The 144,179-nt window shown below is 41.5% G+C and overlaps 1 pseudogene; it reads left to right on the forward strand.

Annotated features, from left to right (window-relative positions):
• The first annotated feature begins 51,008 nt into the window (after nt 1–51,008).
• Nucleotides 51,009–118,769, forward strand: LOC124742295 (annotated as a pseudogene).
• Nucleotides 118,770–144,179: the final 25,410 nt, after the last annotated feature.

Here is a 144,179-nt window from a genome sequence, read left to right on the forward strand (position 1 = left end):
GCCGCTTGTGCGTATTTTATCGTTGTTTCAGTTTCCATTGATATATTGCCAGTACCGTAATCGAACAATAATGGACTTCTTCAGCTATCTATAGACAGTGTGTTATAATGAGAAGAATTTTCACGGTACAACCTGTTCCTGTGCCACTAATTGATTCACTGCAGAAAGTTCTCCATTTTGCTTATAGTCTTTTGGCATTTCAACCTTCCTACAGACGATGGATGCATCTCCGTGTATTCCCAAAGAACTTTCTGCGTTAACCACAAAGCTGATCAAGATCTTTGTTTTCAGAAGACTCTTTTTTAACTTTCTTCCTGCAAAAGCTTAATAACGCATAAATATAAAAGTTATTCCACTATTCTCCAACAGATTGTCTTGGCAATACAGTGATATAATTATGTACATCTACCCGACGATCCTTCTCGAAAACGGTAATGGCCTGCAATTCTTATCCAATACGTTGACATCCTCAGTTGCTCAGGCGACCTACGATAAAGAGTTACTTGAAGGGCCACAAGTTCTTAGAGTAATCTCTACAGAATATTCCAGCATTTCATCAGGTTCAGATGTGTTTCGTCTGTTGAGCGATTTTAGTTGATTTTCTTTTTTGTGATAACTTGTCTCAAACTACCACCTCGGCGTTTGTCCAGTGACTGAAAGGAGGTACCCTATTGCGATCATCCGTGGTGGAAATTTTTTCTGAAAATCGAATTCATCTGTTTGGCTTTCTCCTAATTATCTACCATTTCGGTGCCAATATGGTCAACCGAAAGACCGAATAAAACATTCCGATTATTTAAGGCGATCTTCAGGGGACTGCTAACTCTGCAAAGGATTAACACTTAAGGGAGTCGCGGTATGGCCCGTTTGGTCTCTAGAAAACTGTTGATGTGAGCAACGTATATTGCTTGCGCTAATTCACGTGAATCTAATATCACGAGTCCACAGAGTAAATGCAGTACTCGGGAATAAGAAGTTGCTTAATTTTAGCTCTATCTCACCGTCTCTGGTGTGTTCGTGTTTCTCCCAAGCGTAGTGAGTCTACGTCCGGTAAAATGGTTCATCAGTAATTCTCCGACCTACCGTCATCAAAGATAAGTCTTTTGCAGTATGTGCTTCGCAACTATTTTGCCTTTCATCCGGTGTCAACCAAATTAAACTTTTTGACAACCAGGACTGTCTGAATGCGATCCCTTAATTCCTTAATCGCGCGTGATCCGAATGTAGCACTGTGGTAGCAAAATCAGCATCACAATTAAGAATTTTTTTTTCATTAAGTAAAGCCTGTATGTCCAATCACAAGAAATAAATTGTGTTAAATCCACAAGAAGATGGGTTTGAATAGAAAATAAAAGGTATTGCAGCTATAAACCGTTACCACTCTTTCCTCACAAAATCAGAATTTTGTTTTCCCACTGCTGAAGCATTGCGAAGAAACTACGTTCGTATAGCAACTTATGATCAGCATAGCAGTAACACTGTTGTTTACTGAAAGTGATTGGAAATATTTCATACAGGTTGACATGCTCAGAAAAATGTGATAAATGTCATTTTTAGCTGTTGGGAAGTTGAGGTCCAGTACTTTGCACGTCGGTACGATGTCGCGTCGGCAACACATAAGAATTTTCGTTCCTGTCACAGCATTTTATAGCTAAGTACTTTCTGTAAGAAGAGAATTCAGGTTTTGTAAATGTTATTTGCATGTTCCTGAAATCTCGATATTTAGTCTTTTATTCGGACACAACGGTATATCAGTCACAGAAAACGTTTATATGGAATATAATTAGTTAAACGCCTCTAAGTGTGTTGTGCATATTAATTAAAAGATCTACTATCATAAAAAAACGTGTGGCGATGCCACCGTATTTTATCATCTTGCTACAGCTGCATTTTGTGCTGATGTGTACATTGACAACGCAACGACTCATAGTAAACGCAACTAGCAGTTATTTTCCGAATCTCAAATGTTTGTCCACTATATATTGATCGTTGATACATTTACTGAAATTTATGACTAATGCAGTGAAGGTAATTGTTTAGCGTTGTCGATAATAGAATAGCTTCACTACTTAGGGAGACATCACAGACTCAAAAAAAAAGTTTCTAAATGGATGTTACCTGTGAACCATCTATTGTGTGGGAAGTTATTAATTTTCCACTTAAAATATTGAGTGAATTTTTTGAGTTCCAGGTACAAATTTGGAAGATGGGGGCTTCATTACTAGAAGTCAGACTATTGACTAACGATAATAAAATTTGCCAACAGATCAAAAGGATGTCTCGAGCTATGTTGGAAGTTCAGCTTATGCGGTGGATCACAGTATCTCAATATAGCTGATAGGAAAACATTGGTTTGGCAACAGCTTGACGTGCGGAAAAGACAAAGATGTGCCACCATAAAGATCATCCATTCTCAGGCGTGCCAACTGGCATCTGCCTGAAGTGACTTACGGAAACGAGGTAAATTTCAGCTGAGATCGCTGAAGAGCTCGAAACATAGGAAACTCCAGTGCGTTAACCTCTCCGCCAACGTGTGCTGCTCTTCCTCCTCGTCCACATTCAAAATATACGTGGTAGCTGATTAAGATTGATGTGGGATATTCAATTATTAAGGTCTCCTGGGTCGTGAAGTCTAAATCACAGAGAAAATCCGATGAAACCTTGCACAGATGTCTCCGGCAGTGTCCCAGATATGCCCGTCGATAGCGTCATGTCACTCTTTTCAGTTCTGAGAGAACGGACATCAAGTAAAAATGCACAGAAGATAGTGTTCCCCGCCAAGAACAAATGCCTGCCGAGGGATTTCGCCTTATTAGATGCAACTCACGTAACGTAACTGTTAGGCATTTCCATGACACTTCTTGTCACACACTGCAGCGGCAAAGAAGATGCTCCTGCAGCGTTTTCGCTGAAGATTGTTTGATTACCTGCCCTACAGCCAGAAATGGCTCCCTCTGGGTTTCATCTCTGCTCACATGAACCGCTCTCCATGAGGAAGAGTTGGTTTCACATGGAACAGAGACGAGCATTGCAACACCTGCAACAAATCGGCGCCTTGTGTCAACTGTCAACAGATCATCCACCATGCAGTCCCGACTAGACAAGACTGCAGACCAGCCCATAGAATTCTCGGAAAGTGCAGGCAACTGCCTTCTAAGGCGACGGTACTGCAAGTGTGGAACAAGGGTGCGACATTTGTCTAACGCTGATCGGCGACTATGTAGAGAAGTAGATGGATGGTGTAGCCAAGTTTTGCGATCCGACCGATGTGGTGCAATGGTTAGCATACTTGACTCGTGGTGGCGAGGACGACGGTTCAAGACCGCGTTCGGCTATCCGGATTTTGGATTTCCGTGATTTCCCTAAATCGCTTCAGGCAAATGCTGGGACGGGTCCTTTGAAAGGGCACGGTTTTCTCCCTTCTCCATCCTTCCATAATCCGCAGGGATCGAAGCCCTCGCTCTTTCGTCCCATCCCCCAAACCAACCAACTCTTCCAAATAAATCATTTTTGACTATCACCGTGATTTGCATTTCGCGACCGATCGGATTTTTATAAAAAAAACAGCACTCGTACATTAATCTGCCAAATAGGCTGAAACCAACTGGGTCGTTGAACAGACAATGTGGGGATTTATCCGAAACAGGCATAAATAGAACAGGCAACACCAATGTAGTTTTCCCTTGTAGGAGTTTTATTACTCTTTTTATTTGGATTGGGTTTATTGAGCCACACTGCGAAAAGCCTGGTACAAATACAAAATAATATATGCCGAGTAAGCAGAATATAAGCAGTGCAAACAATGATTTCAAATTATTGTAGAATTTCCTTGAAGGGCCATGGTTTGTAGCTAATAAATATACACATATCAGGTACAGACAGAATATACCAAACACAACTCAGGAGAGAATGAGAAGCATCCACATGGACAATATCACCTTTATGTAATCACAGATAAACACAAATTTCATTTAATCATGTTTTTACCTCATGTAAATCAAAAAATGTTTTGAATACTCCCGAATATTGAACTTAGACATCGCGAATGAAAATTTTATGTCGGTGGTCAGTGTTTTTTCTGGGGCCAAAAAGACTGAAATTCAAAATTACAAAAATTCTTGATATTCACCAAATATTAGGACACATAGTATATATTTTACATCAGTACTCACACACGTTTTTCAGCCTGGTAATGACTTATTTCCGCGGATTAATTTGCTGGCCTTTACTTATAAACTGCCGACTGATATATAAATGTGCAAGTACCACAGAATATTAATTTATTATTATATGCAAAGAAAAGATAAGAAAATTTTACGTACGAGGGGCCTTCAAATAGTAAGTTAGAGATTGTCGTGATAGGCCAAGTAACTTGCAAATTACTCGGTTGACTTTTCAGCTTCGCTGGCGGAAGTTGAAATACGCTGGCGCTAGAGTGCTCTGAGTTTTAGCGTGTAACATGTCTGTGTGCATCGTAACTATGTCGTTGCGTGAGAAACAGAATCTCAAAAGACAGAAAATACGAATTCGGAGAGTTTGTCTACACATGGAACACAGACGAGGGCTGCGACATCTGCAACAATCCGTCGGTTGTGTTCAGTCTCATGGATCATCCACCGTACAGCCCCTACTAGGTCTCATCTGTTTTCCATCTGTCTCAAAAACTTAAAGATTACCATCGAGGACTTCGCTTCAATAGTAATGAATGGGTGAAAGCAGAGGTGATGTAGGTGTTGGGTTGGCAGAGGAGCCAATACCGTGTTACGAAAGGAGGCCGAAATGCACGCGTTCTAGCTCACGCAGCCTGGCGTGAAGAGGGAAGGACTATACTGGCGTGAGGTCTGGAACATGACAAGGAATTAGAATTTAGAAAGCGGACGTAATTAGTTTCATACTTAACTTTAATCCATTATGATGAACGTCGCACTTGACGGTACATGATTCACAGTATTATCTGTTCAGAAGACATAGTAAATGAATATCGTGCCTTGGTAGGTCGTAGCAAATGACGCAGCTGAAGGCTATGCTAAACTATCGTCTCTGCAAATGAGAGAGTAAGTAGTCAGTGAACCATCGCTAGCAAAGTCGGCTGTACAACTGAAGCCAGTTGTAGGGAGTCTCTCTAGACTAGATCTGCAGTGTGGCTGCGCTCGGTCTGCAATCACTGATAGTGGCGACACGCGGGTCCGACGTATACTAACGGACCGCGGCCGATTTAAAGGCTACCACCTAGCAAGTGTAGTGTCTGGCGGTGACACCACAGTAGGCATGAAGAATTAAGGTGTAGAATGTTAATAACGTACGCTTTAATTAAAAAGCCTTAAGAGATTCATCACTTTGTACACATCCGGCAACGACATACACATTCACATTACCAGTAGAGAATACAAGGCGCAGAAGAGAGTGAGGAAGAAAGAGGTGGAATGTGATGACAAAAGCGATGCATTTCGAATGAGGATATGCTCGAGTACACCAAACCCTTAGCCAACACTGACAGTAGAGATGCTCCATACCATGTGCCGTGTCCACCTAAGATACTGAATACAGCACGGAGAATTTGAATCAGATGGTTGTTGCCTGGATATAAGGGTTTCACGTTATGCAGTGCACTAAATACATTTGTCTCGCAGAAAAAACGAACTGCTTTTTGCAATACCATAAAAATAGCAGAATCGCGCCATATACGCAGCGACTGCAGAGAGTAACACACGTTGTCCCACGCTAAGATCACTGCACAACTGGACTGGTGCGTTATGAGAAGAGAGACAATCCTTGAGACTCCTGCAGACACAGCTACACTGCGGTACGGATAGTAACTGCGTCACAGTTTGAGAGTGAAATGGAACGGCGACTGGAAAGCTGCTACAAAGTTGAGCTGCGCGAGACAGTCCGATTCTTGTGGGCAAAACATCTAAATTGCACACAAACTAACCGTGAATTCTGGCTGTGTGTGTACAAAATGCAATGACGCGCCCCGCTGTATTGAAACGGTGTTATCAATTTAACCAATGCTGAACAGCCTTGTATGACGCTGATAGGAAAGGAAGGCCGTCGATATCGACTTGGGTCGCAGACGACAATGTCCAGACCATCGAGGAACTGATTCAAAGAAGTCAGTTTGAAGTGTAAGAGAGCATTCTACACCTTTATTCTTCATACCCACATCACCTCTGCTTGCACCCTTTCATTACTATTGAAGTGAAGTCCTCGAAGGTAACCTTTAAGTTTTTGAAACAGATGGAAAACAGGCGAGCCCTAGTCATGAATGTACGGGCGATGACCCATGACACTGAACACAACCGACGTATTGTTGCAGATGTCACAGCCCTCGTCTGTGTTCCATGTGTAGACGAACTCTCCGAATTCGTATTTTCTGTCTTTTGAGATTCTGTTTCTCACGCAACGACATAGTTACGATGCACACAGACATGTTACACGTTAAACTCGGAGCGCTCTAGCGCCAGCGTATTTCAACTTCAGTATGCGAAGCTGAAAAGTCAACCGAACCGATTGCATGACACGTAATACCTCAACCGATCTTGTGAACAGAATAAAAAATTTGGAGGCATTACTTTTCAGCACGCTCTCGTACATCGAAAAACTTTACCTTTACATTGTTTTCAGCAAATAAACGATCTCTTATTCTATAGCGGAATATATACACATATACAACCTGAGATTACCTTTCTTTAATCAAACCACACCTACAGTGCGATAAACAGCTTTCTTCAGTCAGATGCTGAAACTTACTGGGAGATTCCAGAAACGGAACCAAGTGTTGAACAGAAAACATATGGTGCAAAGTACAGCCTACAATCAGGCACAACAAGTTCAGTTTCAGGATCTTCATGATACAATGAAACAGTAGCACTTGACGGAAGGGAGACCTTCAAGATCTTGCAGGAAATAGTTCCATTGTGTTTCGATGTATCTGTAGAAAAACACTTACCAGCCTCCTCCTCTCCTGAAATTTTCGAAACCTGCTGGAGCTTCTAATAGGTGCTTTTATTGGAGTGTAGTATTGACTTCTATCGTACACTAAAAGGCCCCAATCCTCTGCCCATTCTTCCTTGAAAAGTTTCGTCTTCCGTAACCTGAATTCTTAGGATGATAAACGACATTAATTACAGGGTGAGAAACACCGGCCTTGTTCGTCATATATTCGTCCTAGTCATTGTAAACTAATACCGAGTGTCCTCGGTTCCATGGAAAGGAGATACATGTACCTCTTCGCTTATTTGCAGTACCCGAATATTCATTTTACTGATACATAGACATTGCTGAACACATTCGTATACACGTTTGGATTGTTACGCTACAGAACGTTCTGGAGCACCGCGGGACGACCAGATTTGAGAGTCTCTCGAATCGCTATAGCTTCTGCTGTAGAAAATGTGGTGGAAGACGAAATTGCTTGGAATATTTCAGTTTCTGTACAAGAAATACACATCGTACTGCTGAAATCTCTTGCAAGCACAAGCCATTAGCATAAACATGAACAATGTTCGTCGAATACGACAGTTGAGCTGTAGTAGAGAATTTTGAGGTTTACAAACATATGTAGCAATGAAGTACGAAATGGGCCTATGTAGATATGAGATTGAATTCAACCGTAGGTGTTACACACCGGATCTAATGTTTTAACTAGTCAGCAATTAAGACGCTACATTTCCGATTTGGATCTTATGTGCGGAAGAATTTATCTTACATGCCGTAGGAGGGTGATTGATCTACTGTCGGACTGCTGTCCCTCTAGACCAATAAATCTTCTCGCCAAGTACTTAGTCGTCAAGCACAAAATCTAACGAATTCTCTGTGGTCTGAATTCCAGTTACGATTTCTGAGTTTCCTTGTTGTACTCCACACACCAGATGTCTTAATATCTCTACTCATCGTTTCATAATAATTTATCCAGATAAGACGTTTTTAGTTCTTTTTTGGAACCCGTTAGTTTCGCATCCGTCTTCTAGCAGTGCAGATTGCCTGCTGAAGATAAGGAGAGCTTATATTGCTTAAATGCTACTCCACGTTGTTCAGTAATTGTCACGATTCCGTATCCCATGTCACAGAGCTGTTAATCTATAACGAAGTAGTATGTGGTTTTTGGGATAGAGAGATCTGTCACATTTAACACATTGAACAATGTGTAGCAGGATATGTACTGTGGATCCGTTTCTGGCACAACAGCTACTGTATTCTCCACGATTGTTTGAAATAGTGCCAAGGAGTGTTAGGGAAGAATTCCACGTTGTTGCTGTCGGTTTGTCATCAGAACATTAGGGAAATGATCTGATCCTAATGGGTCATGCCATATTAAGTAGAAACCGCATCATCTGGTAACGAACATAACGTGATATCGTCAACAGAGCTGCCTTTATGGGGGAAGACACATCAGGAGAGGACAGCCATCGTTGACAATTGACAGTATGTAAACAACAAAATCGGTAGCGCCCGTCGTAAAGGGTGTGAAAGCATTTATTACAGAAAATCGATTTTAGTCACTGAGTAACGACCTTCAGTGCAAATATTAAAGTCTTGAAGACCCACGTAATAATAGCAAATGTTACAACTTCAAGTTGGGATCAAATGGCCTTGAGCACTATGGGGCTCAACATCTGAGGTCATCAGTCCCCTACACTTAGAACTACTTAAACCTAACTAACCTAAGGACATCACACACATCCATGCCCGAGGCAGGATTCGAACCCCCGAATGTAGCGGTCGCGCGGTTCCAGACTAAAGCGCCTAGAACCGCTCGGCCACCACGGCCGGCGAAGTTGGGATCAATATAGAAGAACATGGCAGTTGCCGAACAGAATTTTTCTTTAAATGCTATGCTCTTCGATATTGTATACCCAACAGGAGCATCGTCTTAGTGTCACTGTCCCACAGTGCAGGCTCAAAATATGAACATTTCACAATATGTCTTGCTGTGGCAAACGGACACAATCGTTTGGTGTTTTTTGCGTTTGATATGGTGTATGGTGTGTATTAAGAGACTTGTGGAGGCACCATTAATTTATGGGCAGTTGTCAGAAAACCACCCAAAACTTTTTTCATGTATTCTTTCTACCAAAACCGAGCCACGGATTCCAAGACGGATTTTAATAGCATATGACTGGATTTCCTACGATATATTCCTACAATACCGAGTCCAGAAAACCTTGAAAGTTGTTTTCATATCTTTATCCGTTTCCGTGAGACGAAGGTCGAAAGTTACCCTACTTGAACAAGTAAGATATGCACGTGTAACGGGGTGTGAGGCGAAATAGTAGCTTATACGGCGGAGATTCAAGCGTTTCTACTGGTAATGTATTTGTCGAAGTTGATCGCATTGTTGCAAGGCAAAATCGCTGGCAACCAAACTGTACTGCTTCAAGTTTATGAGGTGCACCTTTGGTATCCATAATCGATGACTGAGCGGAGGAAGCCCTAGGGTACGTTCAAGAGAATGGTGGGCTGCACACCCTACCAAGTTACATCTACAGATATCGTAATGTTAATGCTGTTTCCTGATTACAAGAGATATGTGATCATCCCATCAGAAGCGCGTTCCCAACACCACAGGCTTCAGTTGCCTGTGGGAGGGAGACACTATGTAATAAAATGGATGAATTACACCGTCGCAACCATCTCCGGTTAAAGAGAACTATGGAACATTTCTGAGTTGAAATTGTTAGGTTGTTGACATTGTAACAGCGTGTTAATGCGTAAACGACACTGTCTAAAGCCGTGCAAAGATATTCAATATCATGCTGTACTGGATTCAAGACGCTGACTAGGCTTCAAGATCGTGGTGTATAGGAGAAAGGTATAAATCATCTGCAACCCGGATAGTTTCATTGCCGGGTGAAATGATGTTGTACGTGGTCCGTATCTCGTGTGTACGTTTAAAACATATAAGGGCTGGCATGGAGCACTGAGGCAGTCCTCTCTAGGTTGGAATAGCAATTTGTTCTGCAGTCAGAGCACTGTATCTTAGGAAGGTTTGAATGCCAAACAAAAACGTCTCTGGAATACACATATCGCTTAATTTTTGTAGTAGAAGTGAAATTTAAACATTGTCGTGCGCACCTTTACGTCGATAAACGCTAATGCAAAACTGTTGCCTAGTGTTGAACGAAAAATTTTAAAATGTGTAATACGAAGGACGCATAGTTTCCGTTGCGCTCCGGAAACCCCACCTGGTTTTCTGAAAGCAAATACTTCTATCGCAGCTACCACTCTGAGTGGGTCTTAATAAACTATCCAAGGGTCCTTCTGGCTCAAGACGACGTTCTACTTCCGGCCATTGCTTTAGGTCACGGAGCTGGAATAATTATTTGAACTGTTCAGTGAGGAGAAGAGTGTCATCCAAATACCGTTGAAAGTTCGTAGAAACTTTGTCAATGCACTATTTGGCGAATTACACACCGAAGGATTGTGGGCATGATTCACTCCAAGGACAGAGTTCGTCGAGGACTGCAGCATTTTCTTCAGCTCTTTTAGCTGAAAAGGTGGTCACAGGATATGGCCAGATTCTATGGCTACTGGTGGAATAACGGGACTGCAATCGTGAGAGAAACATTAGGTCCGGGCTCCATTTGCGATTTCTGAGTTTTCATGCTGTATTCAACACATCGGACAGCTTAATGACACTATTCAACGTTTCACAATAATTATTTGTTTCTGATGTTCCCGACCTTTTTTTTATTTTTACAACCTTTTAGTTGTAGCATCTGTCTTCCAGCATTGCAGGTTGTCTTTTCAAGATATGGAGATCTTATATTACTTACGTGCTAGCCAACGCTACGCAATCATTTGTGAAGATTCCGTATCCTATGATTTCACAGGGGTGTCAGCGTGTAACGAAGAAGCGTAATACGTTGTGAGCCGAAAACGTAGTTTATGAAGTGACATAGCACCGATGAACAAGTTGTAAAGTGTCTTCACTAACATCAGAAGAGTTCTGGGAAGCCCACGTTGTGGTACTGAAGCACAGGGAAAGTTTTGTGGGCGTTAAATACTCTGTGAGGTGTAAAATTAGTCGCGCAATATTTCAGTTTAATATAAGTAATGTATAAAAATTTTACTGAACCATGAAGTTGTATCCATATGAGTGGCATTCCCTACTGGGGTGGCAAAAGTGGGGAAGTAGCGGAAAAATGCTCCTACAGGAGCACTAAAACGGCGAACATGCTGTTGTTCAAAAGAGTCTGACAGAAAAGTGGAGTACCAGCTGCCTCTTCTTGGTTTCCCCAGCACCTTTAAAAAATTTCCCAACAATTTTGGCATGCAGGCAAATTCGCGCGCTTTTTTATGCAGAGAGAAAATGTTAAAGCGGCATTGGAAAAGACACAGATATACGGGAAGGTAATAAAAGGTGGCTGTGGCATAGAAAGATCGAAGGAGGCATTAGTAATGTGAGAGGAAGAGAGTGAATCAGTGGCATAGTATCGTAGTTGACAGTGCTAGGAAAAGAGTGAAGGAGACTGTGCTAGTGATACAGGAGTAAAGGGAAGGTGCAGTTGGAAGTGAGTGAAAGCCAGTGATAAAGAGAGACAGCGTCTACGACAGTGACATCGAGGACGAAGGAGATAGCGACAGTGAGAAGGGGGCGGCAGTTTTAATGGGTGAATGAAATAGTAACAGTAAGAGAGAGCAAGAGGGAGACAATGACAGTGAGGGGATACAGTGGTAGTAGTAGGGGTGTGGGTTATAGTGAGGGGAGTTTGTCGGAATGAGAGATGAGTTGCGTGTTAAATAGAGTGCGAATATGTTCGCGTGCAAAAACATTTGGGAAAATTTTAAAGGTGCTGAGGGAACTACAATGAGGCGGCTGGTAGACCATACTTCAGTCAGAGTCATTTCAAACAGGAGAATATTCGAATTTTGTGCTCCGATTGGATTCGTTTTCTCCGGAACGAATTTACCTATCTTGCGAAGTAAGCGTTGAGATCACCAGAGGTTGTTCAACAGTGCATTCCACTCCACTTCGCTTGCATTGCTTTACGGCGAGAAACGTACCGATAACAGGGTGAATAATACAAAACGTAATTATATCGGCGCTACTGATATCTACAGTCTTATATTAGGGGAACTGATCTATCGTTCCGAAAAAGTGTCTTCTTCCCACAGCAGGACAGGGACACCGCCTTCGGTTTAAATGGCTCTGAGCACTACGGAACTTAACTGCTGAGGTTATCAGTACCCCAGAACTAAGAACTTAAACCGAACTAACCTAAGGACATCACACACATCCATGCCCGAGGCAGGATTCGAACCTGCGACCGTAGCGGTCGCGCGGTTCCAGACTGTAGCGCCTAGAATCGCTCGGCCATTGCGGCCCTCGACACCGTCTTTCCAATCTGGTCTGCTCGACCTGATAATACAGAACTCTCTAGATATGATACGTCTGTCTTGTGCCAAAAAGGTTTCGGAAACGCAAGCTGCAGATATAATTGGATATGAAATCGCTCGGAAAACTTTCTTCATTTTCTTTGGCTGACCGAACGCTCCACTGAACGACCCCGAAAGCCGTGATTGGTGATAGCACATACAATTCCATTTCTTAAATCTGTCATGTGTACCTCTACTTTTGTGGGGAAGAGTACCTCGGTTGTTAATGTGATACTGCTGGTGTTACGCGTGTACTGATAGCGGCTGCCATTCTTCGTGATCGGCGTGAAGGTTACTTGCGTGCCTGCTTCATTACATGTCGTTCTTTCCTGGGATAGAGGAAGCAGGGGGATAGTCTGTCAGTTTTCGGCACTCTTCATGTGATATTTTGTAGTTTTAGGGTATTTTTCAAACATATTGAGGAAAGGGTCAAGTCCATGTGAAAGTTAGTCCACAAAAAATTCGTAACTTACTGACTGCTCTGCAGCAGGAGTATGAGGCGGTGTCATTTTGCTGTCTGAATACATAAACTCTGAATCACACGTGTTCTAATGTTCTTTTGTCTTCGCAGGTGCTTTACAGCATTTTGTGCTGTCTGTGTCTTCCCTGCAGGAAGAAGACACGTGATTTGGGGCAGAAATCAAAGAAAGAACGTTCGACGGAAGTCTATGATTACAGAAATGTGGACATGGAGAAGGTAAGCACTGAGCAAGTCTAAGTTGTATGAAAAATCCCACAATGAAGCCAACGACCAGTTACTTTACAGTTAATATAGTCACTGATACAGCACCATACAGAGTCTCACTGTATCAGCTTCTGGACTCGGCTAAACTCTCTCAACTACTCGTCATAAACAAGCCATGACCAAACGACAGCTCCTCCTACAGTGCACACTCACCCCACCGATTTATAAGTGCAGTTTCAGCGACAGTGAAATAAGTGTGGATCGAGCCACGTAACCCAATTGCAGCCACACGTCTTCGTATCCATCACCCCCGGAACACTAGCCGCTCACTTTCCTACGATCTTCGGACAGCGTAATAGCTATACCTGCTTGCAAAAGGACTCGTAATAACTGGTGACAACGGTAACAACACTAATGGTTGGAATTAAGCTAGTAAACTGAACTGAAGAAAACATTTCGGCTATACACGTACGCATCCCGGACCGACCAAAACTTCCATACGTCACATATTGCCCATATTTTCTATGTTCGCAGTTTGTTGTGCATGCGGAGGGAGAGACTAATTATTACAACCATCACACAGTCTGTGTTTATACGACGTCTGCATATTACATTACAATTTCATTCAGTCAAGCATGCAGTCATTAACGGTTTGAGAAAAGAAGACCGCGTACTTATGTTCTTCCTACTAGGAGGCAACTTCTATACATAATGTGGCAATCAGTCGCAACGCTGCGGACAGCAGCATCCTGTCTTTAATAAATAGTAAAGTGAAGTACGCATGAAGGCAACCGAAAATTACATTCAGTCGATATTGTTACAGATTTGTGGGTCAAACCGTAAAAACATGCCTCGTAGGATTAAAAATCGCTCCTTTTGAGAATATTCAGGAGTAGCAATTGATGAATCGTTGAAACATTTAGGAAAACTTTACATCTTTTAATGGATAAGTTCATTTCCATTAGTAGACGTAACCAAGACATGTCACACCATCGCAGACCACGCGGTATTAAAATAGGTGCACAGTAGATTGTAATAGGTCTACAATTATTTACGTTATCAATGCTCTACTCAGCAAGCATCGGTGAGGATTGTCTGACATCATGACCTTAACCAGAGCTATATGACATAGCATTATTTTCATGACGCCATCAATAAGGATATGCGTTTAGTGTACGCAGATGTGTGTTGCTTAAGTGATATTTAATGTAGCAGGCTTTCTGAAACCTAGAGTGGCTTGCAAATGTTTATGTTCCGAGTCTTCAGATGACATGTCATTCGTCAGTAGTATAGAGATCACAGTGGGACGATGGCAGCAGAATGAATTTACCTTTTGCGGGCACGCGCTTCATCGACTATACTAACCAAGAACGACACACGACCTGTCCTCACAAGTGTACTTCCACCAGTGCCTCATTTCCCGACTTCCAAACTTCACAGAAAGGCAAAGGTCTTGTACTCGAATTTCAGTCCGGCATATTCCGGCCTTCATATCTCACTACGTGTTTACTGAATATATCTATCCACATTTGCTTCACATATTCTAAACCTTCATTGTACATACATTTTTTCTCCTTTCAAGCGCCAGTTTAACTATTGCAGGATGCCTTAGCAGTAGCCGTATTACTGTGCCACAGTTTTGTCTAGTGTTTTCCGTTAAAATCTTACCTCACGTTTCCATTCTTGTAGCTCTTAGTTCTCTGCCTTATTTGATGTCTTAATTTATAACCGCCATCTGTAGCACCGTACTTCACATCTCTTAAACGATACAGTTATGGACTGCATATGTTGTATAAAATCTGTTTCAGTATTGTAAGTCAAGTGTTTAGAATGTTCGCATCTGTTAGAAAAATATGCAACCCACTCTTCCAGGTTTATGGCCGCTTGAAAAAGAGGAGGGTGTCACAAGTGCCTTCTGTCTTTGAGATATTTCCCTGCCAATGGACCCCAGAATCAGCTAGTCTCATCAAGTATGGAGATAACAGTGTGGACTGTACGCTGAAGGACGGCTATGCAGAGGTAAGTCAATTCCAATTTAACCCTGTGAAGTAAATTCGAAGAAAGGGTAAGAAAGTACGAGAGAGGAGAATGACCAAATAAAGTAGCAAACTGTATATTTTGTCTGCCGGATAACTCTTTCATTTGTACATGAAGGACTAAATAAGAATTGCATTTTATTACAATCCAGTAATAGTATCATGCACTGGTTACAAGAACCTAAGGTAAATCTAAGGTGAAAAGCAGCAGTAGTACTTGTGCACTATGCTTCCTCTGTAAAACTTCTGGGGTTTCGGAATATTTCACTCGTTTCATACGCAATAGTGTTCTTCGGCGCTCCACCTTCACGAAATGAAAAACGAAGGTTAACAGTGACTTAGTGCACCAAAATCTGGCAAAAGCTTTCGACGTGCTACCTCAGTCTCCAGTAGACAGGTTACGGCCATAGGGAGTGTTAGTTTGGATATCCTTGCATAAAGCTAAGCACTTCCATAAACTGGTAAAAGCGTATGCCTTCAGTTTAAAAGGAAGACGAAAGATGACTTTAATTTGAGTGCAGTAATTTCAGGAAGTAGTACATATCCACTGCAGAAAAATGTACACAAGGGCACAACGATATAACGTGTGTTTCAGTTCCAGTCCATGCGATGCTTACCTAGAGCCGATGCAGGAGGCAGTTTAGAAACTTTAAGAATAGTTGATAAGAAAATAAATAACCGGAACAGAGACCACAGAGGTGTTAGAGAGGGTATTAGAGGGCGGGGATTCTTAAACAAAGATAACAGTGCTGCCGTAGAGACCCCCTGTAATGTTCCAGAATCGGAATTCGAGGTTGATTAGGCGGTGTGAAGGAAGATAAAACATAAATTGAAATGACGATGGGAATAATAAGCTAAGAGAAATTAGTGTGATAACAAAGACAGTTACAAACATAAATTTACATTTTCGTTAGTAAGCACTCTCACTTGCAATTCTCTGCGTATTTTATTGTGTACTGGCACTTCAAATTTATTTGCTGTAGTGACGTAAGTTAACTGTTTGTTGATGCCTTAGCACTAGTAGCAACAAACTACAGGTAAGTAACTAAGTGTGCTCCATAAATATCTTTCTTTGTCTTTTCACTCTAGTACCTTCTAACTCTCTACCTTATTCGATATCTTAACTTTCAGCACACATCAATAGCACCGTACTAAAATTCCTTAAAACTGCAATTACGGGCCACTTATTGAATATATAGTCTGTTTAATTATTACAATTCAGATACCTAAACCTTTATATCTGCTGTATACATGTCTTGCCTAAATTAGTGATGGTAAAAACAAAACTCCCCCAGGTTCGTATATTTGGGCGCTTCAAGGTGATAAATGTGGCCGAAGAAATTCCTCCATCTGTTGCCCATAACTGCAACCTTCCTGTAGAACCTCGCAACCGCCGGAAGAGGCGAGAGAAGAAACAGGAGGATCCCATTTATGTAAGTCAATATTGTTACTACCATGATAAAGAAGCAGTAGGGAACGGCCAGAAAGGGTGTGAGGAAAGAATGCACAGATGGTATCTCAGATGGTATGCACTGCGGAATACTCCACTGCCAGGTAATACACTGAAAAGCCAAAGAAACTGGTACACGTACCCTATATCATGTAGGGCCCCTGAAAAGCACCCAGAGTACCTCAACACGACGTGGCACGCACTCGACTAACGACTGAAGTAGTGTTGGAGGGAACTGACAGCGTGAATCCTGCAGGCCTGTATATAAATCCGTAGGAGTTCGAGGGGATGGAGATCTCTTCTGAACAAGAAATTGGAAGTCTCAATAATGTTCATGTCTGTCTCCAGCTGCACACGCCTCACACCATTACTGAGCCTCCACCAGTCCCCTGCTGATATGCAGGGTCCATGGATTCATGAGGTTGTCACCATAACCGTACACGTCCATCCGCCCGATACAATTTAAATATAGAGACTTGTCCTTCCAGGAAACATGTTTCCATTCGTCAACAGTCCAATGTCGGTGTTGACGCGCCCAGGCGATGCTTAAAGCTTTGTGTACTGCAGTCATCAAGGATATGCAAGTGGGCTTTCCGATTCGAAAGCTCATATCGATGATGTTTCGTTGAACAGTCTGCACTCTGACACTTGTTGATGGCTCAGCATTGAAATCTTCAGTAATTTGCGGAGAGGTTGCTCTTCTGTCACGTTGGACGATTCTCTTCAGTCGTTGTTGTTCTCGTTCTTGCAGGATGTTTTCCCGGCCACATCCATGTCTGGGATTTGATGTTTTACCGGAATCCTGATATTCACGGTGCACTCATGAAATGATCGTACGAGAAAATCCTCACTTCATCGCTACTTCGGAAATGCCGTGTCCCATCACTCGTTTACCGACTACAACACCACATTCAAACTAAGTTAAATCTTGATACCCTGCCGTTGTAGCAGCACTAGCCGATCTAACAACAGCGCCAGACAGTTATTGTCTTATACAGGCGTTGCGGAATCCAGCGGTGTATTCTGCCTGTTTACATATCTCTGTATTTCAAAACGCGTGACTATAGCACTTTCTTTGGAGCTTCAGTGTATTATTGGGAATCGCTCAAGCTCCACACGTGCTTTCAGATCATGAGAGACCGCAGCTGACACTCAGATTTACAAGAAGAGCAGAGAGAGATATTCACTGTATTACAGACCAATAATACTATTCTCAACTTGTTACAACACCCTAAGGTAAAACTAAGGTTGCATGCAAGGATATAAAAGTGGAAATGGATGCTAGGCCATCAAACTGAAGAAGACGGAAGATGAAGAACAATATACATAGGGAGACGTGGCTCTAGTATAATTGGTGTAAATTAAACAAACAATACGGTATTAATATGTTCCGAGGAATCATACATTTTCTTATTATATAGCAAGACAGTGTGAAAGGAGTATGAATTTAAAATATGTTACTAATTACTTTTATTGTAAAAAACAATATATCAAGACATTGACAAAGATAGAGTAAATAACTCTACATGATGTATTGTTAATCAAGCGTAATATTTCATCCTGGCGGAAGATTCAGCGTAGCAATATCAAAATATACTTACATTTTCGTTAGTAATCTTCCTTTTTTAAATCTACCGGCGTAGTTGCTGTAAGATTGCAAGTAGTAACCGAAAACCGTCGAAGAAGTCACATATCATACTGCTAAAAAAGGATGTGTCTTGTTTTTTGTATCATCACAGTCTTGCTTGGTGTCACTCTTTTGTATGGCCTAATCATTTTATAACATCACGCGCCCTATCCCACTGTATATGCAATGGTCTGCTTCTTTTTTTCTAACCTGCCCATATATTCACAATTTTAACGTACATTAAAAACACTGAATTTCACGTTCATTACTGTCTGCAGTGAAGGCTTAGTTACTTAATATGTAGTCAATTTAAGAATGCTGAGAAAGACATCTTAACTTTTCTGCTATTCTAGATGAATCAGTGATGATAAACTCAAACCTCCCACAGGTTGATTTTACTTGGGACTTTGGAGAGGAAGAGGTGGCTGGAGAGATTCCACGTTTTGAGAGCGACACTTGCGATCGGAGTGCTGAAATTTTACCGCAGAAACCAGAGACAGAGTTGTTCGATGCTCCGCAAGAGAGCCGTACTGAGGTAAGTCAGTAGCATTACTACCATGAATAGTTAGTAGGAAGAAATGGCCTGACAGGTTGACAGCGGAAAAAAGCACTGCAGAATCACCCACTCTGCGAAATTTATTTATTTATTTCGAATCTCTCACGCTCCAGACATGCCTTCATGACAGCAAAATACACTCGAGAGTCACGTTTACATTTTATTACAATCCACAAATACTAAGTGTCGTAAGTTCGAGGCAAACGTGTAAGATTAGAAGCTGACCTTCAGTTTGCGACGAAGGCGTTATACACGCATTGCGATTTCGAGTTGTGGGCCGCGGGAGACTGAAACCGGTTGCCTCATTATTAACGCAACTACGACGAGGATAGTGTTTAGCGATTTATGTTAACGTGGAGTAGTTAAATCCGGGAAAAAGTGAAATTATCATAGCACACACTGATTTCAAGACTTTATCTTAACCAACTCACCACGTTGCAATTTCATGCGGAAATAAAACTTTGTATACCTTGTGTCTTAAAGAAAGATACAATTCTTTACTGAAACATACGACCGCATCAAAGCTGTACTGTTCTGATGCTTGCGACTAAGCTTAAGTTGGCCTGTGGCTCCCAGTGGAATGCGTCCTCAGCCATTTTGTGGGAGGAACACACGAGGTCGGTTAGATGCCTCACTGTTCTGTAAACGTAAACCGCCGTTGCACAACTTGTGTCATCAACACACACTAAACAGAGGTATCATTGCGAAGACGTGTCAGTAGTAAAGGGAAAAGCTGCGATGCAGTTCTGTAATTGTGTAACATGAGGCAAATCTGTTAGTTGAACTGATCCACATGTCAGGGGATGTGAAACCAAGAGCTGGAAATAAATGACTATGAACGCCATAAATTAACTTGTTGTGTGGCAGTAGGGGATAAATACAGAAAACAGAAGGAATCACAAAATCTCAATGATTGTAGCCGACTAGATGGTGAACGTGCCACCTAAGACAGATGATAGAAACGGAATGACTATTACACCAAATCAGTATGCGTGGTAACGGGTACGATGGTTGAATCCCTTGTAAAAGTTCAACAGGATAAATGTGACGACATAAAGATTCCGAATGAACTTATGGAATATTCTATGACATCCACAAAGGCGCTCTACTGGGACTCTTTTAACTACCTTCTAACACAGCTCACACCTAATTGCTCCAGCTAAACTTTCGTGGCGTCTGTTTTGCCTTATTTTGATACTGCCAACGGTTGTTCTAATGCTGACGCTCACATGATCTTGTAATTAAGTTCTTGATGAAAACTATCTGGATAAGTATACTGTAAGATATAAAAATTGTAAGAGCATACGAGCAGTTGGCAGAGACCACATGGAATCAATGGCACAAGCCGTAAGGAAAGGGCGATGAAGGGTTGCCCAGGCATTTTCGGTACAGCTTCTGACAGACTTAGGACGAGAACTGAAACAGATGCCATCCCATCTGTAGGTCCACACCGCTATCAGTCATTGTTAATACCGAAGTTATACATAATTACTATAATATTACGACGTCTTTATTGGACAGCAATTCATAAAAAGAAATGAGGCAAGAATTTTGATTGGAACTAGTAATAGTAGGCTGCTTTCGAGGCTACATTATTTAAAATAAAGCTGTAACAATGTTTTGGATCACCTTCTGTCGCAGGCTGAGCAACATCTTAGAGGCAAATTCTACCTCTACATTTACATCTACATATAACTCCGCTAGCCACCAAGCGGTGTGTGGCGGAGGGCACTATTCGCGCCAAAGCCATATTTAACCACCCCCTGTGTTCCACTCGTGGATCGCGCGATAGAAAAACAACTGTTTCAACAGCTTAGTACGAGCTTTAATTTCCCTTATCTTTGAATGATGATCATTGCGAGATTTGTAAGCTGGTGGTAATAATATATGCTCTACATCCTCGACGAAGACAGGATTTTTGTAATTTAGTGGACAGCCCCTTCCCTTTAGCTCGTCGTCTATCTGCAAGTGTGTCCCACTTCAAACGTCATAACCATGTAATCCGAAGACAATGAATGTGCGAAAAACGACTTACATAGTAGTATTTACCAAAAGACTGCCCTTTTAGTCCCAAAAGAGGATTACCTCTGACCACCTTTTACTTCAGGTACTTAATCAGAGTAAATGAATAATTTAGTAAGTAATGGAAATTTGTGCAAACTGTGTTACGGGTTTCGCTGGTCCTGTTATAAAACATAGTCGAGATGCATCCAATGGAAAAGAACACATGCTCTTTCGCCCGTCATCCTTTCCCATATCTAGACAAAGTTTTCTAATGACCTCGTCAACGATGGTACGTTACGTCTCAATCAGCATACTCCCGTCATTGCGGCTGCCACTGCACTGCACTTTCTACATGTTATGTTGCCTCGCCACAGCTGTGCTGTTAGGGATACGTCGGATAATATATTTTTGAAATTTACTACTGTGTCGTTGATGGTGTTGCACTGGTTATCTGAAATCCTAAGGAAGTCGATTACTTTATTGAATGACTCGATCTGGGACAGATTCTGTACGGCTAAAAACGCTCCTCGCACTTATTAGCTGGGATGATTTGACCGAAGAGAGTGACGTATTCCCGGGTTCGATTCCCGGCGGGGTCAGAGATTTTCTCTGCCTCGTGATGGCTGGGTGTTGTGTGCTGTCCTTAGGTTAGTTAGGTTTAAGTAGTTCTAAGTTCTAGGGGACTGATGACCATAGATGTTAAGTCCCATAGTGCTCAGAGCCATTTGAACCATTTTTTAGAGAGACGTACACAAATGCGCGCAAAATAGTTCCACGTGATAACACAGTAACAATTCTAGATATAAAAGTGTTACCACTGCATGAATACAAATGTGTGATACGTAACGTCACAGAAATCATTGATGAGAAATATATTACTCAACAAGAAGAATACTAGTAATTCATTAGGAAGTAATTCTATTTATTGGAGGTTAAAAATATTAAATCATACGTATAACAGACATCAGTTAAGTAGAAAAACAACATCTGTTGGGGAGAAGCCGATGTAACGTTATTGGAGTGAATTAAAACATAAAGTTTTAACAACTTCAGAGCAATTATACAAGTTCTGGTATATGACACGTGAATGTGAAAGGCGTATGAACGTTTTATACTTGACTAAACACTTTTATTGTAAATGAAATTAATTATCTGGACAACTGACAAATATACTGCATTTAATTCCAAACGATATCACGATAACTGGATGTATTACGTAACTTTACTACATGATTCAGAGTAGTAATAAAAAACATATATATCGACATTTTCATTAGCAAGCTCCCTTGATTAGAGTTGAGTGTATGTTTTGCTACGAAGTTGCTGTACGTCTTTATGTGTCCTACTGTAAGAAGAAAACAAAAACCATCAAAAACATTACATGCCATATAGACCATAGACAATGTCTGATGTTTTTATATCATCATTCTTTTAGAAAGTTTCATTCTTCTGCGTGATCATTTTGTATCATGCTGTGCACGAAGCACTGCATGGGCAATAACCTGCTTCTTATGTTCGAACCTGACCATCTCTTAACAATTCTTACATTTAAGCGCCCGATTAACTATTCCTCCTTGCCTTACGAATATTCACGTTAGCCTTCCTGATCAGTCTGCCCCATAAAAATGTTCCCCCTCCATTAAATTCCTGTACATCGTAGTTCTCTACCTCTATCTTACTTTTTAACAGACATCTGTAGCACTGTTCTTCATCTTTATTACAACCTACACATAGAGATCTCGTATAACCCATTTCAGAAAGTTAAGTCAGTATCTAAGGTTCCCTGTAGGTTAGAAGCTTGCCTTTGCAGCTGAGTCAGTGATGATGAATTCAAACCATCCACAGGTCCGCGTCATTGGGCGTTTCGACGTGACCAATCTGCTAGAAGATGTTCCACCGCTCGAGAACGACGCCTGTAAACTGAATGTGAACGCCGAGACTATTTGCAAGAAAGCAGAGGTGGAATTCGTTGATCTGCCGATGGAGGATCCCTCTGAGGTAAGTTAGTGTTATTAGTACCATGAAGAGCTAGCAGGAATAAATGGCCACTCAGTTTGGAGCGACGAAAAGACAAATACATCTCAGACTGTCTGTATTGCAGAAACAGCCACCCTGTCGGACGATAATTTTCGCGAACCTCTCACAATCCGGTTACCTGTCACGACTATAAAATATAGTCGACTGTCTCGTTTACATGAAGGACTAAACTAGAGATTCACTATATTACAATCCTATATTACACGCTAAGACAAAAGAACGACGCACCACAAACGAATTATCAGAATGGGAAGGATATCGGTAGACGTGATGTTCAGGTGTACAGGTACAGACAAACAAATGATTATGCGTTCAAAAAAAATGGATGATCTTAACAAACTGAGCAAGTCAGAAACGCGTTTGTACACCTAATGCTGCACACGTTTTCAATTGGAAAGAGATCCGGCGACTTTGCTGGTGAGGTTAAGGTTCGGAAAGAACGAAGACAATCAGCAGAAAATCTCGCCATGTGCGGAAAAGCATTATCTTGCTGAAATTTAATCCGAGGACGGTTTGTCGTAAAGGGCAATAAAACGGGGTGCAGAATTCCTTTGACGCACCGCAGTGCTGTAAGATTGCCACGGATGACAACCAACCGAGTCCTTCTATGAAAGGAAAAGGCGCACTAAGCATTATTTCTGGTTGTCGGTCCATACGTCGGGCGACATTCAAATTGGTATCTCACCGATGTCTGGGGCGTATATATGCTTTTTCAGCTAAGTATCTCTTTGACACGAGTAGAATTGTCTTCAGCGAAGAAGCTCTCTTCGAGTTGAGCACCGGTGACCAAAGAAGACGTGTCTCAGGAAGCCCCTGGCTGCCGCCCTCCATACAGTCTGACAGTCAGGAGTGACGGTCTGGGGCGCCATTTTTTCACAACTGTAACCACTTGGATTCCATTCGCGGCACCTTTACAGTACAGCTGTATGTCGACGATATTCCACGCAACGCTTTGTTGCTATCCAGGGCTTATATTTCAGCAAGACGAGAGTTTATACTTCCTCCCTTTTTGCTTGGCAGATTCTACCACGACCGTCAAGTTCGTCGGATCTCTCCCCAATTCAGCACGTTCGTAGTGTTATGCGTGTTGTCCTCCGTCCAGTTCGAGATTTTGATGCAGTAAACACTCCTATTGGCAGAATATGCCACGATGCCGGGAGCACATCCAGTAACTGCAATAATCTGTGCCACGTCCAAAAACTGCTGGTATAAAGCCAAGAGGAGGAACAGCGCATTGTTGACTCCCTCAATTTGTGAAGCCCTTTCTCTTACATAAATAATTCAGTTTAACTGAAACTGTAGTAATTTGTTAGTCTATATACGTACATCACTTGGTTATTTAGAGTGTACTCACGTCCTTCAATTACTAGACACTAAACTGAATCCAAGGTCTAACGCGATGGTATCACTAGAGATTATAAGCTTCCACTGCACAATTGTCTCGGGTTCGGTATGGTTACATGGGACCCTGCAACGACTTGAGTCGTGCCAGTTGTAGACCATAGTTCTTGCGAGTCACAAGTGACAGTATGTCACTGCTGGCTAGAGTCACATCCTTCCGTCTACACGGCAGGTTCGAGGTAGTGGTGTAAGATAAGCAGTTACCTTTTATTTCGCGACAAAGACGTTATTTACGTAGCGTGATTTCTGATTGGGAAATGACGAATACTCAAATCGATTGACTCACTTTCAACGCATCTATGACGATCAATGTTTGACGTAATTTATGGAAATGTGAACAATCTAAATCTGGATAGTCGGTGAACATTTAAAAGGGCGCGTACTGATTTCGGGTACTGTGTCTTAGCCAACTCACGACTTCTCCACGTTGTAGTTTTCTTTGGAATATCGTCTCTATCTGGCTTGTTTCTTCCGGAGATGTTAGACTTCACCGAAGTCGACTCCTTCAGAGATGAACTGTTCTATTAGTTTCAAGTGATCTCAAGTACCTCTTGCTTCAACGAGATTGCATCCTTAGCTACTTGCTGGAAAGAACAGAAGGAAATTACCAACCTGCTGGACAGTAAAGTAAACATTGACCGCAGTAGCATCGGTTCGTCTGCTCGATTACGCACCAAACAGAAATATTAAAGCGAAGACGTATCATTATCAAAGGAAAAGATTGCGATGTACTCACATGTCTAAGCGACGTAAAAAAACCTATTACCTGAACTGGGCGCCATAGTAGGGTATCCTAGTGTAATAGGATATGAAACCTGGAGGCAGAATGAGATGTCGCCTGAATACCACAGATGAACATGTTATGAAGTAGAATATCATCGATAAAGTAGTCAAAAACAATTACATCACTACAGTGACTGATACCCATGAGAATTTGACGTCCCACGTAACGCAGATCTTAGAAACCGACGGAATTATAACATTAACGCAGTAAGCTTGGTAACGAGGGCTTTCGTTTCATCCAAAGTTACATCTAAGGACATGTCGGGAACAGATGGAAGAGTCATTGAAATATTTATGACGAACAATGATACTGAGCCTTTCTGCTGTGACAGATTGATAATTCACTGAATGTTACACCAAAGAATGCGGATAACCTAACACACAAAATAACGGTGAACGTTTTATCATGTGATATTACAATAAGAATTAACAACGACGAGTTTAAAGGAGAATGGTATGATGAAGTGTGTTGAATGTCAGAAGATTAATAAAGCTACTGCATGTGAAGGTACAAGGACACTTCCTATGTTACGTAAGTTCAGTCGCCACTGCTACCAGAATATACCATGACAGAATATTTTTTGTGTAAGGGTCCGTCTGTTTAGCCTTATCCGCTATTTTGCTGTGAATAGCATCAGTACAGCTATAACCCTTGGTACGCACGGAACAGGCAACTATTAGAATATCAACCCGAGGCACAACCGTTGCTCTTGTTGTCTCCGGTCTGAGGAATGGCATTATGCAGCTTGCCACAGTAGTCCATCGAGTGAGAGCCTCTTGGTTTCTTCATAACTATGGCAAGCGTCATTCATGTGAGTCCACTTTACATGTTCAAGTCTTCATCTATCAGCTGAATTTTAAAAACATCCCACGTTCCACGACCACACACACTCCCTCAGTCCTTTTTCACCAACTTGATAAGCCCCTGAGGCTTAATGATGCATTCTATCAACAAATTCCACCTTTTATTCACTTTCTGTCATAAAAATATTTTTCTCTCCAGCTCGATTGAGTTGCCCGATGTAAGCCACGCCCTAGGTCGACTTCGTCTTCAGCGCTCTCCTGGAACACTCCCCTTCAAAACCATCTGCTCTTTTCTGCCCTGAACTGCTTCCAGTTCACGTTTCATTCATGTACAAGGCTAGACTGCAGACAAATACCTTCAGAAAAGACCATGTGACATTGAATTTTGCTATTGGCGTTCTCAGTTTTACATCTTCTGCACTTCAGCAAAAACAATTACATCACTACAGTGACTGATACCCATGAGAATTTGATACTTTCAATGTCATTTCCTAATCCATTTCCCTCCGTAGCTCACAATTTTGATTTTATTCTACTGCATTTTACTACCTTACTTTCGCTTTTTTAACATTCAGCTAACAACATATTTTCAATACGTTACCCATTTCTTTCATCTGATAATTCAAGTAAAGTACCGTCTCTGATGTAATTGCAATGTCATCGACTAAACAAAAGTTTTATTTTTTTTTTCTTCCAGAACTAAAATATTCATTCGAAGTTCCGGTTTCCTTTCCGTATTGCTTGCTGAATGTCCACACTGAATAGCATGTGGAATAGGCTAAAAGCCTGTCTAATTCGTGACTCGCATTTCATCCTTGTTACCTTCAGAAATGCAGCAGGTATCAACGTCCGTTTGCTTTGCTTCAGTGTATCTCCCAAGTTGTAGAATTGAGTCAGTAATGGTTCGTGCATCTCTACATTCCTCTTTAACCTAACCTCATCTTTTGCCAGTCTAATGATAATTTCGTGTTTCCAACCATTCCATTAACATTCACACTCCTTTGGAATTTTTCCACTTTCGAAGTGGGATCATTACATATTTTTGAAGACCGGGAGTATGTATCCAACCTTGCTCGTGTTACATGTCTGGTGAACTCTTTTTTTTCTTGTTTCTCACAATGATCCCAATAACAGTAAAGAAGTTTTGTCTACTCTAGGTGTCCTTCTTCGACATATGTCTTTCAGTGGTCTGTGAAATTCCTTTCACAGTATAATGTGTTCCTTCATACCCTCGTCCAATTCCTCTTTCCTTTCGATAATAATTACTTCAAGCTGGTACTCTTTGTTGAACCTGCCCGTAGGCTGTATCCCAGTTTCAGTCTTTCCTTTCTTGCTTCATACTGTCTTGCAATCTGATCCACAGGTATTCATTTATGTGATTTTCTCCAAAGTTTTCTTAAATTTTCCTGTGTGGGGCGTCTATTATTCCCGCAGTCAAGTTTAGAGTTTCTTCTTAATTATTTTTAAACCTGTGTATTCACATCTACTGGCTTAATTTTCTGTATTTAGGTATTTTCTTCTTTCGTGAATAAAATTCTTTACTGATGAGTTGGCTTTTCCTCCATTTGATCCTATGCAGCTCTCATGATCACATCTCTCGAAACCAACCGTTCATCATCTTTTGCAATACATCTCCCTTTCTGAATCAGCGGTTGCCTAAAGCTCCCTTTGAAACACTCGATAGTCTTCTGAAGTCTTCTGGTATCTCCAGGTTTCTAAAAGATACATAGATTCCTTTCACTTAAAAAAAAACCAAATTCAACTGATTTCTGTGCACATTTTTCTAGGCGCCTTTCTATATAATTACTTGCCCATAGCTCATGGTGCTCTGTTATATTTTATATTGTCCTGCTCTCGAATTCCTGCCTTGCATCACAATTACTTGTTTTCTCCTTTCATGCAATGAATATGTTTTTCTATTGAAACTTAATTTATTTCCACCTTCTAATGATGTACAAGCTAGCAGCCTATCATACTAACATCATATGGGTGTAGGACTGATGTTTATCTGGCTACTCATGTTCATCTGGCTACTAAGTTGTTCGGCCGCATTCCTATTTTCTTGTTCATAAATAAATCATCTCCTGAGAAATTTCCTTTTGCTTTCAGCTGTAGGAAGTACCCACACAACAAACCCCACCACACTGACCAAATTAGCTCCCTTTAGCAGGAATACGTGTATCAGCGGGAAGTGCCTAATCAGGACGCCAACGAGCACCTTACTTCGTCCCGCTGGCTGGAATGAGGCACGCCTCAGCCAGGTAACAGGCTTCACCAGTGAGGCAGCTGCATACAGTGGCACTTTACACTATACGCCGGCAGGCAGTGAGTTGTCTTTTCGTTTGCTATTACATCATTTCATTGCAGCAGATTCGCTCATACCCTGAAGCCCAGCACAATATCACATATTTCCGTATTTACTTTAAGTTATGTTGGGTGTCCAGAAACCGCAAAATGCACTGAATAAGCAAATGTGCACTAGGGGAAGGAGAGGAAATGGGTAATTTTGGAGGACTCGTAACAGCTGAAATCAAACGATGCTTATAACTGACACACAGTTCCTCATTGAATAAAAGTAAACCACCGAGTTGGGTAATTCCCAGTTACAAGACTGCTCGCAAGCAGTGTAACTATCCGTTTTAGATTAACATCAATAAATTCAGAACAGATAATTCGATAACAGTAACAACACATACGTCAGACTGACTTACAAGCAAGGTATTACATTGAAAGGGCTACTTAATTAATAACCTGCCAGAAATCGTATCAGTGTGTATCTAGTTAAAGTCCCGTTGCTAATAGAGAGATCTTCAGCGGTATCTCATTGCACATTGTGCGATAGACGAAGACTCTTGTTTGTAAACAATTTACTTCTCTTTTATATTTTTTAACGGTTAGCAGCCGTACGGAACTCTCTGAAGGCTGGACTTCTTAGTATCATTTTAGCGCTTCTCTGACGTTAACAGGACGTTGTGCTCGTGTCCTGGATTTGATTATACTCTGCTGCTACAACTCGAAATCTTCTATCATTGCTCGTGGAACTCGTACATGAGGCCATCTTTGGCAATTGACTGTGCTCGTATATTACAAATGTTGTGAGGCTGGTCTAAGATTTTCAATTTTCTCCAACAGTTTAATGCTGTTTTGTTCAACCAACTTACCTATCATGACTTCATTGAGCTCATTATGTAGGTCTCTGGCTCTAGACCATCGGAGTTATTTGAAAATGTGTCTTAAGCATCTCTTTCATATGACTTGAGTATATTTGTCTGGAGTACTGTGCCCCAAAACGAACTTCTGCATGTCTTGGCCTTAATCGTGAGTGCCTTATAACGTCTTATTTTTGATTTGACTTTCACGTTTTCGCTGTCTAGTAAGGGATGTAGGGCATCAATTAGTCTAATCGTCTTCTCTTTCTTAACTTGTGTGTGTAAGTTGAATATAAATTTATCGTCTAATAATACACCTAGGTATTTGACGTGGTTGGTCCCCTGTATCTATCTGTTATTGATTTGTTGTCAGCCCCTCAGGTCTGGTCTTCTTATGGAGAACAGGACTAACCGTTTCTTATCAGCACTTAGACGCACCATGTTAAATTTTGTCCGGATATCGTTAAATCTTCTTTTTATTTCTTCTCTTCTTTGCACTACACGCGTAATAACAAGAATGGTATTCCGTATTAACTGTTTGTTCGTCACAGTGTCTGGATATACTATGCTACTATTATTTTAAGTCCTAGGTGAAGACTGATTTTGTCACAACTATAGCTATGCTGTTTGCCTAGGTGGACGCTGCTGATAATGAAAAAGCTCGTAAAGAAGTGGAGGAGGGGGCAGCCGAGGATATCAGCAGCCATGCTTCGGTTGCTGCTTCCAGAAACTGAAGAAAAGATTTATTTGTTCCAATAGTTCTTGTCTGTTTCGAGTTTTTTGTTCTCTTCGAGTTATTTGTTCAGTTTTGTTCTTTGTTCTTGTGTTCCAGTTTATTTTTGTTCAGTTTTGAATTTTCATTACCAATCTTTTTCTCATTTATATACAATAAATAAATCTTTTGTTTTTCGTCAACTGTTGTCTAGTTCTTTAAGTGTGTTGCTGTAAAATGATAGTTCACGAACACACTTCCTAAGAAGTTCATTTTCCTGTATTTAATAGCAATCAATAATATACTTTCTAAGAAGTTCATTTTCCTGTACTTAATAGCAATCAATAATATACGCTTTGCATCCTGGAAACTAATCAAAGATAGCTATTTAAAATAAAACAACACAGCCTGCTGTCAACCGAATGCGAAACACGTAAGCCCCTCGTCCACAGCACCAAATACATTGTCACCTCACGGCTGGGCCATTTTATGTAGACTTATACACGTGGGTATAGTACACTTCTCATTTCGTAGACAGCCAGATGCCATTCAGAGAAATATTAAGAGAAAGTATATACAACATCGATTCAATTTGTACTTCAGGCGATTGTGAAGATGGGACTAGTACCCCAAAAATCGATCATGGAAGGGTATATATATATATATATATATATATATATATATATATATATCCTTGCTGCCACAGGATACATTATTTGTAATCGATCACCATATGCAGCTGTATTACCACCAACCACTATTATGTTCGTTCAAGATACTCTAAGGCACTTGAAAACCTCAGTACAGTGCCATAAATAGGGTAAACACGTACCTCCGACAGTGGCCCATATTTTAGCTTAGTTTACAGTACCACGTTCACTTCACAATGACACACTTCATAAGATGCTGAGAAGCTCAATTTAATTTTATATTTTTTAGAGTGTGTTCGATAAATCTCCAATGACTATGGGTAAAATCATGGCCTGGAAATTTGTCCACACTTGTGAACAACTTATATGGGGGTATATATCAGCCATAAGATGTTTGGGACTCCGTTGGATAAAACATTGATGGAACTTTGCGAAGAACTATCATAATCTACTTTCTCCTACGAAGCTTACTTCCATGTAGCAGATGAGTACATATCTGAAGATTTCGCGTTCGCACCGATATAAATCTGCGCGTGCAGTCTGATGATTGGGAGATTTGTAATATATTCTCTGTGATTCTCCTTACGCCTTCCAAGAGTACCCTACCTTTCTACTCGTAGTTTCTTTAGGAATATTGTATACATGCTCTATACGAATTTCTCACTTCCATCTTCCGTTGATACACGGGGTAGCTACTTCAGGAAAGGCAGTTACAACACGTTAAACTGTCAGTAAATGGCAAGCTCTCAGGGAAGAGGTTTGTCTCCCATTATTTTCAGGTATGGATTGCTGTATGGTTCAGTGTGCATAATACGTACGCGTTAATGTAAGAGTACAAATTTTATTCCCTATAGACATGGAAAGTGTTGGCTCTTTAACGTCAGTTTAATTAATTGTACTGCATCTTGCCAAGATCATACCAAAATTCCGATTTTATCCTGTGTATGCAGCCATGAATATTCCCTAGTGCAGAACTGGGTCATAGGTCGGCACAAAATGATTTTAGCTCTGTTAATCCTGGCTCTGCTTGATCTTTGTTATTCGTTGTGTACGCCAGCTGCACTGATCTCACCATATTCATAACTTTGAATGAGGTCATTTTCGTAAACCTGTTCTGCTATCCTCACCCTACAGATACAGCATCAATTGAATGCGATCAGAACCTTCGGAGGAGAGGTAATGTCGCTTGGCATATATGACATCCGAAAAGGCCAACGCCTCTTGAGCCGATATGTTTCGTCCGAACTGCGGTGGAACGTATGAATGGATAGCAGAGCGCAAAGTTCACAAAAGTATCTCTGTCGCTGAAATAAAAATAGAAAATAAAATTTGGAGGAAGACTGCGGTGAACGTTCTTTGAACTATTGGTTTGTTGATAGACTCGTCTCACTTTTGGTACTCGAAATACACGGAATGCATACAGTGAATGTAAAAACTATTTCGGTACCAACATATTCCTGATGCGAAACTAATCCAGCAGATAAACTACTAAGCTATCAAAACACAGACTACATAGCTATGTGCTGTAAGAATAATTTTCCTGGTGGAATAGAAGACAGAAATAAATACGCTACATAAGATAAAATTGTAAGGAGTCGTCCGTTTCGTCGGTCCGCAAGTGTTTCAAAGCACAAGAAAAAGTACGGTAGTTCAATGCTTTCTTAAATTATTCGTCGATTCAATTTGAATGCCATTCTCGAGTAACTCAACGAATAACAAGCCCTTCTGACACTTCGCAATGTATAAATAACTGCAGTAAACAAATAAAAGAAGAAATATCACAAGAAATCAGTCTCTATCTCACAGTAAATATTAATGCCCTACTTCAGAAAAAGCCAATAGCTCCAATTATGTCATGAGACTGACTATTTGTCTTACAGTGAAATGTGCTTCAGCAACCAACTAAAGAAAAAGTGCCTGCAATTAGCCAATATATTGGAACCGAAATAAATCCTTCTGTTATGGATCATAATAAAACACCCTATGTTCAGACAACCACGCAAAGAAAATGACAAACATTACAAGCAAATCCTGGTTGTTGTATGCGCGAAATTTTAATGAAACGCAATGCATCAAAAAATCAATAGATTCCAATACTTGGTGATGCGTATGATGTTTACAGGAACAAACTGAAACAGACATTTGAAACTCTGGCAGTGAATGTGAGTATAGTGAGGCAGCAAACAGTTATCGTGTCAGACATCCCTTACAGAAATCATTAAATAGATTCTTCTTGTGTAAAAGACATTCAAGAAGCAAGCAGTGCGTAAAGAAATATTTGCGAGTCAGTTGGGCATATATGTTTCTTCTGTTTCCTTTATATCTCCTCTGTTAACTACAAATGCCCGATGATCGCTTCTTTCCTTATTCCATGATGATACTGTAATGGACATTTTCTCCGCCAAATAACGAAGTGCATTTTCAGTGATTCATTAAATGTGTAACGATAATGTGATATAAGTTATACCACTAGTTTTTTAGTTATTTCGTATTTAAGTGTAAATTAAATTGAAGTATTTTAGATATTCTAATGTTACAAGCACTTTGGACTGTATGCAGTTTACAAGTATAGAGATCGCTTTCGTCTAGCAGGAAAATTATCTGTGCAAAATTTTGATAAGGAGGAATCGAAAAATGGTAGGGGTCAGTCACTGATGGGGCTCGGTAACCTAATGACGAACAGACAGGACAAGAAATTCAACCAAAGAGAAAGAGTGATAGTTTCGAGGAAAGTGAGGGAGTTTCTTTGTGACGAAAGTCACAAGATTTTATGTAGAGCATAGAATTATCGCAACGAGTAGAAGAATGCTGTTTGACCATGCAGAGACGATCAGAGTTTTAAGAATAGGATATGAAAGTAGAGGATATGAAAGACAAGAAGATTTCAAGCAAAAAGATAGAAAGAAAAAGTATCAAAAAAGGCGATTCAAGACTGTAAAATTTGACAGTGAATAAATGCATGAGAAATAAAAAATCAAGCCATCAGAAGTTTGAGAAGAACTAGCAGTCATCACAGAACGCTAGCGTACAGTGAATTTGCTGAGGCTGAGTGCACTGAATAGTTATCAGCTTTATTTTGATTGAGGGAAGACTATGAACGTCAATAGTAATGTGGATGGTGTTGTGAAAAGTGACTGTTTAGCGGCCTACCATGTTTATAGAATTTGGTCTGAGAATTGACTGTCTATTAAAAAATTACCTGTAATGAGGACCAAAGTAAACATTATTTGAAGAGTGTTCCTCAACACAAATTTTGTGCTGACGTTAATTATAGTTAGACACATTTAAAAGACTTTGAAGGTTAGGGAATGTTATCCAAAAGAACAATTGTTGAGCTGATATATTTTTATATTCACTGAAACAAAGATCTGTCTTGCAATTAAATGTTGTTTTCATGATATTAGAGACTGTATGATTTCTGTATAGTCAATATTTTTCTTGTACTTTAAATTGCAACAGTTGGTGTTGGTTAAGTCCTGCATAAAGTTTGCCCTCATGCGAAAATGAATAATTCTCAATTATTATACTGAGGTCGGGCTACTCTCAGTGACGATTCTCAGACCCCGGTCCTAAAAACGAGCAGTGTACTTTATATTTGATGTTTAAAATAGTCAGTTTGTCAGAAAAGCTTCAGGACAGGGTTTTCAAAGAATAGAAAGCTGCACTTGGCAAGTCATGATCCTAGCTCCGAACCAAGCAGTCCCCTTGGCTGCCTACTAACGGTTACTAACGTTGCTGGAGGTCTTGCAAGCAATCTGGGAAATTTTCAGTTGTGGTGCTTCTAAGTTCATTTCTCAAAGCTTATAGGATGTCTGCGATATCTTGATGCAACTTTCCATTCAGTCACCTCTTCATTCGCGGAAACAAGGAAAAAATTTGAAGGCGAGAGATCGGGCGATTATGGTGGATGTGGGATGTCAATAATAGAATGACAGAACAGATACTCGATAACAGATGAAGCAGTGTGGTGTCTTGCGTTGTCATTCAGTAAGAAGCAATCTTGTGAATGCCGCAAATTACGGCAGCGATGTCGAATTGCTTGTCGCAAACCTTTCAAGACTTCGATGTAAGCAGTTTGGTTCACTGTTTGATCTGGAGGAACATACTAGACGTGAACTAAACCTTTATTATCAAAGAATGTGTTCAACAGTGTCTTTGTTCTCTAAGATTGTCGTTTGCTACCGGTATCACCAAACTTAATCACTAACAATAATTTTTGACAGAAATGTGGAATGACTCCATCCAGTACTTCAGCAGAATCTCTTCGTCTTCCCTCTTTCTGTTCGTCTGTTAGTGTTTGAGTTACGAGTTTGCAGTAATTTTCCCTTTGCTAAATCTTCGCATAAAATCTCAAGACACATCAAGATTCAAATTGAGTTGTCCTGATGTCCCACGCACAGCTGCAAGTCGCTTGGAATAAAAGCCTTACACGCTCCTCGTTTGCATCGGTATGTGCTGTAGACGGGCGACCAGATCGTGTTCGTCTTGATTCGAATCTCTGTCTTCACGAAACCCTTTGTGTTCTTGATAGTGCCTCGCCTGCGTTTATTGCCCAGTTTCACTAGAGGTTTTCCAGAGCTTGATGCAGAACATTACACTCACTCTTTGCTCATGATCAGTATCCATTGTGTTAGCGTAAATAATGTGCCAAAAACCCAAACAGTGTGTTGCTAAGCACACCACTGTCACATTGTTAGTTTGTACGGTAACATGGCCGAGATCATTTAAGCAATGGACACATGCCAGGTAACATAAAAACAACATTTGCCCTTTTTAGTATTGCAAACTCAGAAACAAAAAACCTTGTCCTAGAATTTTTCTGAAAAAGGGAGAGATTTAAAATATTTACTGCTGGTTAACTTTTCCTTTTACTGAAACAGATTGAATATTTCTAGGATCTAGCTTTCCTCTGATTAGTAAGATATGAGTAGTAGTTGTGCGTTAATAGATAATATGATTGTCTAACTGTGGCGAGCTTGTAATACCACAAAACGTGTAATGAGATTGATGCAGCTGCCCTCTCAATAAAGTAGCTTAATAAAGCAAAAAGTATTGTATTTCTGAATATTCATTATGGGCAACTAGTTCTGAATGAAATATAAATTGAATTGACCACGAGAGTATTTAACTTGTTACTTCCACTCAAGGCTTCGAAGAAAGCTTGTTTAGCAACACATGTTGACTCACAAAAACTGTGCTTCATTTAACATTGGCATGGATTTGAAATAAAACGTATAAGATTTATTACTTTGAATATTATGGTGCATCATATACGCAAAATTCCCTATAGTGACGTCACCTAAAGTAACATGTATCACATGTTGTCCTTAGCACACCCCTACAATAATCAGATCTTCGACGGATATTTGAAGTGATGTCAGGTACAGCTTATTCGGTGAATGAAATACCGACTTGCTGACGCCAACCGCAAGATAAAGCCATTCCATAAACAGAACGCAAGCTATTTCAAAGAATCGTATTCATTGAGAGTCACTCTGTCCTGAGACAGACAAATTTGCACCAACCAACATGACCTGCACACTGCCAGCATTTTGTAGTGCATAATGGTTAGATATGCCCGGGAGAGATTTGTTCTTAATAAAATGTCTGACACCTACAAACTATTGCTGATTCACACACACACACACACACACACACACACACACACACATACACACAAATATATATACTATTGACCATTAAAATTTCTACACCACAAAGATGACGTGCTACAGACGCGAAATTTAGCCGACAGGAAGAAGATGCTGTGATATGCAAATGATTAGCTTTTGAGAGCATTCTCACAAGAGTGGCACCGGTGGTGATACCTACAACGTGCTGACATGAGGAAAATTTCCAACCGATTTCTCATACACAAACAGCAGTTGACAGTCGTTGCCTGGTGAAACGTTGTTGTGATGCCTCGTGTTAGGACGAAGAATGCGTACCATCATGTTTCCGACTTTGATAAAGGTCGGATTGTAGTATATCGCGATTGCGGTTTATCGTATGGCGACCTTGCTGCTCGCGTTGGTCGAGATCCAATTTCTGTTAGCAGAATATGGAATCGGTGGGTTCAGGGGGGCAATACAGAACGCCGTGCTGGATCCCTACGGCCTCGAATCACTAGCAGTCGAGATGACAGGCATCTTATCCACGTGGCTGTACCGGATTGGGCAGGCACGTCTCGATCCATGAGTCAACAGATGGGGACGTTTGAAAAACAACAACCATCTGCACGAACAGTTCGACGACGTTTGCAGCAGCATGGACCATCTGCTCGGAGACTATGGCTGCGCTTACCCTTGACGCTGCATCACAGACAGCCGGCGATGGTGTACTCAACGACGAATGGCAAAACGTCATTTTTTTCGGATTAATGCAGGTTCTGTTTACAGCATCATGATGGTCTCATCCGTGCTTGGCGACATCGCGGTGAACGCACATTGGAAGCGTGTATTCGTCATCGCCATACTGGCGGATCACCCGGCGTGATGGTATGGGGTGCCATTGGTTACACGTCTCTGTCACCTCTTGTTCGCATTGACGGCACTTTGAACAGTGGACGTTACATTTCAGATGTATTACGACCCGTGGCTCTACTCTTCATTCGATCCCTCCGAAACCCTACATTTCAGCAGGATAATACACGACCGCATATTGCAGGTCCTGTACGGGTCTTTCTGTATATAGAGAATGTTCGACTGCTGCCCTGGCCAGCACATTCTCCAGATCTCTTACCAATTGGAAACGTCTGGTCAATGGTGGTCGAGCGGCTGGCCCGTCACAGTACGCCAGTCACTACTCTTGATTAATTGTGGTATCGTGTTGAAGCTGCATGGGCAGCTGTACCTCTACACGCCATCCAAACTCTGTTTGACTCAATGCCCAGGCGTATCAAGGCTGTTATTACGGGCAGAGGTGGCTGTTCTGGGTACTGATTTCTCAGGATCTATGCACCCACATTGCGTGTAAATGTAATCACATGTCAGTTCTAGTATAATGTATTTGTCCAATGAATACCTGATTATCATAGGGTGTGTGTGTGTATGTATAATGACACACACCTGTTTGTGTGTGTATGTGAAAGCAGCAACAGTTTCAATGTGTCATATATATTCTCAGCATGTGTAAATGCAGGCACCTTCAACAACACATTATTTCACGCTATAAGACAGAACATCCTATCCCTACCATAGTCATGGGAAGATGAATAAGAAGCCTTCATTATTGTTCTGCAATTATATGTCCAATGACTTTGGACCTGATTACCTCGTTGGCTGGGGCTTTCTTGCTCTTATTAACCTTATCATGTACACTATTACAGCAGATCACATAACGAAAGACAATCAGTGGGTCCAAAGGTGAGAGAAATAATCCCTTGCAGATAACTTAGATGAAACAAACCTAATCTATAGAATTTGGCGAATATCCAAGTATAATGGACAACTTTCATCAGACACTCTTAAAAAGGGAGAGCAGGCTTCAAACTTTTTTATGAACTAAACAGAAGATCACATTCCAAGCTGATCGCTTTTCAAACCTCTACTGCTACGAAGTCGTACTTATTCGCAAGTACAATCAGAAATAAAATATTTCACTATCCACTAAATAGCAGAAAATTTCTTTGATAAATAATCTTGATAAATTTCAACATTTTCCTCCTGAAATTATCATCAGTGTCTGTGAGGGTAATTGTATTCTATGGTATTGATTAACAACATTAGTAATACGTGTAACACTGATCTAGTAAAATGTGAGGAGTTCCCAGGAATGATACTTGAAAGATGTTACCCATATCGAAGTCATGATTGTAATATGATTTAAATTATTTACAATTAACAGCAGAAGTTGTGGAAAAAGCTATTGCATAATAGGCAAATGTAAATCCCCACAAGGATGAAAATGCACATGACTTAGTCAAAGCTATGGCCTCACTGTTGTCGTGATGTAAGTGAACATCAACAGCTAATATGTGAAAGTAATACAAAATACAAAAATATGATGTTAAATAGTGTGTGGATGCGATGTAAATGAAACATACACAGCTAGCATATCAATAGAATTACTCTAAGAAGGTGAAGCTTAAGGATATTCTCAATAGCTAACTTACAGGTATGTACTTTACGTGTACTATCTTAACTATTTTATAAATCTGAGCACCCATCTCATGCTCTTCTTTGGGGTAGAATTGTATATACCAAAAAACAGAAGATTATTCTTTTGGCAACTTCATCATGGTCGCATGAAGGACACATTAAATGTGTAAAATCACTAAGTCGATGGAGATAATCTATATAGACAAGATCAAACAAATCTTAATACTCGAGATCCGATTATTTATCACACCAACGATATTATTGCAAAGGATTATGAAGTGGTTTCCAGTATAGCCTAGTGATCGACAAAAATTTGCCTCAGGTGGCATGTACAGTTACTTAGCTAATGTTGTAATTACCAAGGCTCAGTGCTTGAGAGCATTAATGAATCAAGATGGTCCACAATGACAGAGAATTGGTCGTTGTCCTGTTTAATTAACGTAGATGAAGTTACAAGTGTCATGCAACACATAACAGTTCGCCATCTGTGAAACATAGAATGATAAGAAATGAGCTTGTATTTATAAACTAGAAGAAGCCGACACACACATTATTCGTTCGTGTAACAAGGAATGGATGATCTTTTAGTGGCACCAGAACTACCTTCCATGCCGTTTGGTGGCTTGAGGAGTATGATGTAGATGTATGACGCGTGCTCAAAGACAGGACGCTAATCGTTATCTTTGGCGCATCAAGTATACGAAAAAAGTATATACTACAATGACAATATTTTGTTTCATTACTATCAGGATTGTTCACTTCCGCTTAGCTACAAAATTTGTACTTAATTTAATTGATGAAAAGTGCGTATCAGAGATAACCATTTTAGATTTCCCTTGACCTTTATAATTATTCTTGTATCTCGGGAAGACAAATGTTTTACGTAAGAAGGGTGCAGTAACTTTGTTATGTTCTGCAGACTGTCTCTTTTCTGCTTGCATTTTCTTAGATTTTTTTATCATACCAGGAGAAGAATTCACACTGGGGACGGATATGAGTTTTATTCTCTGTTACGCTCGAAATTCAACATATTTCGTACCCTTACCCACCTTTCCTAAACATGGATGATTGCTTGGTTGTGAGAATGTCTGTGTAAATACGAACATACGCACATCGATAAATTTAGATTTTCCTCTTCGGTCCCGTCTTGGACCTTGGAATGGCCGTAGGATCTTTACTCGGAGGCTACGTTGTGTCGGCAGTCTAGCGGGTGCGAGCAGAGGGGGGAAGCTCGGTCTGCTTGTTCATTCTTAACGAATGGCTTCACGGTTGGTTTCTTAAAGATCGCTGCGCTGCTTCAATTTTTGATGCTTAGGAAATACTGAAATGAGAAACCAGGTGCTGTGTCTGCTGTCTCCTGATAGGAGGAGACGCTCGGCACCACTGCAGAGTCGCTTTGTCGACTGGTCAGTTCGCCACCTCCCAGGTATTATCTGTCTCTATCCTCGGAGTTGCTACAGGCTGAAAGTTGTTCAGAGTCAGCAGACGCTGTTCGGGGTCTGTTTAGTGTGACTGCCACTGCTGTGCTCACTAGAAATGTGATTTTACTTGTGAGATAGTAAGTATTTCCACGTTAGGAAGTATCTGAGATTTTTAATTCATTTGTCGGAAGCACTTTTTGGACACTTCGTGAGTGATAAATATCTGGTCCTTTAACTAGATTCAGTAAGGGAAGGCCTTGTTCCTCATCCAGTCATGATTTACTTCTTGCATCGCGATCCTTATTAAGTTTCTAGATGTCTTTCCATTGTCGGCTTCAAGCCAGTTTTCGCAGATCGTCTGCCCTAGAGATGGTGAACTTGTCGTCTGCTCTCTTTAAGTGTCTGGATTTTTGTTTCATTTGAGTGTCCAGTTTGAATTTTTCACTTGACCTAATCCTTCTGGAATACTGTTGACTAAAATAGTTAAAGCAGACACCCCTCACTGATCGATAGTGAAAGGACTTTCTACATTATAAGTGTTTACAGGAGTAGAGTATTTCATTCTGTTTCATGAATAAATGTAGCCTGGAGTCAACTACTAAGCTAAACTTCTCCCTAACGTGCATTCCAGCACACCATCCAATATTCCTGCGCTCATTAACCCCAACTACCCTGTAATTAAAATCTATGAGAAGACATATATTTAAAATTTATCCCTCATCGGCCATTCTCAAGTTTGCGTTAGAATTTCCTTTGCACACAAAAAAGAAATTACGACCAAATTAAATTAAGATATCGTGTGACTTCAGCCAGTTCGGCGCAGTGGGTGTCCGAGAATGTTAGACATTTGTGGGGTCCTGCCCATTCGTCTCGCATAGAATGCCTAAAGGATGGTGCGTTCTCGGAATGTTGTACAACAATTCAAGCAAAATCACATTTATAGTTATTATTACAAATAAGAAGAATGACAAAACTTAACTTGTATTTACAATAAGTGGTCGCAAGCGAGGGGCGATATGCAAATAAGTGACCTTTGCTATTTACAGTGTTAATGCGAGCAGTTGATATGGATCACACTTCACTGGTATCATAACAGTCTCTGCTGGGCCGTGCTGATGCTGTCCGAATACTGAGCGGCCAAGGTTGGCAGGAACGGCGCTTATGGTCTCCTCCTGTAGAGGCCGCTGCTGTCGTGGTGCGGTCCTAATCAGCGCACCACTGGCTGACGTTGTTTCACCGCCTTCTCTTCTCTTGCGTTCTTCAGCCCCGTTCTGGCGCTTGTGGTTACGCCAGAACAACATTGTGCAGAAGGAAACATGGAACTTCGAAAATGTTCACGTTACATGCCGAAAGCTCGGCCCGCAGAATACTCAGTTATGAAAATTTAGACAATATCAGTATTTTTTTTTCAGCAATGGGCACGTTTTAACCTAGAAGATTCTAATTAAGGTTATTTGAAACAATTCCTCGTCTCAGCACAGCATAGAAAGACCAGTTATTTCACAAAGTTTTGAAAGGAATAGACGATGCAGAACGTATGTGGTGGATGAAATACCGACTTGCTTATCCTGATGGCTAATTAAACTCAGTTTATAAACGAAAACTGGAAAAGTGAACTGTAACCGCAGAAAGGCACTCTCCCATGGCATTCTGTAGAATGCGCTCCTTTGTACCTGATCAGAAAACTTAACATTTATATATGATGAGAATTAAAATGAAATAAAATTCCAACCAAAGAAGATTTATTCCGGTGACACTTAAACTCTATTTATCACGTCGACAGCCCAACATTTCTCGCCAAATAGTTAGTAAAGAAAACAATGGTCATCTCTGATGCAGAATAGTCGTATAAGAGGATCTCTAATATCACACAAGGGCTTCACACACACAAACCCACTGCTGCTTTCATATATTGCTTACTCTGTGATTTGACTGCGTGTTGTACAATTTCAGCAAGATTGCAATAAAACTAGTTACTTATTATTGATGTAACATGAGGTTTTATTCAATAACTGCTTTTCTCGGTTAGTGATGGTTATTTTGTTAAACAAATCTCCACCTGGGAATGTGTAGCAATGTTGTCTGCCAAGCATTGTAAATGGCACTAAGTTCACGCACAAAAGTAATCATATACATTCCAGCAAACAAGCCAAATGTATGATGTGTAATCTGAACTAAACAAGAGTAATGATTTTTAGTCATTTTGAGTGCTATTGCATAATACTCTTTTTACTAGTTACAGATCGTTTATCGAATTTAACGCTACTGTTATTCGAGGCGGCAACACTTTTCCCTAAGCAAAATGATCAGTTTTGTCGCACAAAACCTCACGCACACAACACTAATGTGTTTTTTCGTGTAAAAATATTTCATTAAAGTTTTTAAGAAATAATCAAGCTTCATACATCAGCTTATACGAATTTGTATCACATAAGATGCTGTTTCCTTTCATGGAAGTTCACTATATTTAGAGATTATTCACAGTCTAATTGGAATTTATTACCTCAGATTAGGTTCCGGGCCACCAATACAGATATATTATCGCTATTATGAGCAACAACATTTATGTCTGTATATAAAGTCAATTAAAAACTATCGCTGCAGTATGGCGGCTAACGTAAGGCAATGAGTTATCAATTCTGCTCCAACCCCTGTTTTAATACTAAAAAATAATATATATTAAACCTTTTTGTACCTTCACTATATGCATTAACATTTGAAAATATTTCTTACAAGGGAACCTTCCCATCGCACCCCCCTCAGATTTAGTTATAAGTTGGCACAGTGGATAGGCCTTGAAAAACTGAACACAGATCAATAGAGAAAACAGGAAGAAGTTGTGTAGAACTCTGAAAAATTAAACAAAATATACAAACTGAGTAATCCATGCGAATGATATGCAACATCTGGGAGAGACTGAAGTCAGGAGCGCCATGGTCCCGTGGTTAGCGTGAGCAGCTGCGGAACTAGAGATCCTTGGTTCAAGTCTTCCTTCGAGCGAAAATTTTAATTTTTTATTTTCAGACAATTATCAAAGTTCAGGCACTCCACATAATCAACTTCGCTCTCCAAAATTCCAGGACATGTTCAGATTTGCTTGGACATATGCAGTATTTGTCAATCTACACACGGAAAAATTTGAAAACGTTAAAAACATATGTTTTGACAGAGCTCAAGGAAAAGTGAGCGACTGTGAAACTGTTGGATTCATTTGCTGCAGTTTATGTGACAAACTCTTATGTTTTCATCACTATTTTGGGAGTAATTATCATATCCACAAGAAAACCTAAATCGGGCAACGTAAGAGAATGTTTTTACCCATTCGCCAAGTGTATAAGTTATGTGGGTGGACAACATATTCCTGTCATGTGACGCACATACCGTGACCTGTGTCGTATAGAATATATCAGACGTGTTTTCCTGTGGAGGAATCGGTTGACCTATGACCTTGCGATCAAATGTTTTCGGTTCTCATTGAAGATTCACGTCATTTCGTCTACTAATCGCACGGTTTTGCGGTGCGGTCGAAAAACACAAACACTAAACTTATTACAGTGAACAGAGACGTCAATGAACAAATGGATAGATCATAACTTTGCGAAAATAAAGAAAAATTTTTCGCTCTAGGGAGATTTGAACCAAGACCCTCTCGTTCCGCTGTTGCTCACGCTAACCACGGGAACACGGCGCTCCTGAGGTCAGAACTGTGCTTGTTGTTGGCTATCTTCGCTTGGACTACTCAGTTTGCATATTTTGCTTATTTTTTCATAGTTCCACACAACTTCTTCCTGTTTTCTCGATTGATCTGTGTTCAGTTTTTCAAGGCCTATCCACTGTGCCAACTTATAACGAAATCTGAGGGGGGGTGCGATGGGGAGGATCCCTTGTTAGTGTTAATCGCTTATTATTCAGCGTTTACCAATAAACCACGCTGTAGATCAATAGCTCCAATGGTTGCGCTGCTTAGTAGCTGATCAGAAAACTTAACATTTGCATATGACGAGAATCAAACTGATGTAAAACTCCAATCACAGAAGATTTATTTCAGTGACACATAAACTGTTTTTACCAAATATTGAATTAGCAACATAATACGGTTTTATACTGACCTCTGTGTTACCAGACATCAGTCACATCCTATCAGTACAACACTTCGGACAAGAAGAAGGATTATTCTAGAAGAGTCATAGATAACAAAGAGTTTTCCTTTATGTTTTTCTATAAGTATTGTCTAAGATAAAGTTTTTTACAAAATATTAAATTATGCTATTGACAATAATTATTTATTATTTTATTAACGACGAAGTCCTTTTTATTAATATCACGAGCATGTTCATTCACTTTCTACACACAGTGTTGTCGTGAATGTTATTCTGCTTAAAATATAGGCGTGGATATTACAACTCTCACAGTCTTCTCGTCATATACGAGGGGCAGTCAATAAGTAATGAAAAGCATTTTTTTTGTTTTTTTTTGCTCCACCATTTTTGTTAAAAGATGCATATTTTATTGTGAGGCATCGTGATATATTCCTGCTTCAGGCCCTCCAGTTTCATGGAATTCCGACAGGCGGCGGCGCTATACGTAACCTTCGAAATGGCGCCTGTAACGGATGTGCATTACAAGCAGAGAGCTGTCACTGGGTTTCTTCTGGCGGAAAACTGGAGTATCACAGATATTCAGGCCGCTTGCAGAATGTCTACGGAGATCTGGCAGTGAACAAAATTACGGTGGGTCACTGGGCGATGTGTCTGTCATCGTCGCAACGAGGTCGCGTAAATCTGCCTGACAGCCAGCCTGCCGGCCGGCCGCACACAGTTGTCACTCCTGCAGTGTTGCAATGTGTGAACTCTGTTTCTAAGTGACCGATGAGTCACAATCAGACGCCAGGCTGCACAGCTGTGTGTCTCTTTTGGTAGTGCTGACTTACTCAAAGTCATGTGCTAACATTTCGCACCTTCAGCCTTCCATCTGTTTGTCCAGTAAAGGATGCAGTCTCCGGGAAGCTGTACGTGGGTGATGGTGAGCTTACTGTTACAGCTAGACGGTGGCTCAGACGTTGGCCAGTAGAATGGTACCATGCGAGACCACAGGCCCTCCCAGTAGGGTGGCATAAGGCTGTCACACTGAACGGAGGTAATGTTGAAAAATAGGATATTTTAGGCAATGGCTGTGGGGAATAGTATGGCGTATTTGAATCCATAATACGCTCTCAGGAAAAAAAAAATGGTTGCTTTACATACTGAACGCCCCTCACGTATATACAGTCGGCCTCAAATGTTCAAATGTGTGTGTAATCTTATGGGACTTAACTGCTAAGGTCATCAGTTCCAAAGCTTAAACACTACTTAACCTAAATTATCTTAAGGACAAACACACACACACCCATGCCCGAGGGAGGACTCGAACCTCGGCCGGGACCAGCCGCACAGATGTCGGTCTCAACGGTACACCATTTTACACCGTAAGAATGGACACCTCTCTCTGTCACAGCCTCGAACAGAAAAGAAGGAAAACGCAGGCTCTGTTTTCCTTCGGAATTTGTAAAAGAATGCCTAACGTCTCAGCTCTCTTTCCCTTGGTTGGCTTAGGTTATTCACGTCCTAAATAACTCAAGCAGAGAAACTACCGTAACAGACGCTGCAGTGAAAGTTTGTCAGTGGGTTCTGCGATAACAACAAAAGTTCGTCGCGAATAAGCGACACGTAAGTAACTGAAGGTTGGCAATGTGCAAATATAACAAGCAAATTTCATTTTGATAAGACACGCCAAAAGGAATCGAGGAATGACAGTTTCGAAATGGAGGAAGTGTGGAGAGTTAAAAGTACAGTAGAAGACCAGGGCTAGAGTACAGTAATCAGGTTCAAATTTATGTAAATTTCGGTAGTTACGTAGAGCTGAAGAGCTTTACACAGAACAGACTAGTGCAGAGGACTGCACGAAGCAGTCTTCGACTGATCTCCACAACGACACACACATGTGTAACGCTAAATTATTTACAGATAGTACTCAGCTAGGAAAGCCGATAATTGAGAAAAGTATTCTTCGCAAAATCTAGCAAAACAAAGGCTGAGTTCTTTGTTTTCTCTGTTGTCCTCAGTACTTGATGCAAATTTTTTGATAACCGTCACACCCAATTTGATATTTTGGTTTACTTCCTGTTGCATTGAATTTCAATGCAAGACCATCCACGAATGTGGATCTCAACCTCATCTGATCTGTACGACCTAAAATTTCTTGGCATATCTTTCGATATGTTCTCTAATTGAAGGATGTTGTATTATTTTCGTCACCGATACATGAAATGTGATAGTTTTCATCTTTCTCCATAGATTGTGTTATGTTGTGAGGATGTAACTTCGCAGGTCTTTTTTGAGACAGGATGACAGTGACTGTTTTCTATTTTGGACAAATACGAATACTCTCGATGGTTTTTTAACGAGTTTCTGTCTTTTTGATCAGTTTGTGGATGTGACTTCCATAGCCGAAAACATCACACTTGTTAAAATATTCTGGGTTATTACTGGGTTTGTTAGCTGAATTTTTGTGAAGCAACCCAACTTTAAAGTGGAGAAACAGGCATATATGAGCTGTTCCGAAACATTTTCTGTGATCAGGAGAGCATCACATTCAATTTGGTGAAACTCTTGGCCTGGAAGTCACGCGCCTGTATTATCATACGATATTCAGGCACACGATAGAGGTTATTAAACATACTTATAGTTTAATGGGATGAAGCTGATTGTGAAACTGAAGGGCATCTTTATTCCGCTGCTATAGTAGATGAGTACTGTTCTGCTATTATGGGGCGATATCATAGCGAATGCAGTAATCGACAATGGCCAATAACGCTTGAACTTTACAATAAAAGTTCGTTTCTGCGTGCTCTCCTGCAGAGATGTGCTGCCACATGTTTTCAGTCAGTAATGAGCCAGCAGCTTGCATGCTGGAACGCAAGTCGATTTCTTCGAACTGTACACAGAAGAGATAATTAATGTAGAAGTATCTTGAAGGACGTCTGCAGCGACTGGATACAATGTTGTGGAATTGATCGGTCCACGTAACTGCTACAATCACCAGTGAGTATTCGACGAGTATAACCACAAGAAATGTGAACAACTGACACACACAGTCTGTTAGATATACTATTACGCGCAACAGCCGCGGAAAACGCTTAAGTCCGACATAATGCTGTCACAACCAAGCAGAAAACTCTTTTGTCTACAACTGACATTTTCAACGTAATGTGATCGTTGCACAGATGGCGTTCGTGGCGAAATAGAACGGCGCACACTGCCGCCTTCGCTAGGACCTGAATTTATGTTCACGCCTGCTTTTTTTGCGGTGTTTCCTTGTTTTTACTCAACTCCCATACAACAGCACACACTCACACTAATATCCCTCCCGTATTGAGATAGGTTTCAAAGACTTGCAGTTAAGGCAAATGCAAATTCCACTTGAAGATGACAGTCTCCATTTTACTGGAGTGTGTAAAACATAAAAAAGGGAAAACAAAAGGAAAAAAGGAAAATTGGATTTAACGCCCCGTCCATATCGAGGTCATTAGAGATGGAGCAAACGCTCGTATTCTGTTAAGGGTGGGGAACGAAATCGGCCGTGCCCTTTCGAAGGAACTACCCCGACATTTCTCTGGAGCGATTTCGGGAAATCACTGAAACCTAAATCTCGATGGAATGTATTACTTCTCACTCCATTAAGTTCTAATTTCTCTGAATCATCGAATCTGTAAATTAGTTATCGCCAAAGGTATCTTTCACGATAATATATGTTTATACTTATCACCTTTTTCTTTCATTTTATAACTTTATTGTAAAGCCTAACTCTGAATGACACAAATATCATACTGTTCACTATATACGATCCAGTCACATTTGTGTGAACACGTGTCAGAAGGCTCAACAACCACCATCTGTAACGCAGACTTGCAGGTAGCCAGTCATTGAGCTCTGGAAGGTACGGACAAGGACGTGGAGCCGTGCCTAGTCCAGTGGCGTGGCCAGCTGTCCTGTGTACTTTCCATGAGGATCAACGGCGCGAACAGCCCGATCGAGGTGGCCCCACAGAACTTAACTGATCTCAAATAGGAAGAGACCATGGGAGAAAGAAAACCTCATGCAGGTGCTCTTCGAATTTCACGTGTACACTCCGAGCTGTGTGATGCTTTGCATTGTCTTGCTGGTAGATGCAGTCGTGCCGAGTAAAATCCAGACTGCATGTAGGAGTGGTCATGGGCTCAGCGATAGATGCATACTTGTGTTGATCCATTTTACGTTCGCGAATAATGTCATCCACGGAATGCCACGAAAACGTTGCCCAGACCATGACGCTCGCACATCCAGCTTCGAAGCTGCCGGCGAACGTTGCAGGGCCGTACGCGTCAACGGCAATCTGTACGATGAAGCAGAAAACGTGATTCCCCTGGAAGGCCACCTGTCGGCGCTCAGTGGACGTTCAGTTGCGATTCTGGCGTGCGAATCCCATCCTCCGTCACCTATGAACGGCAGTCAGCATGGGTGCAGGAAGGAGGCGCCTGCTGTGGAGGCACATGGAGCGGCGACATTCGCTGAACGGCCGTTGAGGAGACACACGTTTATAGGCTAACGAAGGAGACGTGGGTAAGTTTTCTGCAAACGTGAACACTAAAAACAGTGTGCATATGATTTGAAAGTTGAAAATGTGCCGAGTAAGAATCAGTAGCAGAGGTTCTAGCTTCATCAGCTATCGACGCAAATACAGTAAAGGAGGATTTAATTAGCTTACAAAAGCATATTTTTATATCATAGGCATCTATTCTTGGGTTGGGGTTGATTTGTTTGGGAGAAGAGACCAAACAGCAAGGTCATTGGTCTCATCGGATTAGGGAAGGCGGGGAAGGAAGTCGGCCGTTCCCTTTCAAAGGAACCATCCCGGCATTTGCCTGGAGCGATTTAGGGAAATCACGGAAAACCTAAATCAGCATCTACTCTACGTAATCTTAAATGAAGAAACAAAGGGAAAGTTATATTTAAGACGGCAAATCAAGTGCGCATTTAAGGAAAACGAAAGGTTTGAAAATGCCTCCCTGACGCGATGTTCCTAGCGTAAGAATTATAATATTTACTATTTAAAACAACTGTCACGAGTACGTGACAGGAATGACGAACAAAAAGCAACGTTGCCTAAACCTGCATTACAGAGAAATAGGAAACGACTAAGATGAAGAAGATGTAGAAGACGAAACAGAAGAAGTAAAGTACGTACATATTAGTTTTACAAGAACCACTTTTTAGTGTCCCATAGGAAATGGTAAAGATTCAAGTATATTGGGAATTGTCTTTGTTTATGGTGTTAGATGAAATGTGGGGTGTAGAAACGAAACGTGAATACGACAGATGAACTGCTTGGTGTAATCATTGAAGCTGCTGCTCTCATTAGGGAACGTACAGAAGCACTCGCACAACCAACAGTACATGTCCTCCAAAGATTCCGCATACGCAATGAAGCTGCGGTGGGATACTCTAGAATTTATTGGCAACTATAAAACACTTGTAATGTGACATGCATAAGAGGGCTTAAAGTGAATCTGTTACAAAAAATGATATTTTTCAATTGACACTTTGTAAAATATGTTGTAACATTTACTACCTGTTATATATCTGTACATGTGTAAACCCGATATTTTACTGAACAGCACTGAAGCTGAATATGAAACTATACTATCTCGTAAACTATTCGAGAATATGTCCATATGAATATTTCGCCTTCAAATGATCGTTCTTCTGATATCCCTGAAAAGTCAACATACCTGCCGAGAAAACCTGTACCCAAGGGGTTTGCAGTTTAATTTTTTTCGTGTTTACACATTTAGTACTTGGTTGTGTGGACCAATGCCTGAAGCTATTTGAAGAAATAATAATATGAGGGACGTTCAGTGTGTAATGCAACAGATATTTCTGAAGGCAGTTTGGTTTGATTTGCCATTCCAGTGCAGGATATTGTTTCCCTCTCTTTTGGATACGAAACTCTATTTTTCAGCATAATCTCCGTCCGATGAGAGGGCCTTACGCCTCCCTACCACGCTGACTTGTATGCCCGCATGGTACCACCTGCTGGTCCACGTCGGAGCCAACGTCTTGTAGCATCATCCACGTACTGATTCCTGCGGAGTCTATTCTTCTTTCGACCAGACACATGGAACTCGGAAATGGCGAGATCCAGGCTGTAGGGTGAATGAGGAAGCCCATTCCAGTGAAGTGTTGTGAGATCCTCTTGGATACGCAGACATGTGTGGGGTGTTGTGTTGTTATGGAGAAGGAGACAGTCGTTCACATTTTCGTGGCAACGAACACGCTGAAGTCGATCATTCAGTTTCATGATGGCAGCAGGGAGAACTTCAGAGTGTCCACACTACGAACAGAGATGTCCAGCTCTGGAGCGAGGTGTCTGTTTGTGATCCGTCAGTCACCTCGAATGAAAATGTTCACACGTTCCAACACTGCAAGATTCACAGCCCTGTGCAACGAACCGGCACGAGGGAGATCGATCAGGTTAGCGCGACTCTGTTGCAGTGATGACACACGCCCTCCCAGCCCTCGGTAGACATTCTGCAAGCACTTATGAATATCTGTTATACTCTGGATTTCCACCAAATGAAACTTAATGATAGCGCTGTGCTTTGAACGCACCTGCATTACAGATGTCATTTGGAAGGCGACATTTAGCGCCGGCACATATCGAAACTTTTTATAACTACAGAAGTTGAAGCGTGATATTCCAGATTCTTGATGTTTTCAACAGAAAGGGACAGAGAAAAAACTATGTTACATTACTTGTTGAACGCCCCTCGTAGAACGTTGCCTTCATTTCGAATGTGTACTTTACTCCGTCGACGTTGTGTAGCTTTACAGACCGGTCGTCAGCAAAGAAATTGTTTGGAACAAATGCTGCTACGTATTTATTTATTTACATACAGTTGCGGTCAAACCGAATGTCGATTTGAATAAGGCAAAAACTGCTCTTGTACCTGTTAAGGTTCTAGAAGCTACTCGTTGAAGCGTTCCACTGAAGTCGTCCATCGGACAGACAGATCTGTTTGCGCGCCGGCAGAGAGGCATATGGACTGCGATCGGGCGATAACGAGCTGCCCTGCCGGACCTACGCGGGCAGCCTGTCCTCTGGAGGCGAACAGCCGCTGAGGCGCGCCACTTGCTGTCAGGATGGAGCGGTACGCAGGTCGCGTCGCCCTGGTGACGGGCGCCAACTCCGGCATCGGCGCCGCACCGCACTATCGCTGCTCAGGAGGGGGCTCAAGGTCGTCGGCCTCGACAAGAGGATCGACAGGGTCCAGGTAATTAATTAACCAGCAGCCTCGGTACAGCATCTCAAAACTGGACAGGTTCAAAATCTGTCCCAGAAATTCTGAAACAGAAATAGCGTTGGTTTCAGTGCCATATAGAAATGAATGTGATGTATTAAGAGTAAGGTATTACTTTTTTCTATTTTTAACTCCATTACTTTTTTATGACACAATCGTAACTGGTTTTCAGCCTTCATAGGTCATCCTCAAACGCTACTTTTTATGAGTCATCAGTCTTCTGACTGGTTTGATGCCGAGTGCCACGAATTTCTCTCCTGTGCCAAACTCATCATCTCAGAGTAGCACTTGCAACCGACGTCCTCAGTTATTTCCTGAATGTATTCAAATCTCTGTCCTCCTCTGCAGTTTGTCTCCTCTACATCTCCATCTAGTATTATGGAAGTCATTCCCTGATGTCTTAGATGTCCTATCGTCCTGTCCCTTCACCATGTGAATGTTTCCACATATCCATTTGCTCTCCGATTCTGTGCAGAAATTCGTCTTCATTGCCTTATCATTTAACTTAATTTTCAACATTCGTCCGTAGCTCCACATCTCAAATGTTTCGATTCTCTTCGTTCCCGTTTTTCCCACAGCCCATGCTTCACAACCACACGATGTTGCGCACGAAATGTACCCTCTCAGAAATTCCTTTCACAAATTGAGCTGAGGCCCTTATTGCCAGTGATAGTCTGCTTTTGATGTCCATCTTTCCCCGTCCGACACTGGATATATTGTTGCCCAGGAAGCAGAATCCATTAACTTCATCTACTTCATGACCATCGGTCCTGATTTTAGGTTACTCGCTGTTCTCATTTCTGCTTCTTCTCATTACTTTCGTCTTTCTTAGATTTACTCTCAATCCATATTCTGTACTCATTAGACTATTAATTCAGTTCAGCAGATCAAGTAGTTCTTCTTCACTTCCACTCAAGATAGCAATGTCATCAGCAAATCTTATCATTGATATCCCTTCACCTTGAATTTTAATCCATCTCCTGAACATTTCTTATATTTCCATCATTGCTTCTTCGATGGTACAGTAGAGGCGAAAGGCTGCATCCCTCACTTAAACCCTTTTTAATCCGAGCACTCCGTTCTTGGTCGTCCAGTCTTATTATTCCCTCCTGGGTCTTGTACGCATTGTATATTAACCATCCCTCCCTATAGCTTACCCCTATTTTTCTCAGAATTTCGAACATCTTGCACCATTTTACATTCTCTAAAGCTTCTTCCAGGTCTACAAATCCTATGAATGTAGCTTGATTTTTCTTTAATCTTGGTTCCATTTTCAAGCAACATGTCAGCAGTGCCTCTCTGGTGACTTTATCTTTTCTTAAGCCATGAGCTGTTAAGCTGAATGTGCGATAATTCTAGCGCTTGTCAGCTCTTGCAGTCTTCGGAACCATGTGGACTATATTCTTCCGAAAGTAAAATGGTATATCACCAGACTACTCATAAATCCTACACACCAACCTGAATAGTCGTTTTGTTCCCACTTCCGCCAAGGATTTTGGAAATTCTCCTGGAATGTTATCTATCCGTTCCTCCAAAGGCGTCTTGAATTCTGACTTTAATACTGGATTTCCTATCTCTTCTAAATCCACTACTGTTTCTTTTTCTATCACAACAGATACATCTTCCCCTTCATAGTGGCCTTCAATGTACTCTTTCCAACTATCTGCTCTCTCCTCTGCATTTGGCAGTGGAACTCCTGTTGCACTCTTAATGTTACCACCCTTGCTATTTATTTCACCGTAGGCTGTTACGATTTTCCTATATGTTGAGTCAGTCCTACCGACCTTCATTTTTTTTCGATTTCTTCACATTTTTCATCCGGCCATTTTGTCTTAGCTTCCCTGCGCTTCCTATTTATTTCATTCCTCAGCAACTTGTATTTCTGTATTCCTGAATTTCCCTGAACCCTGGACTTTCTATTATTTCATTCCTCAGCAACTTGTATTTCTGTATTCCTGAATTTCCCTGAACACTTCTATACTTCCTTCTTTCACCGATCAACAGAAGTATGGTTTCTTCGGAGCTATTTTCTTTGTACCAATGTTTCCTTTCCAACTTCTCTGATGCCCCTTTTTGGAAATGTCCATACCTCTTCAACTGTACTGCCTACTGAGCTATTCCTTATTGCTATATTTATAGCCTTAGAGAACTTCGAGCGTATCTTGTCGTTCCTTAGTACTTGGGTATCCCACTTCTTTGCGTATTGGTTCTTCGTGACTAAAATCTTACACTTCAGCCTACTCTTCATCACTAATACATTCTCATCTGACTTTATATCTGCTCCTGGGTACGCCTTACAATCGAGTATCTGATTTCGGAATCTCTGTATGTGTATGACGTTATCTAACTGAAATAATCCCTTATCACAAAGACTTTTGCAAGTATACCTCGTCCTCTTGCGATTCTTGTACAGAATATTCACTATTACTAGCTTAAATTTGTTACAGAACTGAATCAGTTTGTCCCCTCCCTCATTCCTTTTCTCAAGCCCATATTCTCCTTCCCTTAAAACTGTATTCTAGTCCCTGATTACTATTACATGTTTATCTCCCTATTCGTACTGTATTACCCGCTCAATATCCTCATTTACTTCCTCCATCTCATAATACTCAGTTTGCGAAGTCGGCGTTTACACATGAACTATCGTTGGTGTTGGTTTGCTGCCGATTCGGATAGAAACAACCCTGTCAGAGAACTGTTCACAGTAACACGTTCTCCGTCCTACCTTCTATTCGTAATGAATCCTACTCCCGCTAAGCCATTTGATGCCGTGCGATATTACCCTATACTCATCTGACAATACATCCGTTTCTTCTATCCATTTCACTTCACTGGCCTCTATTATGTCTATAACGCGCCTTAGAATTTATCTTTTTAGATTTTCTAGTTCGCCGACCACGTTCAAGCTCCTGACAGACCCATGTCCCGACTCGTAGAACGTTATCCTTTCGTTGGTTATCTAACCGCCTTCTCATGGTCACCTCCCCTTTGGCCGTCCCCTCCCAGAGATCCGAATGGTGGACTATTCCGGAATCTATTTCCAATGGAGAGATCATCATGAATCTTTTTCAGTTACAGGCTATATATCTTGTGGATACACGTTATGTGTGTTTATTGCAGTGATTTCCGTTGCCTTCTGCATTGTTGATTGCGTTTACGTAAGCTTAAGGACTGACTTTTTTCTGGTTCATAAACATTTGATCTTTATCTGTTATTACTTTTCTGTTGTAATTTCATCTACTGGCACGTTCCATGACCTTGGATATTTGATATTGTTGATTCTTTCGCCCTTAGGAGCAGTTTCCGAACCCGAGGTCAAGAGAGTGCCCTGAAGCTCCGTCCGCTGCACCGCCCTCTTTGACAATACCGTTGCCAGAACGAGGGTGATTCTTATGCCGGAAGTCCTCGGCCGCCAATGCTGGTTATTAATCAATATTTAAACAGTTTCATGTTTAGTAACGAAAACGTCTTCGGTCCCAAGTTCGAATCAAAGACGATACCCCTCGACCACTTGTGCATCACCAGTGCTGCTATGGACAATACTAACGGTTATAGTAAAACCTGAAACAAGTGCTATATTTTCACTTGGTTTACTTGTGAGCTTAGTAATGTTGGTTTCATACCTATTTGATGAACAAGTGCTCATCACCGTTTCCACAAACGGTACGTTGTTTTTTGCAAAATGTATTAACAGTTCTTGCTGCTAACAAGTGACTCCGACTGTAGGACTGTAATACTGTAAACGCTATTGTCTGAACTTGTCATGTTCACGGAGATTCAAAACACGTTATCTAATGTCGGCAAGCAAACAGAATAAGACTTTACTGAAGGATTTCACTGATGTGAATATAGAAGCCAAACGCAATATTAAGGTAAGTCCAGGTTTTCTCAGTAGTGTTTACGGGAATGAAAGCGTCATCCCTCCGCGGATTCCCATTTATTTTCACGAAGCATCTTTGCTATATTTGAGTGTTTCTCGAGTGTATAGTAACAAATCAAACAGACCGTCTCTGAGTTGCTTCGATATCTTCCTTTAATCCGAACTTCTGGAGATCCAAAGTACTGGAGTACTACTCAAGAATGGGTCGCACAATTGTTCTATTCGCGGTCTCCTTCATATCTGAGCAAACTTTTCATCAGAATTCTTCCAATAAATTTAAATCGATAAATCGCCTTCGCTACTGCCGACACTACTTGCTCGTTTCATTTCATATAGCTTTGCAATGTTACACGTAGACTTACAGAGCGTAACGGGTGTAATTTATTTTATTTTTATTTACACATCAAGTTCCGTAGGACCAAACTGAGGAGCTAATGTCCAAGGTCATGGAATATGTCAGTACATGAAATTACAACATAAAGGTAATAACAGACAAAAATCAAACGTTTATGAATCAGAAAAGTCGGTCCATAAGTTTAAGTAAACGCGATCAACAATACAACAAGAATCACCTTAATTTTTCAAGGAATTCCTCGACAGAATAGAAGGAGTGACCCATGAGGAAACTCTTCAGTTTCGATTTGAATGCGCGTGTATTACTGCTAAGATGTTTTAATTCGAGTGGTAGCTTATTGAAAATGGATGCAGCAGTGTACTGCACACCTTTCTGCACAAGAGTCAGGGAAGTCCGATCCAAACGCAGGTTTGATTTCTGCCGAGTATTAACTGAGTGAATGCTGCTTATTCCTTGGAATAAGCTAATACTGTTAACAAGAAATGACAGTAAGGAATATATAAGCCCGACCGGTTGGCCGTGCGGTCTAACGCATGGCTTTCCGGGTGGGAAGGAGCGCCGGTGTGTGTGTGTGTGTGTGTGTGTGTGTGTGTGAAATCTTATAAGACATAACTGCTAAGGTCATCAGTCCCTAAGCTTACACACTACTTAACCTAAATTATCCTTAGGACAAACACACACATCCATGCCGGAGGGAGGACTCGAACCTCCGCCAGGACCAGCCGCACAGTCCATGACTGCAGCGCCTAAGACCACTCGGCTAATCAGGCGCGGTGGAGCTCCGGTCCCCGGCACGAATCCGCCCAGCGGATTTGTCTCGAGGTCCGGTGAGCCGGCCAGTCTGTGGATGGTTTTTAGGCAGTTTTCCATCTGCCTCGGCAAATGCGTTCTGGTTCCCCTTATTCCGCCTCAGCTACACCGTCGGCGACTGCTGCTCAAACAAGTTCTCTACGTACGTGTACACCACCGTTACTCTACCACGCAAACGTAAGGGCTACACTCGTCTGGTGTGAGACGTTCCCTGGGGGGTCCACCAGGGTCCGACCCGCACAATAACCCTGGGTTCGGTGTGGGGCGGCGGAGGGGTGATGTGGACTGCGGTAGTCGTCGTGGGGTTGTGGACCACTGCGGCTGCGGTGGGGACGGAGCCTCTCCGTCGTTTCTAGGTCCTCGATTAACATAACAGAGAGAGAGAGAGAGAGAGAGAGAGAGAGAGAGAGAGGCCAATGTCAAAATACCCAGACTCGTGAACAGGGGTCGACAAGAAGTTCGTGAACTTACACCACTTACTGCCCGAACCACTCGTTTCAGAGCCAAAAATATCCTTTTAAGATGGGAAGAGTTACACCAAAATGTAATACCATACGACATAAGCGAATGAATATAAGCAAAGTACACTAATTTTCGTGTCGAACGATCACTCACTTCAGATACCGTTCGAATAGTAAAAATGGCAGCTTTAAGTCTCTGAACAAGATCTTGAACGTGGGGTTTCCATCACAGTTTACTAACTATCTGAACACCTAGCAATTTGAAGTGCTCCGTTTCAGTAATCATATGCCCATTTTGTAAAATTAAAACGTCGGGTTTTGTTGAATTGTGTGTCAGAAACATTAAAAACTGGGTCTTCCTGTGATTTAGCGTTAGTTTATTTTCTACAAACCATGAACTTGGGTCATAAACTGCACTATGTGAAACCGTTCCAGTGTTGCACACGACATCCTTTACTACTAAACTAGAGTCATCAGCAAACAGAAATGTTTTGAGCTACCCGTTTTACTAGATGGCATGTCATTTATATAAATAAGGAACAGGAGTTGCCCCAACACTCATAGGTGGGGCACCCCCCACCTGACCGTACCCCGCTCAAACCCCACATCACAGCCATTCTCAACATTGTGAATAATAACCTTTTCCTGCTTGTTGCTAAAGAAAGAGGTGAACCAAGTGTGAGCTTCTCCCCATATTCCGTAATGGTCCAAATTCTGCAGCAATATTTTGTGATCAACACAATCAAACGCCTTAGTTAAATAAAATAATGTGCCTAGCGTTCGAAAGCTTGTGTTGAACCCATCCAGTACGTCACAGAGAAATGAGAATTAGCATTTTCAGTTGTTAAACGACTTCTAAAGCCTAACTGTACATTTGATAGCAAATCAATAACTTTTACAAACACTGATGGCATAGAAATAAGTCTAAAATTATCTACATTATCCCTTCCTCCCTTTATCTAAAGTGGCTTTACTACTCAGTGCTTTTGTGGCTCAGGAAACTATCCATTCCTAAAGGAAAAATTACAAATATGGCTAAATACAGGGCTAACATGTGCAGCACGGTTCTGTAATATTCTGCTAGACACTCCATCATAACCATGAAAGACCTCAGTTTTCAGCGATTTAATTATTAACTCAATATCCCTCTTGTCTATATCACAGAGGAGTGTTTCAGACACCAATCTCGGAAAGACATTTGTCAAGAAAATTACATGATTTTTATTTAATTCATCAGCAATTCTCAGAAAATGATTGTTAAATGCTGTACATATATCTGATTTATCAGTAACAGAAATATTTTTACTACGAACTGACTTTACATCGTCGACCTTGTGCTGCTGACCAGGCACTTGCTTCATAACCGACCATATGGTTTTAATTTTATCCTGTGAATTAGCTGTTCTATTTGCATACCACATAGTTTTTGCCTTCATAATGACATTTTTAACCACCTTACACTACTGTTTGTAATGGGCTACTGCAGCTTGATAGTGACTGCTTCTAGCATTTTGATACGAATCCCGCTTTGTTCTACATGATATCCTTATCATACCAGTCAGCCACCCGGGCAGCCTTTTACTACTAGTACCACGTTTAGGACGTTCCAATGGAAAACAGCTCTCAAAGAGCATGAGAAATCTGTTAAGGAAAGCATCACATTTGTGATCTATTTTATCGGCACAATAAACATCCTGCCTCTCTTGTTCCTTAACGAGGTTTAAGAAACTGTCTATTGCTGTTGGATTATCTTTCCCACATTGTTTGTAAGTATACGTGACTTTTGTTTGAGTACAAAAGCCCTTTAGTGTTAAAATTTGTGCATCATCGTCTGAAAGGCCATTCACCCTTTTACTAACAGAATGCCCATCTAGTTATGAAGAATGAATAAAAATATTGCCTATGGCTGTGCTACTGTTCCCCTGCAACGTAGTTGAAAAAAAAAAAAACACCGCCTGCATCGGAATATACGAATTTAGGAGACTGTCAACATCCTTTTTCTTGCACCATCATACACAAAATTTATATTGAAGTCACCACATGTAATTAATTTCTGGTACTTCCTACAAAGTTAACCAAAAACCCTGTCTAGCTTGAGCAGAAATAATCTGAAGCCAGAGTTAGGGGACCTAAAAACAACCACAATTTGCAGTATAGTGTCACTAAATTCAACTGCCCCTGCACAACATTCAAATATGTGTTCAGTGTAGTGCTGTGATATGTCTATGGACTCACATGGAATACTGTTTTTTACATACATAGCCACTCCTCCACCCCGCAAGGAACTCCTTGAAAAACATCCAGCAAATCTGTGTCCTGGTAAATGAAGCCTCTGAAGTGTTAAATTATTTAAGTGGTGCTCCGATATACCAATAATCTACAAGCAGTTCTCTAATTATGTCTCTAATACCTCTTATATTTTGAAGAAATATTCTAATTCCTTCTCTACTTGGAAAAATGACGTCCTTTGAACGTAAGCCCTTAGTTAGAGGGACTTGCTTTTTGTAAGTGCAGGTATTTCTAGTGGTGACTGAGGACAGCGTACGGAAGAATGTTACATCTTTATTTATGTCACTGCAGTCTAAAAGTCGTAGTCATTACAAGTCATATCTTTTAGTTGGTTAGTATCTCTAAGTAGATGTTGCAAGAGAAAACAGTGAATGACCGTCTTCCTCCTGGGCAGTAAGTCGGGTGCGAAGTGCGGACGTGTGGTCGCAAAACGCTTAGTGTATACTGACAGGCATAATCCTCCTAGTGGTGCAGTATGATCATGCAGAAAGCCTCAGGTCCTAAAGTTTCTGATGTGTTTGTAGGAAGACTGTTCCACGCAGACAAACAACAACCAGCACGCTGATGTGTGTACACATAAAGGTCTCATGTATAAGAATGTCCGCACTTACAGATGTTACAGCCTGGATAATCGCCGTGTCTTTGTCCTTCAGCACAACACTACTAATGTACCCATCAATACAGGAGTGTTTTTCGTACTCATCCGCATTAACAGACACTTTTCGACATTTGTAGGAAGCTGTCATTCATCATACCAAATTGAAATGATCTCCGACTCATCCTGTAGCCTCCAACACACTCTACGAAAACACTGTCCCTTACAATGCAGTGTAGTCAGCAAACAGTTGCCTTATCCATCACATCGTTTAGCCATATATATAGAATAAGACAGGTTCCATCACTCGTCCCTGGCATACTCCATATAATAACCTCGTCTCATTTGCCCTCTGGAACAACGTACTAGGTACTGGTCCATACCGTCGGACCTTCATTAAATCACAACACAGCGCTGTGTGGCAATGTTTGGAATGCATTCTGGAAATATAAAAAAATTGAATTTGCCTGTTGCCTTTCATCAATGGTTCGCAGGTTATCATACAAGAAAAGGACAAGTTGAATTTTTCACGAGCGGTGCATTCTACATATGCGCTGATTTGCGGACAGGAACTTTTCTGTCCAAAGGAGATTTATTATTTCGCTCGATAGCGTTACGGATCCGTTCTTTCACTCTTCTTATACACAGGGGTCACCTGCACTTTTTTCCTCTCAGTTGAGACTTCACTCTGGGCGACAGATTATGCAAGCTAGGTAACGGACCAGTGACAAAGAGTACTCTCCGTAACACCAAATACTGCATTCCAATCCCTAAGTTGGTTCTCTCAGCTACACCGGCAGGAAGAAGTAGGAGACACGGTCTACCACTGGACGTTACTGAGGAGCAGTATATATCACATAGTTGAACCACGTTCCACTTCATAGTGGCAGTTGTCACGGTTAGATGTCGGAGATCGCTGAAACAAGCGTTAAGCCGGCGCGGCCTCATGTTCGGATGTCCACACGCAGTGCCCCAGCAGGCCAGAGACTCACGCAGCACTGGCTACCGCCGTGCACGGGCGTCTCAGCGATCGCTCCACGTCTGCAGCCAGACTTGGCATACCAGACAGGAATGTCCAGGTGTGGAGGCGTCTAGGGACGACTGAAATATTAGGAATTTGGACTTTATCAATGTCTCTAGTGGCCACACTTGTCTTTGATTGATACTGAATTTTCTCAAATATTATCACTAAGGCTGCCCAGCACATACTGAATATTAGTTCGCTATTCACCCTCCTAGAGTGCGGCATGATTTTATCTCGCCGGACTGGTTTGTGAGGCTTAGCGACGGCTTGTGCCTTAAACCAGAAATGTCAGTTAGTTCCTGTCACTGGCTACCTCTGCCAAACAACTGTACAGCTAGCAGACTCGTCCCAGCCACATATTTAACAGTGTAATTACAATTAAATATTACGATCATCGTACCAGTCTGATAATATTTGCCAATGAACAAAGTATTGGGAATGGCTCCTGTTGACGGCTTCGGCTCTGGAAATTTCAATATCTATACGGTGGTGTCACCGCCAGACACCACACTTGCTAGGTGGTAGCCTTTAAATCGGCCCCGGTCCGTTAGTATACGTCGGACCCGCGTGTCGCCACTATAAGTGATTGCAGACCGAGCGCCGCCACACGGCAGGTCTAGAGAGACTTCCTAGCACTCGCCCCAGTTGTACAGCCGACTTTGCTAGCGATGGTTCACTGACAAATTACGCTCTCATTTGCCGAGACGATAGTTAGCATAGCCTTCAGCTACGTCATTTGCTACGACCTAGCAAGGCGCCATTATCAATTGCTATTTATCTTGTGATGCATGTACCGTCAGACCGATGTTCACCAATTATGGATTAAAGTTAAGTATTCCAGAAGCTACGTACCGTTTTTGCTAGTCTCAATTCCTTATCATTTTTCAGACCTCACGCCAGCCTGCGTGAGTTTAAACGCGTGCCCTTCGGCCTCCCTAGTGGATTGGCTGTCTTGCCAGTCCACAAAATATACCACTGTTATGAGTGGACATAATTTTCCTCATAAAACCTTTCCTGTCCCTTACAGCAATCGGTGAAATGAAACATTTTGTCCACACACACACAGGCTAGGTGTCCCGATTCTCCTCATTTCTAAAAAATTATTTGATTTGAAGACTCCTAGCCAGTCAGATTCGGGAATAGACTGTAGGTATTTTGAGTCAGCGTTTCTGGGAAGTGCTGCATCCCCTCCAAGACTCTCTCAAACAGGTGTTGTAAAACACAGGCCTCCGGCAATATGTGATGATCAACAGTGCTCCCAGTGATGAAATGATTAGAAAGTCATCACCGATATGTGTTGGTGTACTGTAATATACGACGCTGTCGATAGTGCCACAAAGAACATGCCAGAATCTGCTTATTGGAGCCAATGAGAGGACGTTCTGTGATCCATTTTGTTGCAGCCATATTGCCCGCCCTGTTTGTACACTATATCAGAGCCAGTTGAACCCCTGCATTTGCTGTATTATGTAACTGTTTACGAGTTGAGTCTATCACCTCCCTATGTCGGCTATACTCTCTTCCGTGAATTGAAATTACAATTACCGATGTCAAATCTATCATGCCTTTACAATTGCACATATGTAATTTTCTTACGTGCATAGTAGTCTGAGCACTTCCCACTAAAGTCTGGTGACATGTTGGAATATAAGCCACAGTAACTTTACGTTCAAGCAGTACTATCATTTATAGTTGTATAGCGACAGAAAAAGTTATATGTCCACGCTCGCACCAGTTGGGCGTCGTTGTGCCAAATAGCAGACTCCCTCTCCCCTCCCCCCATCCCACGCCACATTGTCATTATCACATCTTTGTCGAGGAATAAAGGATGTAATTACAATTAAAAAGCTTCCCCAACTTTTTTATTTTCTAGATTTCGCCACTTCCACGAAACCCTTTCGTATTTTTTATACTTGTATATCCAGCTATCACAGTGGCGTCTTACACGTTCGGACCCCCATGTTGGAGTTTGTGTTAGCGGATTTCAGCATTATATCATGTTTACACGCATAACTATCGTACACCTAACACCCAGATCATACAAATTTCTTGCCCAAGACATCATTGTGAGTCCAATATACTATAGTACCTCTATTCGGCGTTAATTTCCAAGAGCCGAGTAAACGGGTAGAGACACGTTTGCACACCATAATGTTATCGTGAAACTGTTCGATATTTAATTTTCTATTGCAAAAAACTGCACCAGTTTAACACTTTCGAGGCGGAACACCTCGAGACGGAACTGATTTTGCTGGCAAAAATAAGTTTTGGTTCAAATGGCTCTGAGAACTACGGGACTTAAAATCTTAGGTCATCAGTCGCCTAGAATTTAGAACTACTTAAACCTAACTAACTTAAGGACATCACACACATCCATGCCCGAGGCAGGATTCGAACCTGCGACCGCAGCAGTCGCGCGGATCCGGACTGAAGCGCCTAGAACCGCTCGACCACCAAAGGCAACAATAAGTTATGTTTCGGAAAAAAAAGAACCTGTTACAGCGTCATATAAAGATTTTGTTTGTTACATGTGCGAGAATACAATTACTTCGATCAATATTGAAATTATACGAAGCATACTGCGCGCTGGGTTCTTTTTTTTTTCATAACAAACTAATTTTTGCCAGCTGCATCAGATCTGTCTCGGCGTGTATCTCCTCCAAAGTGTTAAACAGGTGCAGTGTTTCGCAAGGGAAAGTTTGCTTAGAGCCGATACCAAACACTTTTGCGATAACATTATTGTATGCAAACATTTTTCTGCCGGTTTACTTGGCCCTTGAAAATTAACCCCGATTGGACGCACTTGCAATGATGTCTTAGTCGAGAAATTTGTGTGATCTGGGTGTTGGGTCTACGATTGTTATGCGTTTAAACATGATATAAGGTTCAAATGCACTAACACGAACTTCAGCATGGCGGTCCGAATACATAACACGCCACTGTGTTGGTTTGATTTACAAGTATCAAAAGTACGAAACGGTTTCATGGAAGTGGCGAAGACGAGGAAATATGAGGTTTATTCAAATGAAACCTGGTCAGTGAGTCTACCTTTCCCTTACACGTGATGTGGCACCGTATAACTGCGGGTATGGTGGTGCCATCTATTGGTAGAGAGACTGACGCGTGGTCACCGTTTGATGTTGCATAGTGCCAGCGTGGGTGCTCGCCAAATAGAAGGTGGTCACAAACATTATCGTCCACTACCGAAATGTATCGACAAATGGAGGTTGTGTAAGATGAGTCGTTCAAGTGTCGTGGAACGGCGCAAACGATTCGTTGAGTGGCGCGAGTCACTGGAAGACGACGCTCGTCCTGGACAGGCTCACCGTGTCGTCACACCGGAAACGGTTACGGAAGTGAATGCTTTGTTCTTGGACAACTGCAGAATCACCGTGGACGAGCTCTATCGGTCACTGGGTATTAGCGTGGGCACCGCCCACAGCATAATGCATAAACACTTGAACTTTCCAAAAATCTGTGCGCAATGGGTTCCCCACCATGAGACCGCCGAACAGCGCAGTACTGGAATGGCGCTGTCTTTGAGTCATCTGTAACGTTATCAATATACGAAATACGGCTTTCTTTCGCGTATTGTCACAGGTGACGAAACATGGTGTCACCATTTTGAACCGGAAAGCGTCAGAGCAAGCACCTCCAAGGAAATCAAAGGCCGTGAACAACAGTTCTGGTAAGGTCATGATGTCCTTATGTGACCACAAGGGCTTACGGCTTGTCGAGTTCCTGGAACAGCGAATCACCGTCAATGCCCAGCATTATCAAGCCACGTTATAGAACCTTAGACGAAACATTTAGTCGAAATGCCGAGGCATGTTTTCCAATGGCGTTTATCCTCCAGTATGATAATGCCCGCCCACACACGGCCAATGCGGTGAAGACGACATTGCAGCAGTTTCGGTGGGAAACGCTGGATCCTCCTCCTTACAGTCCCGACCTTTCACGGTGTGGCTTTCATGTGTCTGGACCTCTAAAACAAGCTATTCGCGGACATCGATTCGCAACCGACGACGAAATACGTGACTGGGTCCAGGCCTGGATCCGACAGCTTCTTCAAGGATGTAATCGAATGGGATAAATGTGCCAATAGTTTGGCGACTATTTTTGAGTATGTTTGCTGTGTATAACTACATTTTTGAGTTAATAAAATCGTTACCGTTTCTTTACACAAGTGACCGGGTTTCATTTGAATGCCCTTTATAAAAAAGGTACGAGGACTTATTTAATTGTAACTAGACCCTTTATTCCACAAAAGGTATGTGATAACGATGATGTGACGAAGGGACGGGGAGGGGGAGAAGAGGTGGGGAAGGGGGGGCGCTTGCTTCTCTGCAGTGCGAAATGACAGCCGACTGGTGCGAGTGTGTACATCAAATAATTTTTTCTGCTGTCCACATTCGCACCACACATGTACACATGTAAACTACATGTAAACTACAATCACAGATGTGTATGTTTTAGGTGTAAGATTACTGTGGTCAGTGTTCCGACATGTCCAACGAAAGAAACTAAGTCTGGTTTTAAGGGAGGTATAGAACTGATTCGGAAAATTTCAATTTAAAGGCTTTGATTGCCATAAGGGGATGAAACGTTTTATGTGGAAAATCATTTCGACTCATAAGAATTGTATAGACACTGATATTTCCAGAGCCAAAGCCGACAACAGGAGCCATTTCCAATACTTTGTTCATTGTCAAATGTCATTGTAATATTTAATTGTAATTACACTGATAAATATGTGACTGGTCTCTTAGGACGACTCTGCCTGAATTCTGGGTGTTTGGCAGAGGTAGCCGGTGGTCAAAATGAATTGACATTTCTGGATTCAGGTGCAAATCATCGCTAAGCCTCATGAACCAGTCATCTGGGGTAAACCGTGTCGCCCTCTAGGTGGGTGGATAACCAACTAGTACTCAGTATGTGTTGGGCAGCCTTCATGATCGTATTCATTCTATTATCCCATTTTTATGTTCATATTTGAGAAGATTCAATATCAATCACTAACAAGTGGCGCTGGAGGTATTGGTAAATTCGAAATTACTGCCTTTCCAATCCTCGCCAGACGCCTCCACAGCTGGGCATTCCTGTCTGGTGGGCCGAGTCAGGCTGCTGACATGGCGCGGTAGCTGAGATGTACGTACACAGCGGCAACAAGTGCTGCGCGGTTTCTGGCCTGGGGCGCTGCGTGTGGACTTCCCGACGTGAGAGCGTCGGATTTGCTACTGTTCCAGTGATCTCCGACCCCTAGCTGTGGTAACTGCTACTGCAGATAGGAACACGGTTTAACTATGTGATATATATACTGCTCCTCAGTAGCGTCCAGTGGACTCTGTCCTGCAGTGGAAAGATGGTATTCGTTGTTGTTACTGTCCTGCCACATGGTAGACCATTCCTTCTCCTTCTTCATTTCGCTGTAGGCTGAGAAAACCAACTTAGGGATTATATAGTGCACCAAAAACCCAACCACATTATCAAATTCCCGACTGAAAAATTTATTGTTCCTGATAGTGGTATTATGCGCATACATACCGATTGAATTCCTCCACACATTGTTTAAGGTCGTAGCACGCAATTCAGCAGAAATTTGAAATTTTCAGCTACCTCCAGAGTAGTGGATTTCCTACCAAATGACCCAACTGTCCCAGTATCCACCAACAGGAGGTAAGGGAAGAAAACTCCAGGAGAGTTTGGAAACCGGGCACTTATGTGGTCGAATCGCACCAAATGTAGCATTCCTAGTATCCACCAATCGGGTACAAGGTAAAACTGGCAGCACATGAATGGTATTGATTTAAGTAATTAGTAAATCAATCCAGTAGAGTAAGGGAATACTTCCAAGAAATCCACAGCTGGGTGTTTTCCGGGTATCCACTAGTCTTTTCAGGAGAAAGAAGGGATTAGTGCGGCACACAACACACACTAACAACTCCATCTCAAATGCTTTTGTTCCATCTGTTACCGGTTTCCCTAGCTATGGAAGTGTCAGGACAAGTAGATATAGCGACCACCAGCGCCAGGTAGGTGTGGGGGCCATCGAGGGATGGATGAGATGGGGTCGGGGGAGGACATCTTGGTCTGCGTGTGCTTGCATATTTTAGTTCACATAAACAGAAAGTAATACTTGAAACGAACGCTGTGGGAGAGAGGGGGGGGGGGGAGGAGGGAGAGAGAGGCAAGAAATGAGTCTGGTATCAATTTTGAAAGGGATGCCACTGCCTGATCCTTTGTTTGCAGAGGATTAGTGCGGTCTCACAGTTGCGACGGTTCCTGACTTGTGGCACGCACTGTGCAGTGAGATTGGTCCCACATTCAGTGACGTGTTCGAGAGCTTTTTCGCCATAAATCTTCAGGACAATCTGCCCCTATGTGTGATGAGTGTTTCATGACAGTATTCAATGTATGACCACAATAAAATAGCGCCATAAATGTTTAAAAATTCCATACTGCCTTGTCATCCAGAAACTGTTTAAAGAACCAGTATTACATACACTACAGTAAATTTCCCGACAGATTCTTTAAAGGAATAAATAACTATGTCACACATACTCCCTTGCCTGCCATGAATTATTTAAAAATATTCGATACGCCCCAATCGATTCCTGTCAAGTGGACAATCAACTAAGTCTATTTCTCCTAATTCCAGATGGGGGAGACGAAGGGATCTGGGGGAGGGAAAGGCAGCTGGTAGTTTTCCCAGAGGAGGAGAGGTTAATTAATTGTTCAGTTTAATTTATTAATCCCTTAGTTAGATATCGAAAGTGTTTGTATCCTGAGGGGATTTCCTGGAGGGGTGGAGGACGAGGAGGGGGAGGTGTGAGAGATTTCTCAGAAGGATGAATTACCCTCAGGGAGTCATAAATCAGCCCCCATAAAGCAATTAACAGAACAATAGGGAGAGGGTGGGGAAGGGGGAGAGATTACATGAAAAACCACCTAGCAGAACAATAGGCTTATGTCATAAATAAGTGAACTGTCACGACTTAATTTGCATATCAATTTGATATCAGTTAATGTGTTCCAGAACGAAGGTTGGAGATGCCGGCACACACACTGGAAGATGTAGTATGCATTACCAAAAGTATAATGGAAAAAATAAGAGGAATAATTAAAATCTTCGAATCTTCTCGCCTAGAGGAACTGCAGAAAGAAACTGAGCTAATAGTTGAAACCACAAAATTAGTATTTTACAGGAAGAAAATTTTGTATGTATTAGAATTCCAGAAAGTATTTCTCTGTATTTGTCAAGTTACATGCTGGAGAAAGAAATAGATGATGAAGATGCAGGTCTATGTTATAAGCTAAAAATTAAATTGGGAATTATTAAAAGTACACCTATAAAAAATAAGGAATGAGTTATTTTCTTGGTGTGAACGTATATGCAAAAGGTACTTCAGATTTAGTACAAAAACGTTTAGTAATCGCTAACCTACCAAAAATCCTAAGACATTTCCTATATACAATGATCCATGTGTTTGTATTTCGGATGGGGGAAGCGGGTGGTTGGATGATCTTGAAAAGTAGTTGTAATTACGGAGGTGAAAGTGTAGCGACCCCTTTTTCTTACCTACATGGAATATGTAAAATTGCGAAATCTAGAAATATTACGAATGAATACCATGAAACATGCACAGACCGAAATCAATGAAACTGTGTGTTCTGGAGGGAAGTAGACTGATGCTACATATGAACACCTTAATAGTGGAAAGAGGTGGTCTCAAGGTGAAACGGTCATAGCATCCTGCACATGAGCAGTACAACCTAACATTGATTGGACCATGACTTCAGTTTGCAAGAAGAACATTACAAGGAGCAGTGATAAGCTGCGATAAGACTGTTACACCTCCTCTGGCTACTGATAGTGGTGTTTATTTCTTCGTGAGATGTCGCTGTTTCTTCGTATGCATTTTCAGCTGCCGACGATCATTTTATAGGACTGTTAGGAATATACTACAATTTCCAAACCGTAATCGGGCTTGAACTTCGTAAAAAGTACGCGTCATACATCTCTGCTAAGCTATGTAATATTTGTATTACAAAGAACCGATGTTTTGTTTTATGACCTTACAGTTTAACTACGGTAGTTTATCGGAGAGAAATTTGGAGGGACAATGTATGTCATGCGCTGGAAATAACATTTCTTACTTGGAATATTAACAGCGGTACATTCCACGTGACTAATAGGTTGGAAACATGAACTCTAAGAATAACCGACCGTGGAGTTCTGTTAAATTTTCAGCAATTACGTCAAGAGCCCCTGCATGATGTGAAAACAAGAGTGAGCTGTGCAGTTACTGCAAACTGAATTACTGAATCGATCATTTCCCTCCAAACCGAAACATCTTGTCGGTAGAGTCTACGTGATCAGTATACTGTAAACTTTGACGGGAACTGACAACGAATGAGAAGACCTACGACTGTATCATGCAAAACAGTGCAAGAGCATGGAGAGCCAATAAGTCAGAGACTGTATTAAGTGATACTGTATTTGTTCCTTAGCAAGGGTGTAACAAAATTCAATTTGCAGCAATTTCAAAATGTAGGCTTACTATTTAACCAAAACAGGGCAGCATCGTATTTTTATTAGCTACGTAGAGATCTATAGTGAGTTTGAACATCAGCCACAACTCGTCTATGATTTTGGAATTTGCAGTAAGTGTTCTATTGCGTCTTTTACGTAGAACTGTCTATCGGTTCCAATATTTGCGAATGATCCCCTTGATTTCTTTATAAATGTTTTCTCTTGGCGACCAACATCGCTAACCATGTTCGCCAATCACTGTCTCTTTGTCGGCGGACTCAGGATGATCTACTTTACTTGTTGTCAGCAGCGCTAAACTGTATCTCTCACGTGATTGTTGTGAAACTAATTTTTCGGAGCAGTTATCTGATGAGCGGTTTAAAATTACTTTACAAGAATGCTTGTTCTCACAGTCGATAATGTAAGTGAACATTTCCTGGTTTGTACTAGCTGTATGAAAGTAGCCCCTTTCTGCTAAGGTATAGTTGAGCTGCATCCGTGTAATTCAATTTAGGCTATGCTGAATGACTTTAAGAACGGCGCGTCTAATTCTGACACCTTGTGCAAGCATGCAGTTATCAGTCTGACTGGACCACCGTTAGTTACTTTCATCTGTGTGTACTAGCAGTTACGTTTGATTTGCATTTCACCTAACCTAATAATTTTGCGCACGCAAAACGAGGACAGTTTCTGTCCCAACTTTGCCATATACATTCCCTTTACTGTTGAACGGAGATTCTAGTGTTATGTGAAATTTATTTGAAGCTCTCGCTCCGGCAGATGACAACTAACACTTCTAGAACCTCACGTCCCGTATTTGATATTACATCGGTTTCAGTTATTGGGTTTACAGATTACAAAATTTTATATGGAGATCTTGGGGAATTTTTATTCACACTCAAAAAAATGTGTTCCACATGCCCTCTCTTCCCTCTTGGCCGTTTCTGGTCTTTGGTGGACACTGGGGTAACTGTACGAGTCTCCGTAGCTCGTGGATTCTTCAGGTAAGCCCTGCACCGAACTGACGAAGTTTCTGCTTTAGACTGTCCACTTGGCTCCAGTTCATAGCAACATGCTCGGGCTTTACATAGTCTTTTCCTGTACGTTCGTGGTATACATAAATCCAATATGAATATACCCTGAACTGGGGTAATTTGATGTCAAGCAATAGATATCCCAGTTCGCGTTCGTTATTCAGTACAAGATAATGAAGTCAGCAAAGCGGCGATATCCACAAGCGACTTGAGACTCAACCATGTCCAAATGATACTGCTTTTGGAAAGCCTGGTAAAATGTTGTTCACAGGTGGCTCGACGACATGAGGCATCCTTGCAGAAGCTGTGTACTTTGCAAAGATAAATATGAGCCGCTTCTGTCTGCGACCCACAGAAAAATCCGGGCTAACACCTATGTTACCTCCTTTCTGACAGATCATACAATATGAAACAAGTCGGCAGACTCTTGATATGTACCGATTCCATAATTACTCTCTTGCCCGTTGTCAGGTCTGTTTGGAGAAAAAACTGCGAACTATCTAGCGCAGCACCTCCTAAGATATCTTGCTACATCGCAAGAACTCCATAAATCGAAGACTCAGTGAATATCGCGCTGCTCTGATTGCCCGACAGGAGCAACAACTGATACAGACTTTAATATTTCATCTTCACTATGACAAATACCAACTGCAGTTAGCTGACACAACGGCAGAATGGTGAACGTTATGTTGCGACATCAGCTTCAACGAATCTGGGTACAGAACTATCTATTAGCACGTATCACAACAGCCCTGCTTCCCCAAGATTCTAGTCTGAAGGGGAAGAAAATTTTCACCATTAATGGGTTAAGAGCACCCACTTAGATTGCAATAAAACGGATATAATGAAAATCCTATCCAAATTGCGATTATTACTCAGATGAAGAGGTGGTCCTATACACTGACGGAAATCTCAACACCAAGGAGTTTTGCGACGTAAGCGAAAGATGGTAAGCGTGTGTCTTCATATTAAAGATGATGTCGATTCACAATTCGCCCTTGTCACTTAAGATTTGCGCTAGTAGTACCATTATGAGAAGCCAAAATGGGTTGGCTTCAAATACGTGCGGTCGTAATGGTTAGTTATCTTTGAGATTATACGCGGTGAGTTGATGTTAGTGAACGTTGCCCTTACAGGGACAAAGACGCCATTATCAACACCTCACTGGGTTTGAACGAGGTCCTGTAATAGGGTTACGAGGAGCTGGAGGTTCTTTCTGCAATACTGCAGAAGGACTTGCAGGGATATAACCACAGCACATGACTGCTGGGAGCGGTGGTTACGGGAATGTACGGTCGCAAGAAGACCGGGCTCTGGACGATCACGGGGCTCTGCCGAGAGGGAACACCATCTGTTTGGGAGTATGGCTCCGACACATTGCACTGCATCTTCAGCAGTCATTTGAGCAGCATTTTGAACCACGATGACACAACCGACCGTTACAAATGGATTACCCCAAGGACAGCTCCGAGCCAGACATTTTATAGCGTGAATTCCACTGACCCTAAACTACTGCCGTTTGCGAATTCAGTGGTATCAAGCGAGAGCTCGTTGGAGGGCTGAGTGGAGGTCTGTTGTGTTTTCTGATGAATGTTGGTTCTGCCTTAGTGTGTTGGTAAGAAGGAATCCAGCTGAAGGCCTGCAACCATCCTGTCTGCGTGCTTGACACATGGAACTATACTTGGAGTTATGGTGTGGGGTGATATTTCGTACGACAGCAAGAGCTCTCTCGTGAACAGCCCACGCATCCTGGGTGCAAATTTGTTCGTCAGTCTGGTGATTCGACTTGTTGTGCCGCCATTCATGAATAACAGACCAGGGTTGTTTTCCAACAGGATAATATTCGCCCACATACCGCTGTTTTACTCTTACGTGCTCTGCAAAGACTCGACATGTTGCCTTGTCCAATTCGAGCAGCGAATCTGTCTCCAATCGAGCACATATGGGACGTCATCGAACAAAAACTCCAGAGTCATCCACCAACAGGATTAACCGCTCCTTATTGACCGACCAAGTGCAATAGGCATAGAACTCCTTCCCACAAACTGACGTCCGGCACCTGTGTAACACAATGGATGCGCGTTTGCATGCTTGCATTCGACAGTCTGGTGGCTACACGGGTTATCAGTGTACAAAAATTTCACATTTAGAATGGTTTATCTCGCGCTTACATTAACCTATGACCTCGTAATGTTAATCAATGTATTCCGTAAATTTCATTACTCTACATTAATCACTTTTTGATATTGCGATTTTTCCCATCAGTGTAGTTGTAAACAGTAGATGTAGCTAGATTGGGGTAACCAGTTTTCATTGTTCGACAGAGAAAGTGATAGTGTCATGAAATTTAGTCCATATTTATTAGCGGTGTCCCTCAGTGAAGAACCCACTATTACTTCCGTTGCTACTTCGCTTTATGTCTGTTTTTGTGTTATGGCTGTGTCTGTCTTTCTTTTATAATGCATTCACAATGAACAGAACAAAATCAGGAACTGCATGTGATACTGATATGTTGCTACGTTGTTATATTTTGTAATAAGTTGTCCATACGTCTTCCTTTTATGGAAGGTTATGAATAGATTCCTGAAAGAGAGTCGTTATGTTGCGCCATCAACTTCAGACTACCTGGGGCCGAAGTATCTAACAGCACATACCACATCACCCTTGTTTCCCCACAATTCTAGTCTAAAGCGGAAGATTTCCACCATAAATAGATTAAGAGCAGGGCATTTGGCTTCCAGTAGAGCGGCACACCTGACATAGTCGATATCCTATTTGAAAAATGGTTCAAATGGCTCTGAGGACTATGGCACTTAACATTTGAGTTCATCAGGCCCTAGAACTTAGAACTACTTAAACCTAACTAACCTAAGGACATCACACACATCCATGGCCGAGGCAGGATTCGAACCTCCGACCATAGCGGTCACGCGGATCCTGAATGAAGCGCCTAGAACCGTTCGGTCACAGCTGCCAGCGAGATATCCTATCTGAATTGTGGTTACTGTTCAGTTGAAGAGCTGGTCTTTTAGTCTCTGGTGCACTAAGTACAACAGTGAACACAAAACCAACTGAAGTCCTAAAAATTGTTTATTTCTCATACTGATTTGCTTTAAGTTCTTTGAAGAATTATGACAATGTAAGTTTTTGGTTGTTACCTGTTTGGTGCTTTAATTCGATTAGTCAGTGGTAAAAGCTTAACATTGAATGACTATGGTAAGTTTCTTTACACATATGATCAAGTTAAGTGAGGCTACCTGTCTTCGCGAATTCCGAGGGTCTGGGGAGAGAAACAAAAATATTATCATCCTTCTTGGCAACAGCTCCTTTGTTCATGTAGTTACGACACTCACTTGTGTAGATTGGAATTTTGTTAAATGACACACATGATCTATCTCCTAATGATTTTTTTTTCTTCTGTCTCGTGCAGATTCGACAAATCTGTCGTTTATTTCTTGCAGGCTCGAGAACTGAAGGACGCTCCGGGTAAGCTCTATCCGTTGCAATGTGACGGCACCTGCGAGGAGAATGTTCTATGCGCCTTCAAATGGATCAAAGAGAATTTAGGAGGGGTCGATGTTCTTATCAACAGCGCCGGCGTTTGCAGAGAAAACCTTCCCACAAGTAAGTGAGCCACAGTTCGTCTCCATTCAAGTAAGAATCTTGAGACGTCATGATGCTGCAAAGAATCTGGAAAGATATTTACGGTTTATATGGACAGGTGGTAAATTACGCTCAGAACCGGTGCTGAAAAGGATTCTTGTACGCTTACTGTTTCTCTTGTTTCTCTCTGGCCCACGGCTGGATGTCTTGTTCATGTCGTGTGATATGTTTGAGACTCAGAGCAAGGATCGGGATTAACTTAAGGAAAACATGTGCAAGGGTGGGCCAACTCCGTGCGCCATTTATCATTCACCTCAAGAAAAAAAAAAATAAATAAATAAAAATAAAAAATTAATAGCAATTCTCTCATAAGCCAACCAACAGTTACCAAGAATCTCGTTAAATTAATACAGATAATTGAGGTTTTTAAAGTAATATCGCAATGCATAATGAGATTTGCAGTATACGTAAAATCACAAGTGGTAGTTTAAGAACATGTGAACGGTGCAACACAGTGATGGCCCGATTACAAAGGCGCGTGGAGTGGCCGTGAGGTTTGAGGCGTCATGTCACGGAGTGCGCGGCCCCTCTCACCGGCGGTTCGAGACCTCCCTCGGGCATGGGTGAGTGTGTTGTTCTTAGCTAAAGTTAGTTTAAGTAGAGTTTAAGTCTAGGGGTCGATGACCTAAGCAGTTTGGTTCCTTAGGAATTCACACGCACCGATTACGAACAATCGATGAAATAAACGGGCGGCAGAGCTGCGTCTGCGCGTCTAACAGCACAACTTTGGACTAACCCCACAGCAGGACTTGAATTTAAGTTCAAAAAACATCAAATAAAGGGCGTTAAAATGCGTACATCTCCACTGCAGCCGGCCGGGGTGGCAGAGCGGCTGTAGGCGCTACAGTCAGGAGCCGCGCGACAGCTACGGTAGCAGGTTCGAATTCTGTCTCGGGCATGGATGTGTGTGATGTACATAGTTAGGTTTAAGTAGTTCTAAGTTCTAGGGAACTGATGACCTCAGCAGTTAAGTCCTATAATGCTCAGAGCTATTTGAACCATTTCTCCACTGCAACAGTAAGCTCAAGACCTGCTCCGAGGCAAACGTTGGACACAAGTGTTGTGTCGGTATCTGGGCCGACACCGTGAAGTTGAGATGGCTGAAAAGGCAAGCTAGACTAACGCAGACGGCGTGAAGTACTGGAACAGGATACGTAATTAATGTTAGGAAGAAAAGTACGGAGCAGGTTTAATACTTAACTTTACTCAAACATTGTGGTACATCGATCTTGACGATACACAGGAGACTTTAAGTACAATCACTGTATGGCTAATGGCGCCTTGCTAGTTCGTAGCCATTAACTTAGCTGATGGCTATTCTGTCTCTCGGCTAATGAGAGAGAAAGGCTTCGTACATCTGGTCGGTAGCTAGGTTCTCGTACAACTGGGGCGAGTGCTCTCTCGTATCACGAGACCTGCCTTGGTGGTGGCGCTAGGTCTGCGATTACACAGTGGCGACACGCGGGTCCGACATGTACTAAATGGACCGCGGCCGATTTAAGCTACCACCTAGCAAGTGTGGTGTCTGGCGGTGACACCACATTCCTCCCCCGCAAATCGGCGAACGGTCGTGTGATAAGGCTTCCGCCCGCCGTGGGGAGGACCACATGTTGACGTATGCGATGAGGTGGGGAGCCTAACAACAGGCGAGGCTGTGCCACCCGCACCCGGCCATTCGGTCCGAGGGGAGCTAGGAAACGCCTGAAAAACTAGTCCAGGGTGCACGTCAACATGCGGTGTATGCGCCCGTAAAGAGACAGGAGGGACCGAAGGATCAACCTCCATTGCGTCGGGGTAGCCGACGCGCGATGACGTCATGTGGTCCGGAGCGGGCGGGAGTTCCATGGCGGAGGACAGCTGGTCACGGGAAGCGATCGGCGGCGCGTGACCCTGGGAGGCGCTTGGCGGCTGCAGCGAAGCGTCTAATGCGGGCGACGCCGGCGGGAGAACAGGCGGCGGCGGCGGCGGCTGCTGCTGCTGCGGCGGCGCGTCGCCATGGGGCAAAATGCAAGGCATCGTCGGTAACACCTGGGGATGAGGCGAGCCAGTAGATGGGTCCCCAGGGCGCTGACCGGACGGCACCGTCGCTGAAAGCAGACGGGGAGCGGCAGAACCCGAGCGACGACAGAGGCGCAGCTGATTGAGATGCCGACGCACCTCACCAGAGGTCCCCAAAACCAAATACATCGCGCGGCCGAGGCAGCGAAGAATGCGCCCTGCGAGCCAACGCCGTGAACCTCGATAGTGGCGATAAAATACAACGTCGCCTGGAGCAAAAGCAGGAGTCTGCCGCTGCACAGGAACCTGATGCGGCGGATGCAGCAAAGACATCAAGGTGCGATGAGGACGACCGTGGAGCAACTCAGCCGGCGAGCGACCATCTCGGGGCTGAGAGCGATACGAAGACAAAAAGAGCAACAATGCGTCCTCCCGAGAATGCGACTCTTTCAATTTCAACATATGTGACGTGAAAGTCCGGACCAATCGTTCAGCGGCACCGTTGGACTGAGGCGAAAACGGCGCGGATGTCAGATGTTGAATACCATTGGCCTGGCAGAATGACTGAAATTCTGCGGACATGAATTGTGGGCCATTGTCGGGAACAATAGTCTGCGGAAGACCTTCAATGCAAAAGATAGCAGACAACGCTTGGATGGTGGCGGAGGACGTCGTGGAAGACATCCGGACAACAAAAGGAAAATTACGGAAGGCGTCGACCAGAACCAACCATCGAGCATTCCAGAATGGACCAGCAAAATCAATGTGCAAGCGTTGCCAAGGGGAAGTGGCTTTTGGCCACGCTAAGACTTCTGTCTATCCAATATGTCTATCACTTGTTGAAGGGAGGGATGAACTAGTTTCAAAATTTGCTCCCGTATGCGAACATCAGAAACGTTCTGTGCAATTGCATCACGCACCATTGTATCTGAATAAGAAAGACCACAGTCACATTCAAAGGCACAGTCCCTAGTAAGGCCTTGCAATGTTGCTACCCACTCCCTATTAGTTTGACCGGCCGTACGTTTTGTACGAAAGAACGTATACCGTTTTGCAACCACATTAACTGTTTCTTTGAAATAGGCATCTAATGCAGATAAAATTTCCTCGTAGGACAGAGTTGCTACGTCGCGTCTGGGAAACAATTTCACTATCACACGGTATGTGGACACACCGACACAAGAAAGCAAAAACGGCTGCCGCTCTTTACCTTGAATTCTGTAGGCTGCTAGATGAAAGTTGAACTGGCGAGACCACTCGTACCAGGTCTCATCGGCTGCCACGTATGGTCGAAAGGGAGGTGCAACAGCGTTCAGTGGCAGCGGTAGCGAAGAAGCGGCGGCGGCCGCATCGGTTTGAATGGTACGTTGACCCTGGACGAGCTGTCCAAGGGCATCCAGTAACGCCTGCGTCTGCTGATTCTGCAAGCGATAAAATTCGGACAGTACATCTGGAGAATGTGGCGAAGCCATGACACAATTAAATGTAAGCAATCAGAAAGAACTCTTTTCCCTCGTCGCCAATGTTGTGTCGGTATCTGGGCCGACACCGTGAAGTTGAGATGGCTGAAAAGGCAAGCTAGACTAACGCAGACGGCGTGAAGTACTGGAACAGGATACGTAATTAATGTTAGGAAGAAAAGTACGGAGCAGGTTTAATACTTAACTTTACTCAAACATTGTGGTACATCGATCTTGACGATACACAGGAGACTTTAAGTACAATCACTGTATGGCTAATGGCGCCTTGCTAGTTCGTAGCCATTAACTTAGCTGATGGCTATTCTGTCTCTCGGCTAATGAGAGAGAAAGGCTTCGTACATCTGGTCGGTAGCTAGGTTCTCGTACAACTGGGGCGAGAGCTCTCTCGTATCACGAGACCTGCCTTGGTGGTGGCGCTAGGTCTGCGATTACACAGTGGCGACACGCGGGTCCGACATGTACTAAATGGACCGCGGCCGATTTAAGCTACCACCTAGCAAGTGTGGTGTCTGGCGGTGACACCACAACAAGTACATATAATGTTGGTTGAGTCGCATAGTGCTCAGAGCCATTTGAACCATGTGAATTACAATGATCTTACAATAACAGAAACACTGACAATATTACTTTCTCAAAATGACCAAAGTCATGATGCCAAAAGAATGGCAATAAACTGCCCAGCTTGAGGTGGAAATGAGAAATTCGCAGAAGCGTGTGTGACCTGCCAACACCTAGGCCTCGTGCGTTGACGGGAAAGCCGCCGAAGCAGAAGGAAGACGCGTTCCTGCATCGGACCAGCAGAAGAGCAATGCGTCAACAACTGCCTATACAAAGCTGTCGACATGCACCAAACGACAAACAGCAGACACGTTTGACAGAAATTAATTTACACAGTAGTATTTAAACGGAAAATTAAAATTATTCGCAAGTATACCAACTATTAAAACTTTAGCACAGGAGCGCCCCGCTCATAAACATAGCAAGTTAACCTTCCTAGAAATAACAAGGAAAAATGTACAAAGTCATTTGAAAGAAGGCCATAACGTCTACAACAAAGAAAAATCACACTCAGTAGTATCGAATAATGATAACAGTGATTTCAGGAACCAGATTACCATTGCAAAATACTAGCTTGGCGCTTACAGAAACCTCCAGACTGACACACACAGGTCCAAAAGGTGTTACTGAAAGGCATAAAAGAACCGGATACCTGGCCAGCTAGCACCACACGAGAATTAACAGTCTTTAAGTAGAGCAGTTACTGAATAGTCTTCGTACATGATTTCACATAAATGCGAAGGAGGTCAATAGCTTCAGGACTCCAAGTAGGAACTGGATAATACTGCCCTCCTGCTGGTAGCTGCTAACAAGAGGTTCAGTACACCTCGGCGTATCTAGGCCGCCACAATTGACTGATGTATTTCGTAACCACGATACATGCGACGAGAGCCGCTTTTTGCCCTCTCAGCTCACCCGAAGCAACGGTAAACGCTGCAGGTAAAGGAGGGCACCTACAGACTAACGGCCAGCGGTTTCAACTCTCTGCATCGGTCATTACGCAGGGTAATCAGGCACACCCGTCCAGATCCGTCTTCCATACACCACTCCTTACTACACAGCCACAAAGGTAACACTCAACCAAGCAAAGATGATACGACGAGGGCTAGAATCGATGGAACGCGCGCAGAAGTGGCGCCAGTACGATCGCGTGCGAGCGCGCCCTCACAGAAGCAACCACTACTCATTTTTGCAGTACAAACTGCGTGTAGCATAAGAAGCAAAGTTGTCACATATTATTGATACAATTTTCGATAAAGCATCGTTCAGTTCACTAAGTTTGATACGCTTAGTCAATGAAAGAGGAAAAGAGGCAGCAGGTACAACAAAGAAAAGAATCATAAGCTACTCTGGGAAAATGCCGAAAGCAAACCAGCCGTCTACGACGTTCCAAGATGGCAGATGAAGCAGTTCCATGATGAAATAGCAAAGGCAGTGTGTGGTGGTAAGCCATATCACGAGCCCAGCTATAGACCACGTAGCCAAAGAAAACTAATAGCATTAGGCGTTCACAGGCGGGCAGATAAGGCAATGCCATGTTGAAACGGCAAACACACTGCGAGATAAACCAGTTGTTGAGACTAGCGATAGGAGACGTAGCTGTTGTTCACGGCTCATGGAATTTGAACGAAATATAAGCAGGAGGAATCTCTTAGCACACACACACACACACACACACACACACACACACACACACACGAGGGAGGCCTAATTTCGTCCTATATACGTATAAGCAGGAACTACCTCGAGCTGGGACACAGGCTGACAGTTGCAGTAACTGTAGTGCTGCGGTATGAGGGGGACACCAGTGTATTACAGTATTCGAACCTGTGGAATTAGCTTCAGATAATGCCCACCTGCTAGTCTGCTTTGTTCTGATCTGTAGTAATTTCCGTACAACGACAATTACAATCATTCCATTATACAGCTGATGGTTGCCCATAATCGCTACTGCGAATACATTTCATGTTAGTGAAGGCGGTCGTCCGTTGATTAACAGCGGCAGTAGCGGCGCAACATTGGGCTGACCTGTCTGGGGTTTGAATGAGTCTCCAAGACGTGTGCTGTACAGGCCTAGACAGTTATCCTGGTAGGCGGCACAGATTAATAATGCGTTATTATAGCCAGAATAAACTGCCATTCAACAATTGGTAAAATCTTTTACACACTTATGAGAAAAAACATAATGATCAATTGCTTAAAAGCCTGTTGGTCCACATTTGGAAAGCAATACAGCGGCGACGCTGCGTGCAATGGATTCTAGAAGCTCGTGATAGGTTTTCAGATGTTTTCCCCGGTCAAATATTATTTTTAACCATATGTGAGGGACGATGTTAATTCCAAATGGTTAATGTGTGATTGGAAATCTTCACAAGTGAAGAAAAATCCTTTTCACTAATAATTTGTGGAAAAATTTGTTTTATGTTCTCGGCAATTAAGAACTTCCGAGCCGTCATTGAGATTTGAATTTTGGAAAGTGGATTACCCGGAAGACCAACGAGTGATCACAAAGTCGCATTACCCCCTATGGTGTGTCCGTATATACTTAGATGTTGACACTGTGTTCATATGGCAACATGACAGAGGACATCTTTGAGGTTGTGTGACTGTTCTTAATTATTTATTCCGGAGTGTCTGGGTACGCCACCGTTTTCACAACACAGTGTGATTCTCTTACATGTAAGATGCGAAATTCTCCTCCAAATTTCTGCCATGATGGCAGTAAACGTTCGCCGAACAAAATTCTTAAGTACATCTGTCTCGCAACGTGTGACAGAAACCTTCCATTTTATGAACCACTTAAAATGCATTGCTCACAGGATGACAGATCACAACTTCGAAGCGGCCACTCCAAAGGTACAAGCGAGTGGACAGAACAACATCCAGTCCGTTTATAATAAAATATCTCATTGAAGCATTCTCTAACGGCGATAACAGAATGGACTGGTGCCCTATCCTGCTGAAACCACATACGCCCGAGCAGTTCCAGATCTTGCAGATGCGGAATAAACCAATCGCGTTGCATGGTGACATAAGCAGTGTGGTTCACAGAAGAGTTGAAGAAATATAGAGCTACCAAGTGGGTTGCAGACATTGCAGCCAACGTCAGGACATGTGTTGGGTTGTGTTCTAGTTCGTCATAAAAATATGGGTTTTCTTTACTCCAGAAACCTTTCTGTCTCTTGCACTGCGATATATTGCACACTTGTCAAAGAAAAACAATCTGTCACTTGAAGGAAGAGTTGCTAAGACATCAAGAATTCACCCACACAAGCCTAATGACTTTTCGGATGTTGTTACCATGCAGTTCGTTTGCAAACGAAGGGTTAAATGCTTTAGCTTGTAATCATTCCTGATATGATTTTGTAATGTAGAGTTTAGAACTCCCAATTCCGCCGACCGTTTACGAATGGACTTCTTTTGGCGAACGTTCGACAGACACTGCATCCTCCACAAACGTTTGCATAAGCGTTTGTGATCTTCCTGGGCTCATCAAATGTTTTACACATTCAGCTTCGGCTAATTCCGTGCGGCCTCAGGCGCTGCAGTCATAGACTGTGCGGCTGGACCCGGCGAAGGTTCGAGTCCTCCCTCGGGCATGGGTGTGTGTGTTTGTACTTAGGATAATTTAGGTTACGTAGCGTGTAGGGCACGCAGCTTTACTGTATGGTTAAATGATGATGGCGTCCTCTTGGGTAAAATATTCAGGAGGTAGAATAGTCCCCCATTCGGATCTCCGGGCGGGGACTACTCAAGAGGACGTCGTTATCAGGAGAAAGAAAACTGGCGTTCTACGGATCGGAGCGTGGACTGTCAGATCCCTTAATCGGGCAGGTAGGTTAGAAAATTTAAGAGGGGAAATGGATAGGTTAAAGTTAGATATAGTGGAAATTAGTGAAGTTCGGTGGCAGGAGGAACAAGACTTCTGGTCAGGTGACTACACGGTTATAAACACAAAATCAAATAGGGGTAATGCAGGAGTAGGTTTAATACTGAATAAAAAAATAGGATTGCGGGTAAGCTACTACAAACAGCATAGTGAACGCATTATTGTGGCCAAGATAGACACGAAGCCCACGCCTACTACAGTAGTACAAGTTTATATGCCAACTAGCTCTGCAGATGAAGAAGAAATTGATGAAATGTATGATGAGATAAAAGAAATTATGCAGGTAGTGAAGGGAGACGAAAAATTTAATAGTCATGGGTGATTGGAATTCGAGAGTAGGAAAAGGGAGAGAAGGAAACATAGTAGGTTAGTATGGATTGGGGGTAAGAAATGAAAGAGGAAGCCGTCTGGTAGAATGTTGCACAGAGCACAACTTAATCATACTAACACTTGGTTCAAGAATCATAAAAGAAAGTTGTGCACATGGAAGAATCCTGGAGATACTAGAAGGTATCATATAGATTATATAACGGTAAGACAGAGATTTTGGAACCAGGTTTTAAATTGTAAGACATTACCAGAGGCAGATGTGGACTCTGACCACAATCTGTTGGTTATGAACTGTAGATTAAAACTGATGAAACTGCAAAAAGGTGGGAATTTAAGGAGATGGGACCTGGATAAACTGACTAAACCACAGGTTGTACAGAGTTTCAGGGAGAGCATAAGGGAACGATTGTCACGAATGGGGGAAAGAAATACAGTAGACGAAGAATGGGTAGCTCTGAGGGATGAAATAGTGAAGGCAGAAGAGGATCAAGTAGGTAAAAAGACGAGGGCTAGTAGAAATCCTTGGGTAACAGAAGACATATTGAATTTAATTGATGAAGAGAAAATATAAAAATGCAGTAAATGAACCACGCAAAAAGGAATACAAACGTCTCAAAAATGAGATCGACAGGAAGTGCAAAATGGCTAAGCAGGGATGGCTAGAGGACAAATGTAAGGCTGTAGAGGCTTATCTCACTGGGGGTAAGATATATACTGCCTACAGGAAAATTAAAGAGACCTTTGGAGAAAAGAGAACTACTTGTATGAATATCAAGAGCTCAGATGGAAACCCAGTTCTAAGCAAAGAAGGGAAAGCAGAGATGTGGTAGGAGTATATATAAGGTCTATACAAAGGTTATGTACTTGAGGACAATATTATGGAAATGGAAGAAGATGTAGATGAAGATGAAATGGGAGATACGATACTGCGTGAAGAATTTGACAGAGCACTGAAACACCTGAGTAGAAATAAGGCCCCGGGATTAGACAACATTCCATTAGAACTACTGAAGGCCTTGCGAGAGCCAGTCCTGACAAAACTCTACCATCTGGTGAGCAAGACGTATGAGACAGGTGAAATACCCTCAGACCTCAAGAAGAATATAATAACTCCAATCCCAAAGAAAGCAGGTGTTGACAGATGAGAAAATTACCGAACTATCAGTTTAATAAGTCACAGCTGAAAAATACTAACGCGAACTCTTTACAGACGAATGGAAAAACTGGTAGAAGCCGACCTCGGGGAAGATCAGTTCGGATTCTGTAGAAATGTTGGAACACGTGAGGGAATACTGACGCTACGACTTATCTTAGAAAATAAATTAACGAGAGGCAAACCTACGTTTCTAGCATTTGCAGACTTAGAGAGGGCTTTTGACAATGTTGACTGAAGTATTCCCTTTCAAATTCTGAAGGTGGCAGGGGTAAAATACAGGAAGCGAAAGGCTATTTACAATTTGTACAGAAACCAGATGGCAGTTATAAGAGTCGAGGGGCATGAAAGCGAAGAAGCTGTTGGGAAAGAAGTGGCACAGGGGTGTAGCCTCTCCCTGATGTTATTCAATCTGTATATTGAGCAAGCAGTAAAGGAAACAAAAGAAAAATTCGGAGTAGGTATTAAAATCCATGAAGAAGAAATAAAAACTTTGAGGTCCGCTGATGACATTGTATTTCTGTCAGAGACCGCAAAAGACTCGGAATAGCAGCTGAACGAAATGGACAGTGTCTTGAAAGGAGGATATAAGATGAACATCAACAAAAGCAAAACGAGGATAATGGAATGTAGTCGAATTAAGTCGGATGATGCTGAGGGAATTAGATTAGGAAATGAGACACTTAAAGTATTAAAGGATTTTTGCTATTTGGGGAGCAAAATAACTGATGATGGTCGAAGTAGGGAGGATATAAATTGTAGATTGGCAATGGCAAGGAAAGCGTTTCTGAAGGAGAGAAATTTGTTAACATCGAGTATAAATTGAAGTGTCAGGAAGTCGTTTCTGAAAGTATTTGTATGGAGTGTAGCCTTGCATGGAAGTGAAACATGGACGATAAATAGTTTGGACAAGAAGAGAATAGCTACTTTCGAAATGTGTTGCTACAGAAGAATGCTGTAGATTATGTGGATAGATCACATTACTAATGAGGAGGTATTGAATAGAATTGGGGAGGAGTTCGTGGCACAACTTGATTATAAGAAGGGTCTGGTTGGTAGGACATGTACTGAGGCATCAAGGGATCACAAATTTAACGTTGGAGGTCAGCGTGGAGGGTAAAAATCGTAGAGGGAGACCAAGAGATGAATACACCAAGTAGATTCAGAAGGATTTAGGTTGGAGTAAGTACTGGGAGATGAAGAAGTTTGCACAAGATAGAGTAGCGTGGAGAGCTGCATCAAACCAGTCTCAGGACTAAAGACAACAACAACAACAACAACATGTAGTGTACAAGCTTAGGGACTGATGACATTAGCAGTTAAGTCCCATAAGATTTCATACACATCTGAACACTTTTTTTGAAGAATAATTAAAATGTCATGTAAGATTTTAGTTATTTTGGTCAATTGCTTGTGTACAGGGTGGATGGTGCTTATTCATACTGCCGGCCTTTAATGTTATCTTGTTAAGACGCACCTTCGTCAGGAGTGGGTCGGTATAAATCTTGGTCCCATCTTCGTTGGTAACCCCCCCCCCCCCAACCGTAGAATGATTCTCTTCCATTGTTCCCTGCTCCACCTCTACACCCTCTTCCGCCCCCCCCCCCCTACAATGACACATGCCTGCAACGCTACTAAGGGGAGTTCAACCTTGCGACAGGAAAGGATGAAAGTCAGTTGGCTCAACAGTGGACACTATGAGGAATGCTGGACATGATGAAGAATAAACTGGAATTCAATTAGCTGAGATTGATATAAGTAATCTTACATATGTAGATGACACCATACTGGTTGCAGAAGGTGAAAGAGAGTTAAACATCCTGCTGGTCCGAGGGTGAACGTCAAGGAAACGAAAATTGTGCAACTGCATGTATCACTGCATGGCATACTGGAGGAGAAAAAACGGAGGTATTTTCTGTGTTGGTGAATGCAGCCACCAAAACAAGAAACCGTTGTTGCTTTGAGGATGGGGGAGGTACAACTTCGACAGTGTTTTAAGGAGTAGAGACGTAACTTTAAAACAAAAAACCTTATAGTAAATTGTGATATACGGATGTAAGACCTGAGTCGCAAGAAGGCTGGACGGCGTGGAATATATACCTCTGAATTGTGGTATTGGAAGGAAATTCTTAAGAGTTTCATGGACTGCAAAGAGTACGAATACAGAAGATAAAACCAGACTGTTGCTTCGACGGTATAATTCTCAAACAAACAAACAAAAAAAAACAGTCCTACTTTGGGGTCATTACTAGAAGACACCATTCGATGGAAAATGCGGTAATACTGGGCAAGATCGGAGGCAGAAGAAATGGGCGGCCAAGGATGAGATGGATCGACGGGGTCATCGCAGTAATGGATTCGAAACTGGAACGCCTGCAGGAGAAAATGCAGCACAGAAGAAATTAGCGTGCCTTAGTTCATGGGGTCATGGTTAGTGGGAATCGACTAAACAAATAGAGAGAGTGAGTGAGTGAGTGAGTGAGTGAGTGAGAGAGAGAGAGAGAGAGACTACATACCAGGTTAACATCGTTTTACTCGTTGGATTGATCCGAGAGGGCGAGCTAACGCTTGTCCAACTATCCTCTTACCTTTATCCATTTTTAACCAGTGTTACACGATGGAATGATTCCCTGCCGCATCATTAGTGTAAGTTTGGCACAACCACTTTGATTTTGTAACACAAAGTTACGCATATCTTTGGTATTATAGATATTTCTAACCTACAGAACTCGTTTCAATGATTTTTGTTTAAGTTGAGTCGTTTTTCAATTAGGCAACAGATTCCATCTGCACAGTACGATTGATTTATTTTACGAACTTCTCACTACAGGCGACTTGTTTTGTTTTACCTGTGTTCTTTGTAGTTTAAATTCATAAATTTAATGCATGTTGGTTTTGAGGCACCTTTCTGATAAAACATCAGTTACAAATGATTTATGATGATTCCTTCAAAACATTTAAGCAATACTGAAATTGAAAAATAAAATATGAGATTCATGAAATATAATGAAATAAATTTTTTTGTTAGTAAAGGAATTACAGTGTTACGTACTGTTTCAAGGTGTCAAAAGTGGGACACTTTATACTAAAATCACGGACACAAATCCTCAGCGAGGCGAAAGTCTATTTATGCAGAGAAATGTTTAAGAAACTGAGAGCTTTCAAAGAACATGGTTTGCGTTCCAAAAGCATTACGCAGAATGGAGGAAAATTTGTACTATCAGAATGTGTGAATCTATTGGATTGCGACTGATAAAGAGAAGTTTGCAAGTATTGGAAGCCAACAAAGATATCGTTGCATCCCATCTACTGGCCGGTGATGAAACGTGAATGTACAGAGTTGCCAGAAACAGTCTGAATAGCACTTAATGCTGTTGCAGGGTAAGTTGCGCTGAGAAATAATTCAGTACTTTGCGCCGTGTCCGAATAAAAGGCAATGGAAGTCAGGCCGTTGCAACTTGAGCGCGCAAATTCAAGAGGACCGCCAGAGACAGTGTCGCCAAACATGTTCGTTTGTTTCCCGAATACCGAGCAAGAGATCGCCAGAATAAATAATCATGGGACGGTAGTAAGGATCGAAACAGAGCCGAAGGCTTCAGTCTCGAAAGTTGGCATCCATGTTATAACAACTGATACTAATTGAATCTGGCGGGCCGCTTGAATTTGCGCACTCAAGGACATTCAGTGCTTACTATTTCGGAAACGGAGCAACGTATCGAGTTCTTTTCTTAACAACTATTTCTCAACTCAGCCTACTCTCCAACACCCTCAAAAGGTTTTCAGATTGTTTCCGACCACACTGTATATAATCCAGAATAATAAAGGTCCAGGTACAAGCGACGTATCTTCTTCCGAATGCTAAACAAATGTAAGAGGCAACCAGCAGCAAAAAAATTCATTATTTCTATTTTTGGAATAATAAGGACGCGGTTCTTGATTTTCTGTAATGCCGCTGTTAATAAATAGCGAGAGACTCGTTCACCTTTCGCATGCATAAAGGCGTCATTACCCGGAAGACATTACACAAGAATAAGAAAGCGAACCAAATTCACAATAGTAATGCCAAACTGCACGAATCTTTGGCAGCTAATCTGGCACCTTCTTACACTGGACCAACATCCCTTACCCATTGCACAGTTCAGAAGTGACACCCTCCGACTTTTACAGGTTGGACCCTGTGGAAGACAGTCTTCACAGTCTCAAATTGATAGTACTTGTGACATAAAGTGGCTGTGAAGACGTAGATACAACAGTATGCACTCGACTTCTTGTGACGAGGATTACAGAATCGGCTTAAACGACGATGCCCTGTCACTACACATAAAATTGTTCTGAGTAGCTTCATTGTATACGGGGTCAGTAACTTTAATAGCGTAAGCAATTCGAATGATGCTTTTTTTTCGAATGATGTGACGGTACACACGATTTCACTGCAGGCCTCGTCCTTCGCTTTATTGCTGACTGATGATGGCGGCATGCTGTGTTCCCAGCTGGAGAGACAGCCGAGTGGCAGCACACACTGGACGTCAACGTCCTAGGGCTGTCCGTCTGCACGAGGGAGGCGTCCAGAGCATGCTGGACAGGGGAGTCGACGACGGCTTCGTCATCCACATATGCAGGTAGACCTCAAAGAGTCTATAGTGATACTTTTTCGTCTTGTGAGTCTGTATAGAGGTATTCTTAAAAATACAGCCATTCAGCATGTGACTGTCAGGGAAGATGCTTTATTGGGCTTCTTAGCTTCCAATAAACGTCGACATCAGCTACCGTGTGAGAAACATTGTCTCGGGTACCTCAAAAACGCCCTATGCTCGAATTCTGCACTGACGCCTGCGATAGCTCTGACATGAAGATCATTTCATGAGATACCTTAGGGAGGAGGTAATAAGTTTCTTGACAGTTCTTGGATTACAGTACTCCTCTTCATCATGTAGCAAATGTATGTACCAATGTACAATGAGATTGGTTCATAATTCTCCAGTGCCGTGCTGTTTATTGCGAGTCTCAAGGAATAATCCTCATTGATTAGCTGGGAAAACGTAGAACCGAACCTGAACCTTATTATGCTTCATTGCTGGATCATTTTACACTGTGTTGGCTGAAGGAAAACCTAGGCTGGCACACAAAAAAGTGCTCTTTCACCAGTATAATTCTCCATCCCACACATCAGTGATAATGGTGTAACTGGGCTTTGAACTGCTTCCTCATTCGCTTTGCACACGAAGCTCAGCTCCAAGTTACTTTTTTCGGTACCCTAACCAGAAATTTTAGTTTCCTGGGGAGGAATTTTCAACAAATGAAAACGTTACGGCCGCAGTCAACGAGTATTTCGAAGAGTATGACAGAACCTATTTCTATTGATGGGATGAAAATGCTGGAAGATCGCTGGACCACGTGTGTTTCCCTCATGGGAGACAACGTCCAGAAGTAAGGTGAGTTGTTTATCGAGCAACTTTTTCCCTTGATTTTTCACTACACTTAGTAAACCAACTTCGTATTACCACACAGCTTAAAATAAATTGTTGCATTACGCCTCATTTGACGCTAGCTGTTAGGTTGCAGATTTTTGTAAACTTGTACTCTGTTTTTTTTTTTTTTTTTTCTTTGAGACCTATCATAACTATTTCGGTTTTTTACGCTCACCAAATTCCCAGAGCAGAAAAATGTACATCTTTAAATATATTTTTTTCAGGATATGTATATTATCTACCCAGCTATATAACTAGAAATGATTTTTCGTGGTATAAAAATTGAATATTGCTTTGAAAACCCACAAGCAATGTCATCTCGTAAGTACACTCTTGCAAATTTTCGTGCAGCGTTATAAGCGTGCGTGATACTTTTCCTGTTAGGTTTAGCTTTACACCTCATTTACCTTTCATTATTAGAAGACTAGCTACTTTCTTTACAATTCGGACAGTAGAGTTACAGGTGATGATATCACTGTGTACTGTCGTTGAAAAATAATAAAATGATTTCCGTTTTCCGAATACTCTTTTCTCGAAGTATTGGTTCATATTTATAGCTGCCAAAAGTCCCCATAAGTCCAACCCCTCGTCCAAGTCGTGGGAGATGGGCAACGGCACAAAGTAGGGGACTGCCTATAGGGGCGATGTACAGCGGGGACTTCGTGTGCCCCAGGACCGCTACGGTAGCTGGGAAGGCCCTATGGGAACCCTGAAACGTGACGGCTAACGGGGCTCTGGTGAAGCTGCGATAGGCCTAGCAAGCCAGTAGTGGATAAATCAACTGCTTTCAAAAAGGGAACATGCCTCGGATCACGGAACGGATTTAAAGGAAACCGACCAAGCAATGGAAAAGGATTACGAGATGGTTTACGACTGGGCACCTTAAACGTAAGGACTCTAACTGGGAAGTTAGAAGAAATTGTAGAAATGATGGAAAGGAGGAAATTGGACATCTTGGGACTTGCTGAGACTAGGTGGAGAGGAGTTGGTGAAAAACCACTAAGTAAAGGATGTAAACTGTACTGGATAGGGAATGAGAGGGGAAGAAATGGAGTGGCAATAGTGGTCAGAGAGGGTCTGCAGGAGGAGGTGGAAGGTATCAATGATCGAATGATAAAAGCCAGAGTACGAGTGAAGGGAAAAAGCATTGAAATCATCCAAGCATATGCCCCACAGGTGGGGTGTACAAAAAAGGAGAAGGAGGAATTTGAAGATGACATGCAAAAGCAGCTAGATGGAGGTAATCAGATTATAATATGGGACCTTAATGCACATGTTGGCACAGACAGGAAAGGATTCGAGGAGATAATGGGACCAGAGGGCTGGGAGAACCGAAATAGAGAAGGAAAATTGTTGCTGGAATTCTGCAAGAGGAATGAGCTGGCGATCGCAAATTCCTGGTACAAGAAGAGAAGTAGCCACAAAATAACTTGGTACAGTGGAGACTGGTCCCAAACTTCAGTAGTAGACTATGTACTAGTGGATAGGCAGATGATGAGCAGCCTCACAGATGTTAAGGTCATTCCGTCTGAGGCCTTAGACAGTGACCATCAGCTGTTGGTAGCCACCCTGAGAGAGAAAAAAGATAGAAGGGCAACAGACATACAGGAGAAAAGGTTGAAGACATGGATGCTGAAAGAGGATGAACGGAGGACCCAGTACCAGACACTGATCAGGAAGAAGCTGCCAAAGGAAGATCAGAGAACAGTGGAAGAAGAATGGGGAGATTTTAAGAGGGCTCTAGTTGAGGCAGCTGAGACTGTGTGCGGAAGAACTAGCACAAAGAGGAGAATTAAGGAAACCCCATGGTGGAACCACATATGTAAAGAGGCAGTACTTCGAAAGAACGAAGCCTTCAGAGAATGGTTCCAGACCCGAACAGAGGAAGCTATGGTAAAATATAAGGAAAGCAAGAAAGCGGCACAGACCATAGTAAGGGCGGAGAAGAAGAAGTGGATGGAAAAATGGACAAGAATGTTAGAAGAGGACAGTGAAGGGAACAAAAAAGTACTTTACACCATGGTAAGAAATAAGAGGAACGACAGAAGCGAGTGCCTGAGGATCATAGATAATAATGGAAGAGTTGTGGAGGAAATGCATGAGCTCAAAAAGATTTGGAAGGAGTACTTTGAAGATCTGTTGAATGCCGCCAAGCGGGTAACTAACAGCGATGGAGAGCCTAAGGCAGCAGACGATTATAATAGTGCGGAAATTGATGATCTAACTTGGAATGAAGTGGAAGAAGCCATAAAGAGGATGAAAGGGGGCAAGGCACCAGGTTGGGATGAAGTAACAGTGGATATGATACGAGCAGCAGGAGAAGTAGGAACCCAGTGGCTATACAGAGTGCTGAGGGTGGTGTGGAAGGAGAACAGAATTCCTGAGGATTGGAAGAAAGGAATTATAGTCCCGATCTTCAAGAAAGGGGATAAAAGGAGATGTGAGAACTACAGAGGAATTACCCTGCTATGCCACTGTGGAAAAATCTATGAAAACATCCTGGAGAAGAGAATAAGAAGCAGTATTGAAAGTAGACTGCAAGAGGAGCAGTATGGTTTCAGACCGGGAAGATCAACAACGGACCTCATATTTGCGGTAAGGCAACTGCAGGAAAGGCACTATGAGTACGGGAAGGACTTAATCATGGCCTTTTTAGATATTGAGAAGGCGTATGACAGTATCTATAGGGACAAGCTCTGGGATGTGCTGAAAGCAAAAGGGATAGATGAAGAGATAACACAAAAAGTCAGAAAAATGTATGAGGGAAGTGAGAGTTGTGTGAAAGTGGGGAGGGAACGTACTGCATGGTTCAAGCTGGAAAATGGGCTGCGACAGGGAAGTGCACTTTCACCTTTATTGTTTATTATTGTTATGGATGAAATCCTACAGCAAGTATCAGATGCGATTGGAGATCATAAAATGAAAGCAGTGCTTTTTGCCGATGACCTGATGTTATGGGGAAATTGCGAGAAGGAGGTGCAAGAGCAGTTAGATGTATGGGAGGCAACGGCAGCACAATATGGAATGCATTTCTCTGCAAAGAAAAGTGAAATAATTGTCACAACAAGGAAGAAGAATAGGCCAAATGTGGATATAACTTGTGGAGGGGTAAAACTACAAGTGGTAGGGAACTTCAAGTACCTGGGAAGCATGATTGAAAGTAAGGGGGGAAACGCAATGGAAATAAATGAAAGGTGCAGAAAAGCAGGGCAGTTCTTCAAATGCATTAGGGGGCTTATTTGGAGCAAGGAGGTGCCACAGAAATCCAAGGGAATTATATACCGAACCTACTTTGTCCCCATATTGGCATACGGAAGTGAGACTTGGGTAATGCATAAAAGCGACAAAAGTAGAATACAAGCTAGTGAAATGAAGTTCCAGAGAAGCAGGTTGAGTGTAACAAGACGAGACAGATTGCGAAATGTGTATGTGAGGGAAAGACTAAAGGAGGAACCAGTACAGGACAGGATAGAAAAATCAAGACTGCAGTGGTATGGACACATGAAGAGAATGGATGAGGGAAGAATTCCAAAGAGGATGTTTGATCTGCAACTGGAGGGGAAGAGGCCCAGGGGAAGACCAAGAGATAGATGGGTGAAGGGAGTGAAGGAGTGTGTAGCGAGAAGAGGAGAGAACTGGACGAAGGTGGAAGAGGGGGAATGGTGGAAAGACAGAACACGATGGAGAGGCTTGTGTTCCCGACAGACCCAGCCAGTGGCTGGAAACTGTCCAAGATATATATATATATATATATATATATATATATATATATATATATATATATATATATATATGTGTGTGTGTGTGTGTGTGTGTGTGTGTGTGTGTGTGCGTGTGTCTGCGTGAGTGACAGTCGGTAATGTCCTGTCTATGACAGCCGACCTCGTCTGAACTTTAGTTTTATCTGCACTCGATGAAAAATTTAACAACTGCGCAAGTTGCAAAATATCCATTACGATTATGTTTTGTTGTTGTTGGGCGTTTTCGTTGCCGAATTTCCAATCAACGTCTCACGTTTCGAGAATGGCTAGAAGTTCTTGTATTTTTGCGTGTTTATTAACGAACATGAAAGCTGACTCTTATCTCCACAGTCTGCACTGGTGTCCAAAATTAAACCACTATTCCCCCGTTGTCTGTATAATTCACGATATAATCATAGCAAATGTCAACAGACGTCCATACAATCGTGATCTGCATGAACGATGACATTCCGGTAACGCCAACGATGACGTCAGAGCACCCATCAAACGAGGCAGTATTTGTCGAGTAGTCCGACAACAGCGGTCGTGGTGTACACAGTCACAGACGGTGCCGTGTGGCACAGAGGAGTCGCCTATCAGACTCTCTGCAGTGAAGAGAATGGAAGCGGGACAGTCACATTAAACAGTTGTCGGAATGTGTGTGAAAATGCGTTAAGCTGAAAAAAAAACGAAGAAAAAATGGTGCAGTTGTTTACGTTCTGTATTTTTTACATTGTTTCTACTTTATTGTCATCTGTTTATATTGTTCTGCTGCAAAATTAACGCAACCTTGCATGATTTCTGTTTGTTGCTTGGATTTTTGACACCAGAGTAGATAAGACGTTTGATTGTCAGAAAAAAATATTTGCATTATACACGGTTTTCTCGAGTGAAGGAGTCGTTACAATGGATCTACTTTCGCTTCCCCTTAAAAGACAGCGTCTGTGAAAGTAATTTAGCATTCTGCTACCATGTAGAATTCTCATGCATCTAAGGAAACAGGAAAATTAGAATTGCGCGAGACGGTATGGTACATAAAAAAGGTGGAGGTGTCGATTTTTGACCACCGTCCAGCGATCCCCATGAAAATTTCCTGTGGTTTCCTTGTTCATTTTAAGGCCTAAGCCAGAATAATTCTTTCAAGGCCACCATCGATTTCTTAACGTGATCATTTTAAACAGGACTAGTGTTTGTCCCTAGTAACCCCGATGTCGACGGGACATTAAAACTTCTTCACGTAGACCTGACGAAGTGCAGTATGCTTTTTTTGTGTTCACTTGAACTATAGAAACGAAGGCATACAATTATTGTAACCTACAGATCTTCATAACCTACTCTCTGTAGAGCTGCAGGCATTTTTCTATATCTGTGTACTAACTCATCATGTGCCTAAACCACTGCCCAGTAGTGCTAAATACTGTCACTTGCTCACTGTTACGACCAACAACATGCTGCAGAGTTGATACTAACATTAGTAATACTCATCAACGAAAAATTCCTCGGAGGAACTAAATGTACAGCACATCTGGTGTATCAGTTCCTGCACCTGTCGAATCTATCAAACACACTCCTCACACCTAATCCTCTGTTTCGCTCCCATTGTTGGTAGGGAGGAATCTGCAACTTCTTCAGTATCACACTGAAGTTTATGTATTTTAAGGAAAGAAAACAATGAGAAATACAGACGTGTTCATAAGGGTGCTGTCACTTCAGTGCCAATACTACCCCTTCTAATTGCGTGTGATTATGTGTATGGCAGTAAATGATGTGATGGCAGTGGCATGATCACGCTTAATAAGTGAATTAAATTAACCTTACCACTGACAGTCTCCAACTGGGAGTACCGTCTGGGTTAGTCCCCAAGTTGTGACAAATCTCCACTCTGACTTGATCAAGATCGGTGTTTGGAGTCTAATTCTAGCAAGAGTAGATCATCCGGGTACTGACAATACTTTTATTATAAAAACAACTCTCGAAGAAACAATGCGAAATTATCATTCATTGACATAGGACGTTAGCTGCTACTCATTGATCTTAATTTGAGATTTTATTCAACAGAAACATTTAAGTGGTTGACACTGTTTAACATCTAAGTTAAGAAAGCCTCTACCCTTACTGGCACTGGCAGTAAAAGGCACTGAGATCAAAGCAATGGAACGCACGTATTCTGAAAAAGTGCCTATCTGCCGAGCCGTGGTGCGTATATCGCCGAATTGAATTCTGTGAAGAACAATTCTGGAGCGATTATCTGTAAACTGCTGCCAGTAGTCGTAGAGACAAAGTGCTTTGCGTAGCTGAAAATTATGACTACACAGAGGACGTCAAACGGCGTCTGCAACCTCCTGGGGTCGAGGCCACTTCCGTGAAAGAAGCACAGGTACATACCTCTGTTCATAGAGAGACGAATGATGCAGTTCCTAGTGGCAACATCAGCACATTCGAATCTAATGCTGAGACAGTTCTCTGACACCTCGCCAGCCATGTCTCAAAACGGTATCCACCTAAGTTTCTCACTCACCGACACTCACCAGAGAGCTCTCAAAATCGCTTTGTAGTCAAATATATCCTACCGACACCACCAAGAGACGCCCCCCGGCAGAAGCGTCCAGTTAGTAAACCTCCCGTCGTTAGTGTGTATTCTCCATACAGTCAATCACAGCCCCGACTACAAATTGAGTACCTTCCACTCTACACATCAAGAAGCTATCAGTCAACTTCTTACAGCTCATGTTCAGCCCAATAGAAGTTTCTAGAACAAATTATGACCTCTCCTCCATCTGCAATTGAACTAACCGAATAGGTTTCTGTGTCTTTTGGCAGAAATGCGGGATGGCACTTCGCGTAAGTACTTCTTTCGGCCGTTAACACGCATTTGCGGCAGGCATCCCACGTACATTCCTTATGCTGAAAAACGCTGTTCGTGGCACTTGTAAGATTCTATGTCTACAATCTCATGCGTTCTGCGTCATCTCGCCTAAGCCTCCGTAGCGACCACAGGTCAATCAAGAGAAGTCCTTTCCACCGGCCTCAAGATGAGGCGACTGTCTTGGGCTGTAAACTACCAGCATTCTCCTTTTAGATCCATGAAACGGGCTTCCCAGCAGCATCCATGTCGATCACAGGTACCGTGAAGTCCCACTTTCGCCTTTCTGTCAGAAAATTACACTCTCAGTTTGCATCTCCACAGAAATGTTAGTATAAGGCTACCCAGCACCAACCAAGGAACGATTAATAATTCGATAGCTCCCGCCCCCCTAAAAACTGCGATCCCCTACTAAGTAAATGAAATACGAATTGTCAATATTATTCATGTTTGGTGGTTAAATCCTGCCAAGTTACACAGTATATAAGCTTTATCCACATAGTACAGGCCGTACAAGTTTGTTTCTTTTTCTTGTTTTCAGTATAGCTGGTCACATCATGCCATTCGATCCATTGTACTCGATGTACTACGCCAGCAAGCATGCTGTCAAGGCTCTGCTTGAAGGACTGAGGAAGGATCTGGTTGCCAGGAAGAGCAACATACGGTGTGGGGTGAGTTTCAAATGCATTATGTTGTTTCGTTTCGAAGCCTCCGAGCGGGACTGGTGTTTCTTAATTTTGTGGTTACGTAAATACACTTTTCAATCATACAGAATTTTCCAGTCTGGTAAATAGACAGTTGAAACAAGTGTACATAAATTGCAGGAAAGGAAATGGAGTAAACAGAAACTTAAAAAGCTCATTATAAGCATCCAGGCTTCGTTATAGACACAGGAAGTTAATTAAATAAACCATTGCTAACACAATCTCACAGACGAATCTGCCACTATGGAGCAGACTGTGTGCCAATCTAAAACTTGCTGTCTGTCTGATCCAATGCTCCGAGTTTTTGACTCCAACCTTCGGTAGCAAGACTCCTACTGGCTGACTTACCCACACAGAATCCGTCTCCTTACTTACGCAGTCCCACTGCCTTCCTCCACTCCCTCCTGCGCTCCAACCATCATAGAAGCTCTCCATGGGCACCTTGGTCCACTGGCCTTCCTGAAAGAATGAATAAGGGAACAAATGCAATGAAGTAATCCCCTGTTGTCGCATTCATCTAGTAAATACGGCTATCAAATATTAAAGTCATGTAACAGTAATTGTTTATTCCGTGCTTGGATTCAACAAATAATCGGAATTCTCAGGCCTAGTACGAAGAAGACACTGCTCAGCAATTAGACTTGCAGCAAGGAGTTGACCATTTTATCTGCCATGCTGAAATCAGTGGTGGAAGAAGGCGAAGGTGGGCCCGCATGACTTGTCAGTTTGCAGTTGAGGCTGCGTGGTGCCGCGTGGCTGTTGGCAGACAGCCGGTGGCTTTTATCTTCGCATTTCTCTGTAGCCGGCCGCGGCTTTACAAGCGACACTGAGAACAGTTCAATACGCATCATGTGCGATGATTTCTCAGTAATCGTTCCGCAGGAGAAACGGTCACTCGACATTGGCACAGAGGTGCTGTCCCTTGCAAATCGATTGTTTGCTGTCTCCCAGAGTACACGTGATGAATTTTATCTGCAGTAATTTACCTGCAAGGGTGACATCCAAGCTATATTTTTGCAGTTGTAGGTCAGGTAACAAGAACACAATCGGAAAAGTGGACTGAAAGAAGAACCGTCCGACAACGAACGGAAGCTGTGGATATCACAAAATGACAGTAGATCTTTGGATGAATGCAAGGCTCAATCAGTCTGGAAACTGAATACGAGACAGGTTGAAATGTCGCATGAATGCCAAGTCAGAGTGCCCACTCCGAAACGCTGTCACCTCTTCACATAGAGTGCGCTCAAATCAACCAATTCCATCCCCTCGAAGGACCGTGCTCAAGAGTTTTCTTCTTCTTCCCCCCTAATCCTGTTTTTGATGGCGCTGAATTTCCCATGGTGTCACCATGTTAATGGTGGTCTCAGTTTCCACTGTAGCACAATAAAGGGCAGAAATTAGGTAGCTCCACCCTATCATTCGACGTTACAGGCTGCCAACCACTTCGATCCCACTCCAGAGAATCACTCCACGGCGACCAGTATCGAGACAAGATGTTCCCACGGCAGTCTCACAAGACTCGATGCACCAGTCACTGTCTGCATCAAGTTCCCTACATACTCACACGCCAGCTTTTCGTGAATGGGTTCTGGTTTCTGTTCTGTGCATTGCAGAGTCGCCAAGATGGCACCAGCTCAACAGAAGGTCCGTTAGTTTCTACTGGGAAGGCCTTTGAGGTTCCTACTTAGGTATATCAGGTACTTGGAAACTCGGTGTCGTCCATTAGCTGTCTCAGCCTTTTAATGGGACTCTCATTTCAGAGTGAAGTGAAACACAGTCACCAATTTTCAGAGGCTGCCGGGATAGTCCTAATAATAAAGTGTGGCTTAACGGGAACCCTATTGCTCAGAGCGTTGCACACTTTTTAGTACACACAAGAGGTCGTCACTTCATCGCTATTCAAATGTACTTCTCTGTAATCACATCCGTAATATCTTACATGGAATAAAAGGAACCACATTGTTGTCAATATTTTATCAACTTATCTTCAAAATTATATGCTTCGTCGGATGATAATCATTGAACACTTTTAGTAAATGAAATCTGGTATGTTGCGTTCTTTCTATTCCACATCACGTTGTGTCTAATTGTAAACAGCATAGATTCGCGTATTTTACATCCCACTTCGCTGTGTTTCAAGGCCCTTTTCCCTCTCTGCTCCCGTCTATTCTCTACAATTGGTGTTTTAAATGTTTTGTTTCGTAATTGGCAAACTGCTCTGTATGTGTGTGTGAGTGAATCTCTCGCTGACTATCTGAAAGAAAGGTTCTAATATTCTGGTTACCATCTCTGATATGGAATCGTCTATTGCTTCCCTACTCCTGAACGCAAATAGATCCTTGCAAATAACTTTTCTTATGTATGAGATTCCGATTAATCTACAACACACCTGACCCTCTGTAAATTAGAATCTATGTCAATAATGGTTCACAGGAATACTCAGGGTGGCTTTATCATGAACAATCTGTCTTACACAATGGTTAACCGTTACGTAATGTAAATGTGCCCCTATCAGAAAAATGCAGCTTCTGAATTTATGTGAAACTCTGTAAATCAAAACTGATCTTAATTTCTCTCAAAATAGGTATACTTGAAAAAAGAGACAGCATTGGTCGTATATTTTTTACTATTGCAAAATCGATTTTCTGTCACTGAGTGACCATCTTCAGTGCTATATTGTATAACTTAAATTGGGATGCACTGTTGTCACTAAGCTTACGGCAATCACATGAGTCTATGTGATTGCCGTAAGCTTAGTGACAACAGTGCATCCCAATTTAAGTTATACAATATAGCACTGAAGATGGTCACTCAGTGACAGAAAATCGATTTTGCAATAGTAAAAAATATACGACCAATGCTGTCTCTTTTTTCAAGTATACCTGTTACCTGGTCGTAGTGCACAAGACAACATGGAGTCGCCAATCAATTCTCTCAAAATGTTCGTTTATGCCCTACAGTTGTTCCTTATTTGGCAACGGGTAACTCGGCTTTGCTCGGACTGCACTGCAAAAATGATGGGCTGAAATAAATCACTGCGCAGCAGTTTGCCTGTTCATTTTACTTGTCAGACTGATTTTTGCTAATTAAACTGTTTTTCCTTTTTTTAAAATACAGGATTCGCTGTCCATGCAACAGTGAAAGGCATGACGGTGCTGATCTTCTATCAATCACATAATACTGAGGCTTCACTATTAATAACTATTAACCAAAGGGTTCGTCAGCTGGTCTCGTACTCCTCCATAATAATCCTTAGATGTTACGCAATTTGGAGGAATCCGTAATGTAAATTTGTAATTGTTTTCTTCTTAGTGTCAGTAGGTGAACCAACTGCGGCGTCATAACGTTGAGATGATAGAAACAGTAAATTTCTTTAAGATCTTTCACGGGCAATATAAGAAACAATTGGAATATTTCCAGTACTAGTATCACTGAAAGCAAATTCACTAGAATGTAATTCTCGTCATGAGATATCTTTCAGTTCTTGAGGTATATGCTTCTTATTAGCTTGTAATGTTCTCAAGAGAGTTTGCTTGTGATTCCTCCATAGATCTTCGGCCAAATCAATTGAATCTTAATATCTGTCTGTGGTGACATGTCACCCTGATTTATGTAGAGGAACCACCAGGCGTTTGACCACAGCTGCAGCGGAATTTTGTTGTTTTGCACCATCATTTCTTTTCCCAGCATAAGGCTCCATGCTGAGAACATATCTGGTTTTAGCGTCTGTGAGCATGCGTATAAGTAAACCGTATTTACCAGGTTTTCCCTTCATGAAGGTCTTGAAGGGACGCTTGCCGTGGAACAATGAAAAAATTTCATCAATAACAGTGTGCATCCCAACAAAATAATATTTTCGCAGTCATTAATTTATTTTATGAAAAATTACTCCTATTGCAGCAAAGCTATCAGGTTTCCTGCGATCGCTTCTCGACTCTCTACTATCAGCTGCTGGAAAGTGATTCGGCTCATGGTAACAGTATAAACAAACCTTCCTGACGTGTAGGTCCATTAATCCGTAACAGATGACTTACTGTCATTCTCCTTCCCCATAATAAAAATAAGTCCTATATACGCCATGAGTTCAATACTGTCTGTCTTGGGTATTTTCTGCCTCAGTGCCTCTTCAGTGGTACGCTTTATTATGATGTTGACAATTTCTGGAGATAAAAAATTTCGAATGATTCTCTTGTTGTTCCTACTTTACCTTCGCCTTTATGCCTTCTCATTCTGACTATGTTTTGTGCCACTAGTCTTCTAATGTGAGGAGGTTTGGTGCTAAAACATTTTCCAGTGCTTGTAATGTACTTGTCATTAACTGGCAGCTGCCTCGTCATCAGTTTTAGGTTCCCAGTCTTAGGTTCTCTGTCACTGTCCATATCCTCGAGCACAACACATACTTCTTCAGGTTCACTAACTAGTCGTCAGTTTCATCAAATTCAACTTGAGAATCTGTAGATTCTTCCAGGATCTATGGTATTCCTCTGTCACTAAGTGACTGTCGCTACAGTTGTATCTAACACTGAACTAAGTGCCCTTGAACAGGAAACAATAAAGACCCAAACGGAAATGAATCATTGTTGAGACCATTGTTGTTGTCAACCCAGAGACACATACTTTCCCCGCGTTCTAAGGTCACACCATGCTATTATTTGTGGAGTAAGACGACTGTCGTGGGAAGTCGCATTACTATCAAGAGCGGAAGACTTTATGAACATCTCACTTAAACTTAAATTTTCCGATTAAACTTAAACGAGAAATGTGGAAGATTCATAGAATCTGGGGGAAGACTTCATTAAAGACAATAAATATTTTTTTACAAAATTTTAAGAAATAAAACACCTGACTAGATTTCAATATTTCCAAAAGGAAGGCATAAAGTAACGTATCCCCCCAACCCTTTGGTATTGAGACGGTTAATATCGATCAAATACAGTCTATAAAGCTTTTACAGGGCCTTCTGACTGCAAGCTGCAGTTATTTACGTGCTGTGCTATTTGTAATAATAGTAATAACTGCCACTGGAAAGCTTCGTTTATGTTTCTTATATTGAACAACACGACGTATCATCGATTTCCCTCCTAAATTGGTGCTTCACATTATTTAAACACTTTGAAATACATACTTTGCAGGTGTGTTGTGAATAATTAGATCCAGTGTCTCTATTTGAATGCCAACGTAGACATATTTTTCTGCAGCTATAGGCCTGGATAGGGTAGTTTTACGACATAGAATTTTCAGGCCTAATTTCTAAAATGACGACTGTTGACCTTTGCCTTGGGGTGCATATTTCAGACTTTGGTCACTAATTTAACGTCTGTATATTTGTGGAAATTAACTCACACTTTCTTTTACATTGCAGTGTTGCAATGTTGCAACATCTGACAGCGTTTTAACCTCTAATAGAAATGTAAATTATGCATTTTTCGTGCTGCTGCTGTTTTTTAATTGACACTGGAGCCATCTATTGTCGTGGTACAAAGATCTAACATGGACTCGACGTTACAGTGCAGTATTCTGCTGGTGATAGGAGGAATTGGGATTTGCAATTATTTCGCGTTTTCTGGGTTTGTGGAGTCGCATTTAAGCTACAGATCACTTTCAACAAATACGAATTTTTAATTTTTTATTTACGTTTTCGAAGCAAATGCTGATTTTTAATTATTTACAGAGAAATATCGATTTTTTCATGCAACCATCTGGTAAGTAACAGGAGCAAGATGTGAAAATGGACTTGCTCTTATTTATGTTTTCAGAGGTTGTGGGATAGTATTTAAGGTAAAAATCTCATTTTCAATGAATAAGAATTCCTAATTTATTACTTATATTTTAGATCAAATGTCGGTTTTTATTTGTGAATTAAGAAGTATGCAATTTACTCGTTCCAGTATTCCACAGAGAATGATACTTAGGTACCAACGTGAGGACAGGCATAGGCAGTCCTTAAACGAATTTTTGGAAGTTAGTAATGCATGTGAACAGCAGTCGAATCTCGCTCCCACGAATGCAGGGGGTGCTCAACGTGTGTGTGTGTGTGTGTGTGTGTGTGTGTGTGTATGTGTATGCGGGGATGGGGGGTGCTTAATGCAAAATTTCCACAGTGGCAGTAGGTGTACACAGGCCCTCTCCTCCTTGACCTTGGGACGAGCAGCGTGAGATGCTTCCTCGAGTGACTGGAGATAAGGAAATACTGATGTTGACATCAGTAAAATATGAAAAGCTCAACTGCGTAATATTTCCCAGAATGACTTCTAGGTTGGGCTCAAGGTTGTCTCTTTCTATCCTTGCCCTACTACTTCTAGAATGGACCAACTTTGTGTTATAAGATATTTGCACTTAAATTTTACTAACTCAAATGGAAATGAGATTGAAATGAGGAAAGCAGTGGTGTAAGTGGCTATGATACTGAGAATTTTGAAAAGTAAATAATAAAATTATTTAGACAAGATGAAAATACAGCTGGATAAATGCAGTGGTCAATAATATAATTATTCTGTATCTATGAATGGCAAACACACAGATTTGCAATCAGGAAGTAAAGCATTTTACCTAGATACTGAGTTTACATGTTGTTCATTACGCAACAAAATTTGCTACGAAATGATTCCGTCATGAATATGTAGGAACTGCAACAGTTTTACGACAAAGGACCATGAATGTATGTGTTCTTCAGTGATTATGTGTTTCAGAGATGACAAATAAAAGAAACTGATGAACTAACAGACGTGTTAGGCTCTGATGAAACTGTGCCCAACTAGATGGACTTCCAAATTTGATTCATTCCTGCTAAACAGAATTTCATACACATTTTGCAATGCCTATCCAGTACAGTTTCGTGGAGCAACGAAAGAAGAGATAGAAGTAACTTTTAATTTGTTAATGGATGGAGACATTTGAGTTTGTCCTGCCTCTTGTATTCCACATTAGGATTTTGGAAAATACTGACTTAGTTTCTAAACTACCGCATTCTTCTACTACTGATCTTTCTGAGCGCGGGTTGCTATTCTAGATTTGTTCCTCCAGACACATTCAACAACCCCCGCCCACGAAAGTTGGTTGCAGTATTCCTGGGATACTGTGTGTGTGTGTGTGTGTGTGTGTGTGTGTGTGTGTGTACCCACAAGCATAAAGCTCTGGCCCTATACTTCCGTTTCACTCTCTCGCCAGATCAGCTACCTAAAGACGCACATAGAAATAATTTTACCCATGTTTAAGAAAGAGTGCCTAAAAGTAGTGCAACGAGTCTTTATACAATTTTACTTACGTAACATAACTTACTAACAGCTATGGATTTCTCAAGACATTTGGCCGAGTAATGTATGTATAAGTTCTTTCATTAGCTAAGAACACACACCATTCTGTGGATGCACTAAACACTTACTCGAAAGCATCTGTCTCACAATACTTATATACGATTGGAAAAATAGTAGCTCGTTAATCAGACTGAGTAAGATCAGGCTTGAACTTTAGTGTACATAAGCCAAACATACGCATCTCACTAATTAAATTATGTAATTGAAATTATTCTCTGTTTATGAGTTTAACACCTCGTGAAAAGTGAATCTGACCTAACAACCCTTCTTTACGTTTTCTAGACTGAACAAGTCATGTAATTTATTGGTGAAACCTGTTGTAAAACCTTTATTTCACAATTATGAGGGCTAATTTGGACAGTAAGGAATGATTGGTCGCGAAATGGTAACCACAGTGAAAATCCGATCAGACTTTCCACAAATATGTTGGACAGTGTCTCTAGTATGCCAGTAGATAGTGTAAAGTTGCTCTTTCTAGTTCTGAGCGCACAATGAGTGCATAACGATGCCCAGAGAATGGTGACTTCCACAAAATATGATGCGTGCCGGGAGTTTTTGGCTTCGTTTCATGCAACTCCACGGGACGTAACTGTCGTGCATTATCTTGTTTATGAAAGTTTCCGACCGCACACTTCACTTCAAGGACAGTGAGGACGCTCCTGCAGCGTTTTCCATGGGAAGTGTTTGATCACCCACCATACAGCCCGCAATTTGCTCCCAAAGATTTTCGTCCCTGCTCAGATGAACTGCCGGCTATGAAGACAACATTTTGACACAGACAACGAGCTGCAGACCGGAGTAGAAAATTGTCGGAAAACAAAGTAAGCTGCCTTCTTGATGAGTGTATTCTAAAGTTGGTACAATGCTAGAACGGACGTCTAAGTCGGAGCGGCGACTATGTACAGAAGGAGGTGGAAGTTGTAACTAACTGTTCCAAAACAAATATTTTTGATTTTCACTGCGGTTTCCACTTTGTGACCGATTGTTTCTTACTTGCCCAATAACCGTCGTACGTTTAATATACTTGAACTAGGATAATAAGTTTGAGAGATATATAAATGATCCTTAAATAAATAATAAATTTCAAGGGCAAATAAAACAGTTTTTTAAAACTAAGTAATGTCTTCTGTTTGTTAACCTTTGATTTTTGTGTTAGGAAATATCGCCAGGAATTGTGAAAACAGCTATATATAATAACTTAAAAAAGTATTCGCTTGAAGCACTAGAAAATATGCATACGCCTATGATGGAACCTGAAGACATAGCGGATGCAGTTATCTATATGTTATCGCAACCTCCACATGTTCAAGTACGTACTGACAATGGTCATAAAAGATGCAGATAACCTTTTCTGTGTATAAAATATTTATTTAATTAGGCATTTCTTCTTCCTACGAAAATTACAGACTATCATAGGTAATCCAACATCTTGCACAGGTTTCTTACACTAAAAAGATAGGTGTTCGAAGTTTGATAAAAGTTTCATTAAGTTTTATAATGTTAATAAATACACTCCTGGAAATTTAAATAAGAACACCGTGAATTCATTGTCCCAGGAAGGGGAAACTTTATTGACACATTCCTGGGGTCAGATACATCACATGATCACACTGACAGAACCACAGGCACATAGACACAGGCAACAGAGCATGCACAATGTCGGCACTAGTACAGTGTATATCCACCTTTCGCGGCAATGCGGGCTGCTATTCTCCCATGGAGACGATTGTAGAGATGCTGGATGTAGTCCTGTGGAACGGCTTGCCATGCCATTTCCACCTGGCGCCTCAGTTGGACCAGCGTTCGTGCTGGACGTGCAGACCGCGTGAGACGACGCTTCATCCAGTCCCAAACATGCTCAATGGGGGACAGATCCGGAGATCTTGCTGGCCAGGGTAGTTGACTTACACCTTCTAGAGCACGTTGGGTGGCACGGGATACATGCGGACGTGCATTGTCCTGTTGGAACAGCAAGTTCCCTTGCCGGTCTAGGAATGGTAGAACGATGGGTTCGATGACGGTTTGGATGTACCGTGCACTATTCAGTGTCCCCTCGACGATCACCAGTGGTGTACGGCCAGTGTTGGAGATCACTCCCCACACCTTGATGCTGGGTGTTGGCCCTGTGTGCCTCGGTCGTATGCAGTCCTGATTGTGGCGCTCACCTGCACGGCGCCAAACACGCATACGACCATCATTGGCACCAAGGCAGAAGCGACTCTCATCGCTGAAGACGACACGTCTCCATTCGTCCCTCCATTCACGCCTGTCGCGACACCACTGGAGGCGGGCTGCACGATGTTGGGGCGTGAGCGGAAGACGGCCTAACGGTGTGCGGGACCGTAGCCCAGCTTCATGGAGACGGTTGCGAATGGTCCTCGCCGATACCCCAGGAGCATCAGTGTCCCTAATTTGCTGGGAAGTGGCGGTGCGGTCCCCTATGGCACTGCGTAGGATCCTACGGTCTTGGAGTGCATCCGTGCGTCGCTGCGGTCCGGTCCCAGGTCGACGGGCACGTGCACCTTCCGCCGACCACTGGCGACAACATCGATGTACTGTGGAGACCTCACGCCCCACGTGTTGAGCAATTCGGCGGTACGTCCACCCGGCCTCCCGCATGCCCACTATACGCCCTCGCTCAAAGTCCGTCAACTGCACATACGGTTCACGTCCACGCTGTCGCGGCATGCTACCAGTGTTAAAGACTGCGATGGAGCTCCGTATGCCACGGCAAACTGGCTGACACTGACGGCGGCGGTGCACAAATGCTGCGCAGCTAGCGCCATTCGACGGCTAACACCGCGGTTCCTGGTGTGTCCGCTGTGCCGTGCGTGTGATCATTGCTTGTACAGCCCTCTCGCAGTGACCGGAGCAAGTATGGTGGGTCTGACACACCGGTGTCAATGCGTTCTTTTTTCCATTTCCAGGAGTGTAAAACATTGGTTGCTACAAACGCACACAGCCCATTACAGATAAATATTAAATTTACATCAAGGGCCAATAATAATAATAATAATAATAATAATAATAATAATTGAAGATCCACCTCGAGATACGATAACAGGATGTAGAATATTGACAGTGTAATAGCGCTTATGAGGAATTTATGTGACACAGATGAAACTGACGTAAGTGGAAACAAGTAATTGGGTAAGAAACAAAGTAGCATATTTAGTTCTGCTGATTCAAAAGGAAATAAAGGAGTGTATGAAAAGGATGAGAACAATAGGACAGAATTTTCTTCTGTTTACCAGTCAAAAAGAAAAGAAACTTTGGTCGGCAACATTCCTACGATCACTTAGGAAACCCTGCGAGTTATTGTTAAATGTAGCAGTATATACCAGCAGTAAAATACCACTATTTGAGCACAAAGAAAGCAAATGGACTGCTCTGTACAAGACTTTAACTGAAAAGTGGGTAACCAACTGTGTCAGTCCTCATTTCGACGACCTCACCAATGATTTTGGCATGTGAAATATTCGCACTGTTTTAATACACAACATTCTATTTCCTTTTACCCAGTCCCTCTTAGTACCGATGTCATTGTATTCATCATCTCCCTCTCACAGCTACGTCCCCTACCCATGTCTACTTCTTCTCCCATTGGACATTCTCCTGTCTGTCTCTCTCCGATTGTCATTGTCATCATACTCTTCTCTCGCTCTTCCTTACGACTGTCTCCTCCTTTCACTTTCATTGTCTCTCTGTGTCACACTGCCATTGTTATCTTTTTTTCAGCCTCTATTGTCTCCTCTCCACTTGTGTCCTTGGGGGTGGTTTCCCTGAGGCTTTGGTCTCTAGACTAGGAAACATAAAAGCGTGGGTGATGTGGGAGAAAGTGGGGAGTCTTTTCTTGTTAACTTTATTGATTGGGAGGGAGGATGGGAACGTTCCAGACCTCTAAGCCTATGTGTGGTTCCACTCATCTCTCTTTCTGCTTTCCATTGTCTCCTCTTTCTTTAGTTCCCACTATTATAACATTCATCCATCTCTTCCTCTTTCGCTGCCACATGCCCCAACTCCTCTCCCTCTCTCTATCTCTTTTCTAATGTCAGTGTCTCTCTGCTACTGTCTTGCAGCACAAGAAAGCGTGAATATGTTCTCATGCCGAAAACTTTTGGTGGCGAAGGCGGAAAATGGACTGAGGCAGCTGGTTCCCCACTTCTCTCTGAACCTTTTACAGAGTAAGCGTATTTGTCTTTTCTGTGCTCCGACAGAAGAATTGTTCAACTAATTCCCTTCTTTGCCCTGTTACAGCAGGGTGTGCTGCTTGTATAAGATGAAGTCTGTATCTCAGTAAAGTCTTGACATTTTACTTATATACTTCGATGTATTTACATACTACCACACATATAAACGAAAAATAAATACATATATTGTAACGTTAAAACAGAATCGTTTTCCGTCCAATATACGTTCACTTTACAGTCCTTTACACAGAAGAGCTCAATATTTTTAGGCTACGCCTACAGTATACCAAATCATGCGGTGTTTGAAAGTACAAAAAATTCGTACAATTTTTTGTAAGGTGCTTACGGAGTTAAGAAGCACCAACGAATACTTTCCAGCTCAAGATAGTGACGTCAGAACCCTTGCCATGCGGTCTCTACGTCAGTTAAAACTACATTTACGCCTCAGTTCAGATGTTTTACTTATGTATGGTGAATTTAAACCTCTGGATCCCTGTAAGACATGTTAAAATCGAAGAAAGGTTTAGAAATTCCCAGAGAACATCATGTTAAGGACATACGGTAAAATTTTCAGCGATTTACCATTACAGAAGCGGCCAGCAGCACAACTAGTAGCATACTTTTGGTGCCCAAAAACACAGTGTTTAGGGGTTTTCCCAAGTACAGCCATTGAACAAAGACTAAAGTAATAAATTCCACACTAGACTACACCTGATTCTAAAGAACCATACAATTTACTCAATAATGTGAACATTTTAATTATTATCAACAAAATAGCCTGTGTCATAGCTAAATTTAACCATAGATCATAAAGCAAATAACCATAAAAGGAAATCTTAAGGTAAACAAATATTCAACATCAATCCAAATTAAAGAGATAATACAGACATCAACAGAAACTTTTCTGAGTATGGTGCCATTCTAAAAGAAGCGGAGAACAGCAACACAGCAGTTATTGTGTATCGAAGTGACTACAATTCCAACCCAATCGAATTTTTTGTATCTAACATTATCACTGAACTAAAAAGAGACCACACCCCTAAATTATAACGGTCAGCTGAAAAAATTCTTAAATTTTAAATTTTTTACTAACCATTAATGAAGCCCAGTACCGTGTTGTAATGAATAAACAGTCCACAAGGCTAAGGTCTCAACCTAGGATTCACAAAAGTGGTTATCCTATATGTCCAACTGTAAATGTTATCAACAAGCTACGACACAAAATACCACAAATCTTAATAATACACTGAAGAAATATTAAAATATCGAAAACATCTTTTCAATTAAAAATATTTTTGTGTTAATCAGCAACATTAAGTATCTAATAACGCTAGACACTGCAGTATTTGCCTCCATTGACATAGTAAACGTCTACAGAAATATATTCTTCAAATACAACCTGTCAGTAATACAAAAGATTTTTATCAGGTACAGAAAAGCTAATCAATGGAGAAATTTCTGAACTCAAGATATCGCTTCAATTAATGTTGTAACATAAATTTTTATTCAATGGTAAGTATTATACACGAGATACTAGTCTGGCAATGTATAGTAACCTGGTGTGTTTGCTTGCAGGCTTATTTGTACATAACCTACAACAAAAACTATTAACTCATCCACAATATCCCGCCAAAATTATGTGGTATAAAAGATACGTGAGTTACACAATGGCACATTTCACTGGTCCAAAAGAAGAAGTAAATAATTTAGTTGATGACATGAATGAAATGTACTTAAATATCAGTATCATAGTTGAAGATCAGGGACATGAAGGAATTAATTCGAGTCATATGACTATTTTCAGTATTTGTAGTCACAAGAACAAGCATACCTCCCAAACATATAGAAAATCCACCACTGCTGATGTTACAATTACCAATAACGCATACCATCCTGACCAACACAAAATCTATTCGGGTCATCTTGTAAGTGCACGCTATGCAACACCATCAGTGAAGCAGATGAATGTAAATAAATGAACATACTTAAATCTATAGCCAAAAATATATAACAGTTCCCTCATAAACAACCTAGTTGAAAAATCGAAAGTTAACTTAGGCAACTACCACCACCATCAGTAGCCAAGAAATAAACGCCAAAATTTGCCCGCCTTATATTTCTTGACAAAGTGTCATACAAACTTACAAATCTTTTCAGACCACATATTATAACCAATACCGTTCCACACAGTCATTAAACTACAGAATAAGAGTTGTTCACATTAATACAATGGAGAGTGGCATCGAAAGTGTGACATGCTCCTGTTCTTGTTTCTGTACAGGACAAACGGGAAAATTTTTGCAACGTGCTACAAAGAATATAAAGAGGACTTTGGATGCAAAAACTGAAGTAAGCCCCGATTTGCATCGCATATTGCTCATCATGAACACTCTATTGGTAATATCAATAACAATTTGTGCCCCACATATTATAAACAAAGGGTTATAGGAGAGATTTACATTCACAAGCTAAAATCATCTCAAAGAATCCTTAACGAACAATGTGAATTAATGTAGAACTTTTTCTTTCAGTATTTTGAAGACATCCCAGACCAAAACAGAAAAGGACTAGAATGAGAAAAGGCTTAAAATTTGGAATGAGGATATAATGAAAGCTGTCAAAGAAAAACAGGATGCATATATAAAATACTTAAGCAACCCCACTATTGAGAAGAAACAATACTATACGGAGAAACGAAATAATGCTAAACGTGTAGTAAAGAAAGTACATCAGGAACAGTGGGATAGCTTTATTTCTAATATCGAACATGATATCCATGGAAGACCACAAATGCCAAATAAGGTTTTAAAAACATGAAACACACCAGAAAGAGATAAAATACAAATAAATTGTGTTGAAGATGAAGAGTGGATAAATCTGTACAGCGAATTGTGGTATGATCATAAAGCACAAGAAACAGAAATTGAACAACTAGAATAGAAAGGATTAGATGAAATCAGTCTGACGAATTAACATCTGCACTAACATCACTTAAGAACAGAAAAGCAACAGGAAAGGACGGCATTAAAGCTGAATTATTACAATATGGAGGAATGATGCTACCAACGACTGCTACATCTCTTCAACCAATGTTGGAAGAAGAAGAGTATTCCCAATGACTGGACAACAGCTACAGTGATATCAATTTTTAAAAAAGGAGATAAAAGCCTATGCGATAATTACAGAGGAATAAGTTTACAGGACTCAGAATACAAGATGTATGCTAAGATTTTAAATACAAGATGTAAAAACATAGCAGAATCAGTACTGACTGCATGAGGAACAAATGGGTTTTAGAAAAGGACACTCCTCAATAGATGCGGCTTTTATTCTACAACAAATAACAGAAAAAAGAGAGTGTAATAAGTCAAAATACATTGCTTTTATTGACTTTAAAAATTTTTTTGTCAATATCAATCGACAGAAACTTTGGGAAATAATGATGAATCGCAGATATCCAAAGCATCTTGTAAATGTGATAAAAAGTTTATATCAAGACACAAATATCAGCCTAGATCTCAATGGTGAAACAACTAAGGAGATACCAACTAACAAAGGGGTACAACAAAGTTCTGCATCTTTCAAACTTTGTCCAACACCAACATTAATGAAATAATACATATATGGAAATCAATATTTCATAAAGGCTTCTACCTAGACAGAAACATTCTTTTAAATAATTTACTATGTGCTGATGAGGCAGTGATCCTAGAAGATAAGGAAGATGACCGTCAGAAAGGAATCTACTCGCTAAAACAAATAAGTGAAAAATTTACCATGGAACTTTAAAAAAAAAAACTAAGACAATGGCCTTCATGGGGAAAGAACCAATCCGGACCAAAACACTGATAGATCAGAAGATTTTACCACAGGTGAACCATTTCAGTTGCCTTGGATGTAAAATGACACATGGCTACAGCAGAGATATTGAAATGAAGCTAAATAAATTCAATTGGGTATGTGGAACAGTTAAGAGGTACCTAAAAAACAAAACCAGGAAAGATACTCAAATTAAATTTTACAAAACTGTTGCAGTTTCCACACTGCTCTATAGAAGTGAGACCTGGATGATTACCAAGAAGCAAGAAAGCCGGGTTGAGGCACAAGAAATGAAATTCCTTAGAGGTGTTAAAGTTTGAACAAGAGAAGGCAGGCTAAGAAATTAAGTTATTAGAGAAGAACTGCAAATCTTTAGACTCAATGATAAAATTCGAGGTTACAGAAGAAAATTTAACGAACATCAACAAAGAATGGAGAGTGAGAGACTTCCCTAAAAGACAAGAAATTATAAGTGCCATGGGAGAAGAGAGCAAGGAATACCTCGACAGCGATGGGTGCCATAACAGGCAATTTCTGCCTAATACACAAAGAGAAATGAAGGTGATAAGAAATATTCATCGTCTTGCATAAATTATATTCTCATAGTCACGTAACAAATATGGCGTACTGTAGCCCATTTGCCCTTTAATTACATACTTAATATTTCACTGTGTTTGTTTGTCTCTTGTGTGACTTGTTAATCCATATTAGATGTACATTGCCAATATAAGAACATACCTGCAGCTAGGAAAACTGACTTAAATATGTTATCTGTGCTTGTATTCTCTCATGAGGATCCCTTTGCGCCGAAGATCATGATTAGGAAAGACAGACATCTACCGATTTCATATTCTTTGTAATTACATCCAGTGTTTCCCTTCTGTGAATAAGTATCAAACCAGGCGTAATTAACTATTGTGTATAATCGATAATGAGCATTGTGGGAACGTGTTTACTCTGGATATCACCATGCAGTGCCCTGTAAGTACCCATGAAATAACAACCTATCCGTTTTGTTACTAATTACAAAATTTTCGTTATCTCTGCCAGCACTATCACCACGTCGTCTATATACATTTGGTGTACGACATAATGTTGGTGTAATATGTACATTACGTTATGAACCTGCAGTGGCTCGAAAACTAGTTGATAGTACAATAAGTCGTATCAAAACTCCAAAAAAGCAACTGACTGCATATTTATATCCAAAAAAATCGAAAACTCATTGATTAAAGGAGAACATGTGCCCGCCTGTGATGTTTTCGCTGTCGACTTATCCATCCGATCAAAGCGTAAACTGACTATGTATCCCACTTGATACAGTCTTTCTTTTGCCCGATGTACTTGTAGCCACACTCACTCTGCTTAGTTGACAGTTAGTCGGGATATAATACATGGTGACAACTGTTGAACTATATGAAATACCGTTCCACATAGACATTAAACTACAGAATAAAATTTTTTCACATTAATTCAGTGAAGAGTGGCATTGAAAGCCTGGCAGATGCAAATTAACATGCTCCTCTTCTTGCTTCTGTACAGGACGCAAAAACTTAAACAAGACCAGATTTTCATCGTATATTGCCCATCATGAATACTCTTTTGGTAATATCAATAACAATTTGTGGCCCACATATTATAAACAAAGGGTTACAGGAGGGATTTACATTCACAAGCTAAAATCACCTCAATGAATCCTTAACCGACAGTGTGAATCAATGTAGAACTTTTTCTTTCATGATTTTGGAGACATCCCAGACCCAAACAGGAGAAAGCCTGTAGTAAGAAAAGGCCTAACAATTTGGAATGAGGATATAATTAAAGCTGTCAAAGAAAAACAGGGTGCATATATAAAATACTTAAGCAACCCAGCTATTGAGAAGAAACAATACTATACGGAGAATGCTGATGCATAGCAGGGATAATCCTGTAAATGCGAATACGGCATTAGTAATGTGTTGCTTAACACAGTCACATCAATAAAATATCTTGGAGTAACAGTGCAGTTGGAGCTGAAATGGATTCAGTAGCTCAGACAGGTAGTAGGAAAGACGAATAATCGACTTCATTTCATTTGGAGAATTCTGAGAAAAGTTGTTCATCTGTAAAGCAGACGGCGTACAGAATGCTAGTGTGATCCATTCTTGACTACTGCTCAAGTGTTTGGGATGCCCAACAGGCCGGATTAAAATAAGACATGGTACCAGTTCGGAGCGTGCTGCTAGATTTGGGACCCTTAGGTTCGATCAGCACGCAGCTATTACGGAACTGAAATGGGAATACCTGGAGGGACGACGACCCTGTTTTCGTCTACTGCAGATCAAGTCTACTGGCACCAACGTACATTTTGCTTAAGGGCCACGAAGATAAAATGAGAGAAATTCGGGGCCGTAACGAGGCTTATAGGCAGTTGTTGTTCCCTCACCCTTTATGCGAGTGGAAGGAGAGAGGAAATAAGTAGGATAGGAAATGTATATTACGGTAGTTTTCTGAGAACATACATACATGCAGAATGTGGTAGAACGACGGTGAACCACGAATGGGCCGCAACGTGGTGGACCTCACGCCTCATCACAGAATGGTGAAGCCCGAGGCTTGCCCACTTCGTGAAGCAGGCTAGGCGCGATTTGTGGCAGATGCGACGACAGAGCACAATGCTGGTGCACGCACAAGTGTTTGCATCCCTCAACAAGAGCCTCAACAGCAGGTAACTCCCAGGCGTTCCCTCATTAACCGAAGCAATCACGATTGCAGCGGGCACTGAATCGTCGTGACTGGACCTTGGATCAATGGAGAAGTGTAGCCTAGTCGGATGAATCAAAATTTTTTGCGTCACCAGGTTATTGGTCGTGACGACCTCTTCGCTATGGATAGAGGCCGGTTGGGGTAGTATTGTTCTGTGAGGGACATTTATCTCGGCTTCCATGGGACTGTGGAAGTTATTGAAGGCACCTTCACAGCTGTGAACTGCGTGAACGTTTTTGTGGATCACCTACATCCCTCCTCGACGGCGGTGACATCTGGCAGGGCAGTAGAATAGCTGTCCGTGTCACAAATCCAGAACCGTGCTAAAGTTGTCTGAGGGGTGTTACAGTGCATTCACATGACTCTCCTGTCTTGATCATCAGTTTCAACTGATCTGAAACATATAGGACATTGGGCCCAGATTCGTTCCCAGAAACAGTAGGTTTGTAATTTGTGGTAATTGCCTGATCTGTGCGTTGCTATCTAGCGCCACATACCTGCAGAAACCTACCAAGAACTTCAAAATTCCATGGAACGCTGAATGGCTTCTGCATTGCGCTTCAAAGGTGGACCAACACGCAGCTAAGCAGCTGGTCCTAATATTACGTCTCATCAGTGTAGGTGTTTCTATGAACGCTGTTGGGGATTTACGGGAATTACATAAATGATTGAGCCGTTCTCAGTCCACGCTCGATTATCCCCGTTCTCCTTTCATCTCACCTGCCAAGACTTAGAAGAGCGTGAAGAGAACAGATGGAGATACAGTTCTGTCTCACTCTCAATAAAGGAAAGTGCTGTGACATTGAAACGCATTACTTGCCCCAGCTTTATTACAATTGTTATATTTGTTAAAAATAAAGTTATTGTGATTGGGATTCTGGACATTGAGTTGACTCTGAGCAAGGCAGGGTTGAAGTTACGTCCGAGCCGTACTTCTTTCACATCAAAGACATCGCACATATTCTCAGCAGCTGCCGGGCGGGTGGCCAGAATGTGGGAGCGAATGGGCATCAGTGAGCAGCAGGGACACCCAGCGTTGCTCTCTAGATGATTAACCGTGAGTGTGCGCCAAATACTGCCCCAGAAAATCAGCACGGACACTTAGTCAGATAGCAAAAATTTTAATTAAAATGAGAAATTGTAGCTTGAGTATGGGGCTGACTGAAATAAGAAAACAGGATTTTAACACTAACTAATACTGTAAAATAATATCAAAGGTACGCAGCCTAGGAGCATGGCTGTCTAAAATATCTTTTCATATACACGCTGGTGGACTCTTGTTGCTAAATAAACAATCTTGAAGGAAAGTGATAGTAACAACGTTAAATGATATTCCCGAATGTGGACCGCCAGGTGGTGGTTACTATTGTTCTTTCAGTTAAAATGCTTGCTACGTCAAGTCAGTTCTGTTGAATGAACGGTAAATAACTTCCTCACAGCTGTACTATGGAAAAGCAAAGTCTTGTAGAACGAATATCTTTCACACGTTCACGTTACAACAGTCTTTATTCTTTTGAGAGTTGTTCTTCCTGTGAAGTCTTCTCACTTCGAGTAGAGAGGAGGTAAGGCTAACTTTGCAAGCGTACAAGGTTGGAATAATGAAAGCAAACACCTTTGCTGCTGGTATTATTTCATAGTCTGTTCCCTACTCGACTGTCAATACAGCTTTGATAGCCCTCAGAGAAGTTTTTTAACGACCGCAACCTATTTCACCTACCTGAAGCTTCAGTAAGATCTGTTGCTTACTCCGTGGCATTGTCGTTTGCAGATATGCTAGAATGTCTCATAACAATGCAAACATTGGACACAGAGAGATTGGTTACTGTCCGGCCAGAGTGGCCGAGCGGTTCTAGCCGCTACAGTCTGGAACCGCACGACCGCTACGGTCGCAGGTTCGAATCCTGCCTCGGGCATGGATGTGTGTGATGTTCTTAGTTTAGTTAAGTTTAAGTAGTTCTAAGTTCTAGGGGACTGATGAGCTCAGAAGTTAAGTCCTATAGCGCTCAGAGCCATTATTAGATTGGTTACTACTACGTCAGTTACGGTGACACAGTTCTGGTAATATGATCTCTATTCTGAAAGCCGTTTCTTCACAGACCTGCACTGTTCACATGCTATTGGAGAACATAAACAGGAATCAGTTTCACGACCAAACCACTCAACTCTACCGATCGCTATTTCGCGAGCATTTTTAGTTTCTTCCTTTTTTTATAATCATTTGTACTTCCTGAGAAAGTATGTGAAGCACTCAGAACACATGACCGGATATCACTATAACTTCGCAATCGGTGGGTATGTAAATGATCAGACTTCCAAATTTGTGACTGGTAGAACGGGGACCGCGGTGCATCAGTGTCGTTCATGTCGAGCGCTGTTACCAGTCCTCATAGGATTTACGAGGGGCGTGAAGAACGCCAAGTGTTGAGTGATCACTGTGAAAGCCACATAGATACCACGTACTCGAATGACACAGCGGTATCAGCGCATGACAAAAATACGAAATGCCTCCATTAGGCCGCTAGGGCGAATAGTGCAGCGTCCAGATTTGCTATGTTGCCTTTCATTGGACGGCGTGGGAAATGAGGCCACGCATTCTTGTTATCAAGGTTCCGGGCCTCTACAACAGACCACGGAAAGGGAGAATCGCCGAATCGTGCACACATCCGCACCTGTCATCCGAGGGAGGGTACTGAACATTCCGTCTAATCTCGCACCGTGGTCAGAGACCAGCAGCAGGCAGACCAGGGAATTACCGTCCCCTGCGTAGAGTAACGTTACCAACACCACACAGGTGGGTGCGTTTGGAGTGGTGCCGTGACTAGAAAGCATGGAGTGCTGACGAATGGTGTCGCATAGTATTGAGGGATGAACCGTAGTTCTGGACGACCCCTGATGATAATCGCCGGTGAATATGGCGGCGAACTGGGAAGAGGTCCCTTTCCTCCAGTGTTTCGAAGAGGCATATATAGTGGTTTTACTGCTAAGTCTTCGTGTGAGGATCCATCAGCTGTGAGTTCAGTCAAGGCTGGGAGTTGGAGAAACTCTAACAGCAGAGCGGTACATAGCAGACATCGTGGGTCCTCAAGTGTTATCACTTATGCAACAAAATCTTGTTGTCATTTTTTTAACGGGACACTGTACTTCCACACATGGTAGTGATTCTGTGAACTAAAAAGTGGCTCTGAGCACTATGGGAATTAAAATCTGAGGTCATCAGTCCCCTAGAACTTAGAACTACATAAACCTAACTAACCTAAGGACATCACACACATCCATGCCCGAGGCAGGATTCGCACCTGCGACCGTAGCGGTCGCGCGGTTCCAGAATGAAGCGCCTAGAACCGCTCGGCCACTAGGGCTGGCGATTCTGTGAACTGTCTGGGGTATATTGAGTTACTCCTGTGGCCAGAAAATCCACTAGATCTCTCCTGGAAAAAGAATGCGCATGCGCAGCTCGGTCGTAAACTCCGTTCAGTAAGAGTTTCCAGGGTATCAAGGAGCCGCTACTGAGGGCCAGCATGCCTCAGGAGAGGACACAACGTCCTTATGGCACACTTCCTAACCTAATCTGCGCATGCATCCATGTCTAGGAAAGTGAGGCTGTTATTGAGGCCTTAGGAAGCGTTACTCGGTATAAACTTCACCATGTCTTCTGGGGGTGTCCAATTATTTTCTTGTCCAATGTGTTATAACTGCCGCTGGAAGGCAAAACTGATGTTTCAGCCAAGGTTTCTGCGACCTTCCCCTGCGAACGCATCGGGTTTAGTCATCTAATGACAATCAACGACTATGAGTGCTCGGAAGCCTGAAAACTTGTTTGTCAGTTGACATAACAGATAGCACCTTAAATCAGTTGTTCGCAAAATTGGAAGTGCTTTTGGGAATTTGTGTTCGTACGATAATACATATTTGCTACTAATGCAGCATTTAAAAGCTCTGTTTCTTGTTTTCTTACTGCCTGTGACTGACATATTTGATAATTACAGTTTATACTATATTTATGTATTTACTAACTTGCTTAATATGTGTACACTCCACAGACTTACACAGAATTAAAATTTATAAATGACAGTAATCTTTCTAATACTGTCTGCAGATTTTTCGTGCTGTGTACAGTTGTAGTAATCAACGCCAGAAACAGCTTTTATTACTCTCATATATTAAAAAAATTATTACATAATATACTGCTACAACGATATTAACGTCTCGACATCGGGCGTGACATGAAATGACCTGCCATGTTATAACTGATTCAGGCCAAGGCCTAATTAGGAGTAATCTCATTCTAAGATTTTAACTTTCCCAAACACAAAATATATAAAACCCGTAACTGACAGACAACAAGGTAGAGTGACGAAATACTGAATCATAGGCTAAAGACGAAGCAACATTATCTACTGATGATGGACTCACCGTATCCGAAACGCAATGCGACTTAATAAAATACCTGTCACGAATTTAGATGTATATCTTTGCAACTGGACTCAATGAGTCTAATATACACACTGCTACTATAGTTGGTGAATATCATACTGTAAAATGACTTTAACAAAATGTGTTATGTCTTTGCTTTGGTGCATTTGGATTTTTCAATTGTTTACGTGTGTGTCTTCTCTTCTGTGTGCTTGTATAACAGAGAATAATTTTCCTTTTTCTGTTGCAGGTCTACGATATTATCATTCGTCCAACAGGAGATTTATATTGCTGACGAAATATTAAAGTGCTTCATAAAATTCGCCAAGGCGCTGCGTATCCTATTACAGCAGCAGTACTCGAGTATACGACGCAAAATGCAATAGAAACTCTGAATGCATAATATAAGTGTAAACAACCAAGAAAACAGTTTCTCTGTACAGCATTTGGTAACGAAATTCTTCAGAATATAGCTTGTTGTTAAACCTTCAGCTTTCATGAATAGCGGTGTTCAAATTGGAAACAGCTCAGAGAGCCTCCGACCGGGAGATTACATCTGTGGCATCATCAGTAATACAGTAAAAAAATACACAGTGGAAAATAAACGTGACACACGCTACAACAGAGACAAACTGAATCAATCTATGCATGTGAAGCAGCCCTGTCAATTTTCTGAAGATCATGGGTTAATAACTCGTATATTAACAAACTTCATTAACATCAGTCTTTTGGTATGTGTCTATGATCGTAAGGTTCTTCTGTTACAGTGGAAGATTAAACATTAAAATATGTATGAAACGTCAGTGCCATCAAATGTGGGTGACTGATTACTTACGAAACAAGTGACATAAATGGATGTGATTCCCAATTTCAGAGGTATTCAAGACTAGAGAAATCATGACAAGAAATATATGAAGAGTGGAAAATGTCAACGTTCTAAACATATTTTGTTTTCAAAATGCGTTTTCAGAGCTCTTGTGATTTTAGTACTTCGTTTCATGGCATTGGACTTGTTCCAATGTCAAATCACGGAATAAATCTTTGCAACATCATTACCAGAAGCTACATGGTCTTTGTGAGAAGCAGTGCATACCTCAGCAGTTCCATCAGCTGAAATTATGAACTCGTCCAGCGAATCAGATGCATACAACTGACTACTGTGAACTTAAAGACGCTGCTGAAACATTGTCAGTGCAGGCGGTAAGAACTCCAAATGCCCTCTCTTCAAGGTGTATGATCCTCACACATATCAAACAGCTATTAAAAATTTTTACTCTGACACAGCAGAATGGGAAACTGTCACTGTTTTCAAAAGAGGAAAGACCACGGCAGGTCCAAGCAGAAGTCGATACCGAGGGAATTTTTCATGAATTAAATTTTGACACTCGCTTGCAAAGAAAGAAGAAAACCTTTCATGTGATGGTTCATGTTCAAACTAAATGTAACTTACCAGTATGGAAGGAATAAGTAATATCTAACAAACCTATAGTTACATCCGTTATCCTGCGTATTTTATCAATGTAGGTAAAACATTAATATTAGTGTATTTACAAATACGTGGTGGAAACTGTTTAAGAGATCAGATGGGGAATAAAAAATTTATACACGCTTAACTTTCATTTAAAGTTTTTATCCCTCACAACAAGAAGAGTGTGGCCGAAAATATTGCTCTTCAGGTTGCCGGAGCTATCGAAAAATACCTCCGTTTTTCATTGTTCCACTCCACAAACATTTCACTCCCCTTCCTAAATCAAAATCGGCAGCGAGTTGCCTCAATGCAGCTCTTCTTTGCCAGGACCTAGTTACAAATATCGTAACACACTTACAGAAGTATCACAAGCTCATAAACTTACTATCCCAACTACTACGAGCAATACAGTTAGAGTTACTGATCCGTTATTACCCTGAGAAACACAGAAATATTCTCAAAATTGTTTCTGTATGTTTCTTGCACAGGACTGCTGCTATCAATCCAGTTCAGAGTTGGATGCTTATCAATGACGTTCGCCTAATTATTCGTAATGCTTAAACAACGACTTTTATGCGCTGCAGAAGGAATATAATAACCAAACTTATACATAAATACAACAATTAAAAACTCATTTTGCATGAAATTATCGTAACTGCGCATATCAAGTTAGTCTAGTCTGACCTCAAGGTGTCTTAGATGCAGTCCTCTCATAAAGTGTAACTCCTTTTTGACTGGAAACAGGAAATCTGTTGTGTGAAGTTAAATGAGTTTGGGGCTACATTAGACAACAGTGACACACGTTTTGTAAATTGCGGAGATGTGCAGTGTTCTCAGGCACTGACTGTCGACGTTGTCAGCGACACTTGAGTTGACTTATAGAACATGTCAAAGTGGTAAACCTACCTTGTCACTCATATCGTTTTGGCATTAAACAATGTTTTACTTAGGAGAAACAAGGAAACACACGCTGCCACAATCATAGGCTACAGATAATTGTCTTTGAATCTCTTTTCAAATGACTTCATTTCAGCCTGAAATCATCAACGTCAATATTCTGGCAGTTCTGGCTCTTGAACGAAGTACCTCACTCGTAGCGTCACCGATGGCACCATCGGATATCCTCCCCCCTCTCCCTCCACCCACCCATGTGACAAAGTCTAGCTGCCTTTTGTATAAAATGGCTGGATATTCTAGAATTGTAAGGTTTTCGTATGTTTTGTGCCATTGAAAATAATTCACCTTTGTTATTCTGTGATGACGCTAAATAAGCGCACTGCACGAGCAGTGAATAATATCCTTGACTGTGTTTATCTGTGGTTCGCTTGCTCGCCTGTCAGTTGAGCAGCGCTAGGGCGTTCTTACTTGAAGTATAATAGTGAGCAGTTGAGTTTTGTAGAGAAGGTTATTTGGTAATCGTGAATCTGAAAGCAATTATCTGAAATATTTTTTATGAAGATAAAAGTTGTTTGTAAACATGTCATTGACCCTGCTCATAAAGAAGATCTTTGGAGGAATATTTCAAGACTGTCAGTGCACTGTAGGAAGGAAATGCTTGTTTGGCAGAACTGTTAACTGAGGATATTTTTGTCACTTAAACGACGAATAAGATTCATGAGTACCGTTAATTTGATCTTTTTGTTTTTATTGTACCTCAAATAACACTATTAACTGTATGTCTGTAATTTTTGTAATTGGAGGATTTCGTAATTTTTAGTCATCTTATGTTATATAGTCCCTTTTTGTCAATAATCAATGGTTAATTTTTGAAGAACGATTTTCTTTAAAGTATAAGTCATGTCCATTATTCTTAGTGAAGTTTTGAATGTTGTGTCCAGTGTGCATTGCACCTTACTCCACATGAAGATACAGATTATTTTTGACGAGCAAAAATCAATTTTGTAATTATTGGCTTATTTTTTCTTTAGCTGTTGCTTCTGCTGATTTCAGTTTGCTTTCCAGAACGCCATTACATCAGACATACAAAAGCATGGTGAGCAAGAGGTAGGTTAATTTTTTTCAGGACAGATCTCACTTCGCACAGTTCATAGTCAGATTTCTCAAGTGTTGAGCCAAGCAAGGAGATTAATTTTCAGAATATTTTTTCTGAGTAGAACAACATTTTATTTTTTTGGGTATTTCAAACCAGAAATTGCACCTGATGTCATGCAACTATCATAATGTAGTTCAGTATTGAGTTTCAGTTAAATATTACGCTCTGAAAGCACAGTATCTTACGTTTGGCATTTAATTAGATTAGTTTTAATTATTTCAGATTCAGTATTCCAGAGATTCTAAAGTTTTGTTACATAACACTTTTCACATGCGCATCGCAGGGCCAATCAACAGTCAGTATTCCTCAGTAGTTGAATACAATATGTGCTTGCACATCCCACAAGGGGAGAGAGTTTATTTACAGATAAATTTTTATAAAAAAGCTGAAATTAGGAAGAAAATCAGGAAAATGGATGAACTGCCTCACCCCGCTGACGTCATGGTGGAAGCAGAGAAGTCATCCAAGCATGAAGTGGCAGGAAATTCAAAAATCTGGCATGTCACATTGTCATAGTGACAGAAATAGGCCACTTTAACTAAATACAGAATTCACGATGCAACTTTGTTTTCCCCTCATGTCACTGCGGAATAAGGGCTTTCGTCCTAAGTAGATAATCCTCTAGAAGACTGATGTAATCGAGACCTGCGAGAAAGACAGGCCGCTGCACATACGCCACGAAGGTAGGCCGAGCTCGCTTGCCAACTCGCTCAGCTCAGGAACAAACTACGTTTCTACACCTGTTAACTCGTAACTGGGTGTGCATCTACAAACGAGAATTGCACCTTCTACTGGAATCCACTATCACGTAGTTTTATTGTTTAGTAGTCTTATAACGATAAGTCCATAGACCTATTAATAATTTGCTACCGCTGTACTGGGGTACAATGAAATAAAAATCATGCCAAATGACTACCAGTTGCATAAGGTACCACATCTTGTATGAAATGAGGACTGTTACGCAGAAAAGACTAACTGCTATAAAAAAGCCGTTATATCATTTATGTCAAGAATTGATCGTAAATTTTATTTCAGGGCTAGTAATCAGTCAGACTTCATAACAGCAGATTCCAGTAGAAGATGCAATTCTCCCTAGTACATACACCCCTAGTTATGAATTAACGGATTTGGAAACGCATTTTGTCTGCTGAGTTGAACGATCGATAGAGTTCAGACCTACAATCGTGACGTACGCGCCGCGGCCTGTCTTTTCTATCTGCAATCTCTATGGCGTCAGAATCCACGATGCTAGGACAGAGGGAGCTAACGCGGCTGGCCAATTGTTCTAAGGGTGGAATTCCACATCACCCGCGAAAATTCAGCCACAGCCCGCTAGTAAGCTCTGCTAGCCTCGACACTTCTTACAGGAGCTTGTCAGGTTGTGAAGTTCAACCTGTTGCGGCGAAGCGCTGACAGCCGATTGTTTCGAACTGCTACTGAGTGGAGAGCCTCATGTTAAACAAGCAGCATCTTCTGATTCAGCGGACTTGGAAATCTTCTGTTTTTCTTATGCTTATGGAGCATAGGAAGCTATATGCTTAAGCACAGCTGGGGATAAATATTCATGCCTAAGTTCAATTATCAGTGTTGAATTGTTTTCCCCACTGTTATAACAAAAATGTGCCGAATTTCTATTTCTGACACTATATACATTTCCAACTCTCACACCAAAGGCTTACAAGTACGAAAGAAACCTTCCCATAAAGTCCGACACTGCATTTAGGAACTTCACGAATGACACTGATGGATAGTACCTGCTGCCTCGAGTACTGTTACAGGAGAACGTCAAGTCCATTAATGAATATTTAAGTGCATTATTGAAATGATAACTTGACAAGCTGAAAGGGGTATTTCGCTTAGACCTTTCATTGGACAAAGATGAGAGATTGGCAGCAATGAGACGTGTTTAAGGGAAAAAAGTGCAAAAATGTTTATGAGCATACTTACTTCACAATTTTAAAATTTCGAGTTTCTTGTCAATATTACGATTGTTATTAGCGAATGTTCCAATTGGAGAACGATAATCGGGTGATTTTCGATATTTCTTAGGGTTCTTATTTTCCCAATATTTCTTCATATTCTCCCTGAAGACTTTCTTTCGTTCTTCAACCCACTTTGCTCGGTATCGTCTTGGTTCCATTTCTGGAATAAACTTCCACTAGTCAATTTTGCTTCTGAATGTATCCCTGGTTGATGTGTTTGTTACCTCTATTTTTGCTTTTATCAAATTCTTCTTAACTTTAGTTGATCCTTTAAGGGATGTCACATAGTTCAATAGACTTGTGGTTAGTCTGTTTCCAGGTAAACTGTGTAGGTGTCCATAGAACCTTATTCGTCTTTTTCTGACATCAATTTCGATGTTTGATACTTTTTCTGTTGTCTCGATGGTTTGCAGTCTGTATCCATCTTGTGTGTATCATGGTGTCAAAATTTTTCTAATAAACTTTCTCTCTACTTTCTGAATTTCTTGTAAATCTAGTTTTCGATTCAATGAGTGTGTTTCACTTGCATATGCGACTGTCGGTTTGATTACTGTGTTGTAGTGTCTGGCCACTTACTTGATTTCCTGCAATCTGATTTTTCTGCTATTTTTAAAACCCTATTGGTTTAATAATTCCATCGAGGTAGTTAAAGTGTTTGACTCTGTTGATGTCACCTCATTTTTTTAAAGTTTTGGAATATCTAACTTGGAACACATGAATTCAGTCTTGTCAAAGTAGGTTTCCAAGCCAACCTTCTCTGCACATTCTTCGAGGGTCTCGATTTGTTTTATTGCTGTTTTGTTGGTTACAATCGCCAAGTCATCTGCAATCGCGAAGCATGGGAAGTTCAGTTTTCCTTGCCCTCTTTCTAGTTCGATTGGATTCCAAAAGTTTTGTTTTCTTAGTTCCATTTCCCATTCTCTCATTACTTTGTCTAAAACTATGTTGAATAATAGTGGCGGGATCCCATCTCCTTGTCTTACCCCTGTTTTAACTAAGAATGGTTACGACATTTCATATATCAATTTAATTTTTGATTTGGTCTCTCACAGTGTTTGTTCGAACAGTTTTCGAGTTTTCGTATCTAGTCCGCGTTCTTCTAGAATATTGCATAGAGATGGTCTGTCTATAGAATCGTAACCTTTTTTTAAAACATCAACAAATGTGCAGAGCAATGGTTTCGTATTTATTGATTTAATTTTTAAAATAGTTTTAAGATTAAAGATCTGTTCCAGGAACGACCTATTAGGTCTAAAGCCTAATTAAATTTAATCTGTATGTTCTAGCTGTATTTGTGCTCACTTTAGAAGACACGAGGATAAAATTTTGTGAGTGACCGCAGAAGTAAAATGTCTTTGTGCTGGTTTGCATCTGATCAGTCACCCTTTTTGTGCAATAGATGAATTAAAGCACATTTACAATTCTCTGGAATTTTTTCTGTCTGCCAAATTTCTTGGATGACTTGATTAATCCCTTTTTCAGGAATTTGGACCACTGTTCTTCAGTAGTTCATCTACAGTTCCACCTTCTCTCAATGACTTATTATTATTGAGCTTTTTAATGTGACTACAAATTGCTTTTTCAGTTGGCGGTACTGAAGCTTCTTTCGTATGTGCTGCTTGTAATCTGGGGAATCTCGTACATCGTTGTGAACAGTTTTGAAGTAGTGAGAAATATTTGGCTAATTATTGACAATTTTCTTTGTTAGCTAGATCCAATTTTCCGCTTTGTTTCTTGAAACAGAAGTTTAGTGGAGTGTATCTTTTGATCTGATTTGCAAGCGTTCTGTAAAAGTCGTCTGGTTTGTGGTTCCTAAAGTCTTCTTCAATTGAGTTTAGTTGTTCATTAAAAGATTTCTTTTAGCTCGTCTAAGTATTTTAGCTGTTTGTTTTCTCACTTCAAAAAAATTTTCTTGTGTGATTTCCTATTTAGCACAGTTATAGTTTAGGAGGCTCGTTATCTCCCTTCCATTGCATTATCAAAATCTGAATTCCACCATGGGTGCTTGGACTTTCTCTTTAATGGGATCAGTTCTCTTGCTTCCTCTATAATTTTTGTTTGGAAATCTTTTCAGTTGTTTGTAGGTTGTTTTTCCATTCCTCTGTAACTTTTGATTTCTTTTTTTTTTTAAATCAAATTTAGGAGTTAGTGGTGTTTTCCTTTGGTATTTCCTTTTGGATTTGAATTTAATTTTGATCCTGGTAAGATAGTGGTTAGAATTTATATTTGCTTCTCTTCGGATTTCAATGTCGTGTATTTCTTTTCGGAAACCCTAATAGACCGCAACATGGTCTACTTCAAATTCACCTAGCTTAAAGATCAGGGATCGCCAAGTTTTTTGCTTCTTAGGGTACTTTCGAAGTGATGTTGACATTATTTTTAGATTGTTTTGTTGGCACAACTCTATGAGCCTGACGCCATTCTTGTTCGTGAATTTGTGTGCTGCGTAATTGCAACTATTTTTTTATACTTCCTCTCTTTACCATTTTGTGCGTTGAAATCACAGAGAAGAATTATTATGTACTCCTTTCCAATTTTGGTCATCTGAGTTTCAACTTCGTCCCAAAAATTTTCTGTCTTGCCTCGTTATTTTTTGCTGTCAATGCTAGTCGGCGCGAAGAACATTAATAATTGTATATGTCTTGTTTGTGCGCTTAATTCGCATGATCATTAGTCTGTTGCTAATTGGATTTATTTATGTAACAGGTTCAAGGTTGTCCTTATTCACAATAAAGGCCATAACAAATTATGTCTGTTTTGCTTTTAAAGATACGGTTGTTGTTGTAGTCTCGTTTCGAATCGGTGAATCTAGTCTCTTGAAGTGCAAGGACTTGGATTTTTTCTCTGTTGAGTTCTGTAGTAAGAGTCTGTAGTTTGCTCGTCTGAATAAATGTTCCGAAGTTAAAGTATCAATATATGCGTAAGACTTTCATGGAAGTTTACCAGAGAACTCCGACTTTCTTCCGCGTACTAGCCCAAGCTACCCACAATCCGATAGCTTGATTGTCGCCACAGGAGTAACTTCAGTGTTACTTGTACGAATTATTGTGCTTGTAGTCGGGTTCCAGCTAATGCTGGTTGGACGGAACCAGGAACTGTTAGTTCCTGAGGCTCAGTGTTGAGCCGCACCTCACATGGTGAACAGACGCTGGCCAGGGTATCGGTGTTTGCCACACAGACGTGTCTGGACTTTTAGATATGCTTTATCTTCTTTACAAAACTTGCCTCTTCTGCCATTTCCACTGTTTCGATGATCTGCTGCTCCGCTTGAACTGCTGTTGAGGTGTTCGCCGTTATCCTGGCAAGGAACCCTTACAAGGTACTATCACCCAGGTCAAGTGAACCAAGGTTTTTTAACGAGGCGTTACTCTTCTCACTCCTCTTTTTTCAACGGGACTTGGGACGGCTTAGGTAGAGTTGTTTGTTCTCAGTTGTTATTAAAAGTGAATAATTTGGAGAAAATTATATTAATCTACTTTTATGAGACAGTAGTATTAAATTATTTTAATACTGGTAGGAGCATAAGTCAATTATTATATTGCATTTCGCGCATGGCAGTTAGGATGTTGACAATGTGAGCAGATAGCTGTATTGGTCGACCACAATATTGTTGCACTTTGTGTTGACGACGCTACGGTCATCTTATCGTGAATGAGGGTGTAACGGGGTTGATAGTATATGCACAACCGACCTGACATCACTGAAAATGTGATGCATTTTGCTCTGTAGACACTGTATTTGTTTTACATCACCGCGTGTTTTCGATAACGGCCAAGTGCAATTATATCGTTGTTGAGTAGCACTTTCTCATTGTTTTCCCCGTCAATGTGAAGTGGTGATGGTTACGTAAACGAAATTTTCTATACTGAAACTGCTGTTTTGCCTGTATCTGTATTGATACCTGAAGGACCGATAATTAACCAGTTTTGATAATTCTTTTCAGTTTGCAGCTTTCTTATGTCTGAAACGCACCAGATATTGCTACTACTGCTTTTTGTGGAGAGGATAATTTAGCTGGGAGTGATACCTTTTCTCAGATTGTTCCTTTTCGAGCCACGATTATTGTCTGACTCGATAAAATGTTAACAACAATTTACTAATGAATTAGCTAACGTATTTGTCGTGAAGTTTTGTAGAAAAATCTCTCGTAACCGCCTATTTATTAGATCATTATCAACCAGAAATACGTGGTAACTTATTACATTCGTTTTTCCGCTTTCTTCCTTACAGAACGATCACAGCAGTAAGGCGTATGTAACGAATAATGAGTGTATGTCAGACATTTATACATGACAAATATTCAATAGTTTCAACACTACATCACTGTAGTACGATTGGAAACACTACGACAGTATTTTCAAATATATGCTTTCTCTATTGCATCCCTACGTTAAAAGGTGACTGCAGTTTTAGGGAAGACTTCAAACATCGTAAGTTCAGTATATCGTATATGGTGAAACTTTTATAGAACAATATTCATGGCACCAAGAAAATGATATTGTTAGAGAAGTGTCATTTTTGAGATGATGATTTCTTAATAATGACTGCTACAGTACTGCAACTCAAAAGGCGGCATATGCAGTAACTGTAGCACTTTTTCGAAGAGAAATAACATTAAAAACAAATAACAAAACACAATTTGTTCACTCCACTTATCATTAGAGTACCTTACGCTCGTGTACAGAAGAATTCGCTTATTTTTCTTTGCTCCTTTTTCCTTAAACATTTTGTTGTAAATATTGTCTTTATCTCCTCTCCCGGAATCAATTGTTCAGCTGAAACACTGGCGACTGAATATCATACTTGCTGAACATTTTCCAATTGACCTATTAGTTACATCAGACGAAAAGGATTCTCACTTATTACATCACTGTCATCATCAGTATATTTAGCAGGTAAAATTACCCTTTAAATCTTAGATGACAGATTTTAGAATCATGTCACAAGCTTGCTTTGCATTTGCTACACTAGGGACTGTCCACCTTTCTTTCAATATCTGAAATCACGTCTTGAACTAGAGGTGAACGGTATTTCATCATGAAGCTCTTAATTATTCCCATGTCTAGTGACTGAAGGATCGGAGTACATTTCGGGGAGAACTAGCATTATTCTACATTTTTCAACGCTGGCACTTTGTTACGTGCACTACAATTATCCACCAGAAATGCAGCATACTTATTTCTCCTTTTATCTCTTTATCAAGAAAAAGCAGTCACCCACTAAAGAAAGCAGACGTCTTCCATGCTTTTCAATATGCCTTGTAATTGAATGGATTAAAATAAATGACATTTATAATAAGGGAAATACATAAAATTACTCTAGTATAGTACTGTACTGTATGTAGTCTTCATGCACACGCGTAACATCACAGATGAAGGTCCCGAATCAATTTTAAAATTAAAGGAAAATAAGATAAAATATATGTAGTCCTACGTGCTGGGTTTCTAATATTTTTTAATCATCAGGTATTAATTGATCGTCCGATCGCGAGAGGTGTCAACTTCCGTCTCAGCGACTCGTTGTTTCCAGAGAAGGACCCTAAGGAGTACTTTAAATTGCTTCCCTCTTCTACACTTTTCTCCTTTAAAGGCCATCGATTTCTCTGGCATCAGCTGGTAGAACAGCCCGCTCTCATATGCACTGTATTTCTTTTTGGGACTGTATTATTCCACCAGTCTACACGTGCCAACATTCTGCATCACATAAAGCAGCTAATTTTTCTTCTCCTGAAATCACTTTAAAAATGATCTCATGTCTTTCTCTAAATCTCTGCAATCATCCGTAAACAGCCTTAAAATTGGAATCGCCAAGCAAATCATAGGAATCTAAGCCTTTTTGACGTTTCAATGGGCCATTTATTGCTTTTGTGCTCGCAATTCATTATTAAATAGCAGTGAAGCACTGTCCACATCGTCCACCGTTTCGCTTTCATTCTTTTTCTTGAAATGTTAAACTTGCCACATAGAGAACTTTCTTCAATTTCTTTTTGATTATCGAGGAATGCAGATAACGTTGACTGAGCAGCGACATCTAGCTGTTTCTTTCCGTTATCGATCTCTTTGAATATCTCCTTTTCAATCTCTAGCCTTATCTGTTTCCGAGTTGCAGCCATTGTCCAAATATTATTAGTCAAGGCCATGCCGTATTTGCAACAAGATAGAAACTTTCAAAAATCGCTTAAGTCACGGAAATAAACTTCGTTTGAGCCCCACACAACATTGAAGAATGCAACTCAAGTTCGACAATGTACATATTCGAACATATAACAATGGTTCAAAGGCAGGAGGTCTATGACTCTGTAACTGGCGCTGAGAAGGGGTCGCCCGCGGCTATAAGGATTTCGGTACTTGCTTACCGCTGTACGAAGCGAAGCTTCCGAAAATATAACGCTGAACGTCCTGAGGTTTTAGAAACCATACGTACCCTTATGGTAAATTCTTAGAAGCTGAAAATAGATACGTCCACGAAAGTTTGTCTTCGTTATTACAGGGTATTGATAAAACTACCCCGTCCTTATAATGAGCTGTATACAGAATAGTACATATAGGGAAGCAGCTGGGACTCTACACAATTATCGCTGCACCCGGGTTCGTCAGTGTATCGGTAATCGTTGTACGGGGTTTCGACTGTACTACATGTTCACTATTCACAGAAGACACAAGCAAATATGATTTTGACGTAAGCAATACGACAACCCAGGAAAGCCTTGCAAACCGACGCTGTGTGGCGCCATGTGCAGGAAAAATTGTAAACTCAACCGACACTCTCAGCCTGAATCGCCTACGAGAAGTTCCAACGTTGTTACAGCGTACCAGTGGCCTGTGTGTAGTCAATACCCCTCTGTCATTAAACTTCAAAGAACCCACCCTTCTGGCTCCCCACAATGACATTACAGGTTAAACGATTCAACACTCCGCTCACTAGCAACCTTCAGTTTCAAAATTCACAAAATTCTCTTAACGCAGGTTTAAAGGAGACATGAAAATCAGAATCTTCTCGTTCTAAGTTCAGAGACATGGGAAGCTCTCGGATTGTTATGGAGCAGTACTTGACGGAACTCCAGCGGATGTCGGAGCCGTGAATAACGCACTCATGAAGTCTATATGCTTGCCAAACACACGCCGCTGTAGTGTGTAGTGGAGGGAAAGCAACAGGACAGGCACTCACTTGGGAATTTATTTAACCACCACAGCTGCCGTGAGGTGCAGCACCGTCCCGGATGATGGCAGGCGCTGGCCGCACCAACACCGCAGCCACAGCCGCCTCTTGCCGTAAGCCTAGGTCAGCTACACAGCTCACGCCGTATTCGCAACTGGCCTGCTGGACGCTCCAGCGGGTGGTTAGGTCTCGTGTAACGAGCTGCTTTCACCTGTCCAATATAAGTGTGAATCGGCCTGCGCCACGACATTTTCGATTGCAGGCAGATGTTCACCCGTCACCTACTGATGGATACATGCTGGATTCTTCAACACAGTCTTCTTCATTATTTCGCACTTGCGAACTGTACAGCGTCTTAAGGTTCTTCACGAATATTACGAGCCACACGCTACGACTATGACTGCCTTTAGTGCTTTGTGTTTCCGTCTCCTTTCGTATTTACAAACAATTGTGCCGTCAAAATATATTTATTTCTTACATGTTGGGAGATGCACTTCATTCCAGTTGAGTACATCACTTAGTAGGTACTTAAACAGAGGCTACCGTGAGATCTTAAACACTTCTCAGTTTAGAAATTTTACAGTAGCTGACTATGTCGAAGAACTTCCAGTGATAATATTGTTTATGGCTGGTGCTTTAATGTGTTAACCTTTAAAAAGGCTGGGGGTCACTGAAGTAGCATCGCAAATGTGTAATTTAAGTTTCATGATTCTCTGCCAGATTTGCAGACAGTTTTATTGTGGAAAATATTAAAAGCATCTCTGACTGAAATCTGTGCTAAATTTTGAGATTCTGTAAAACTTCACCATTAGTTTGGATATGGTGCTGCTTTAAATTTTTTAGTGTCTTCTCACAGCTTCTGCAACAGTGTTCTGACCTGTTTTGTGTACAATGGAGGGTCTGTGGCATCTCCTATTTGTTTATTTGGTATAAATCTTTGATGTCAATACTATTTCTCTGACTTTTGCACCTGGTCTAAACTTACGTTATTGGTTGTGACTTCAGTAGCCTCCACTCCTTCCAAATTAATGACTATTACACACTCAGTGTCATGGGGTCCACTGATTGACCCATTCTGCTGTTATTGCTTCTTTCCTGACACCACAATACAACCCATTTCCTTCTATGTAGGTATGCTGGTGGGCCCACCTCTCTGGAAGTCTTGTGGTCAATTCCATCTTACTTAGGGGTGTCCAGACTCTTTTCTAAGATATTTACAATTTGTGCTTATACAATTACTGTGATCCCATATTCATTCTCCCAGACTCAAACAAACTGGGACCCACAAATTGTAATATATTTTATTATATATTCTCTGATAATATGAATTTAGTCTCGTGGCAGATAGATACAAATTTTCAATGCATAAGCCGTTAAAAAGGCTGAGGGACACTTCAGTAGTATCACAAATGTGTACTGGAAATTGCCAAGAGAGGTAGGGAAATATGTAAACGACTCAGTGAGGAAACTGGAGTGGGAGATAAATGGAAATTAAGTGGAGGTGTGTGGGTGGGTCATGAGACCCAGAGAATGTGTGTAAGATGGGCTGAGGGAGTTCTCTGCTGGAGTCTCTACAGAGAGGTGAAACAGGGAAGCACTGAGGCTGACAATGGGAGGTGGAGAGGTGACTTCAGCAGATGGGCGGCAGATGTAGGGATGTTAGTAGCTTGTGACTGTAATGGCTGGAGAAGTCTGGATGGAAACTTCACCCAGCAGTGGAACTCTAATGTCTGATGATGTTAGTATTCAGAAAGATCTTAACTGCAAAATTCAGCATTCACCTGCAACACATTAAGGAAGCAACTGAAGAGAAATATTCATATGAGAGCATCTATATAATTACCAGTTACTGATAAATTCAAATTTGTAAAACTTTAGAAACAAACACTTACTTTGGCAAAGGCTCACTTAACGGTTTTCTGACCATCCAGATGTACAGATTTCAAAAACACATTTGAGTCCCCACAGCTACCAGAATGGTCCCATTTATGTAGAGGCACTGTAACCCGTTGCCTAGTTTGCATACTATTTGAATCCTACAGTACTGTAAATGGTGCTAGAAAAGTGGGCTTTGCTTTGTTGGTACAATGGTGTAGAGTACAATGTGTTGTGGCAGCTTGCAGTATATTGTTTCAGTGTTAGTGGGTTGTGGTCAGTGGACAAATTTCCCTTTTCTACATTACTTTCTATATATACAGGGTGAGTCACTAACTATTGCCACCAAAAATAACTCTTAAAGTATGACAGGAGCTGAGAAGTTTGTGGGACAAAAGTTGCATGGGACAAAGGGGGCCATAATATGATGTTGGTTTTTGGGGTCGCGTCAGAGATATGAAGGTCAACTTTTTTTTTTTAATGGCTTGCTGTAGTTTGGTACTTATTTTCTGATAGCGGCTATAGAGACAAATCCACTAATGTGTAATAGTACGGTCTTTGAAGGTCAATGAAGGTCACAAATATGGCACAAACGTCCATTTACAGAAGGTGTTCGAAGTGATGAACATTGGTGTCAATGCAGCACTGCGATCTTATGATAGACTGAGTTGTATTCCTTATCACATCTGCACTCATCAAAGCACATTCTCTGACAATTCTCTCTTGCATATCTTCAGGAGTAGTTGGAACATGTTTATAAATAAAGCCTCTGGATTTTTTCTTGTGGGGATTCTCAAGAGACATTAAATCCGGCAAATGAGCCCACCATGACACATCTCCTCTGTGTCCAATCCAATGATTTGGAAATTGTCCCTGCAACTAATTTATAGCCATCAGCGAAAAATGTGCTGGACACCCATCGAGTTGATAACACATTCTGTTCCTTGTTCATATAGAGATTTCTTCCTATAACAGACCTAATGTTTCTTGCAGAAATGTGGTTTACTTCCTACCATTAAGATTACGTTTGATAGAATAAGAGCATATAATCCTGTCCTCCAGAATCCCACACCATACATTCACCAAACACACTTTTTGGCGTGCAACTTGCTGCAGCTGCCCAATAATACATGTTATTAAGATTAACACTTCCATGGATAATGAATGTAGCCTCATCAGTAAATAAAGTCAAATTAATAAATGTGCCGTCCCTCTGAATGGAAAGTTGAGCCCATCAGCAGAATCCAATGTGATGCATACAATCTGTACCAGTTAATTCTTGGTGGAGACTGATATGGTAAGAATTATATTTATGATGATACAGAACATGACCAACACTACTCTGGCTCATGCCAGATTCCCTTGAAATTTGACACAAACTAACACCGAACGACAGTTGCAAGAGTGCCACTTTCCGTTTCTGCGTTAGTAACTTTCCTTTGCCGGATATGTTTCTAGTGCATTAAAGATTCAGTTGTTCTCAATGTATCATATGTACATTTAAATGTATGATGTGTAGGGTGAGTATGTTGAGGATATCTTTCAGTGTCCAAGTCTCTAGCTCTCACTGAATGTCGCTGCCATTCTCCACAAATGAGAAACATATCGACTTGTTCTTTGAGCGAATACCACGTTCAGCAGCAGGAGCCCCACTTCCAGCGGCAGGAGCCCCACGTTCAGTGGCAGGAGCCCCACGTTCAGCGGCAAGAGCCCCACGTTCAGCAGCAGGAGCCCCACGTTCAGCGGCAGGAGCCCCACGTTCAGCGGCAGGAGCCCCACGTTCAGCGGCAGGAGCCCCACGTTCAGCGGCAGGAGCCCCACGTTCAGCGGCAGGAGCCCCACGTTCAGCAGCAGGAGCCCCACGTTCAGCGGCAGGAGCCCCACGTTCAGCGGCAGGAGCCCCACGTTCAGCGGCAGGAGCCCCACGTTCAGTGGCAGGAGCCCCACGTTCAGCGGCAGGAGCCCCACGTTCAGCGGCAGGAGCCCCACGTTCAGCGGCAGGAGCCCCACGTTCAGCGGCAGGAGCCCCACGTTCAGCGGCAGGAGCCCCACGTTCAGCGGCAGGAGCCCCACGTTCAGCGGCAGGAGCCCCACGTTCAGCGGCAGGAGCCCCACGTTCAGCGGCAGGAGCCCCACGTTCAGTGGCAGGAGCCCCACGTTCAGCGGCAGGAGCCCCACGTTCAGTGGCAGGAGGCAGAGTGATTCTCCTCAACTAAGTTTACTTGGTGGTTATGGCAGTGAAGCAGTAGCCACAGATTTATTATTTTGTGCCATCAGCAAAGTTTTATTATTTGAACAATGTTTTCTCCCCACCCTCCCCCATACCCCATATTATGTGCACACAGGTCACCAGCCTTTGTAGTACTCATGTGCCACTATCCCTATGTCTGGCAACTGATTTTTGTAGAACTGAATGTCCCTCTGCAGAAATGTTACTTCTGGTCACACTACCTGTTAATTTCTTCAAATAACCAATCTCGACCATTCTCCAAGTTTTATAGAAATGAAAGCTGTGTTCGTGGGACATTTTTAGCAGTTAGAACTTACTCCATTGGCTTAGGGCTGCATTAACATTAGTGCCAGCCACCTATCACTTTGTATAACACATTCTGTGGGTATTTGGAGGGTGGATGGTTGGGTTATCATGTACTGTAGCAGATACAGCCACTCGACTACTCTAGCACTGCACTAGGTGTGATTATTTGGGTTTCCTGCACAAAACTTAATCAGTTGGGACTACCTGCTGTGACAGCTGTGGAAAAACCCTCCTCATGATCACCACAGTTAAATCACATCTGGAGGCTAATTTTGTTGCTGCCAAATAAAATGGAGAAATACTGTTCTGCCTGTGGAGAAACTGTAAGCACTAACTTCAGCCACCTGGGGTGTTGCCAAATTGTTTGAATTCTTTGTGATGTTGCTGACATAACTGCTGGAAAAGTTAGAGCAGGAACACACTATTACGTGAAGCTGGGAACAATGTCGTCAACTAACTGGACTCCTGGTTTCTAAGGGCCAGGGATTTTTCCTTTCAATCCTCAGGCAATTCCTGGATATCCATTTACAGCTTCAGATTTGATATAACAACCTTTCAAGACAAAATAAAAAATACTGTACTATAGAAATGCACAAAAATTTCCTGTAAGTTGACAAAGTTTTTTCTGAACCCTTTTTCTAACTCATTTTTTTGTATCAAGTGACAAAATTCATACATTTCTATACTGTCATGCAGCATTCTCTTTAAATTGTCATATATCATAAATCAAGGGGATTTGTATCAGAATAACAGTCAAAAAATTTATTTTTTTAGTTATTGTCTTGAAAAATTCTCTGTAGTTTTCTGAACAAGGAAAAGTTACCATCCAGGAAAATGGACCACAAAAAGTACCAAACTTGGAGGAATTTAGAAGTGGCTGCAAACACCATGACATCCTAATTGCACACAGTCAGCTCCATTAAAAATAAACTTTTGCTCTCATTTGTTTCGTTTTGATGACTTTTTAGTCCCTGAAGTTTGCTAACCTAAGAGAACTTTACAGTTGCTTATCTTTTGTTTATACAGACAGTTTAGTCATTGTTACCTGTTTTTGGCGTGATTATTTTGTTTACAGTGAATAAATGTGTGCATGAGTTTCCTATTCCACTTGAAAGCAGTGGGAAGGATTAAGAAATTCGGTGTTGAACAATGTAAATTTTATAGAAAGTGGTTCACCAAACGTATTTACTCTGCTAATACTGAAATACAAAGTGATTAAACATTTGAATCAGCTTCAACTTCTCAAAGTGCTTCAAAGCTAAAACTGAAATATTTGGACAACGGACTTTACAATATTAATGCTGGTAATATAGATATGTCAACTATTGATTCAGATAGCGTCATTGTTGAACACTCTGCTCTATCTGAACTAATAAAGCTTTGCAGTATAAGGAATGTGGTAATAGTGGTGTGAAGGTAGTTGATGTGTTAGAAGAGCTTGTGCATAAAGATTAAGAATTGTTGGTAATATTTGTAATTGAAGTGAATGTGGTTACACTTTTGGCTGACTAAACACAGTGTGCATAACACAAATATTAAACTTGCTTATGCATGAAGTATATAGACAAAGAGTACAGAAGTGCACAAATGTTCTGTGTTCTTATGGACTTACCTACCCCTACAGGGTTTGACAAGTACAATAAAGTTTTTCTACAGGCTGTAGAAGACGTAGCAAGTGATAGTATGAAAAATGCTGTTCAGGTAAGTGTAGATGTGAATGACAGCAGTACTTGTTTGTCTACAGCCCCGGATACATCCTGGCAATGGTGAGGCCATAGTTCCCTAAATGGTGTAGTAACAGCTACCTCCTTGGACATCGGGAAAGTCATTGATGTGGAATGTATTATCAAGTACTGCCATGGCTGTGCTTGTGGGACTGAAAATAATAAATGTTTGATTAATTTTAGTGTTTGTAGTGGAGGGATGGAGTCTGAATGTGCTATGCAGATATTTCAGAGGACAGTGAAGAAATATGGTGTGATGTATACATCTTACATAGGAGATTGAGACTCAAAAGGGTACCACAAAGTTATGCTGACACACAGATAGAAAAAAATGGAATGTGCTGGATATGTTCAGGAAAGATTAGGTACAAGACTGAGGAATGTGAAGGGAAAGAAATTAGCTGATGATAAGGCCATTAGTGGAAGTGGTTGGCTTACAGGCAAAGAAATATATGGTTGCAGTATTATTATGGACACGCCATAAGGCAAAATTAAAATGACCTTGAGGAAATGAAAAATGCAGTATGGGCTACCTTCTTTCATAAATTCTCCACAGACAAAACTGAGGAGCAAATCTCCAATGTCATGAAACGTGTCAGTACATGAAAGTAATAAAAGATAAACATATAAAGTTTCTGCAAGTCATGAACTTAGGTCATGAACTGCACTATTTGAAACCAAGCCAATGTTGCACACAACATTCTTTACTACGAAGCTAGTGTCATCAGCAAACAGCAATATTGTAGAGTTAACCCATAATACTACAGGGCATGTATTTATATAAATAAGGAATGGGAGTGGCCCCAGCACTGATCCCCGGGGCACCCGCTACTTGACTGTGAGCCACTAGGACCCCACATCACAGCCATTCTTAACGTTGTGAATAATGACCTTTTGCTGTCTGTTGCTGAAGTAAGAGGTGAACCAATTGTGAGCTACTCCCCATATTCCTTAATGGCCCAACTTCTGGAGAAATATCTTAGTTAAATCAAAAAATATGCTTACCATTGAAAAACTTTTGTTTATCCCATCCAGTACCTCACAGAGAGAAGAGAATATAGCATTTTCAGTTGTCAAGAGACTTCCAAAGCTGAACTGTACATTTGATAGCAAATCGTGTGATATAAAATGATCAATTATCCTCACATATGCAGCCTTTTCAATAACTTCAGCACACACTGATGGCATACAAACAGATCTAAAATTATCTACATTACCCCTTTCTAATTTTTACAGCTTAGCTTTACTACTAAGTACTTTAATCATTCAGGAAACTGACAATTCTGAAAGGAAAAATTACAAAATGGCTAAATACAAAGATAACATATGCAGCACAGTACTTTAATATCCCCCTCGGCAGTCCATCATAAACATGAGTCCTTAGTCTGCAGTGATTTAAGTACTGACTATCTCCCCCTTGTCTGTATCACAGAGGAGTACATCAAACATCAATCTCGGAAAGGCATTTGCCAGGAAAGTTATTTGATTCTTCGTAGAAACTAAATTTTAATTTAGTTCACCAGCAATGCTTAGAAAATGATAGTTAAATGCTTTACATATATCTCATTTATCAGTAAGAGAAATATTTTTACTACGAACTGACTTCATATCGCCGATCTTGTGCTGCTGAACACGCACTTCCTTCACAACTGACCATATGCTTTTAATATTATCCTGTGAATTAGCTATTCTGTTTGCATACCACATACTCTTTGCCTTCCTAATAACATTTTTAAACACATTACAATACGGTTTGTAATGGGCTGATGCAGTTTGATTGTGACTACTTCTAACATATTGATATAATTCTCGCTTTGTTCTACATGATATCCTTATTCCACTAGTCAGCCACCTGGGTTGACTATTACTGCTAGTACCCTGCTTTGAACATTATAATGGAAAGCAACTCTCAAAGAGCATGAGAAATGTGTTAAGGAAAGCATTGTATTTATCATTTATGTTATCAGCACTAAACATCCTGCCACTCTTGCTACTTGAGAAAGTTTAAAAAACTCTCTATGGCTGTTGGATTAACTTTAGTACATAGTTTGTAATTACATGTGACATTTGTTTGAGTGCAAAAGCCTTTTAGTGTTAAAATTTATGCATCATGACCTGGAAGGCCATTCGTTCTTTTACTAACAGAATGCCCATCTAGTAATGAAGAATGAATAAAAATATTGTCTATGACAGTGCTACTATTCTCCTCCACCCTAGTTGGAAAAAATACAAAATGCACATATGAATTTAGGAGATCTACCAACATACTTTCTCTTGCGCCATCATATACAAAATTTTTGTTGATGTCACCACATATAACGAATTTCTGGTACTTCCTACAAAGTGAATCAAGAGCCCTCTCTAGCTTCAGCAGAAATTCTCGGAAGTCAGAGTTCGGGGACCTATAAACAAGAACAATTAGAAGTTTAGTTTCACTAACTTCAGCTGCCACTGCACAGCATTCAAATGTTTGTTCAGCGTACTGCTGTGACAAGTCTATGGACTCAAATTGAATACTGTTTTTTTATGTACATAGCCACTCCCCCATCCCACAAGGAACTGCTTAACATCTATAAGAACTAACTATCTCTAATACCTCATATCCTGATGAAATATGCTAATTCCTTCTCTACTTGGAAACATGACATCCTCTGAAGGTGCGCCCTTCGAGGGACTTGCTTCAAGCAGGTAGGCGTGTCAGCTGACTTCAGTCTAAAAAAGGTGCGGCTCTAACACCATTTCGCCATGAGTGATCCCACCACCATCACCCACTACACTGTCATCTATAAGGTTTGGCAGCCTCCCCATCCCATGCCTATTGAGGTGTAGGCCATGCCTAGCTAAACCTGACCTCCTGATATAACCAACTGACATCATTGGAATGCAACCCATGCCTTTCGCCATCAGAACCTTCTCCAGCCCCTTGTTAATGCACCTAGCAGTTGCATTAAGATGAGGTCAATCATGATGCTGAAGCAGTTTAATGAAATGCACATTGGTGCCACCAGTTTAATTAGCTATCTTTACCCAGTCACCATCAACACCATATCCCCCATCCCTGTCAAGACCGTTCCCTTCTTCACCCACTATCACTACCTGATCCTCCTCTGTAAAATTCCTACATAACTCCCCTATTCTGTCAGTCACCTGAGCCAACCCGGCACTGGACTTCACAATGCTGGTGACGTGGCACTCACTCCCCAACACTTCCTGCAACTGCCTGCCCACACCTCTACCATGCAAACTGCCTAGCAGCAGAACATTCTTCTTTCTGTTAGACTTTGCAACTAACCTAGGCTGCCTAACTGCTGTGGAGTGCTGCATTTTCCCTACATCTACAGCTACAAGAGGCTCCTCTCTGCTCAAATCTGACAGTTCATCAGATTGCATATATGCAAAGTATAACTGCTTGAATACCGCCTCATCCCAGCTGCCTTGTTGCCAACATGTCTCTCAGTTCTTTCAGATTCTCTATGTAACTTGTTTATGTATCTCAAAAACTGATTTACAGATTCGTCTGGTCTGCATATCACTTCCCACTGTACTCTCTTCAGCTACTTTCTTTTCAAGGCATCCATCTGTGTTAATTTATTGAACAGTTTGTCTAAATGAAAGAAGTTCCTTAATTGTTTCTCACAAAAAAATTCATGGTGCCATCACTTTCTGTATAAATTCATCCATTTAAAAAATCACTCTTCATCCTAGCTTTCTCAGATTTTGACCAGAACTTATTTAGATACTTCCTTTCAGTCATTGAAAGTCATTTTAAGATTGGCCCACAAAACTGCTTTTCTGTCCAAAAATTGCTTAACAAATTTAATTTTACAGAACTTGTAATGACATTACTAAAATTATCCTTGCAGTACTGCAAAAAGTCTGTAGGATGCAATTTCCCATCTCCTGGAAAGCATTTCAAAGGTATGCCACACCCTCTTGAACTTCTACAAATTTCTGACTTAAATCTACAACATTGTTTTTACACAAAGCTGTGTTCATTACATTTCAATTCTACATTAATCATTTTACTGTCAGTTTCAGGAATTTCTGATTCAGAATTACTTTTGTAAAACTCTACCTTTTCTTCCACAAATCTTCTAGTTTCAACAATTTGTACCCTAAGTTTAGAGTTTTCTACATCCACATATTTCTGTAATTTTCTGCACCTCACTGTTTTCGGACAACTCTTGTGTGAAATTAGTTTCAAAAGTTTCTACTCTTTCTTGTACTGCTCCCGCAAGAGTATTGAGTTCACTCTGCCCTGTCTTGCCAGTAATTTTTACTGCTGCCAGTCTCTCTTGAACTACTCTGATTTGCTCAGTACTTTTGGTAACTGTTGCTCTCAATTCTGAAATTTGCTGAGCAATATAATTTTTCACCTGAGTTAATTGCTGACTCTGCTGACCAATATAATTTTTCACCCGAGTTAACTGCTGATTTTGCTGACCAATATCCTTCCTTATTTGTCCTATCTGCACTTTTGCTTCTTTCCTATGATGAACCAATAAAATTAATAAGTTATCTCCACTTTTCCCTGTGCAACTGGGGTACTAGTAATAACATTTTCACTGGGAGCCCTCCCACTGAAGCCTTGACCTACTTCTGGATTACTGGTAGTGCTTACCTTTGAAGATTGTTCACTGATACTGTAGCCTAGGTTTGCAGTACTTTCTATTTGCTCACTGCCTAAAAGTTTTTGCTCACACGTTTTTACATTCTCGTTATCAACCATGGTAAATTGCAAAATAGAAAAACTTCCACACAGATGTTCTGTCACTGTCACAAAACACTAAACAAATAAACTGGTACTCATCTGATTGTCAACAGTGCTGTCTGAGATTTTGGTCCTTTTTAACCACACCAGATTATAGTCTACAGTTTATCAACTCCATGTGGAAACATCCATTTGTTCTGTGTGTTCATAGTATAAATTTTCCAAACAAATTATGTTTGGCAGTCATATTACATTCACCTGAAACAGTCACTTGTACCTCTCAAACATAGTTACACACACACACACACACACACACACACACACACACACACACACACACAAAACTCGATCCCTACTGCCCTACTTTCCTCCACCACATGTAACTCTACCACCTTCTCTACAATAATAAATATCCAAACGTCAAAATGATACAGGAGATGAGTGGAAGCAGCACTGAATTAATACATAACCTGTAGTTTTTGCTGCTGCTTCCCCTTGTCGAATTCTTCTTTTGAAATATGCCTGTATCTGGATTTGCATGTGGAAAGTATGTAAATGAAAGGTTCAGGAGTATTTCCAATTTTGTTGTAGTTTAGACTTTAGGACATGTAGAACTATATGATACAGACTTAACTATACAGACAGTATCATAATGCTGATATCAAATTTTGGGAAGCAGTACTATTACAACCATAAAAGCCCAAAGAAGTCAAACAGAGGCAAAACGTCTTTTTCCTTTTCCAGATTGAATATCGTCTTAGAGTGTGTCACTACGTGATACCCTTGCCTGGGTGATCTCCCTGCCACCAGAGTGCAACACCAATGGCTTCCCCACCCTCGTCTCCACAGGCTGACAACAGGAAACTGCCAACACATCTGTAGATCTCAGGGAGGAGGATCCTTGTGCCCTGTAGCTGCGAGTCATCAAAGTCAGGCACTTGGCACCCGACGAGGTGACACCCTTCCTTGTCCTGACTCTCCTCCAACAGAACGCTTGAAGGCTTCAATTTCTTGAGGATTTATGGCTGCTCCTAGAATCAGTGTCCACTTGTTCTCCGCCTTCAGGAAACAAAATTGCATCCTCATGACTGCTTTGAGCTCTTGCATTGCTCCCCAGTCTGTTTCGACCCCCCTCCAGACGTCGTCATTCATCCCATGGGACAGTCTTGCTGCTTATATAGGATGATGTTCCTAGGCAATCCACCTCCCTGATTACCCACCTTCAAGCTGTTGCATTTCTCCTTTCCTTTTCTCACTTGACCTTTTGTCTTTGTATCGTTTACATTCCCCTGTCATAAAATATCAGGGCAGACTTCCTCCAGCTTATTGAGCAGCTAACTCATCCCTTTCTGCTGCTTAGTGGCTTTAATACACACCATCCTCTTTGCGGATCTCCCAGAACCTGTCAAAGACGAGTCCTCTTGGCTGTCCTCCTCAATCAATATAACCTCCTCTGACTTAACACAGGATCAGCCACATGCTTTTCAGACTCATCACACACCTATTCGCATTTCGACCTATCATTCTGCACTGCCCAGCTTACCAGTCATCTGAAGTGGTCTGTTCTCTCAGGTACATACTCGAGTGATTGTTTCATGTGTGCTAATCACTTCCCGACTCTTACCGCATGCGCGTGCACACCCAAATCCCATTGTACTAAGGTCACCTGGAGACTTTACTCCCCCCTGGCGACCATATTGAACAACATTTCCCCAGTTTTTTTATGTGGTTTTAGGGCGCCCAACTACAATGGTTATCAGCGCCCAGATTAAGTTAGGAATGCACTGTGAGGCACAAGGTTAAAACAGCAACTAAAAGGGACAACACTATAGAAGACATTAACTGGCATAGGATTAAAAAGACAACATAATCAAATGTCCTTAGACGGGTTTGTCAAGTGGATAAAGCGAAGAACGTGAGCAGCTGCTCCTGGGTCATCCGCTAAAGTGGCACCCAAAGTACATGGCATGCCAAGATCAACGCGCAGTGTATTAAAATTCAGACAGGACGTTAAAATGTGGTGTACCGTCAGCAATTGCTCACATGGGCAGAACGGCGCCGGCGCAACCATCAGCATATGGCGGTGGCTGAGCCGGCAGTGTCCAATCCGTAACCGGGCCAAAACGACCTCCTCCCGCCAACAAGGCCGTGAAGAGGTAGTCCAAGCCATGGGAAGAGGTTTCAAGGCCCAACGCTTG

This window comes from Schistocerca piceifrons, unplaced genomic scaffold, assembly GCF_021461385.2.
Source record: "Schistocerca piceifrons isolate TAMUIC-IGC-003096 unplaced genomic scaffold, iqSchPice1.1 HiC_scaffold_2303, whole genome shotgun sequence".
Taxonomy (NCBI): domain Eukaryota; kingdom Metazoa; phylum Arthropoda; class Insecta; order Orthoptera; family Acrididae; genus Schistocerca; species Schistocerca piceifrons.